The following is a 144179-nucleotide window of genomic DNA, read 5'->3' on the forward strand; positions in this document are numbered from 1 at the left end:
TCACACCCACTATATGCAACATTATGAGCTCCTCCACAATTGCAGCATTTTGGTTGAACTCCTGTTTCGCACTTTCCATATTCATGATCACCCCCACATCTAGCACATCTCCTCTGCCTTTTACAGTTTTTAGCCACGTGTCCAAACCTTTGACAATTATAGCACCTCAGTGGCTTTGGCACATACACCCTTACGGGGTAACTGATGAAACCCAGGAACACCTTCCTTGGCACTCTTCTTCAAATTCAATCAATACAGATTTACTTTCCTTTTTCACTCCCTCCTTTGTTGTTTTCAGTCTTTGAACATTCATTACTTTCCCTCCTTTGATATTACTCTTTATCTCCTCCATATTTTTACTCATTGGTATCCCCATAATCACTCCTTTACAACCACTGTTTTGTGCTCCCACCCTCCCAGTGTATTCCACCTTGCATTTTCCTATCTCTTTTAGCTTGAGTGCTTTCTGAAGTTGTTCCTCATTCACACATCTTACCAATAAGTTGCCATCATTAAGGACTTTTGCAAATACTATTTCCCCTATCTTATTTGTCAGAGTTGTTGTTAGCACAAACAGGTTAATTTTCTTCATATGTCCCTGAGCCTTCTCATTAAACCTAGTTATGACAACACCTCCTCTCTGAGCTTGTTCATCTTCCTCACTTTCAAAGCTTTCTCCACCATCATTTCTTATTCTTTTATTCCCTTTGTCTTGGTTTTTATTCATCCAACCCCTCACTACCTCCTCATTCCCTTTATTTCTCCTTTCACAATAATCCACCTCTCCCCAGCTACCTACCTCTAGTCCCAAGTCTCTATCCCTCTCCTTCTCCACTTTCTTTCCCTCAACCCCACCTCTTATCTTGTCCACCATTACCAGACCCACACAACCCCCTCTCAGCAATTTCCAATCCTTCCCCAATCTCTTTCCCTCAACAGGTTCCAAAACACACTCACACATGAAGCAAAACACAGCCAGCGTCCAGTCCAGTCCAGTCCAGTCCAGTCCAGTCCAGTCCAGTCCAGTCCAGTCCAGTCCAGTCCAGTCCAGTCCAGTCCAGTCCAGTCCAGTCCAGTCCAGTCCAGTCCAGTCCAGTCCAGTCCAGTCCAGTCCAGTCCAGTCCCACCATCCCCCATCTCCACCAATAGCTGCAGCCCACACTCAACCCCAAGGCTACTTATATTCTAAGCACCTAGATGGGAATCAGGTGCCTATGATTAACTCAATCAAAACAAGGGACAGCTGGAAGACCCGGAGTCCTGAGTCCACGGACAGGACCATGAACCAGAATGCGGAATTCACGGACTGGACCATGACAGAGCATGGCTTTTGTGCAGCTTTTACAGTCTCGGTTGACAAGATTACTTGTTAATAGAACTGTGTCTACAGAAAGACTTAATTAAGAAGCGGACTAGGTCCCGATAAAATGATTATCCACGGGTCTAACAGCAAATCTAATTTTCTATTATAACAATAGGTGCACACTATTACATAGTTAGTGAAGATCCTGAAACTTGGGTATGGTCACTGCTGCCTTCCACATCTCTATGTCTAGGCTTTGTCTCCAGGTCCCTGTTAACCACATCAGCACAATCCACATCCTAATTACTAGTTATTAGGCCTCATTATTCTTTCCTCTCAAACAAGATCGCTGAAAATAAACAGGACACAAGGACACTGCATTTTTATTTATACTGCACAGTGGACATTACTGATTTCACCAGAAATTATTGTCCATCTCCATCCAAATGCAACATTTTGCATGAAGAGGTGGATTTGGAGTCACATTTAAGTTGGGTGAGGATTTTAGGTTTCATTCCTTGAAGTACATTAAATAAATTTATAGTGTTTTAATAAGTCTATCCAATATTTTAATTTTAACTACTTTGAGTTCTCTGGTCGTTTCTCAAGGTCCAAGGAAGACTAAACATTGTGCAGTCATCTATGGATACGCATGTGGCTTCGCAGGCCTAAGGCTGAATCACACATGCGGTTGCAGGTTGGACATGGAATGGCGGTTGTTAGAACAGGTGCACACACAGCTTTGTGGTGTCGGTCTCGTGCTGCTGCAAGGTGCTGATTTTGGTCATCCTCAAAGTCAGATGCAGCTTTTCTGGTCAGGGCGCGCCACGCAGCCCTGTCGGCTGCAGACTCCTCAAGTTGTCGAGGCTGGAGGTCTGCCCTTTTGATATACGATTTCAGATTGTCTTTGAATCTTTTTTTGGGGCGGCTCTGATTGCGACTGCCATTCTCAAGCTCACTGTAGAGCAGCTGCCTGGGGATTCTTGTTTCACCCTTGAGGATTACATGGCCAGTCCAGTATAGCTGAGCCTGGAGGATCCTTGTCTCAATGCTTGTGCTGTTGGCTTTGTCAAGGACATCCTGGTTGGTGATTCGGTCCTGTCATCGAATCCTCATGATCGACCGCAGAGAGCGCATGTGAAACTGCTCCAGCTGTTTGATGTGCCTGTGGTACAGGGCCCAGGTTTTGCAGTTGTACAGGAGAGAGGTGAGGACCACAGCCTTGTACACCTTGAGCCTGTTTGAAAACTGAGTGTCCTTGTGCTCCAGAACTTTGACACAAAGTTTCCCGAGTGCCTGGCTGGCTTTCTGGATGCTTGCTATGATCTGTTTGTCAAGGGATCCATCACTGGAGATGGTGCTTCCTAGATACTTGAAGCTCTCCACATTCTTCAGGACAATGCTGTTGATGGTGATGCATGGCTGAGGAGGGTGACTGTTTGGTGCAGGTTGTAGGAGAAATTCTGTCTTACCAAGGCTGATTATCAGGCTGAACAGCTTTGAGGCTGCAGAGAACTTGTCGACAATCGTCTGCATGTGGTTCTCCTGGTGGGTCATGAGGGCACAGTCATCAGCAATCAGGGCTTCAGTGATGAGCTTCCTCAACATTTTGGTTTTTGCAGCAAGGCGTCTCAGGTCAAACATTGATCCGTCTAGGTGATATCTTATGTAAATACCCAGGTCTATGTCCTTAACAGCATGCTTCAGCATTTGGATAAAGAGATTGAAGAGCACTGGTGCTAAAACACACCCTTGCTTTACACCATTTGAGATGTTGAAAGTCTCAGGTGGGGAACCATCCCAGAACACTTCTCCTGTCATGCCATCGTGGAGCAGGTGGATGAGTGTAGTGAATTTCTGCGGGCAGCCAAGCTTTCTAAGGATGATCCACAGTGCGTTTCTGTTGACCATATTAAACGCCTTCATCAGATCAATGAAGACAGAGTATAATGTCATGTTCTGTTCCAGGCACTTCTCCTGTTTCTGTCTCACTGCGAAGATCATGTCGACGGTGCTGTGTTCGGGACAAAAGCCACATTATGACTCAGGAACGTTCTCTTCTTACACTGTTGGAATCAGTCTGTTGAGGATGATGTGGGCGAGGACTTTTCCGACAATGGAAAGTAGTGAGATCCCTCTGTAGTTCCCGCAGTCGGTCCTTGAACCTTTATTTTTGTAGAGGCCAATTACCGTTACATCTCTGAGGTCAGGGGGCATCGCTTCTTCTTCCCAAATGCTAGTCAGGGTGCTGTAAAAAGCGTCAAGTGATTCCTTGCTGAGTGCCTTGTACAGTTCAGCAGGTATTCCATCCTTGCTGGGCACCTCGCCACTGCTCATCTGCGTGATAGTGTTCTTGACTTCATCTATCAAAGAGGATCTAGTTCCTGTTGGGGGATTTGGTCCAGAGCAGACTGGTCGCCCGATGAAGGGTGGTTCAGGACCTGGCTGAAATGCCCTTTCCATCTGTGTTGGATGCTCTCTTTGTCCTTTAGCAGTGTGGTTCCATCAGCGGACAACAGTGGAGATGAGCCAGATCTTGAGGGGCCAAAGATCATCTTAATGGAGTTGAAGAGTTGTTGATGTCGGCGAAGCGTTGCACCTCTTCAGCGTTCCTATCCCACCACAGGTCGTGCATCTTGTGAATTTCTCATTGGGCATGGGCCTGAAGGGACTTGAACTGCTCTTTTTTTTGGGAATGGAGCTTGGGTCTTTTTGCCACTCCATGAATGCTTTGTTCTTCCTGGCCAGGAGAACTTTTATGGCACTGTCATTCTCGTCAAACCAATCTTAATGGTTCCGGTCCTTGGGGCTGAGGACTGATTTTGCTGTCTCTGTCACCATCTCTCTAAACTGATTCCACTTCTGGGTTTGCCCACCCGTTGGTGGTCCGTTGGCAGACAGCTTCTCATCAAGAGTGGTCTGGAACTTGTGAAGATACAGTGGCTCTTGGAGTCTGGCGGTGTTAAAAGCTGTTCTGATGAACTGAGGGTGCTTGGGATGGCTGGGAGCAATACATAGCTTCAATGTGGTGCAGACAAGCTTGTGGTCAGTCCAGCACTCCACTCCTCGCATGGCTCTGGTGATGAGGACATCCCGGATGTCTCGGCGGCATACCTCCATCTGATCCACCGAAGCAGTCTTCGCATGCTGGGATGAGCAAATTCCTATCTCGCTAAGGGTTTCAGACCCGTTGGCTACCCTCACCTGTTTTAGCTGGCTTGTCGAAGCCGTTGCCCGGGATGTGGGCACTGTCGCATGCTAACAGCTACAAGGAGTCACAGGTGAGAGCTGGGCATTGGTAGGGACCCATAGATGACGAGCCACTCCAAGGAGTGCATCAAGCCCCACCCGCCCCCCCATCTAGAGGTGCTACTCCTCCGGAGCAATAAATAAATAAATAAAACTGAGCAATGAACACAAAATGCTGGCTCTTGGCCCGAAACGTCGACTGTACCTCTTCCTATAGATGCTGCCTGGCCTGCTGCATTCACCAGCATTTTGTGTGTGTTGCTTGAATTTCCAGCATCTGCAGATTTTCTCGTGTTTGCGTTTTTAAATAAAACTGAGTACTATTTTATAAGTAAATAAATAAAACTCACCACAATGCAGGAGATCCTCCCAGTTACATTAATTAATGTCAGTCAGGTTCCTTGAGAACAATTCCCAAGATAAGTATATTCTGAAATGTTCCTGAGCTTGATAAGCTGTCATTTCCTCTCTTCAGTGGAAGTACACATTTACCTGTTTTGGTATGTGCTATTCTCATTGTAGTCATTAGGTGGGGCCAGAGAGCCCCAGCATGTTATGTGAACCAATTCCCCTATGGCTGATTTGGTTCATGGTTTTACTCAGAGTCAAACCTCAATCACTTCAAGAAACGCAGTGATACAGGGAAAATCTAACAGCAAAGCATAGACTCCAAAGAATATCTACCACAACTATTCTCAAGGAGAAGGTCCAATTCTATTCTGCATTCCCTCTTATTTCTGGATCCATCCTTGCAAACCTTCTCTTCACCTTCATTAGATCATTTCATTAATGTAGAGGCAAAATCATTGGATATATTTAAAGTTGATAGGTTCTTGACTGGTGAAGGTCTGAAAGGTTACAGGGGGAGGGCAGGAGAATGGGACTGACAGAGATAATAAATCAGCCAAGACGGAGTGGCAGAGCAGATTTAATAGGCCACCTGTAGCTCAACTGAGGTCCCGCTTAAGGTAAAAGAACCTGTAGGGGAAAATGATCATAATATGATCAAATCCACCCATGAGTGAGAAAGAGGAAAGCATGAAAGAGAAGAAACATGAGAAAGAAAAAGAGTGGGATAAAAAGAGAGAAAGAAGCCAGAATCGTAAATCTAGAGGAAAGCAAGGATCGAAGTAAATCCAGGTAGGAAAGCTGAGAAAAGGAGAAGAACGGGGGCCAGAGCTGTAAAACCATTTCCTGCAGTCCCAAAGTCATCTCATACAACCTCCGTGGAGGAGGCCTCTGGAACTGAGATTGTTTTTATAGCCACAAGTCTCACCTGCCAAGCAGAGTGACCACCCTCGTCAGAAAAAAATGTTATCCCACAAGAGTAAAAAGTCCTCCACAGTGATTAAATCTTTAGGCCAGAATGGGACAATTCTGTGCTGTGGATGTCCATATAGTTGGTATATTTTATTGTGTACTGTGTATATAGTTGAGGTGCATTTTATATTGAATTGAGGTTTATAGTTAAGCAGGGAGAAGTATTGTGTATATAATATTTTAGTAATATTTTGGTAATATTGTTAATATATTGTTACGCATTCTTTGTTGTTTACACATTGCATTGCAGGTTATTTGTAAAGGCATGTAAATGGCATACATTACACCACCACATGAAAGGTGCACACCTCGCTTAAAGTAAAAAAAATGTACACCAGGTTTCCTGAGCTCCTGTCTTTTTGCTTTCGATTAGTTTCATGTTTTGGAGTTATAAAACATAACAGTTTCTACTCTGGATCTTTTGGAAATCATCACCCAGTAGATACATCAGCTGAGTCCAACAACCTAGATGGTACCAATTACTTCCTTTATTTTAATTAAGTCAAGTTTTCTATTAATTTATTTATTTTTAACTGTTGTTATATAGCATTTTTTAAAAATGTTTTCCTTTTGTTCCACAGATTCTTTGTTCTTTGAAGATCCACTGGATATTGAGACCCATGTGTTCACAGAAGATAAACACAGTTTTGGGACAAACATGGGTTGTGTATATGAGGCACACAGTGCAACATGGAATCAGGCCAATTTGTTCCTTGATATTTTTCTGTGCTCAAGTTCAGTAAAAATTCCATTGTTGCCATACCACAGCTGTTAAGACAATTGAGGGTGCGATGCTCGTTCTCCTAACAAGGAATGAGACAGGGCTAGTGACAGAAGTTTGTGTCGTGCAGAACCAGGCATCTAATGATCATAATGCCAATAGTTTGAAAGTAATTATGGAAAACGATAGGTCTGTTCCTTGGGATGAAATTTTATATTGGAGTAAGGCCAATTTTGGTGGTATGAGATAGGAGCTGGTAAGGGTGGATTGGGATAAGTTGTTCTCTGGCAAAGGTGTATGTGGTAAGTGGGAGCCTTCTAAAGTGTAATTTTGAGAGTACAGAGTTTGTATGTTCCTGTCAGAATAAAAGGCAATGATAACATGTTTAGGGAATCTTGGTTTTTGAGACATATTTAGACCCTGGTTAAGAAAGAAAAAGCAGGAACATAGCTGATATAGGCAAGCAGGAACAAATGAGGTACTTGAGGAGCATAAGAAATGCAAGAGAACACTTAAGAAGGAAATCAGGAGGGCTAATAGAGGACATTTGGTTGCTCTAGCAGACAAGGTGAAGGAGAATCCTAAAAGCTTCTACAGATAAATTCAGAGCAAAAGGATAGCAGAGGAAAAAAACTGGTTGTCCGGAAGATCAGAGGAAGAGTTGTTTTCTGCTAAATTGAATCAGCAAATTTGCAGATGACACCAAGTTTGGGGATGTAGTAGACAGCAAGGAAGGTTATCAAAGCTTGCAGCAGGACTTAGACCAGCTGGTGAAATGGGCTGAAAAACGGCAGATGGAATTTAATGCAAAAAAATGTGGGGTGTGCACTTAAGGAGGGGTGTGGTAGAACAGAGAGATCTGAGAATACAGATCTATAATTCTGTGAAAGTGGTGTCCAGGTAGATACTGTAGGCTCATGAAGAAAGTTTTTACTATATTGGTCTTCATAAATCAATGTGTTGAGTACAGGAGTTGGGCTGTCATGTTGAAATTATGTAAGACATCGGTGAGGCTTAATTTGGAGTAATGTGTCCAGTTTCGGTTACCTACTTACAGCAAAGATGTAAATGTGATTGAAAGAGTGCAGAGAAAACTTACAAGAACGTTGCCAGGACTTGAGGGCCTGAGTTATAGGGAAAAGTTGAATAGGTTAGGACCTTATTCACTAGAATGTATATGATTGAGGGGTGAGTTGACAGAGCATTACAAAATTATGATGGATATAGATAGGGCAATTGCAAACAAGCTCTATGAACTGAGTTGAATGAGAACAGAACTAATATTATGGGTTAATGGTGAAATATGAAATATTTATTTGGAATATGAGTGGGAACATCTTCTCTTAGAGATGATGAGAGCGTGGAAAGAGCTAATGCAAGTGGTGGATGCAGGGTTATCGATTTCAGTATTTGAGAGAAAATTGGATAGGTACATGGATGAGAGAGGTATGGAGGGATGTGGTCTGGCTGTGGGTCGATGGGACTAGGCAGATAATGGTTCAGCATGGAATAGTTGGGTCCGTAACAGGAAAAGCCCTCCCCACCACTGAGCTCATCTACAAGGAGCGGTAACGCAAAAAAGTGGCGTTCATCATCATTGACACACATCATTCTGGTCATGCTCCCTTCTTGCTATTGCCATTGAGAAGAAAGTAGAGGAGTCTTATGTCCCACACCACCAGGTTTAGGAACAGTTATTACCCTTCAACCACCAGGCTCCTGAACCAACGTGGATAACTTCACAGCTCGATACTGAACTGATTCTTCAACCTATGGGCTCATTTTCAAGGAGTCTATAACTCATGTTCTCAATATTATTTATTTATTGATGATGACTATTATTATTATTTTGTATTTTATTTACAGCTAGTCTTCTTTGCAAAATCGATTGTCAATCTTTGTGTGCACTTTTGCATTGACTCTATTGTATTTCATTTATCTACAGTGAATGCCTGCAAGAAAATTATCACAGGGTAGTATATTGTGACAGAGCTTGTGATAGTAGATCCGCTCTTAGGGAATGAGACAGAACAGGTGACAAAATTTTGTGTAAGAGAATACTTTGCATCCAGTGATCATAATGCCATTAGTTTCAAGATAATTATGAAGAAGCATAGGTTTTATCCTCAGGTTGAGATTCTCAATTGGAGAAGGGGAAATTTTGATGGTGTCAGAAAGGATCTTGCAAGTGTGGTTTGGGACAGGTTGTCTTTCTGCCAAATGTGTCCTTGATTAATTGGGAGGCTTTCAAAAGTGAAATATTGAGTGTACAGAGTTTGTATGTTCTTATCAGAATAAAAAGACAAGGATAACAGATTTAGGAAACCTTGATTTTCAAGAGTATTGAGGCACTGGTTAAGAAAAAAAGGACGTGCATAGTAGGTATAGACAGGTAGGAACAAATGGGATGCAAGAGAACAAGAAATGGGATGCACGAGTAGAAGAAATGCAAGAGAAATCAAGAGGGCTAAAAGGAGGCCTGAGGTTGCTCAAGCAGAACAGGTGAACGGAAATCCCAAGTGCTTCTATAGATATAATAAGAGAAAAAGGATAACAAGGGACAAACTTAGTCCTCTGGAAGATCTGATTGGTCAACTATGCATGGAGCCCAAAGAGATGGGGGAGGTCTTAAGTGAATTTTTGCATCTGTATTTACTCTGGAAACAGATACAAAACCTATTGAAGTGAGGCAAACGAGAAGTGAGGTCATGGCCAGACAACAGGAAGAGGTGTTTGTGTTTTAAATGATAATTAGGGTGGATAAATCCCCATGGCCTGACAAGGCATTGCCTCAGCACCTGTGGAAGGTCAGTGCAGAAATTAAAGGGGTCCTGGCAGAGATGTTTAAAACAGCCTTGGCCACAGATATGGTGCCAGAGAATTGAAGGACAACTAATGCTCTGTTGTCTAAGAATAAGATGGGAAATTATAGGCTGGTGAGCCTGACACCAGTACTGAGTAAGTTATTGGAAGACATTCTAAGAGACTAGAATAGAAGTATCTGGATAGACCATGAATGATTAGGAGAGTCAGCATGGCTTTGTGCACTGTAGGTCATGTCTAACCATCTTTATAGGGTTTTTCATGGAAAGTTGGTGAAGGCAAGGCAGTGGATGTTGTCTACATAGACTTTAGCAAGGTCTTTGATAAGGTCCCACATGGGAGGTTAGTCAAAAAGGTTCAGTCACTTGACATTCAAGATGTGGTTAGAAATAGGATTAGACATGGGCTTCGTGGGAAAAGCCAGAGAATAGTAATAGATGGTTGCCTCTCTCACTGGAGACTTGTGACCAGTAGTGTGCTGCAAGGATAGGTGCTGGGTTCATTGTTCATTGTCATATACATCACCAATCTGGATGGATCAGTAAATTTTGCAGATAGTAACAAGAATGGGGATCAGAATAAGGTGTATTATTACTGGCATGTGTCATGAAATTGGTTAACTTAGGAAGAAGAAGAAGAAGTCAATTACAGTATACATACAATATATTGAATAGATTAAAAATCATGCAAAAACAGAAATAATATAAAGTGAGGTAGTGCCCAAGGATTCAATGTCCATTTAGGAATCGGATGGCAGATGGGAAGAAGCTGTTCCTGAATCACTAAGTGTGTACCTTCAGGCTTCTGTACCTTCTACCAGATGGCAACAGTGAGAAAAGGGCACACCCTAGATGCTGGGGGTCCTTAATAGCGGACACTGCCTTTCTGAGACACTGCCCCTTGAAGATGTCCTGGGTATTTTGTAGGCTGGTACCCAAGATGGAGCTGACTAAATTTACAAATCTCTGCATCTTCTTTCAGTCCTGTGCAGTAACACCACCCCCCATACCAGACTGTCAGAATGCTCTCCATGGTATATCTATAGAAGTTTTTGGGTGTTTTTGTTGACATACCAAATCCCTTCAAATTCCGAATGAGGTATAGTTGGTTTCTGAGCTATGCCTAGCTATATGGTCATGGGTATAGAGAGATTAGAGCAGTGGGCTAAGCACACACCCCTGAGGTGCACCAGTGTTGATTGTCAGTGAGAAGGAGATGTTATCACCAATCCAGACAAATTGTGGTCTTCTGATTAGGAAGTCAATGATCCAATTGCAGAGGGAGGTACAGAGGTCCAGGTTCTCTAACTTCTCAAACAGGACTGTGGGAATGATGGTGTTAAATGCTGAGCCATAGTCAATGAACAGCATCCTGACATAGGTGCTTGTATTGTCTAGGTGGTCTAAGGCCATATGAAGAGCCATTGAGATTGCATCTGCTGTGACCTATTGTGGCAATAGGCAAATTGCAGTGTGTCCATGTCCTTGCTGAGGCAGGAGTTCAATCTAGTCATGACCAACCTATCAAAGCATTTTATCACTGTAGATGTGAGTGCTACTGGGTGATAGTCATTAAGGCAGCTCACATTATTCTTCTTAGACATTGGTATAGTTGTTGCCTTTTTGAAGCAAGTGGGCACATGGCCAAGTGGTTAAGGCATTGGACTAGCTACCTGAAGGTCGTGAGTTCGAGCCCCAGCCAAGGGAACGTGTTGTGTCCTTGAGCAAGGCACTTAATCACGCATTGCTCTGCGATGACACTGGTGCCAAGCTGTATGGGTCCTAATGCCCTGCCCTTGGTGTCATTGGTGTTGTGGAGAGAGGAGACTTGCAGCATGGGCAACTGCTGGTCTTCCATACAACCTTGCCCAGGCCTGCGCCCTGGAGAGTGAAGACTTTCCAGGTGCAGATCCATGGGCTTGCAAGACTAACAGGTGCCTTTACTTTACTTTTGAAGCAGTGAGAGGTTGAAAATGTCTTTGAATACTCCTGCCAGTAGGTTGGCACAAGTTTTCAGAGCCTTTCCTGGTACTCTGTCGGACCTTCTGCCTTGTTTGGGTTCACACTCTTTGACAGTATTCCTCAATGGGCATTGAGGATTTCTATCAAAGCTTGAAGCGGAATTTAGATCAGCTGGAAAAATAGGCTGAAAAATAGCAAGTGGAATTTAATGCAGGCCTGTGTGAGTCGTTGCACTTTGGAAAGGCAAACCAAGGTAGGACTTACACAGTGAGGATCAGCGTTACAGAGAGGGGTTCAGTAGGTTAAGACTTTATCCATTACAGCATCGAAGAATGCGGGGTGTGTCACGATGTGGACTGGCAATGTTGGAACCCAAATACAGAGGAAATACAGACTCTGATGGACAGGCGGCAACCAGAGTTTACTCATAAGAATTCCAATAGAACGCCGGTGGTTTGGCTGAGTAACACTGTGAGACATAACATTCTCAAAATTAAGACCCTCCAAAAGGGCATCTGCTTAAATAATATAACTAACACATAACCCCAAGCCTATCCAAATTTTAGAAGTTTAAACACAAAGTACCAGGAGACTGCATTACAATGACTGAGTCATTTGAGAGAAAACATAAGGAACCCTAAATAATTAATGACTCCCATTAAAGAACAATATACTATTTCAAGTGCTCTGAAAACTTCAGAGCTCAACACTCTCCGGCTCCCCACAGAAGCCCAAAGAGTTCATTACAGCTGAGCTCTCATAGAGTTATACAAATTTATGAGGGGTTTAGATAGGGTAACACAAGCAGGCTTTTTTTTTCCATTGAGGTTGCTTGATATCAGAATTAGAGGTCATGGGTTAAGGGTGAAAGGTAAAATGTTTGAGGGGAACTGGGGGAGGGGGCGGGCTCTTCACTCAGACGGTGGTGAGAGTGTGGAATGAGCTGCCAGTGGAAATAATTCATAGGCACATGGATGGAAGGATTATGGAGGGATATGGCCTGGGTACAGGTCAATGAAACTCAACAGATTAATAGTTCAGCATGGAATAGATGGGCCAAAGGACCTGCTTCTGTGCTGTGGTGTTCTGTGACTCTAAACATAAATTTGTTATTCTGGCTGTCAATTTATCTAATTTATCCTCAATGTTCTCCCATGTGATCCTCATGTTACCATGTCAACTGTTAAAAACTTTCCTTAAAACTTCCACAATATTTTCTACAAGTTCCTGAAGACAGTATCTTCAAGGATATGTCTGTAAGAAGTTTTTAGTTTATCAGTTTATCAGTTTTGTAACGCTAATTTCATCTTCCCTCTGTGTACGTTTGACCTCTTTTGTATTGCTCTGTGGGGAGTTTGATAGTTTGTTGTGGTTTCTCTCACGATGAGCATTTACCCTTTCCTTACCTTAAAATTATGCCCACTTGTATTAGCCATTTTTGCCTTTGGAAAATATCTCTGGTTATCTACTCTTTCTAAGTCTCTTGTCATCTTGCATAGCTCTGTCAAGTCACCTCTCCCTCTCCTTCACTCGGCCAATGAATGCTCTAGTTTGTTCAACCTATCCTCATAAGGCATCCTATCTAATCCAGACAGCATCCTCGAAAATCTTCTCTGTACCTTCTCTAAAACTTCCACATATTTATTGTTTACTTATTTATTATTATTATTCATTTTTTGTATTTGCAGTTTGTCATCTTTTGCACACTGATTGATTGTCTAAATTGGTCTTTCGTTGATTTTATTATGGATATTATTCTATTATGAATTTATTGACTATGCCTGCAAGAAAATGAACTTCAGGATTGTATATGGTGACTTAAATGTACTTTGACATTAAATTTACTTTAAATTTTGAACATCCTTCCTAATATGAAGTGACCAGAACAGAACACAATATTCCAAGTGTGGTCTAACCAGAGTTTTATAGAGCTACATCATTACCTCACAGCTTTTGACCTCAATACCCCGACTAATAAAGGCCAACTGTTTATATGCCCTCTTAATTTCCCCATCAAATATAACTTTTGAAATAATTGTGAGCTTGTTAAGTTCCCATTTTCAATTTCCTTCAGTTTCCTTTCTCAGTCGACGTTTTCTCACTGTGCTAATGATGTCTGAATCCCGAACTGGAAAGGAAGAGGAAGGTGTCTGGTTGTTTGGTTTCACAAGTGGCAGATACTGTGCAGAGAGAGTGAGAGGCCCTCAGCTTGTTATGTTTTGTTGTGCTCTCATTTTTGCTGCTTGGTCTTTGGACTCCTTCAGTGGTCTGTTTCAACAAGGTAGGTGACCTCATCTAAATTGTTGGCTTTTAGACCTTTTCCTCTTATGAGTTTTTCTGTTGAAATCTGCCTTTCTTCAGGTTAAACTGGGGTATCGTTTATTTTTGTTTCATGATCATTTCCTTAAATAGTTGATCAAGGAATATTCTCAAGTGATCTCTTCACACTACTTGACACACTTTTAATTTGGTCAGCAAAGGAAGAATATTAAAGCTCGCTGCATGTTTTGGACCAACTGGGAAAATGAAATGATAAATTGCAGATGGAATTTAATGCAGGCAAGTGTGAGGTCTTACGCTTTGGCAGGACAAAGCAGAATAGATCTTACACCGTGGGCAGAGGGGCACTGAGAAGTGTGCCTGGACAGAGGGTTCTGGGAATACAGGTCATTCATTCCTTGATAGTGGTTTCACAGAGGGATAGTGTCGTTAAGAAATCTTTTGGCACATTGGTCTTCGTAAATCCAAGTATTGATACAGGAGCTGGGATGTTATGTTGAAATTGTATAAGATATTGTGGAATGCCAAATTTGGAGTATTGTGTGCAGTTCTGGTCGCCTACCTACAGAGAAGATATCACTAGGATTAAAGCTTTGCCGAGAAAATTTACAAGGATGTTGCTGGGAATGGAGGATGTGAGTTATAGGGGAAGGTTCAATAGGTTAGGAATTTATTCCTTGGTATGCAGGTGAATGAGAGGAAATCTTATCGTGATATACAAATTTATGAGGGGCATAGATAGGGAAAATATATGCATGCTTTTTCTCCTGAGATTGGGTAAAACTAGAACACATTTCCAAAAGTCATGTATGTGTGTGGTTGAGATCAAATGCTTCATCTAAAATTAATTTAATTTTCAGGATTCCCAGGTAATACTTGATACTGTTTGAGATTTCATTATTCTCAGAGTTCTGCTGTCTGTTCAGTTCCTTGACTTATGGACCGCATACGATCTTGAGATTCATTTTCCGACAGGAACTTACAGGAAAATAAAGTAATAGAATTTATGAAGAACTCTTCATAAATAAAGACTGAGAAACAATCAACGTGCAAAAAGACAAATTGTGCAAATAAAAAAATAAATAACGTTGAGAGCATGAGTTGTAAAATCCTCAAAAGTGAGTCTTTAAGTTGTGGAATTGGTTTATTGTTGAGGTGAGTGGAGTTATCCACGCTAGTTCAGGAGCCTGATTGTTTGAAGGGTGAGATCAATTTCTGTGAAAATATCTCAAAGCGAAATGAGAAGTCAAAGTATCATAATCTAAATTCCAAAGAACTAATGAGTCAGTACGTAATACTGACAGTATCAATACTGATTGTATCATTTCTTAATGCATGTATGCATTTCTAAATGACAATAAAAGAGGACTTTCTTTTGTAGACTTTTTGTAGTTTCTATGGTTTCTATTGTAGTTTCTATGGTTTCTATTCCATGTGCAGGTCAGTGGGACTAGGCAGAAAATGGTTCAGCACAGCCAAGAAGGGCCAAAAGGCCTGTTTCTGTGCTGTAGTTTCTATGGTTTCTATGGACTGAGTGTTCTCATAATCTAAAAAAATATTTTAAGTGGGTGTAAGTTGGTTGACAGAGTGTTTGATGATTTTCCCTACTTTTAGTTTAGCTCCTCTGATGATTGATACGAGGAGAAAAAGAAGCAACTGCAATTGAATGAACAGTCTGTGAGAAGGGTTAGAAACTACGCCAGCTACATCTTCAGCCTTTATTATAACTGTGAGTTGAAAGAAACAGAATGTTGTCTGAGATGGTGCCTTGTTCACATTATAAAGGAGGCTCTGACTAAGAGTCAACCTAGCAAATGCACCCTAGGAGAGGTGTTTACACCAGTGATCAAGGATCAATGATTAGCTTTATTCACCATATACACTCAGTAGCCACTTTATTTGATACTTCCTGTACCTAATAAAGTGGCCTCTGAGTGTATGTCATGGCCTTCTGCTGCTGTAGCCTATTCACTTCAACGTTTGATGTGTTGTGTATTTAGAAATGACCGTCTGCACACCACTGTTGTGGTGTGTGGTTATTTGAGTTACTGTCGCTTTCCTGTCAGCTTGAACCAGTCTGGCCATTCTCCTCTGACCTCTCTCGTTAACAAAGAGTTTTTGCCCACAGATCCGCTACTCAATGGAAGTTTTTTCTGTGTTTTTTGCACCATTCTTTGTAAGTTCCAGAGACTGTTATGTGTGAAAATTCCATGAGATCAGTAGTGTCTGAGACACTCAAACCACCCCATCTGGCATCAGCAAACATTCCACGGTCAAAGTCACTTAGATTATATTTCATCTACATTCTAATGTTTGGTTTGAATAACAACTTAACCTCTTGACTATGTCTGCATACTATTATGCATTTAGTTTCCCCCACATGATTGGCTGATTAGATATTTGCATTAATGAGCAGGAATACGAGTGTACCTAATAAAGGGACCATTGATTTCACATGTACATGTATTAGGGATTTGCTGTACTGGTCAGGGTATGACATGCAACAGAGAACAGCAATATTCATCATTTATAAAGATTATATGAAATAATGTTAGAGGTTAAATGTATGCACGAATACACAAAAACCAACCTGTTTTTAAAGTGTGTGCAATATTATAAAAAGTGGTTTAAAGAGTCTTCAGTGAAGTTCAGTGCCTAGGGTAATAGATGGAGGAGGGTGGAGGGATGCTAACTAGAATGGTTGAACAGACTAACTGCTTTGGAAAAAAGTTTTAGGATTGCATGATTTTTTTTTCATTTTAATAGGCCTATACCACTTTCCAGAAGGAAGCTTTTAGAAAAGGCACTTTTCAGGGTGGTTAGTCTCCGCAATTATTTTTTTCATGATCAAGTTGCAAACAAGAAGATAAAATTACCAAACAACAGGAATTCTGCAGATGCTGGAAATTCAAGCAACATACATCAAAGTTGCTGGTGAACGCAGCAGGCCAGGCAGCATCTATAGGAAGAAGCGCAGTCGACGTTTCAGGCCGAGACCCTTCGTCAGGACAGTCCTTCGTCCTGATGAAGGGTCTCGGCCTGAAACGTCGACTGCGCTTCTTCCTATAGATGCTGCCTGGCCTGCTGCGTTCACCAGCAACTTTGATGTATGTTGCTGAGATAAAATTACCATATAATTTGCCAGTTAGCCGTCATTTATAACTGAATGATGTAGAAATTTCTTCTTTCTGAGGGTAGAGAACCTCTGGAATTCTCTGCTAAAGGCTTGTGGAGGCCAGAATGGTAGATACAGTGCATATAAAAAGTATTCATCCCCTTTGGAAGTTTTCATGTTTTATTGTTTTACAACATTGAATCACAGTGAATTTAATTTGGCTTTTTTGACACTGATTAACAGAAAAGACTTTTGTGGCAAAGTGAAAACAAATGTCTACAAATTGCTCTAAATTTATTACAATTATTAAACACAAAATAATTGATTGCCTAATTACTCACTCCCTTCAAGTCAATATTTAGTTGATGCACCTTTAGCAACAATTACAGCCTTGAGTCTGTGTGGATAGGTGTCTATCAGCTTTGCACATCTGGACACTGCACTTTATTTTTCCCCATTCTTCTTCACAAAACTGCTCAAGTTCTGTCAGATTGCATGGGAGTTGTGAGTAAGCAGCCTTTTTTCAAGTCCAGAAATAAATTCTCAGTTGGATTCAGGTCAGGACTCTTGACTTGGCCACCTCAGGACATTAACTTGGTTATTTTTAATCCATTCCTGTGCAGCTTTGGCTTTATGTTTAGGATCATTGTCTTGCTAGAAAACAAATCTTCCCCCAAGTCGCAATTCTCTTCCAGATTGCATCAGGATTTCCCTGTATCTTGCTGCATTAACTTTACCCTCCACGTGCACGAGCCTGCTGCAGTGAAGCATCTCCACAGCGTGTTGCAGCCACCACCATGCTTCACAGTAGGAATGGTGTGTTTTTGATGATATGCAGTGTTTGGTTTATGCCAAACATAACATTTAGTCTGAAGGCCAAAAAGCTCAATTTTGGTTTCAACAGACTATAGAACAGACCTTTCAACAGACCTTCTTCCAGCTGACTTCAGAATCTCCCACATCTTCTTTCAAACTCTAGCTGAGATTTCATGTGTGTTTTTGAAACAGTGGCTTTTTCTTTGCCACCCTCCCATAAAGCTGCAACTGGTGAAGCACCCGGGCAACAGTTGTTGTATGCACAGTCTCTCCCATCTCAGCCACTGAAGCTTGTAACTCCTCCAGAGTTGTCATAGGTCTCTCGGTGGCTTCCCTCACTAGTCTTTTTCTTGCAAGTCACTTACTTGTTGAGGACGGACTGCTTTAGGTAGATTTACAGCTGTGCTATATTCTTTACATTTTTTTGATAAATCACTTTAGTCCAAGGGATATTCAGTGACTGAAATTTTCTTGTATCTATCTCCTGACTTGTGGTTTCAATAACCTTTTTGTGGAGTTGGTTTGGGTGTTCCTTTTTTCTTCATGGTATTGTCTTTGCCAGGATACTGACTCATCACCAGTTGAACCTTCCAGATACAGGTGTATTTTTACTACAATCATTTGAAACACATTGACTCCACACAGGTGATCTCCATTTAATTAATTTTGTAACTTCTGAAACCAATTGGCTACACCAGTGATGACTTGGTGTGTCATATTAAGGGGGTGGTTGAATACTTAAGCAATCAATTATTTTGTGTTTTATATTTGTAATTAATTTAGATCACTTTGTAGAGAATGAGTTGAATTGAGTTGAGGCTGAATTGGGAAGAGGCGAATTGAACGAATGGAGCCGAATTGTGGAGTACCGAGCCTGCATGTTGCGGGCAGTGAGGAATGGAGGGCGACAATGTCGCTTGTTTTCATCACCCATTCGAGCCAGACCAGAGTGCCGATCGTGGGCAGAACTGCTGAAGAAGTAACGAGTAGGGAGGCCACATCTGCCGAGTTGATAAAGAGAATATCCCGCAGGATGAACTGCTGGTCGACGGATGGTGGAAGTGAGTTAGAGATGGATGTTGGTGAGAAAGAGGAATGGAGTGGAATGAGTAAGAAGACAGAGGTATGAGATGTCAAACTCTGAGGAGGCAGGGGGCAAACGAAATAGAATAGCAAAACAACGGAAAGAAGATGAGATTAAAGCAATTATAAAACTGAGTGAAGACGGAGCGTCTTTTAGTGAATGGAACCCGATTCATTTGACGAGGATAATCAACAAACTTGTAGGTGAAGTCAAAAGTACAAAGATTTTATGAAATGGATCGCTATTACTGATTTTTCAGGTTAGTGCTCAACAAGGCAAAATGATAAGATTAAATAAAACAAACGGCAAAAAACTACAATGCTCAAAACCCAACAATAGCAAGTGGACTAGAGGTGTTATTTCGGGGATACCTACAAAAGTTACTATGGATGAGATTAAACAGAACATAAAAGGAGCAAAAGTTATTGAGGCCAAACGTTTGAAAGTTACAAGAAACGTGAAAAAGTGTGATAGTTTATTGGTAATGATTAACTTTGATGAAGAGAGATTGCCGACTAAAGTTTATTTAGGGGATATGTGTTATAAGATCAGAATATATATACCACCATCTTTAAGATGCTTTAATTGTCAGAAATTTGGGCACATTGCAGCGGTCTGCAGAGGGAAACAAAGATGTGGAAGATCCGCTGGAGAACATGAATATGGGAAGTGTGAGGCGGGAGCTAGCTGCAATTGTGGCGAGGAACTTAGTTCAGCTTATCAAGGGTGCGTTATTAGCAAGAGAGAAGCTGAGATACAATATGTAAAAGTAACTCAAGGGATCAGTTACGTAGAGGCAGCGAAAGCATTTGCTGGAAAAGAAAAGGCTATCAAGCAAACAAATTCAAGGAATAATAAATTGGTGAATTGTGAGGGCTGTAATATGATAAATAAGGATACACTAATAATGAGTAGAAGGATTTTGTACTGTTTATGGTAGGTGCAATTCACTGATCAGTGCAAACAGACAAAAACCAAAAAAATTAAAATTATAGTCAAGTCTGCAGAGAAATATCTTGGTATTACAGGGCTTAGGTGGGAAGCAGTTAAAGACACGCTGAATGGAGGATCAAACAGTTCACAGGCAGGCAAAAATAAAGGCATCTGTTAGTCTTGTGAGACCATGGATCTGCGCCTGGAAAGTCTTCACTCCAGGGCGCAGGCCTGGGCAAGGTTGTATGGAAGACCAGCAGTTGCCCATGCTGCAAGTCTCCCCTCTCCACGACACCAATGTTGTCCAAGGGAAGGGCATTAGGACCCATACATCTTGGCACCAATGTTGTCGCAGAGCAATGTGTGATTAAGTGCCTTGCTCAAGAACACAACACATTGCCTCAGCTGGGGCTCAAACTCATGACCTTCAGGTCACTAGTCCAATGCCTTAACCACTTGGCCACGTACTCACAGGCAGGAGAGATGGTAAATTAATGGCTGTGTGTGTATATCTAGCTATCTATCTATCTCTCTCTCTCTCTCTCTAATATATATATAATCTCATTGCATTCCTTTGAGAGATACACACACACACACACACACACACACACACACACACACACACACACACACACACACACACACACACACACACACACACACACACACGCGGAGTCTTGTCGCAAATGATCAAGAATTTATGAAATATGTACCAGAAGTTAAGGGGAAAACCTCAGAATTATGTTTACAAGAAATGTGGTTGAAACCCAGGGTAAATGTGCGGAACTCCAACAAATAGAAGTACTCAGTAAGAACATCTGTGAGTTGGAAAGAGATTGGACGAAACAGTACTGCATTTAAAGGAGACGGTTTCTGAAAAGATCCTTGTTGTCAAAATTCAGTGACATGGAAAACAGATTAAAAATGGAGGAACTTATTCCAAAGTTACAAAAGGAAAAAGGAATTTGTTGCAAAGTGAATTATCTACATTTGGTTAATAAAATGGAAACATAGAGACAACTGAGGAAGAACTTCAAGTTCTCAATAAACAACTACAAGCTTTGATTCAAGAAAAGGAATACTTGGAAAAGCAGATAGACTTGGAAAACAGAAATTTTAAATGATAAGCATGTGATAATGAATATTCTCAAACAGGAAGCTTTTAGTTTTACAAATGATTCAAATAAAATTAATCTGATTTGAGGCAATGCAATTATTTGGAAACCACATGACAGTTTATACGTGAGACTAGGTTACATTTGAGAATTTGAGTTCCTTGAAATTCTATAATTATACATCACGCGGAGGGCCGTAATACATCTAGATGCGTCTAAACTGCTAGAAATAGAAGAAGATCACATTGCAGAGATCTTTGACACAAATCTTTTTATTTGGAGAGACATAATATGATTAGGAATAGTCAGCATGGCTTTGTCAAAGGCAGTTGGTGCCTTATGAATCTGATTGAATTTTATGAGGATGTGACTAAATACATTGATGTAGTGTATATGGATTTCAGCAGGGCACCTGATAAGGTACCCCATGCAAGGCTTATTGAGAAAGTAAGGAGGTATGGGATCTAAGGGGACCTTGCTTTGTGGATTCAGAAGAAGGGCTTGCTCACAGAAGAAAAAGAGTGGTTGTAGACGGGTCATATTCTGCATGGAGGTCGGTGACCACTGGTGTGCCTAAGGGATCTGTTCTGGGACCCCTTCTCTTCAAGATTTTTATAAATGACCTGGATGAGGAAGTGGAGGGGTGGGTTAGTAAATTTGCTGATGACACAAAGGTTGGAGGTGTTGTGGATCATGTGGAGGGCTGTCAGAGGTTACAGCGGGACATCGATAGGATGCAAAACTGGACTGAGAAGTGGCAGATGGAGTTCATCCCAGGTAAGTGTGAGGTGGTTCATTTTGGTAGGTCAAATATAATGGCAGAATATAGTATTAATAGTAAGACTCTTGGTGGTGTTGAGTATCAGAGGGATCTTGGGGTCCAAGTTCATAGGACACACAAAGCTGCTGTGCAGGTTGACTCTGGTTAAGAAAGCATACTGTGCATTGGCCTTCATCAACCTTAGGATTGAGTTTAAGAGCCAAGAGATAACGTTGCAGCTATATAGGACCCTGGTCAAACCCCACTTGGAGTGCTGTGCTCAGTTCTGGTCACCTCACGACAGGAAGAATGTGGAAAATATAAAAAGGGTACAGAGGAGATTTATAAGGGTGCTGCCTGGTTTGGGGAGCATGCCTTATGACAATAGATTGAGTGAACTTGGCCTTTTCTCCTTGGAGTGATGGAGGATGAGAGGTGACCTGATAGAGGTGTACAAGATGAGAGGGATTGATCGTGTGGAGACTCAGAGGCTTTTCCCCAGGGCTGAAAGGGCAAACATGAGAGGGCACACTTTTAAGGTGCTTGGAAGCAGGTACAGAGGAGATGTCAGGATAATTTTTTTACGCAGAGAGTGATGAGTACGTAGAATTGGCTGCCAGCAATGGCAGATAGGATTGGGTCTGGGTTTTTTAAGAGACTCCTGGATAGGTACATGGAGCTCAAAAAAAATAAAGGTCTATGGGTAACCTTAGGTAATTTCTAAGTAAGTATGTGTTCAGTACAGCATTGTGAGCCACAGGGCCTGTATTGTGCTATAGGTTTTTTATGTTTCAATGAACAGTGTCAAAAAAGCCAAATTAAATCCACTGTGATTCAATGTTGTAAAACAATAAAACATGATCACTTCCGGGAGGTGAATACTTTTTATAGGCACTCTATATTTAATTTGGAAATAGATGAATATTTGAAAGGTTAAGGAATTTAAGCTTCTCGTGAAAAGGACATATAAGCAGAGTTAAAGTCAGCATTAATCAGCGACGATCATAATCGTTGCTGTTGGGGCAAGTTTGAGAGGCCTGTTGACCTGCTCCTGCTCCCCTTTTCTGGTGTTCTTGTGTATATCTAGAAATCAGACAATTAAAGGTTCAAAGGTTAATTTTATTATCAAAGTACACATGCAGAATACAACTCTGAAACTTGTCTTCTCCAGATAGCCATAGAACTCAGAAAACCATATAAATAGTTGAAAGAGATTCATCAATCCCCCCAACACAAAAAGAAAGAGAAACAAAAGCTCACAAATCCCAAACAACCCCAACCCCTCCCTTGCACAAAAACTAACAGCTCACCCAAACCCTAACCCACAGCTCACCAAACTGCAACAAGAATGGGCGAGAACACAAAAAAAATTGAACTGAAAAAGCCCAATATGAACTACAGTTAGTTTGAACTACAGTCCAATCTATAAATCTCAGAATTTCAATAACATCTCTGAGAGCATCAGGACTCAGATACTTGAACCGGCAGCCCCTCCGAGGGCAACAACTCGAACTGGTGGCCCCTCTCACGGCAGGGACTCAAACCAGCTGCCCCTCCAACGACAGTGACTTGAAGCAGCTGCCCCTTTTAAATCTGGTTAAAAGTTCTTCGGATGTTTACATGTAGTCTAACTGGTCCTGAGATCTTGTGAATATTCAGAACAACAGAAATTATGTATACTGTATGTGACAGGTTTCGATCAATCATTGGTCATTGTCTTATATGATCAAAACCTGTGTTAAATGAACCATATACACATCCTGCAACCTGATTGGTCATAGTCTCATATGAGCTCCATATGCATCCTGCAAACAGATTGCAGGATGTGCATATGTGGTTAATATGAAACACTGACTAATGAGGTAACCACTTCCTGTTTCAGGTCATTTATGAGGCTCATTCAGGCTCAGTTAAATAAGTTTGTTGTGATTCTAACTGACATTTTAAAGAGCCTTAAAAATAATTTAGCTTATGATTCTTAACCATTTATATTCAGTATATTGGCCCAGGATTTTTTTGTGTCTCAAAAGCATGTTAGATTAGTGTATAGGGATAATGTGCATTTGATGTGTGTCTTATTGAAGACAATTTTTTGTCATTAATAGAGTGTAGTTTAAGAGTAATAGGATTACAAGGAGTGTCTTGTTTCAACACATGATCTGGGGGGAGGGTGTTTGCTGTGGGGGGATAAGAAGGGTCCTGTGGTGTGTGGTGGGTGGAATGAGGTTATCTCAACTGGTAATATTGAGAAATAAGCAATGACGAAAGACCTTAAAGTTGCAGCTCTATAAAACTATGATCAATTCCGGTTGCTCCATTATAGGAAAAATGTGGAAACTTTAGATAAGGAGCAGAGGAGATTTACCAGGATGCTGCCTGGATTAGAAATCATGTCTTATGGGGAGAGGTTGAGGGCTTTTCTCTTTGTACCTCTGGAGAATGAGATGAAGGAGTGGACAGCCAATGGCTTTATCCCAGGATGAAAATGGCTAATACCAGAGATACCAGAGCCTTTTAAGTTGAATGGAGGAAAGTTTAGGAGAGATGGCAGAGATAGGTTTGTTACAGAGAGTGGTAAATGCATGGTAAAGGTAAGTACATCAAGAAGATTTAATAGACTCTTTGGCTCATGGATGAAAGAAAAATGGAGGGCTATAGGATGGAAGGGTTAGATTGACTGAGGAGTAAAAGATTGGCACAACAATGTTGGCCAAAGAGCCTGTACTGTTCTGTGTTCCATGTGAAAGGAAATGTTCTTGTAAGAGGATAAAAGTTCCAGACTCAATGCCTGTAATTCTGTGTTTCAAGACTTTAGCAAAAAGATACCTTCTAGAACCTGGAACAAATTTAGCACACCTTGCAATTCACATAGGATGTACCCAGTCACATTTAGTCACACCATAGCATGCAATAGCCTGCACCAAGAAATTGATCTGCCTTTTTTTTTTGGAAACCAAATGCTCTGAACATAGATGAGTCATCTGTGGCTTAATGTTAGTCTCTCAGATAAGTGTAGTTCTGAGTGAATGCTGCAATATCAGTTGTGCTGGATGAGAAGATATGTGTCTGCTTCTTGGGTAATGTAGTAAACTAGATCAGCAAATTTACACATGATACCAAGATTGGACAAGTAATGGACAGCAAGTAAGGATGGCAAAGCTTGCAGCAGCATTTGGATCAACTGGCAAAATGAGCTGAAAAATAGTAGATAGACTTTAATGCAGAAAAGTGTGTGGTGTTTCCCTTTGGCAGAAGAAACCAGGGTAGGTCTTTATCAGTAAACAGTAGAACAGAGGAATCTGGAACAGGTTTAACCTAAGATTTAATTCATATATTGTCTCTTATGCAGCACTTCTGTCAATAAACATCTTTGCAGGTTTCTCCAAGGATAGACACTCAACACAACTGAGTTTCAACTTTTCCATTACAGCTAACACAGCATAAACTGCCACAACATGGGTAATTCAAACTATTGGTTGTCACAGCAAATCATGTCTGTTAGTCTGGGTACCAGCTTCTTTTTCCAGTAGTGAAGGATCCCACCACTATCACATCTTTCAATCTTCTCTGCTTTCTGCTATCTGCAGGGATCACTCCATTGTCCATTTGTCCCTCCCCACTGATCTCCCTCCTGCACTGATCCTTGCAGGTGGAACAAGTGCGACACCTGCCCATACACCACCTCTCTCACTACCATCCAGGTCCCTGAACAGTCCTTCCAGGTGAAGCGACACTTTATCTGTGAGTCTTTTGGGGTCATATACTGTGTTTGGTGCTACCGGTGTGGCCTCCTGTATATTGGTGAGAGCTGGCATAGATTGGGAGACTACTTCGCTAAGCATCTACGCTCCATCCACCAGAACAAGTGGGATCTCCCAGTGGCCACTCATTTTAATTCCACTTCCCATTCCCATTCTGATGTGCCCATTCATGGCCTCCTCCACTGGCGGGATAAGGCCACACTTAGGTTGGAGGAACAACACCTTATATTCCGTTTGGGTAGCTTCCAGCCTGATGGCATGAACATTGATTTCTGAAACTTCCGGTAATGCCTCCTCCAACCTCCCCCCCCCCCGCCCCCCACCCCATCTCCCATTCCCTTTTTCCTCTCTCATCTCATTTGACCAACCAACTTCCTAGCTCTTTACTTCATTCCTCCCCCTCCAGGTTTCACCTATCACCTGGTGTTTCTCTCTCCTCCCCCACCTTTTAAATCTACTCCTCAGCTTTTTTTCTCCAGTCCTGCTGAAGGGTTTCGACCCAAAACATCGACTGTATTTTTTTCCCATAGTTGCTGCCTGGCCTGCTGAGTTCTTCCAGCATTTTGTATGTTGCTCGGATTTCCAGCATCAGCAGATTTTCTCTTGTTTGCAGGAAGTAATTGACAAGTCTTTCAGCATGAAGATATAATCACTTATGGTATCTCCTAATGTTAGAGAAACTTATAGCTTACTGCTGTCTCAAATAACCATAGGTTGATGCACTCAGCTAATAAGCACCACTTCTCAACGGATCTGTTCAACTTTCTGAAGAGACAGTAAATTAGGGAGACACATTTCAGTGCCAAATTTTGTGAGTAATACCACTTTCTTTCATTTCCTCAGTGTTGTAATCAATGTCTGTGCACTTTCTGCCAATTCAGTCTTTTCCCTTGTAACCAGGACATTTTCTTGGCACCCACAATAAGCCTGATTTAGCAGACATCCCTTGGAGGTGCATTTACCATTTTATTCTTTAACTGTTCCTTTCAGCACTGATCTACATTAAAAATTAAGTCTCTTCTTATCACCAATGGCTGGCATTTTTTTGTGGACTGTGCACTCTGCTGGAGTTGCCAGTAGGCTTTGTCCACAATAATGGCTAGAGGTCAACAGGACATGGTTAAAAGATGGGTGTGCATTTTGGTCTAGTCAAGGTCTAGTGATGCTTGGTGCTTATATCACATGTATGCATAATGATGTCGTACATACAGTACAATATGGTTATGAGGAGTTTAGGTAGGGTAATTGCAAATAGGCCTTTTCCATTGAGGTTGGTCAAGAATAAAACTAGTCTAAGGATAAAAGGTGAAATATTTAAAGAGAATTTGAGACAGAATTTCATTCAGAGGATGTTGAGAGTGTAGAATAAGCCACCAGAGGAAGTGGTGAATGTGGGTTTGATTTCAACAAGTAAGAGAAGTTTAGATAGGAACATGGTTGGGAGGGGTATGGAGGGGTATGGTCCAAGTGCAGGTTTATGTGACAGGACAATGAACAGTTTGGCATGGACTAGATGGGCCAAAGGAGCTGTTCCTGTGCTGTAGTGGTCTATGTCATCACATTCTATACCATGTAAGTTATTTACATAATATATATAAATACAAATGTACATCCAACAGCTAAACCTGAAGGCACATTTTTATAACAGTACAGTGCAAGAGACAATATAAGAAGAATTGTTGCCAAAACAAACACAACGGCAACTCTTGCAGAGGGAACATTAACCCTGATACAGAGCCATGTGGTACTGAGCACTTAAGTGCAGTGCACCAGAAAATCACACTTTCGGAGTGGATTACAGGTTACCTCAGCAATCCAAAATTACCAGTGGGCACTTCCTATCAGGAATCCCTGATTCCTATGGCAGACACACTTTAGAAAATGTAGACCCCAGTGTCGGAAGAATGACTATCATTGGGTAATCCTGGAGCAAATGGATCGTTACAACAGACTGGGGGACTGATAATCAATCCAAGCAAGATACAGCCCTGCTTTATATTCCTCCCGATGCTCACAATGGTAATAATGTACCTATTAATCAACACTCAAACTCTGCATCAATCCAGTCCAAAATCTCCAAAGGCATGATCACCAGATCATAAACACAAGATTTTTACAGATGCTGGAAATTCATTGCAAAGCATCCACAAAATGCTGGAGGAACTCAGCAGGTCATGTAGCTTCTATATTGTGGAATAAATAGTCGATGTTTTGAGCCAAGACTCTTCATTAGGACTGAAAAGGAAGGGTGAAGAAGCCAGAATAAGAATGGACGGGAGGGACTACAAGGTGGCAGTTGAGAGGTGAAACCAGGTGAGGGGTCAATGGGGGAGCTTGGGGGAGAGGAGGTAGGTGGAAAAAGTAAAGGGATGAAGCAGAAGGAATTTTGATAGAAACAACTGAGAACCATGGGAAAAAGGGAAGGAAGATGGGTACCAGAGGTAGGAAATGGGCTAGTGAGGAGAAGGGAAGAGATAAGAAAGGAGCTAGAATGGGGAATGGAAAAATAGAGAAGGGGGAGAGGAGAGAAATTACTCTGACCCTAATAGTCCTGGTCCCAAATTAAACTGGACCTTAACCCCGCTCATGTATCTCTTTCCAACTTCTCAAAGGATATGTGCAGCACAACAGCAGGTGTGTTTACAGACATTTTAAATCTTTCCCTCTCCCAATGTAGAGTGTCCTCCTGTTTCAAAACATCCACCATTTTTCCTGTACCTACAGAGACCAAGGTAACAAGTCTGAACAACTGGCCTCCTGTCACCCACACCTCAATAATAAACAAATGCTTTGAGAGGCTGGTCAAGGACTACAGCTTCAGCTTGCTACCACCCACACTGGACCCCCTACAGTTCACCTACCAACACAACCAATTGACAGATGACACAATAACTACAGCTCTCCACACTGTCCTTATACACCTGGAGAAGAGGGATGCTTATGTGAGAATGCTGTTCTTGGATTACAGTTCAGCTTCAACACCATAATTCCATCCAGGTTTGGCAAGAAGCTTGGAGACCTCAGCCTTCACCCTGCCTTGTGTAACTGCATCCTAGATTTTCTGTCAGATCGCCGACAGGTGGTAAGAGTGGGCTCCCTCACCTCTGCCCCTCTGACCCTCAACACAGAAGCCCCTCAGGGCTGTGTCCTAAGCCCCCCCCCCTTTACTCTTTGTATATCCATGACTGTGTTGCCACCTACAGCTCCAATCTGCTAATTAAATTTGCTGATGACACTACATTGACTGGCCTTATCTCAATTAATAATAAGGCAGCCTACAGTGATGAAGTCATCACCCTGACACAGTGATGTCAAGAAACAACCGGTCCCTCAATGTCGCAAAAACAAAGGAGCTGGTTGTGGACTACAGGAGGAATAGAAACAGACTAACCCCTATTGATATCAATGGATCTGGGGTTGAGAGGGTGAACAGCTTTAAGTTCCTTGACATCCACATCACTGAGAATCTCACATGGTGTGTACTTATTGGCTGTGTGGTGAAAAAAGCACATAGCACATTTCACCTCAGACGGCTGAAGAAGTTTGGCATGAGTCCACAAATACTAAGAACTTTCTACAGGGGCACAACTGAGAGCATCCTGACTGGCTGTATCACTGCCTGATATGGGAACGGTATTTCCCTCAATCGCAGGACTCTGCAGAGAGTGGTGTGGACAACCCAGCACATCTATAGATGTGAACTTTCCACTATTCAGGACATTTACAAAGACAGGTGTGTAAAAAGGGCCCAAAGGATCATTGGGGATCTGAGTCATCCCAACCACAAACTGCTCCAGTTGCTACCATCCGGGTAATGGTACTGCAGCATAAAAGCCTGAACCAACAGGCTCCAGGACAGCTTCTTTCAACAGCCATCGGGCTGATTAATTCACGCTGATACAATTGTATTACTATGCTATACTGGCTGTACCATTGTACATACTATTTATTACAAATTACTATAAATTGAACATTGCACATTTAGACGGAGATGTAAAGGTTTTTACTCCTCCATGTATATGAAAGATGGAAGAAACAAAGTCAATTCAAATCAATTCAATTGCTATAATTCCCTTGCAATCTTGCTTTATAACTTCCTTCTCTCTGTCTCCCCATGCAACCTGCCAACCATAATCTCCACCTCTCAATCATTGGCCATTTATCTCAACCTCAATCTTACCTCACGATACAAGCCTCATACCACTGGTTTTATGTGGTCTATATCCATGGGCACTCTGCCCACATAAGCTTGGTTACCAGTGGCACTTTCCAAACCCATACCCCAGTGGACCACCACAAACTCTTCTGGCATGTCAGACCCATGGCCAACAGGCAAGGTAGCATGTGGATAGTACAGTGTTTTGCAGCTTTAACTGTAAAATCTATCAGGGTTCAAATCCTACTGCAGTCTGTAAGGGGTTGGTACATCCTCCCTGTGACCTCATGGGTTCCGCCAGGTGCAGTTTTCTCCCATATTCCAAACCATACCAGTTAGGGTTAGTAAATTCTGCCGTGCTATATTGGCACCAGAAACATGCCAACACATCATCGAATGTATTGGTCCTTGACACAAATAACACATTTCACTTCAAGTTTTGATGTACATGTGAGAAATAAAGCTAATCTTTAGTCTTAAAGAAAGCACAGCATTGTTGGCCAAGTGTTGTGATGGTCATCTGGCCCATTACTGGAGCTACCAGATTATGGCTTCTTCAACTTTAATCTGATGTAGTGAAGGTACAAGAGACCGAAGGTGCTGGAATCAGGCTGACACGAGTTTTCAACCAGAAATGCCAACAGTTCCCTCCCACTGCTGCTTCACCAGTTGAGTTTCTCCAGCAGATTGTTTGTTGTTCAACAAAATTTAATCCGAATGAAGCCACATGAAGTAGAAAGAAAGTATTTTCATTTACAATTCAAAGTACAAAGTATTTTTAGGTGTTGTAAATCCAGAGGAACGCATACAAACCACTGGAGGAGCTCAGCAGGTCAGCCAGCATCTATGGAGAGGAATAAACAGTTGATGTTACCTGCCGTGACCCTTCATCAGGACTGGAAAGGAAGGGAAAGAAGCCAGAATAAGAAGGTAGGGAGAGTGGAAGGAGTGCAAGCTACAAGGTGACAGATGAAACTAGGTGAGGGGGAAGATAGATGGGTGAAGTTGTGGGGGAGGTGGATGAAGTGAGAAGCTGTTCGGTGATAGGTGAGAAAGGTCAAGGGCTGAAGAAGAATTCAAGATTCTCAATTGTTAATTGTCATTCTTTAATACGTGAGTCTAAAGGCAAACTCGCTCCCACTCCATGTTGACAAATACAGTACTGTGCAAAAGTCTTAGACACCTTATCGCTAGATATGTGTCCACAGCCTTTGTACAGTATTGTACATAGACTTATCGTATGGACGTATTGTGCTTGGGGGTCTGAAGTGCACTAAGGAAATACACTTTCAAGCATTTGATTATTTAAACTTGCGACAGCTTGAAGATATAATTACTCACATTTCCTGAGTACATAGGCTGAATTTATAGGTCATTGCCACTCAAACGGTTAATACTGGGCAGCCTCTGCAAACCAGATGTTTCTAGCTTTCTGGCCAGACAGTATGTTACGATGGTACTGAGTAATACCACTTTCTTTCATTTCCCCACACCGATGAACGATTTCTCTTTTTTTTTGGCGTGGTGCGAGTCTGCGCGTCTGCCCGTGATGATGGATCTTTCATGGCTTTTTTACAAGGCGCAGAGCGAGAGAGGGAGAGACTGTATGGCGCTTCACTCCTCACACAGACATTTTTGCAGTATTTTTCCCTTTGTTTTACAAGGTCGAGTTGTGAGATCGACACTCAGAAAGCGTACTTGGGGGCGGACCCGACTAGTTTCGAACTCGGGAACCTCCGCTCCCGGGTCCGGCGCCAATGTCATTGTGCCACCAGCCGGCCTCCCCAGTGACCAATTTCTGTACACCTACAGCAAGTTCTGCTTTCCCTTGTAAGCTCAGTGCTTACCCAGCACCCACAATGAGCTGGAACCATCCTTTGCCGAGGGTGAGGTTACAATAAACATTTTCTATTTTGATTTATCCCACCAGTAGTGGTTTCACTTGAAAACTGAAGACGATTCTTGTCACCTGAGTTGAAGTATTTTGGGTGGAACCTCCATTCTGCTGGGGTGCTGGTAAATATTAACCACAGTAACAGCCAAAGGTCATCCTGAGCTTCACAACAAAGGTGTATATTTTATTCGACCTTACACTAACCTGAATATTGGCATCATATTTACACATGATGTCATCATTTTCAATACTACATAATTTATTATAGATAAACACATTTGAGAATCTAGATGGTAGGCCTATTGATTCTGCCTGTTCTTGTTCTCCTTATCTCCTAATGCCTTGCCCTATCTTACTCCTTGCTTGTCCAATTCCTTCCCACCTATATCTGGGACACCTTGCATGTTGTCCATCATTTTTCCAGTTTTCTGACCCTCACCTCCTCATCTTTAACATGGAGGTTTATTCTCTGTACACTTCCATTCCCCATCACAAAGGCTCCTGGGCTCTCCATTTCGTTCTAGAATATAGATTCAACTGGTCCTCTTCCACTAATGCTCTCCTCCACCTGGTGGAACTTGTTCTTCTTCTGAACAACTTTGCTTTTATTTCTTTCATTTTCTATAAATCAAAGGTATACCCGTTGGTATTTGCATGGGCCCCAGCTATGCATTTGTTGGCTACATGGAGCAGCATTTGTTGTAAAACTTCTTTTGCATCACTTGGCAACTCGTTCTCTGCTACATCGACAACTCTTCCTGCAGCTGTGTGAAACTCATCAATTTCATCAGCTACTGACTTTCACCTTACCCTCAAATTCACTTGGACTAATTCCAACAAGTCTCTCCCCTTTCCTTATTCCTGTGTCCATCTCAGGACATTTACTACAAACCCACTGACTCCCATAGTTGCCAATTACACCTCCTCCCCTTCCTTCAGTTTCACCATCTCTGCTGAATCTGCTCTTGAGATCAGCCTTCAACTCCAGGACATTTGAGATCTTCTCCTTTTTGAAAAAAATGTTACTTCCTCCTCACTCAGACAGCTGCATCATCTCCTCCATTTACATCAGTTCTTCTCCCCCAGCAGGACATCGATAGAGTTCTCTTCATCATTAATTTTCACCCAACCGATATCCACATCCAGCACATTTGACAGTTCCACCAGGTACAGCATGATCCCACCACCAGTCATACCTTTCTTTTTCCAATCATTTCGGCTTTTGCTCAGAGCCATTCTCTCTATGACTCCCTGATCAGCTCATAACTTCTCTCCCTTCAGGGACTTTAACAACTCTTCCAGTGAGTCAGAGATTCATATGCATCCCTTCCAACCTCATCTGTTGTATTAGGAACTTTTCTTGTGAACTCCCCTATGTCACGGAGACCAAGCACAGACTAGGGAACCACTTTGCTGAGCACCCGTGTTCTGTCAACAATAGTCACTGTGAGCTTGCGGACGCAAGTTATTTTAATTCTCCCTCTCATTCCCATATTGACCTGTCCGTCCTCAACCTCTCGCGCAGCCAAGGTGAGGCCAAATGCAAACTGGAAGATCAGCACATCATATTTCATCTGGATGGTCTGCAGCCCAATGTCATTGCCATCAAGCCTTGCAGAGGGTGGTTAGGGGAGCAGAGAAGGTTATTGGGGTCTCCCTACCTTCTGTCCAAGACCTCTTTCAGAGTCGATGCCTCCAGAAGACATGGTACATCATTAAAGACCCCTCACACCCTCTCCATGAATTGTTTGTTCTTCTGCCATCAGGCAAATGTTACAGGAGCATCAAAACTAAAACCACAAGGCTACTAAACAGCTTCCTCCCACAGGTAGTCAGACTGCTAAATAGCTGCTCTACCTGACTCTGCTTTGAACACTTTTAACTTGTACCGGACACTTATAACTGATTTTAACTGGCATGTGGCTGTTGTGTTTTACTATTTATTGTTATGTTTATTATTTAGTGTTGCGTTTGTTATGTTATGATTGCACTGCTCCTGAGAAACGCTGTCTCATTCTGCCCTGCAGAGCTGATGTACGGTTAGAATGACAATAAAGTTTTTTGAATCTTTGAATTGTGTCAACATCTCTGAAGATCTATCCTGGGTCCAATATATTGATACACTCCTGAAGAAGGCACACCATATTCCATTTGGAGTTTGTGAAGATTTTAGTGTGTTACCAGAGGCTCTAGGAAATGTCTACAGATCTATCATGGAGAGCATTTGAGGAGCCACTGCACAGAATTCGAAAAGAAGTTGCAGAAGGTTGTAAACTCAGCCAATCCCATCATTGACACAAGCCTCCCCACCATCAAGAACATCTTCAAAAGAGGATGCCTCAAGAAAGGTGGCATCCATTATTAAGACCCTCAGCATGCAGGATATAACCTCTAGTCATTACCACCATGAGAGAGGAGCTACAGGAGCCTGAAGAGTCACGTTCAACACTTTTTGAAACAGCTTTTACCCCTCTACCATCAGATTTCTGGACAGTCCATAAATCCATAAACACTACCTCATGATTTTTGCTCTCATTTTGCACTGCTGATTTAATTTTTTAATATACTCTATATATTTCCTATTGCAATTTTAGGATATTTTATGTATTGCATTGTACTGCTGCCGCAAAACAAGAAATTTTACGACAGATGTCAAAGATTATAAACCTGATTCCAGGACCAAAGAGCACAGCCTCAGCTCCACGGACATCCCTTCGGAACAGAGATGAGGACGAATTTCTTCAGCCAGAGGATGTTGAATCCGTGGAATTCATTACCACGGGTAGATAGGGTAGTTAAGAAAGCTTATCAGGTGTTAGCTTTCATAAGTCGAGGGATAGAGTTTAAGAGTCGCGATGTAATGATGCAGCTCTATAAAACTCTGGGTAGGCCACACTTGGAGTATTGTGTCCAGTTCTGGTCACCTCACTATAGGAAGGATATGGAAGCACTGGAAAGGGTACAGAGGAGATTTACCAGGATGCTGCCTGGTTTAGAGAATATGCATTATGATCAGAGATTAAGGGAGCTAGGACTTTACTCTTTGGAGAGAAGGAGGATGAGAGGAGACATGATAGAGGTGTACAAGATAATAAGAGGAATAGATAGAGTGGATAGCCGGCACCTCTTCCCCAGGGCACAACTACTCAATACAAGAGGACATGGCTTTAAAGTAAGGGGTGGGAAGTTCAAGGGGGATATTAGAGGAAAGTTTTTTACTCAGAGAGTGGTTGGTGTGTGGAATGCACTGCCTGAGGCAGTGGTGGAGGCAGATACACTCGTGAAGTTTAAAAGACTACTAGACAGGTATATGGAGGAATTTAAGGTGGGGGGTTATATGGGAGGCAGGGTTTGAGGGTCAGCACAACATTGTGGGCCGAAGGGCCTGTAATGTGCTGTACTATTCTATGTTCTATGTAACACAGATGTCTATGGAGGCTAAGTCAGTGGGTGTGTTTAAAGCAGAAGTTGATAGATTTTTGGTTCGTCAGGACATTAAATGTTATGAGGAGAAAGCAAAAGATTGGGGTTGAGAGGGATAATAAATCAGACATGATGGAGTGGTAGAGCACTCATTGGGCTGAATGGTCTAATTCTGCTTCTATGTATTATGGTCTTATGATTCTAATTTCTCTGATTTCAGGCAACTAACTCCAGCTCTGTTACTTTCTTTGTTTGATATACTAAGCTCCAGTTAAAATGGCCTCCTGCTTTCCAACTCCTCAAGCCCCCTATCATTCAATTTCTTTATCCTTCCCCACTTAGTCCATCTGTCTGTCACTGACAGCTCCCCACACTATCCTTAATGCCATGCACCATCCCTCCCTTCCTTTTTCATTGGATAGCATTGTCTGATGCCCTTAGTTATCTCCTCTTCTGGCCTCTGTCAGTTTTCTGAGGATCTGATGGTGAACTCTCGGAACACCACAGCAGCTCTTCCTTCACATGGATCCCACTGCAGCCATGGTGCACCTGTGTGATGAAAGGCTTAAAGTAATATATTATTGCTTGTTCCTCCGTGGAGCTGTGATTCTGGAGCTGGTCCCTAGTAGTTCGTCAATTTGCAGGTGGTGTATATTTTGTACGGGGCAGCCTGGAACCAAGTCTGATGCAGGATTGAAGCAGGCACAGAGAATAACCAGCCTCTGAAATTATGTGTGTATTTTTGCAGGGTAAAGGGCTGAATTTGCGAAATGAATCTACAATTCTTCCGCAGCAAAATACACACCGGTTTGATATTCAGTTTCCTTGTTGTTCTACATCCATCTGTTACCCCAGGAAGTAAGTGTCATATTTCCACTAATCAAAATGACATTGTTTGACTGCACCAGAGTCTTTCATGAAATGACCGTCTAGTGTCCCACAAGTCAGTAAGACCCTAAATCCATCTCACTCCTCCTTTGAATGGGAAGTGTATGATCACTCTGCAGACTTCAGTAATGGAAGATGGTTTAAGATCTATCTTTAAGGATGAGCTTTATTTGTCATTCATATATTAAGACATACAGTGAAATGCTTCGTTTTGTGTCAATAGCTAACACAGTCCAACAATTGTGTTGGGGGCTGCCTGCGGTTGTCGCCACACTTCCAGAGCCAATATAGCATTCTCACAACTCACAAACCCTAACTATATGTCTTTGGAATGTGGGACAAAACCAGAGCACCTGGTGAAAATCCACATGGTCTCAGGAAAGACATGCAAACTCCATACAAATAAGCAAACTGATGATCTCTGGAGCAGTAAACTGATTGTGCTAATCGTTATGCTTCTGTGTTGCTCAGTTACTCCATTTTGCTGCCCAAAATATCTTGATCCCGATTAAGCATCAGCTCAACTCCTAAATCTATGGCTCTGTCTCTGGGAGTGTCCATCTGTCCTATGATTCTTGAATAAAATGAAGTTTCTTCCAACAAAGGGATGACACATGTCGAAAAATCAAGTTTGCTCAATAGACCATAAGAAAATGGGATCAGGCGGAAATCATTTATTCCCTCAAGCTGCTGTACCATTTAAAGATCATGACTAATCCAGAATTGTTCAATTCCACCTATCTGTCTTTGCCCTTCCTCCAAGAGGACCACAACCTTGTTCTAGTTCTTGGAGGCTCGTGTGCCTCATCGACCCGGACAGCCCTGAACACTGCCAGAGATAAAGGACCTTCATTCCTGCCCTAAACGCTAGCAGCCTAATGGACATTCGAGTAGAGAGAGCACTTGCCTTATATCACTTGATTGCCTGATTGATTAAAGGTATATTCATCACTTCCAATATGCGTGCAAGGTGTCAGCCCGCACAGCATCCTGGAAAAAGAAATTCCAAAGACTCTGATACTTACATTTTCTAAGTTTGGGACAGCCCTTAACGGTTAGCACAGCACTTTACAGCACCAGGCGTACAACTGATTCGGGTGAATTCCACTCTGCTGGCTGTATGGAGTTTGCCCCTGTGGCTGCATAGGTTTCCTATAGATGCACTGGTTTCCTGCCACATTCCTAAGACGTACAGGTTAGGGTTAGTAAGTTGTAGGCATGTCATGTTTGCCACTTTGGTGGGAAAAACAGGAAAACAAATTATTATCTGAATGGTGGCCAATTAGGAAAAGGAGAGGTGCAACGAGACCTGGGTGTCATTATACACCAGTCATTGAAAGTGGACATGCAGGTACAGCAGGCGGTGAATAAGGCGAATGGTATGCTGGCATTCATAGCAAGAGGATTCGAGTACAGGAGCAGGGAGGTACTACTGCAGTTGTACAAGGCCTTGGTGAGACCACACCTGGAGTATTGTGTGCAGTTTTGGTCCCCTAATCTGAGGAAAGACATCCTTGCCATAGAGAGAGTACAAAGAAGGTTCACCAGATTGATTCCTGGGATGGCAGGACTTTCATATGATGAAAGACTGGATCCACTAGGCTTATATTCGTTGGAATTTATAAGATTGAGGGGGGATCTTATTGAAACGTATAAAATCCTAAAGGGATTGGACAGACTAGATGCAGGAAGATTGTTCCCGATGTTGGGGAAGTCCAGAATGAGGAATCACAGTTTTAGGATAAAGGGGAAGCCTTTTAGGACTGAGATTAGGAAAAACTTCTTCACACAGAGAGTGGTGAATCTGTGGAATTCTCTGCCACAGGAAACAGTTGAGGCCAGTTCATTGGCTATGTTTAAGAGGGAGTTAGATATGGCCCTTGTGGCTAAAGGGATCAGGAGGTATGGAGGGAAGGCTGGTTCAGGGTTCTGAGTTGGATGATCAGCCATGATCATACTGAATGGCGGTGCAGGCTCGAGGAGCCGAATGGCCTACTCCTGCACCTATTTTCTATGTTTCTATGTGACATTTGCAGGCTCGCCTGCGGCACATCCCCGATGCAGGCTATGTGTTTCACTGTATGTTTCAATGTACATGTGACAAGTTAAGTTAATATTTAAATGTTAGCGTGAGTCGCAGATAAGGGAATTTTATCCAAAACATTAAATCTCAAATAAAAGGATTTTAATGACTTCTATCCTTGGATTGAAGTTACCTGATGATTCATATTTAAAAGAGCCATCTAATGAAAGGCAGCAATGGCCAACTGACTGACTGATGTGACAAATCTCACCAGAGGCCACTTTGACTTATCCAACTCCATCAGTGTAAAAGGCATTTGTTACCTTCACGTTCACAGATGAAGCAAAGTGACCTTCATGAGAGACTGTGTAAGGGTCCCTTGATCTTGTTTTTGGCTGTCATGCATCCCTTCAAACGAGGTCAGCAGACTGATCCTCACCCACTTCATAAATTCTTAGCCGGCGACAATATGATCCAAATCCAACCTCACTACATCCTGCACCAGCCCTCTGGCTAGTTTCTGTTCATTGTAGAGCAGGAGTTACCAGAATATGTGGAACCTTTAGCTTCGTGTCCCAGAATAAAATTATCTCTTTTTTTTAAATTATTATTTTGTAGCAATGACAAATATAATAGGGGCTCTAAAATTAGACATATGATCATTCAGTTTATAACAAATCACATCTAAACTGGAAGCAAAATGATTAGCTGACTATAATAAGATAACATAGTAATAAATTCTAATATTATTCATCGTATTATGGATTTGCGATACCATTTTAATGTTGTTACTAATTTTGACAGGAAGCCCCGATCATATCTACTTCTCAAACTCTGTTTCTGAAATTATACTTGAAGGACCAGACAATCCTGAAAATGGTGATCATGTGTTGAAATGGAAGCCACACGCAGGGCAACGTACCCAGAAGCTGGTAACTTACACCAGAAACAGATGGGGCAGGTGGATAGCAGACTGGAATGATTACTTAGAAAACATTGACTTACACAGGTCCATGAGACGGAGCGATATTTATCATCCCATAAGTACAAGAATAATATATCCCAGGTTTAGCTTTGCCGGATTATACACCTTGTTTCAGCCGCAACCGCAGAAGAAAATTGTGAAAGAATATGAAGTATTTGGACTCAAAGGTGAGTGAGAAGGTGACTGGGCAAGACGTGGTAGTGCGATTGAATGCAAATAAGTAAATCAGAGAAGTTACCTGGATCATGTAATTTTTATATCAACTGCTGCAGAATGAAAATCTCATCAAAAAATCTCATATTTTCCATCCTCTTACTCAACTGGTTCTATCTGCTCATCATCCCCTCCCCGTGTGTTTCCACCTGTCACCTACCAGTCTCTATCTCAGCAAAACCACTTTCCACCCTCCTCATCTACACCCACCAGTCTAAGATACAAAAACTTAAGAGAAAATACTGCAGGACTTAATGACATCTTTTAACCCTCTGTTATCAGATCCTTGACCAGATCTTTTTTTATTCACTCAAAGACGAATTCTTGAACTCCAAATCTACCTTTGCTTTTATTTATTTAATGGTACAACATGGAACAGGCCCTCCCAACTCAATGAGCTGCACCACCAAGCAACAACCCTACCTTAATCACAGAACAATTTACGATGACCAATTAACCTACTAATCTGTACGCCTTTGTACCATGGAGGAAACTGGAGCAGCTGGAGAAAACTAACATGCATCAGGGGAAGAATGTATAAGCTCCTTACAGATGGCGTCAGAATCGAACTCTGAACTCTGATGACCTGAGACGTAATAGCATTCCACTAACTGATATACTGCAGTGCCTTTGTGGTCCTTGCACTTTATTTGTCCATCTGCATTACACTTTCTCTGCAACTGTACCAGGGGTACAGTGAGAGGGACAGAGGGACAAAAAGAAGAGAGGGAAAGAGAATATGTGTATATAAATATATACCCCTTGCCCATCCTCTTATGATATTGTACACTTCTGTCAAGTCACCTTTGGTGTAGTTTGGACCCCCACCACAAGAGCCAGTACACACAACATTATATGCGGTTAACTCACAATCAGACTATAGTTTGAATCTAAAAATAGAACTCTGGTAAAATCCAAGAGGTCAAGCAGCGTCTGTGGGGGAGAAAGGCTTTTCCCCTCCCTCCCCCTTTTCTTTCTCCCTAGGCCTCCTGTCCCATGATCCTCTCATATCCCTTTTGCCAATCACCTGTCCAGCTCTTGGCTCCATCCCTCCCCCTCCTGTCTTCTTCTATCATTTCGGATCTCCCCCTCCCCCTCCCACTTCCAAATCTCTTACTAGCTCTTCTTTCAGTTAGTCCTGACGAAGGATCCCGGCCCGAAACGTCGACTGTACCTCTCCAATAGATGCTGCCTGGCCTGCTGCATTCACCAGCAACTTTTATGTGTGCTGCTTGAAATTCCAGCATCTGCAGATTTCCTCGTGTTCGCATTATATCTGCTTTCTGTTTTCCCTTTTTACTACAACGATGTATTCATGTATAGAATCATTTGTCTACATGGATGCAAACAAAAGCTTTTTCACTGTATCTTGGTATATGTAACAATATTAAACCAATTCCAATTTCATAATGCTATATACTGGCAATCTTTCCTCTTCCTTTTCCCACTCAATCATGTGGCTGAATCTCATCCCAAGATATCAACATAAACTTTCTCCCCCACAGACGCTACTTGACCTCTTGGATTTTACCAGAGTTCTATTTTTTAGATTCAAACTATAGTCTGATTGTGAGTTAACCACATATAATGTTGTGTGTACTGGCTCCTGTGGTGGGGATCCAAACTACACCAAAGGTGACTTGACAGAAGTGTACAATATAATAAGAGGCATAGATCAAGTGGATGAGCAGAGACTTTTTCTCAGGGTGGAAGTGGCTGATAGGAGGGTCCTTAAATTTAAGGTGATGGGAAGAAAGTATATGGGGTACTATACAAAAGTTTTAAGCACATATATATAGCTAGAGCGCCTAAGACTTTTACACAGTACTGTATTTGTCAATGTGGAGCAGAGAGGGAATTTGTAAATCTGGTGGGAGCAAAGGGTGTTGAGAATGGTGAGGGTGGAGCACCGTGGGAGGGGTGTGGGACAGTTGTCAGAGAAGAAATGCCAAGGGTGGGGTGGTAGCACGTTTGAAGATGAACTAAGCCCTGAGGTCCCAGACAAGGTAATTTGATTCCAAACAATTGGTATATTGATCATTACAGAATGCCTCTCTGGTGCTTCGCGCTCTCTCCCCTCTCCAATCTCCTTTTCCCAACCATGATTCCCCTCTCTCTGCCCCTTTCCCACATTTTGTCCATAATCAAGATCTACATCAGAACCAGGTTTATCATCATTCATATATGTCAGGAATTTATTTTCCACGGTAGCAGTAGATGTAATATATAAAATTACTAAAGGACTCTACAAATGTCTTAGGCACCCTAGCTACATAAATGTGCCTAAGACTTCTGCACAGTGCTGTAGCAATTTAATGTATTGCACTATACTGCTACCATAAACAAAATCAAATTTCATGATATATGTGAGTGATGATAAACCTGCTTCTGATATGGGTCTCTATTGTGGACAGAGTGTGGGAAGAGGGCAGGGAGAGAGGAATCATGGCTGGGAAAAGGGGAATAGAGAGAGGAAGGAGAAGGAAGCACCAGAGAGACATTCTGTAATGATCAATAAACCAATTATTTGGAAGCAAATGACCTTGCCTGGTGTTTCAGGGCTGGGTGATTCTGCACTCATGCTACCCACGTATCATGAAATTTGTTATTTTTTGCAGCAGCAGTAGTGTGCAATATATAAAATCACTACAGTACCATGCAAAAGTCTTAGGAACACCAGCTATATATATTGCCTAACACCAGCTATATATATTGCCTAAGACTTCCGGCACAATGCTGTAAGTTAGGCCACTGCTAGAATATGGTGTGCAATATCTGGTCACTACACTAAAGGAAGGACCCTGAGAAGATTCATCCAGCTGTCATGTGGCCGGCAACAATGAATATAGAATTGAGTCAGGTTTTATAAAAACAAACAAACATTTATTAAACTTTGCTCAAAAACAGCGAAATGTATTTAAACGACCAGCTTAACAGGAAGTTTACTGCTATAAGGCAACTCTGGAATAGTTCTTAAAAGGGTAAATGCGAAAACAGTTCTTAAAGTGGTAAATTCGAAAATAGTTCTTAGAACGGCAAATTCGAAAGTCCAAGAGATTTATGCAGTCAATTAGGAGAGACTTTCCTGAAGTAAAGAATTCCTTGAAGACGTGTCATTACTGCTGATCCCAGCAGGAGCCTGCCTTGTCCGCAGGATTCAGGACGACGGAAATAAACGGCTTAAAAGGAACTGACCTATTTCCTGGCAAGCGACCCTTGCACGAACTTCCTTGCTCTTTTGGCAGGAGTTGTCTCAGATGCAGGTCTCTATCTCTTGACCGAAGAATCAATAAGGTCGATGCTTTACGAAACTGCCGAACGACACCAACTTTACTCGACTCGGCAAAGTCCTGAATTGTGGTAAGGTCTTCACTCTCCAATACTACTTATAATAGAAAGTAGAACTCCACTTTAAAACAAAACTGCGTCATCAGCTGAAGACGCAGCAAAAACAGAGCATCCAACACAAAACTAAACTGAAAACCTAACTGCGTCACATCAGGGGTCTCTTTTTATAAACCTGTTGAGAACAGGTCATCATGTGACCTCACTGGTGGAAAAATTACATCATGTGACCTCCTCAAGACCATTAATCATCCTCATAAGACAGTCACAAGACATCCATGAAGTTTGTAACACAGATTATGCTTAAGAAAGGATATTTCAGTCATGGGGTTAATTCGTTTCCCTTGGTGCAAAGGATGCTGAGAACCAGATGGGACCTGACAGAGGTACATAAAATTATGAGAGGCATAGACAGGGTATTTAGTAGGAATCATTTCCCATGGCAGAAGAGTCTAAGACCAAAGGACATAGACTTAATTGGTAATTGGTCTATCATTGTCCCATGTGAAAACTATGTTTACATGCCATCCCTACAGATAATTTCATCACATCAGAGCATCGAGGCAGTATGAAGGGTAAAGTAATATCAGGTTGCAGAACATAGTGTTACCTTTACAGAGAAGGCCATTGTCCAGTTCTTCCATTCTGACCATGGTAGAGCACGATGAAGAATTTTCAGGCCTACTGTATTACGCTCTGCATTAGGTGCTCTCATCCAATTTGGCCTGACTCCCTTTGCAGAAGATATGTATGCAGATAATGGTGACCTTATGAGTTCAGTTTGTACCCAATAATTGGTCTGTGCACATCACCACTCGCTCTGAATCTCACTGGTCTGTTTCTCACAGTTGAGGTAAGCCCAGAGCGGCCTGTGGTGGGCAGTGACGTCACCCTCAGCTGTACCATCTCCAGACGCCCAGATACCGTCAGTCTCCACTGGAAACCAGTGGGCACATCCCAACAGAACAGGAGAAACACTGATCAGATCCGCCTGAATAACACCATCTATCTGATGGTCCGACACGTTACAGTGGAGGATGGCGAGTTGTACGAGTGTCAAGTGTGGGAAAAGGAAAACATTGTTCTCACAAGCAAAGTATATTTTACTGTGAAAGATGGTAAGTGTCAATGCTTACTGTTAGATACTGAAGAGGCATGTTAAGGTGTCATCATAGTCAGGCAAAACCTGACTCTCTGCCTGAAGGGTACATAAAGTGGGGAGGTGATATCTTGGCTAGCGAAGTGTGGTCAAAACCATTTGAAAGGGCAGATTCTGAATTTTATCCAATGAATGCTGTGCCCTAATTCCCGGGAGTTATGTCACTGCGTGATTGGAGCACAGGAATCATATTAGCTAACAAAGTACTACAGTAGTGAATGGCAATAATACCTGGGCCAGGACTGGAAATAACATGATTTCAGTCCAGATTTCTCATAATTTTATATATCGCTGCTACAAAAAAAAAACAAATTTCAGAACATGTGTGGGTGATGATAAATCTGATTCTGATATGGGTCTCCGATGTGATCTGAGAGTGGAAATGGGGCAGAGAGAGGGAAATCATGGTTGGGAAAAGGGGACAGAGCAGGAAGCACCAGAGAGACTTTCTGCGATGATCAAACAAACAGTTGTTTAGAATCAAATGATCTTGTTGGTGTCTCAGGGCTTGGTGTGTCTGCACCCGTACCACACCCTGCCCCGGGCACTCTTCTCGGCCACCTGTCGCAGCTCTAATGGTACTTGTCATAGTGCTAGGAGCAGGGCAGTCCTACCTGAGTTATAGGGTGTGTTTGAATATGTTAGGACTTCATTCCCTGGATTTTTGGGAAAAGATTATCTTTTGAGGGGTATTGATAGGGTAAATACATTCTGGCTTTTTCCCTTCAGGCTGGGTGTGAATAGAACTAGAGGTCATAGGTTTTGGCTGAACGATGAAAATTTTAAAGGTAATCTGAGGGGAAACTTCTTCGCTCAGAGAGTGGTGCAAGTCAGGAACATGCTGCCAGTGGAGGTGCTGGATGCGGGTTCAATTGCAACGTTTAAGAGAAGTGTGGGTAGGCACATGGATGAGAGATACGGATGAATTTCTTTGGCAGGAGAGTGGTTAATCTGTGAAATTTATTGCCAGGCCAAGTTATTGGGTGTAGTTAAAGCAAAGGTTGATGCAGTGGGTTCTTGATCAGAAAGTTACAGGAAAAAGGTAGGAGAATGGGGTAAAGAGGGATAATAAATTAGGCATGAAGGAATGGTGGAGCAGATTCATCGGGCTGAATTGCCTAATTTTGCTCCTATGCAATATGGTCTGATGGTAAGGGGTATGGTCCTGGTGTGGGTACATGGGACTAAGCAGGAAAACAGGTCACCCTGGACTAAATGGGCCAAGTGGCCTGCTTTTGGGCTGTAGTGCTCTATGGCTGTATAACTCTACAATGCTGACTGATGAGGGAGGTCCACTCAGGTCAAAGTTGGCTCACCAGACACCCTAGCGACTGACCACAGTTACAGTGCATTCTACTGGACCCAGCAACAGGCTCATTGCTTCTAGCCAGATGGTCCTGACTTAAAGCTAGGGGCTATGATGAGAAATTTGCTGATGATTTCAAAATTATTACCAAGGTTAATTGCGAGAGAGCAAATTGTAATGCTGCAGGAATTTATCATTGGACTGGGCAGGTGTGATAATCATGGCAAGTGAAGCTCATTCCAGAGGTCGGAACCAGAATCACAATCAGGTTTATTATCGCTGGCATGTGTTGTGAAATTTGTTAGCTTAGTAGCAGCAGCAGTTCAATGCGATACATAATCTAGCAGAGAAAAAAATAATTATAAATCAACAAGTAAATCAATTACATATATTGAATAGATTTTTAAAAAATCATGCTAAATCAATTACACATATTGAATAGATTTTTTAAAAATCGTGCAAAAACAGAAATACTGTATATTAAAAAAAAGTGAGGTAGTGTCCAAAGATTCAATTTCCATTTGGGAATCAGATGGCAAAGGGGAAGAAGCTGTACCTGAATCGCTGAGTGTGTGCCTTCAGGCTGCTGTATCTCCTACCTGATGGTAACAGTGAAAAAAGGGCATGCTCTGGGTGCTGGAGGTCCTTAATGATGGACGCTGCCTTTCTGAGACACCGCTCTTTAAAGGTGTCCTGGGTACTTTGTAGGCTAGTACCCAAGATGGAGCTGACTAGATTTACAACCTTCTGCAGCTTCTTTTGGCCCTGTGCAGTAGCTCCTCCATACCAGACAGTGATGCAGCCTGTCAGAATGCTCCCCACAGTACAACTACAGAAGCTTTTGAGTGTATTAGTTGACATGCCAAATCTCTTCGAACTCCGAATAAAGTATAGCCGCTGTCTTGCCTTCAGGCAAGGCTGAGGGTGCATGATTAATGGTGAGTTACTGTGCTGAGGAACAGAGGGATTGTGGGGTTCATATGCTCAGACATCCGGAGGTATCAGGGTAAGCAGACAAGATACTTCTTGAGGCAAATTGAATACATGGCTTTATTAGTTGAGAAAAGGCCTGTAAGAGCACACAAGTCATGTATGAAACACGGCTGAGGCACAACTATACAGTTCTGGTGAGCTGACAACAGGAAGGAAGCAGTTGCACCTGACAGGAGAGGGAATGTACGCATATATTGGCCAACTGGGGAAATGAAAACATGATCTATGGTCGGTTCCTGAAGTAAAGGAAGTTGAGGTGATATTTAGTTGAGGTGTTCAAAACCATTAGAGATCCAGACAGGGAGAATCCCTTACTTTCAGCAGAGACCGAAATAACTTGGCAACAGATCTGAGGGGATTGGTGGGAGGATTAGAAGAGATTTGGGGAAAGCTTTTCTTTATACACAGAGCGATGAGCACGTGGAGCTCACTATATGAAGGTAGTGAAGGCAGAGACTGTCATCTCATTAAAAAGTACCTGAATGAGCACAAAGTTCTGTCATCCATAGACTTCTGCACTTGGAGGATTTGCAGAAGGATCTCCTTTTCGCCAGCAGTATTGTCATGGGCTAGTCACGTCACTGGCACTGGCCTTCCTGCCGTCAAGACATATATACAGAATGGTTCCAGGAAAACACCAGAAATATGAAGGATGTCACCAACCTTCATGGACTGTTTCCCACCTCCATAAGGGAAGAGGCTATGCAACATCCATGCCACTCAAAAACATTCATTATCCCACCTCACCACCCCTGCATACATATCACCAAGCATCACTTTATGTACAATACTGTGCAAAGGTCATCGACACATATATTGTATATGGCCAGAGTGCCTAAGAATTTTGCACAGTACTATATGTGTCAATGTGGAGCCAGGAGGAAAGGATGTTGAGAATGGCGAGGGTAGAATGCTGCAGGAGGGGTGTGGGACAGGTGGCAGAGAAGGAGAAGGGATGCCAGGAGTGGGGAGGTGAGGGGATGCTGGTGCAGGTTCAGACACACATGACTCTGAGACACCAGGCAAGGTCACTTGATCCCAAGCAATTGGTTTATTGACCATCACAGAATGTCCCTCTGGTGCTTCCTGCTTCCTCCCTTTTTCCAACCATGACTCCCCTCTCCCTGTTCCCTTCCCACTTTCAGTAAACAATGGAGACCCATATCAGAATCAGGTTTATCATCACTCACATATATCATGAAATTTGTATTATTTGCAGTAGCAGTACAGTGCAATACATAAAATTACTGCAGTACTGTGCAAAACTCTTCAGCTCCCTAGCCATACATATGTGCCTAAGACTTTTGCACAGTACTGTATATATGATCAGTCCAAGTATATAACAGCTACTTGTATATTATTTTATGCAATTGTTTTTATATTTATATTTATTGTGTTATCTATATGCTTATTATATTTTTATGCTGCATCAGATCCAGAGTAACCATTATCTCTCCCTCTCCCCTCCCCTCCCCCCCCCCTCCACCTTCCCCTCCCGCCCTTTCCTCTCCCCCACTCCCTCCCTCCCTGCCCCCCCCCGATAATAAGGTACTTAGTTGTTGTTGTTGTACTTGAGCCTGGTGAAATGTGCTTTAAATCTTTTATACCCCTGCCTGATGGAAGGGGGGAGAAGAGAGCATAGTCAGGGTAGGGAGGGGTCTTTGACTATGCTGTTTATCAAGGCAGTGGGAAGTATGGGTAGTGGAGATCATTGAACAAAGAAATAGCCATTCACAATGATAAAACCCATGAGGTAACTCCAACTCAAACAGTGATATTGTTTGACGGAAACCTGCGGGACTGCCCATTTACACAGTGAGGTGAGCTCTGGAGGAAAAAATTTTTTTCAAAGAAGGCTCAAATTACCAAGCCTATGACATCACTGCACAAAATAATCAAACTTTATTGAGAAAAGATTCTACAAAAACATTTCTCTGGGAACTTCTCTCTTTTGACCTCAGGACTGTATAGTTTTCAAGTTCCTCAGAACACAAGATAATACAAAGTCATCCCTTCCAAAGAGAGATATGGGGGAATTTCTTCAGCCAGAGGGTGGTGAATCGGTGGAGTTCCTCGCCACAGACAACTGTGGAAGCCAAGTCTTTGGGTATATTTAAAGTAGAGGTTGAGAGGTTCTTGTTTAATAAGGATATCAAACTTTGCGGGGAGAAGGCAGCAGAATGGAGTTGAGAGGGATATTTAATTAGCCATAATGGAATGGCAGAGCAAATCAATGGGTTGAATGGCCTAATTCTGCTCCTATGTCTTATGAACTATAAATTGATCAATATAAATCTGAAGACCAAAACATAAAGTTTTCAGAAATCGGTGATCAATAATTTACTGCTATTTTCTCTTTATCTGAGAAATCATTGAAATATGTTCTAACGTAGTATTCTCCATGTCCATTGCAGAATTATATCAAAGCCAAAAAACCATATATCGTTCAGGCACAGGTCAGAGTGAACTCTACCTGATCTGTTTCCAGAGATCTTATTCCTCCTGTGATAGTGCTAGGTGGATTTGGAATGCACATCTTCACCAAATCCAGAACAGAGAAGTAGTGACTGCCTCAAGATCACAGTCAGTCCAAGCTGACACGACTTACTTCAGGAATCGAATGGTGACCACAGTGCTGAAATTTAATGGCAATGATTTCAGTGCACGTATTGTCCCAGTGCTGTCTGAAGATGCGGGAGTTTACAAGTGCTACATGGATTCCGTTCTCATTGTGACCATTGAACTAATCACAGTGAAAGGTAGGAGAGCGACGCTCAGTCATTAATATACAATAACTTCCTGGCATTAAAAAGTTTTAGCAACACTCTTTTAAAAAAAAAGGTCACAGAATTCAATCACAAACAAGATAAAAATCTGCAGATGCTGGAAATCCTAGCAGCACGCACAAAATGCTGGAGGAACTCAGCAAGCCAGGTAGCATCCATGGAAAAGAGTACAGTCGATGTTTCGGGCTGAAACCCTTCGGCAGGACTAATGCTGCCAGCTCCCTCATGTAATTGTCCCTGTTTCAGGACTAATACTGAACAAATGTGTAGCTCTAGAAGGATGTTTCCTCACAGCTCTGAGCTCAGGAAGTGGACATCAAGCCATACAGTGAAATACGCCATTTGCATTAACAATCACCACACCAAGGATGCTGTGGGTAACCTACAAGTGTTGCCACCCATGCCAGCACCGCAATGCTCAACAGAACAACACAGAACACAGTAAAACAGAACATACCAAGCATCAAAACAACAACAGTGAAACAAGCCTGTTACTCACACCCGTTCTCTCTCTCTCACACACACACATACACACACACACACACACACACACACACACACACACACACGCACACAGAGTCCTTTAACCCTAGGACAGCCTGTCTTCAGTTTCAAGTCTCCAGTGAACTCATGGATTTACAGACACTGAGCCCCGACTTCCCTAATGGACTTGTGACTCTGGCCATTGGGCCTCAACTGGACTTCTGACGGTCCTTCAGGTTTTACTCTGGATCTCTGATTGACCATTAGGTTCCAATCCAGACCTCTAGTCAACCTTTAATCGTGTTTTGCCGCTTACTTTTGACTCGATGAACTGCAGACACATGTCCTTTTGCAAGATGTCATTTGGCCTCTTTATTTCCGGGAGGACCTCCAAAGGTCATCTGGAGGTAGCACGTTTTGGACAGTTTTCTTGCAGTTTATTGAGCTGCCTATGAGTGCAAGGGAAATGTATCTGGCACTTTTCATAAGACTCCTCTGCAGCCTTCAGTGTTACTGAGACCTGTGCTTTAACAGAAGTAAACAGTGTCTGTCTTGTGAACAGCAATTTTGTACAAGATTTTAACCAGGAATTGCACAGCTATCGATGTAACCTGCTCCAAAACAGAAATTGCTGGAAACACTCAATAGTTCAGTCAGTATCTGTGGAAAGAGAAAAAGGGTTAATGTTGTCAAAGGGTCTCAGGGTTGAAAGGTTATTTTTGCTCCACTTTCTACTGATGTTGTTTAATCTGCTTGGTGTTGTTGACATTTTCTCTATTTTATTTCAGATTTCCATCATCTGCAGCTTATAATTTAAAAAACAATATAATTTGTTCACTCTGGGCAACAGAACAGCAGTATTGGAACACATAAGTTTCTTGTACTACAATGATTTCTGTTACTGACAGCCATTAACTTCCAAAATTGCCATTTTTTAAATCACAATGCTACACCTGTTGACTTCTGAGACAGAATGTCAGCGATGTTATTCAAAACCTTAATTATGTTCTTGTGTCCACAGTCACAGCTGAACCATCTGATTCAGTGACTGAGGGAGACACCATTATCTTGACCTGCTCTGTGTCGAAGGTCACCGAATCAGTGAGATTGTTATGGATCAACGGTCATGGCAAACCTGTTCGAGAAAAGACACTGAATGGGGAAGAGAAATCTATGAGTTTGATGATTAAGAAATTTGATCGAGACAGATGGAATTGGAAGTGCGGTTTATTCCATCAAGGCAGGCCCCAGCTTTTACTCCCTTTCTACTTGGACCCCAGCGGTAAGTGATGTGGTGTTTGCTTTTTATACGGTACAGTCCCACGTTATAGAGGGATTATGTTCCTGGTGAGCTACCTGAATCACAATTTTCTGTAATGTGAATTATAGACAAAAATTGACAACGTTTGTTGCTTCTTTCACATTTTGTGTTTCCCCCATAAGTTCCATGACAGTGAATTTCTATTCTATATCTCAAATACCTTGGTTGTGACTTGAGAATTGTCATTACTCAAACTGTGCCTAGAATTCTTATCCAAGGATCACCTCCATTGTGGAGCAGCTTGTGAGTTCCTGAGATCCCATGAATGATGCCATCTGGAGCTTAGCTTGACCCTGGTGATAAGGTCAATGGGGAGGTTCCAAACAAAGAGTGATCGAAAACCTCAGTGGTGGATTTAATGGAAGATGATGACACGTCACAATGACAGTGAAGGTGGAGAAGGGTTGCAGTAGTGAAGGGTCTTGCTTGCCACGACACTGCACCCTGACCTTGAAATGTCAAGGTCTGTGTGGTGGCTGCAAGAGCACCAGCCTCCACACATTAAACAAAGACATGCAGGGGAATTCTCCATTAAGAGAATATCTCCCAGAAGAAAATCATACTTGACTCTAGTGATTGGACTACTAATTAGAAACTTCTAAATATTCCTGTACTCCCTCCTGTAGATTCTATGCTGGAAGCCCCACATCGATGATCAATGCTTAGAATTATATTGTACTTACTTCAGGGCTAATTGTGTCACTTATAAAGCTAGTATTTAGTGCTCATTGCTAATTTTCACTGTGAAGATGCTGACTTCTTGAACCACTCCAATTCAAATGACGATGGAAGACACAGGAGACTGCAGACGTGTTATAGAGCAACGTACAAAGTACTGGGGGAGCTCTGCAGGTCAGGAAGCATCTATGGAGGGGAAAAAACAGTCAACATTTTGGATCGAGGCCCTTCACCTGGATCTCTACACAAGTCTGCAATGCTGCCAGTCCAGATGAAGGGCGTCGACCCGAAACATTTCACTTAACAAATTAGAATGGAACTCCACCAGCACTGGGCACTGGTGGAGTTCTCGCAGATTTTGTCAGCATCAAAAGGCAGGCAAAGTGCTTCTAGGTTAAAATGAGTGTGACTTGGAGAGAATTTACAAGGTGCAGCATTTCCAAGGGCCAATGACTCCGTGCATCTACGTGATAGAGGCTGAGGAGGCTTGGGAAGTAGAAGCTGTGTCAATCGTAAACCTCTGACACAGCACAGCAGAATGAATGGAGCAAAGGGCCAGGGTTGTGAATCAACTTTCCTCATACTGGACGCTGACAGGCCACTTGAATCTTGTAGGAGGCACACTAATCCAGCTAAATTAAAATTTTTCCCTCTAGAATCAAATAAGGAATCAGGAAGTGAGCTTCTTGTCAAACAATATGTTTAAGGTGTGTGGAGGAAAGTTTAGGGGAGATGGCAGGGAAATATATTTCACACAGAGTGGGTGCCTGGAACATACTGCCAGGGTGGTAATAGAGGCAATTACAATTAGGAGTCCTAGATCAGCACATGGATGTAAGCAAATTGGAGAATTATGGACTGAGTAGGAGTGAAGAATTTGATTGATCTTGGAATATGTATGTCTAGGTCAGCACATCATGGCTGTACTGTTCTATTTTCTACCATATGTTCTAAGATGTAGTCTCTAGCCTGCTCTCATAATACAGTATTCATCTGGCCAGTCAAGTTAAAGTTAGTCAGGAGTGACATTTTGTTGTTGATGGTGAAGTACTCTGTGTTACAGGAGACATTGATTATAAAGGGCAAGTAGTTAAATAAATTGTTGGACTTGACCTTTGTCTATAAAATTATTTGGCAAGGATATCACTCGCTACTAAACTGGCCATGCTTCAATATCAGCCATCCCATGCTACATGCACACATGGACTATTCTATTCTCTGCAGCTATCGCTGGATATGACCTGCACAAGCTTCAGCAGAAATCTCTGTGTCTGGCCTTCGGATGGTCATTGCTAAGGCAGTTGGAGATGGTTGGGTCTGGGATACTGCCCTGAGGAATTCCTGAGCTGCTGTCCTGGGGCTGATGTACTGGCTTCCAAACCTCAGAACAACTTCAGCTGTTCCACACACAGGAGCAACATCATTTTGACTCTCATTGACCTCACTTTTTAAACTGTTCTTTTCATTATGCCCCTTAGTTGCTGCACTTGGCTAAATTCTGCTCAGAAAAGGGAGAAAATACTCAACATGTTGGATCAGGTGTTGATTAAGCTACTGGCTTTGTTCTGGAAGCTTCTGGCAGTGTCTTTTGGAGAATTTTGGAAATACACTCATAAAACCATGTCACAACACCTGCAGAATTTACCCTCAAATTAATCAGAGACAATTCAGGGATCTAAATTGTAGTTCTCCTGCCCTGATAAACTCAGCCACCTCTCATTGTCTCTTCAGAGTTTGCTGTAACCCTTGAAATCAGATTCAAATTCACATTTATTTATCACTGTATATCAAATGCACTGTTTGTGTTAACAACCAACACACCCATCTGCATGGAGCAGCCCACAATTTTTGCCGCACATTCTGGTGCCAACATAGCGTACCCACAATGCACGGTAGATCTTCACAGAATGTAATAAACACGAAACAACAACAGTAAAACAAGTCCTGCTCCTCCCTAAACAGGTACACAGTCCTCCAAACCCAGAACAGAATGCCTTCAGCCTCTAACCTCCAGAGTCTGTTCACATGGAATTCTGACCTTTGAACTGGCTTGGTCCTCACTGCTTTATGATTGGTGATCTTCTGATCTATTAATGCAGAAAGCAAGATCAAGCAGCCATTATCTTTGAATCTTTATATGCATTGTTTCACACAGGTAACGTTGTTGTTTGCCCCAGTAAATGAGAGAAATAAATAGAACATTATTGTGCGTATGTTTGGGATCTGAGAAATTCCAGCACATAATCAGAGTCTTGATGAGAAAAGGACTGTTCCTCTTCCAGCTGGATAGTATGTCATACGAACATAAGGCATAGGAGCAGAATTTGGCCATGTAGCCCATCGAGTCTGCTCTGCCATTCCACCATGGCTGATTTATTATTCCTCTCAACCCCCTTCTCCTGCCTTCTCCCCATAACGTTTGATGCCCTGATTAATAAAAAAAAATCAATGTCCACCTTAATTATACCAAATGATGTGGCCTGCACAGCCATCTGTAGCAATGAATTCTATATATTCACCACCATCTGGCTACAGAAATGTTTTCTCTTCTCTGTTATAAATGGACAACCCTCAGTTCTGACGGTGTGCCCCCTGGTCCTAGATTCCCCCACTATAGGAAACATCCTTTCCACATCCACTTTATTGCCTCCAAACTAACCAATAACCTTCAAGACCTTGGCCTCAATACTCTTCATCTCAAGTTCTTGATATTATTTATTTATTTGTTTTAATTCTTGTTGTTCTCGCACAGTGTGCTGTCTTTTGCACACTTGCTGAGCACCCAGGTTGGTGCGTTATTTTACTGATTCTGTTATGGTTTTTGCTGTATTATAGATTTACTGAGTATGCTCACAAGTAAATGAATCACAGAGTTATATATAGTGACATATATGTACGTTGATAATAAACTTACTTTGACCTTTGAACCTTTCAATTGGTTTAACATTCAAGGTTCAATAGGTTGCAATGAGATCTCCCCCATTCTTCTAAACTGCAGTGAGTACAGACCCAGAGCCTACAAAACTCCTTATCTGATATTTCCTTTGATATGTTCAACCCTGCCACCCTGGTTCTGTACATTGTTCAATACTTACTGAAGATAAATCTTCTACAATAATGCTAATTGTACATTTAGATTGAGAAGTTATTATCTGAATTCAAAATATGTTCTCTCCACACCGCCCCCCTCCACTTTTCTTGCAGGAAACGGAACTTCTATTTACTTTTTCCATCAGGAAGGAAACTTTGTACTGAAAGGGCCAGATGATCCTGGGAATGGTTCAATTGATTTGGAATGGAGTCCACACACAGGGCAACAAACCACAAAGCGATTGGCCACTTTTCACAGAGAAGATCGGTGGTGGGCCGCGCATTGGACAGATGAGTACAGTAAAACAAACGTTTCCCGGAGGTTACATGTGGAGTGGGGTACTCATAACCTGAGAATCCGGAAACCCATCTTTGAACTTGCAGGACTGTTCACCTGGAATCAGACACAGTCCGGTGGGAGCATCCTGAGACAGTGGGAAATATTTGGGGTCAAAGGTAAGTCGATCAGAATGGAAGAAATATTCCAAACCTAACACTGACACCTTGTTGTGATCTTCCACTTCCAATACCCCAGAGCTCCCCCAACTCCCTGCTCGCAACAACACCGGAACCATTTGTCATTAAGTAGTTTGAGCTCTCGAGGATGCAGCTTGAGAGTGCTGACCATGTCTCTGGATGACACAGTTGGAGCCCCACTCCCTATACCACCCTGATTCTCACTGATAACTCTTGTTCTTGACTGTCTCTGTCAGGATCCTCAGCCAGCCAGAATAACTTCACGCACCTCAACACTGAACTGATCCCACAACCCATAAGCTCACTTTCAAGGACTCTACAACTCAGGTTCCCAGTTTTACTTATTTATCGATCTGTTTATTTATTTACATCTTGTACTTGTAGAGTTTGTCTTCTTTTGCACATTGGTTGTTGCCAATCTTTGTTTCTGTTTAGTTTTTTTCTTTGAGTCTGTTGTATTTATTTTATCTACTATGAAGACCCAGAAGAAAATGAATCCCCAGGTAGTATACGGCGACATGTATGTACATTGATATTAAAATTACCTTGAGTTTTGAACTTTTAAACAGGTAAAGTTGGTATAAATCATCATAGAATGGTAAAATTATTTCAGAAGATGCAAAATTAAAGTAATTTCTGAGAGTGCAGGAAAATTTACAAGGATGTTCAAAGTTCAAAGTAAATTTATTATCAAAATGCAAATATGTCACCATATACAACCCTGAGATTTACTTACTTCAGGCATAATCAATAAATATATATACAACAAATCAGAAAGGTTCATTCCTTCTCAGATGGGCCAGCTATCTAAGAGTCAAGGCACGTTGACTTGGGTTCTAAAAAGGAATATTTTGTTTTAATGTTGGACTCTTCTGGTGATTATAGTAGAATGTCACAAAATCATGAAATTAATACATTAAGAGGAACATTTTAAAAGATTTGACCTTCTCACAGAGATAACCCCATTAATGTTTTATGAAAAATCATCTCATTCATTTCCCATCAAATAAATAAATTACTAGTTTGTTGTTAAATTTTGATTTTCTCCTTCAAAATGCTGTATTGCTCATAATCTACCAGATGCTTTTGTGAACGGTTTTAAATGAGGCTAACAACTAAATTACATTATGGTAACCAATAGACATCAGACAATGCAATTGATCAATACTACAGTTTTTAGAATGTCTTTTAATTTTAGCAAAAATCTTACAGCAATCAGCACAGTGAAGAGCAAGCTATGTTTTGCACACAACTTATAACTTCAATGGATGACGTTCAATTTAACAATTTAAATTTGGCCACCATCTCAACGAACAATCTGCATATACATCTGTGTAATAAAACTTTCCATCCACTTTTGCTGGAGCTCTGGCTCATGTGAAGCTATAAGATCTTGACATAATTTCTTGACTTTATATTGTTGGTAATATAACTTCCAGTATTTTACTTACAGGAAGCATATTACTGAAATATTAAGTACATAATATTTCACTAACATATTAGAATATAGAAAAATAAGTTCAAACCTTAGCTTATTTTTCAATGAAGATGGGAAACTGTACATTTAAGTGAGCTGGATAGGCTTAACTGAGAGGCCAAGTACAAAGAAAATCTAGTCTCAAAGTTCAAAGTATTTTTTTTATCAATGTACATGTATGTCACCATATATAACCCTGAGATTCATTTTCTTGAGGGCATAATTTTAGCGCAGTATCTCACTGCAGACATCTCGCCTCTCCCGGAAGTTCCGGGAGTCTCCCGCACATTAATAGCGGCTCCCTGATGCCGGCAAATTATGTACAATATCCCAGAAATTAATTTTTTTGAGAGCGAGCGAGAGAGCACACAAGAGAGAGAGAGCGCACACGAGAGAGCGAACAAGAGAGCGTGCATGAGAGAGAGAGAGAGAGAGCGCGAGCACGCGCCATGGCGGAGTGTTCCAAAAAAAGAAAATATAAAACGTACGTCACCCCGGACTACCCTAAAGTGTACCCCTGCCTAACAGGGGTCAAAAAATAATGACAGTGTTGCTCGCTGCACTGTTTGCAACAGTGACTTTTCTATTGCCCATGGTGGGTTAAGACTGTAAAAGACATGTTGAGGTGAGTTTAACAGGTGTCATTCGTTCATTAGCATAGCTAACGTTATTTAAACTAGCTGGCCAGCTGCTCAGGAGCGACTCTATTGCAGACATCCCACCTCTCCCGGAAGTTCCTGGAGTCTCCTGCAAATTGATGGTGCTACCTCCCTGAAATGAGTTTTTGCAGGGTGGGATGTCTGTCACTGCAATCTCCCAGACACAGAGAGAGAGGGAGTGGTTACGTGCATGTGCATCAGACTTGCAACATATTCTCTCCCTTAAGCTACAGGAGCAGAAATCAAAATGTGCTGACATTACTTTGTAGCGAGCTTGTGGTTCCTTGGGGATCCATAGATAAGCCTTTTGTATTATCTGACCTGACCTCTGAGTGGACAATGGAGTGGGTGGGTAAAAATTCTTTCTTTTAAGTATTGAAACGTGTCTGTTTGGTTAAATGGTAGTGTAGCAGTTAGCATAACACTATCACAGTTCAGAGCGTTCTGAGGATCGGGGTTCAATTCCGATACTGACTGTAAGGAGTTTGTATGTTCTCCCGGTGAACAGCATAGGTTTTCTCCAAGTGCCCCAGTTTTCTCCAACAGTCCAAAGACATATCGGTCATTAAGTTAATTGGTTAAAGGGGCATTAGATATCCTTAGGTGTCTATGTGGGTATTCTTGGGGTGCAACACAAAAATCTTTGTTGACTATATATATATATGTCTGTTTAATTAGATCAGTACTTGATTACGGCTGTGTGGCTTACGGATCAGCTTCATCTTCAAATTTAAAATGTTTGGATGTAATAAAATCTCAGGCTTTAAGATTGTGTTGTGGTGCAGTAACGTCATCTCCTGCTTCAGCTTTACTGGTTGAAATGGGACAATTAACCTTGCAGTTGCAGAGGATGAAGCTGTTCTTAACATACTGAGTTAACTTGAGGGGGCAGAGGAATGATCACCCTGTTAAAAGTGTGTTGGAAGACTGTTGGGAACATCACAAGAAGGGTGTTTTTAGTTTTTGGTGGCTGGGTTCTCATCGTGCTAGAAATATGGGTTTGCTGAATTATGTAGTTTGTCGCACTGTAGCTTTTTTGATAACTTCACCATTTTTGTTCCCAGTGGCTTTATTTGATTTTAGGTTGCATGACTTAATGAAATCCAAGGAACCTGATATGCCTGATATGCCTGAGAGTCAGTATGTTAAGGAAAATTATTGTAATATGTTAACCACTTTTATTGATCAAATGATAATCTAACGGGGAATGTTTGAGTGGCTATTTCTGTGTCTGAATTACAGGTAACAATAAAGAAACTTCTTACTAACTAATTATCAGTGTATACTGCTGTGCTGGTTGCCATCATTTTAGGTTTACAGTAGGAGGAGTAAATCTGTCCTTGCAAGGTTATAATTGATTCAGATTCTTTTTCAGTTTTGACTAGTCTTAGATCAGGTCATTCTAGCAGTAGGTCTGATTTACTGCTGGAAGCTCTTGATTTCATGTTCAAAGTATTGGTCTACATGTCATCTTCTTATGGGCTCCTGCACATAGTGGTGTTGAGGGAAACGAGCAGGTTGATACTTCGGCCAAAAAATCTGTTAAAAGTTCATCTGTGGATATAGACCTTCTGCTTAGCAAACCAGAAGCTAAGAGGTTGGTGGGGCTAAGAATTTAGGGGATTATGGCAAGACTTATGGGATAATGGGCATAAGGGAAGACACCTTTACAGAATATGTATAACTGCTGGACTGATAGGGGAAAGGGGTAAGACAAGAAGGGAAGGAATTATATTGACTCAACTTCGAATTGGGCAGACTATGCTTAATTATTCCTTATACCTTGTTGGAAAACATCACTCCGGGATGTGTCGTGTTGTCATCATTATGAAACAGTTGAAAACATTCTTTTACAATATGAAGCATACATTGTAAAAAAAAAGCAAATGCAGGCTGCACTACTAGCTTTGGGGGTTGACAGATTTCATTTTAAAACTTTACTAAGTTATGGAAGTAACTTTAATTTAATTTACAATATTGTCTTTCATTATTTAAAATCTATAAGGCTTTTTGGGTTAATTTAGTTTTCAGTTGATAAAGAACCAATAGGGGTTTCATCTCCTAACTCTCTACGCCAGACTCCAGTCCAGTTGGTGGCAGTAATGCATTTTTGAGTTGGACTGTCAATCGCCATTAAAAGTCAGAAGAAGAAGAAGCAGAAGGTGGTGAATTGGTCATTGTAAATTGTCCTGTGATGAGGCTAGGGTTAAATAAGTGGATTGCTGAAGGGTACAGCTTGTTCAGCTGGAAGGGTATGCTGTACCACTAAATAAATAAAGTAAATTAATGAATTAATTGTTTTTTTTTGCTGTGAGACTTCCATAGATAGAAATTTTATATATACAAATGTCTACAGGTGCTGAGTGGAGTGTATTCTAACTGGCTGCATCACAACCTGGCAAGGAAACACCATTACCCAGCAACAGAATAGGCAACTAACATCAAATTTGCTGGTGAACGCAGCAGGCCAGGCAGCATCTCTAGGAAGAGGTACAGTCAACGTTTCAGGCCGAGACCTTTCGTCTCGGCCCGAAACATCGACTGTACCTCTTCCTAAAGATGCTGCCTGGCCTGTTGCGTTCACCAGCAACTTTGATGTGTGTAGCTCGAATTTCCAGCATTTGCAGAATTCCTCGTGTTTGCGAGGCTACTAACATGGTGGATACAGCCAGTCCACCACAGGCAAATATAGTTGAGGGAGAGAAGGACTCGGATGGGGATAGGAGGCCAGTACTTGGAAGTGTGGATCTCCATCACTGGGTGAGGCTGGTTAGTATTCAGTCAACTATCTGCTCGTAAGAAAAAGATGTTTCCACCTGCGGAAGTTCAGAGAGCCTGTGGGGAACTGAACCACACATTATGTGTCTGTTTCCACAGTTGAGGCCGACTCACAGAGACCTGTAATGGGCAGTGACGTCACCCTCAGCTGTACCATCTCCAGACTCCCAGATACCGTCAGTCTCCACTGGAAACCAAGAGGCTCATCCCAGAGGAACAACAACACTGATCAGATCCACCTGAATAACACCGTCTATCTGATGGTCCGACATGTTGGAACAGGAGATCCCAGTCTGTACACATGGGAAGTGCAGGAAAAAGGCTCCATTGTTCTCACTGGAGACACCAATGTTGGAGTGGATGAGGGTGAGTCCAAAGCTGCCCAGGAGCAGGTATGAAATAGTTGCTGATTATAAATTGTTCCACATATTGTACAGTGAGCACACTCCACTGTGGGATTTCACTGCAGGGTGTGGTCATTGCTTTTACCCCAGGATGCAGTGTAACCATAAAATGGTGACACTGAGACTGATAAGACGATTGAGGTGAGCATAGTACTGGACCAGACATAATTACAGTACTGGACTGGCCAGTACGGTACTGGTGTGATCCCAATCTAGATGCCAATTTATACCAACTGTCATCTTCCTGTGTATCATCTGTAAACCGCCATTTCTTTCATATGCGTGTGTTATCTAAAAGCCTGTTAACCTCCATCAACGTGACTGCTTCCATTACTATGCCTGATAACCCTTTCCAGCCACCTACCCCCTCTCTGCATAAAATAAGACCATAAGATGATGAACATAGGAGTAGACTTTGACCGTTCCCCCACTAAATCTGCTCTGGCATTTCATCATGGCTTATTATGCCTCTCAACCCCATTCTCCTGCCTTCTCCCTGTAACCTTTGACCCTTACAAATCAAGAACCTATCAACCTCTGCTTTAGATATGCCCAATGACTTTTCCTTCGTAGCCATTTATGGCAATGAGTTCCACAGGTTCACCGCTCTCTGCATAAAGAAATTCCTCCTCATCTCTGTTCTAAGGTGCGTTTTCCTATTCTGAGGCTGTTCCCTCTGGTCTTAGACATCCCACTATAGGAAGCGTCCTCTCCATGTCCACACTACGTAGCCCTTTCAATATTTCAGGTTTATACTTGCTCCTCATGTCATCTTTAAACTTTCACCCTCCAGCATTAAAAGGCATTTCTTCTCTGGCGAAGCGATTCTGACCGTCAACCCTACCTGTTTCCTCTCAGCCTCATGAATAGAACCGCCCAGGAGAATCAGTAGATTATTTCAATTCGCTTGCAGGAACGCTGAACTGAAATAAACCGAATACTACTGGACTCCTGGTTTGATGTTTGATATTCTATGTGTTGTTCACTGACTTTTACCTATTTGCACAATTTGCTATTTTTTCCATGCATTGGGTGTTTGATGTTTTCTCAAACGGGTTCCATGGTCTTTCTTTGTTTTGAGGCAGCTGAGGAAGGACGAATCTCAGAGGTGTATTCTGCATACATACTTTGATAGTAAATGTACTTCGAATCTTTTGAACCTTGAATCTTTGGAATCAAAGAGACAAAATCCAAGAATGAAGAAAAGTGAATGTCTTCCAGTCTATAATGGAACAGAGAAATATGATGATTATGAAGACACGTAATCCTCTTTTATTGTCATGCATGCATTAAGAAATGATACAATATTTCCTCCGGTGTGATATCACAAAACACAGGATAAACCAAGACTGAAAAAACTGACAAAACCACATAATTATAACATATAGTTACAAACAGTGCAACAATACCATAACCTGATGAAGAAGTCCGTGAGCACGGTAAAGTTCAAAGTTTCTCAAATGTCCCACATCTCACGCAGACGGGAGAAGGAAGAAAAACTCTCCCTGCCATGCTGACCACAATCCGACTCTGGGACATCCGAAAACTTCGAGCTCTGATCAGCTCTCCAACACTGAGTACTGAGCACCATCTCTGTCCGAACGATTCGACCTCCTTCTCGGTCGCCAAAAGCAGGCAAGGCCGGGGATTTTGAGGCCTACCCTCCGAAAGATTCACGACCACTCAGTAATGACAGCAGCGAACAGGCGTTTCAGAAATTTCTCCAGATATTCCTCTGTGCTTTCACATCCATTCTCCATCAAATCAGAATTGTCCACGGCCCCTATTTAACAGATACGATATCATTTTCACCGGAGAGCTGCGCACGCGCGGTGCGCTGCCATCTTCTCCTCCCATCTTTAAATACAAACAAATTAAAGGTGCAGATACAAGAGTAGGTTCTTGGCTGAGACATTTTCTTGGATTCAGTACTGCTGTCCCTCACTCAATTGTTCTGAGTGACTTACACTTAGGGATGTCTTTACTGTCCACTACTATCAGATAGTATTTCTGTCTCCCTGTGTAAGAACCTGCAGTACTGACAAATGAGTGAAGAGTGTTACAAAACAGAGAGTCAAAACAGTACTACAGGTTTTACCTCCAGTCGCACTGGGGTCCATGTTTGGGGAAGGGAGGCTTTGTTACACAACTTAGCATTTGAGCAATCGGTCGCTAGTTTGGTAGCCAGCTTCGCCATGGATGGTTGTGGAGGCCAAGTCTTTGGGTATATTTACAGTGGAGGTTGATAGGTTCTTGATTAGTAAGGACATCAAAAGTTACGGAAGGAAGTCAGAAGAATAAGATTGAGAGGGATAATAAATTAGCCATGATAGAATGGCAGAGCACACTCGATGGGCTGAATGGCCTAATTCTGCTCCTCTGTCTTATGGACTTATGGCATATCACTGCTCCTAGTTGACTTCCCTGTCCCATTGTGGTCTTCCCAGCTGAAATCCCAGAAGATAGCATTTGCCATTGTAGAAAATTTGAAACATCTATTTCTCGACATCAGTTAAAATCTAATTCTTTGTTCCCTGCCCCCCTTTTTGCAGATTTGCGTATGAAGACATACACCATTTATCGGTCAGACAAAGATCACAGTGAACTTGACCTGATTTGTAAAGTTAGTACTAATCTCATTGAAACCAAATGGACTTGGAGGTCACAACATTTCCAGAATGAAGAAAATGAAATAGCTTCAACTAACAGATCAGAACCTATCAAGGTCAACAGGACCTACTTTGGAAATCGATTGGCAGCAATAGAGGGAAAACTGAATGACACAAACTTCAATCTGAAGATTATTCCTGTGCGATTTGAAGATGCTGGAGTTTTCACATGTTCACTGCAAACTTTTAAATATGTGACCATTGAACTAATCACACTTAAAGGTAGGAGTCAATACATTGCCGCTAATTTCAATGATAATGTTACTGAGGTGCAGAAAGCAGAGTTCATATTTCTGTGAAATTTCCCTGAATGTTTTCTTATTTTCATAAGTGTTCCCCCCCAGAACACTTCAGGAGATTATTGGGAGTGGGTGGTGTCTATTAATGGTGGTTGTGTTCTATGAGAACAATGGGAAAGGAGATGGATGGGTGGAGGTTGATGAGGGATTCTCTACTGGGTGATAGTCTTGATCTGGATTGGGGTGGGGAGGAAGATGCAGTCTAGACCTGTAATGGGATGGAAAAGTGACAAAAAGGATTTAAGAACCCACCTGCACTTGATTGCCATCCCTGGCCTGGGGCCTGCTTGGCGAGGGTCACCTTAGGTCTTGTAGAAGCAGAACTCACGGGCGGGTAGGAAACTTGCTCCAAGGGATCTGAGCTAAAGCCTCTTGGACCATCAACCCCAGTGAAAATCCAAGAAGTACATAGCCAGGGTCCTCGGTTTCTTAGACACTGGTGAGAAGAGGAACCTGGGACTAGATATGTAGAGTTGCTGATCCACGTTGTCAGTTCTAGATTTATATTTACAATTTAGCCTTTGTAAATATGGCTACTGTTGTGCACAAAACTATGGTATGCTTCGTTGAGAACTTTTGCTTCATCTGCCACAAAAGGCAGACTTTCCTGGTGGCTATCCATTTAATTGCACTTCCCATTCCCATTTCGACGTGTTGGTCCATGGCCTGCTCCATGGCCATGATGAGGCTGCCCTTGGGCTGGAGGAGCAACACCTCTGTCTGTGTAATCTCCAACCTGACAGCATGAACATCGATTTCTCCAGCTTGCGGATATTTCTGTCCCCCCCGCCCCCCTTCTCCCTTTTTCCATTCCATATTCTGGCTCCTTACTTATCCTTTCTCTTCTCCTCAACTGCCCATCACTTTCCTCTGATGGCCCTCCTCTATCCCTTTCTCCCATGGCCCACTATCCTCCCCTATTAGATTCCTTCTTCCTCAGCCCTTTATCTCTTCCATCTTTCACCTCCCAGCTTCTTACATCATTCCCCACTGGCCCACCACTACCCACCTACCTCAAACCTCACCTGGTTTCACCTATCGCCTTCTGGCTTGTACTTCTTTCCTTGCCCCCACCTTCTTATTCTGGCCTCTTCCCCCTTCTTTTTCAGTCCTGATGAAGGGTCTTGGTCCAAAATGTTGTCTGTTCATTGCTCTCTATAGGTGCTGGCCGACTTGCAGAGTTGCTCCAGCGTTTTGTGTTTGTTACTCTGCTCTGTTGAAGCTTTAGTTTTTAAGTAAAAAAAAAGATTATTCTAAACCTCTTAAAATAGGCCTGGAGTTCTTTTGCCCCCAAAAGTCCCTGCTTAATATTTGAAGCCCCCCTGAAGGCTCAAGAATGAGGTAGGTGAAAGGAATTTCCTAAAAATAGTAATTTATCTGTGGTCACTGAGGAGGGTTATCACCAGCACTGTGGGTAAGGACAGAACTGGGAACAATGGCAGCTTAATGGGCAATCTTGCGAAAGCTTAAAGTGTGCAATATAATTTTACACAGTGATCACAATGCAAATATCAGCTACTGAAAGAGAACGAAATACAACCCAATTGAATGAAAATGCTGGCCATTGTTTACAATCTCAGTGAATTTCTTGTTTTCACAGTCACAGCTGAACCACCTGATGGTGTGACTGAGGGAGACACCATTACCCTGACTTGCTCTGTGTCTCGAGTCACTGAATCAATAAGACTTGTCTGGGTCAACAGCAATGGAGAAGTTATGAAAGAGAAAATATTTATGGAGCAGACTCAGGAGGAGAGATCATTACAGCTGAATATTACAGAAGCTACTGGAGACAGAAGGAAGTGGTTGTGTGGTTTGTTTCATCAAAACACACCCAAGATTTTTTTTCCATATTATCTGAAGGTGAAGAGTAAGTGTCTTGGCAACGGTTGTTTGCGACCTCCACAGAAAGATTTTTGACCATAAAGCCATAAGACATAAGAGCAGAATCTCCAGATGGCCATGAAACCAAGAAAAAAATAGAATGGCAGCACGATTATCAGCCCATAAATCCCTTCTCCCCGCTCAAGAAAAACAAACAAAAATAGAACAGGCACATCGACCCCCAAATCTCCCTCCCCCTGCACACAAAAAACAAGAAAGATCAGGTGAAAAACACAGACTATAAAAAACAAAAAGACTGAAAAAAGTCTATAGTTCAAATCCATATTCAAAATGCAGAGAACCTGGGAAACATTCTCCAGGAACATCGGCAGGCCTTTCCCTCTCCGGCAACGAGCGATTCCCCCAGCGACCAAAGACAGTCTCCTCACTCTGGCAGCAGACCGATTCCTCAACAATAAAAGCAAGTAGCTGGTGCTCACCATCAGCATAAGCCTCGATGTTTCAATCTCCCTTGTAACTGTAATTGGCGAATAATGGAAGCTTTAATCAGCAAAATGGAGTCGAGCATTGGCTGGCTCCACATTTGTTCCACATCTTGCTCGCCACTAGGTTCCTGCACGCAGCCTCTGCCTCTCAGAGACTGCAGATTGCTGAAACACCCAAACGATCTCCAAGCTGCAAATCACTTGCTCCAACAATTCAAAAATCTCATTCAAGATGAAAAACAAACATAAAAAACATATCAGGCATGAAATACATGGTTTCATGATTTATCCAGAAAATGTTGACCAAAGGAGCGTTATATTCAGGTGCCATCTTGACTGGACTTATTATCCCTCTCAACCCTTTTCTTCTGCCTTCTCCCCATAATCTTTGATGCCTTTACTAATCAGGAACCTATTGTTCTCTGCTTTAGGTATACATATTGATGGCCTTCACAACCATCTGTGTCAACAAATTCCACATTAGCCGCTGGCTAAAGTATTTCCTCCTACTATAGATTCTCCCACTATAAGGAACATCCTCCACGTCCACTCTGTCTCGGCCTTTCAATATTTGATATGTTTCAGTGAACTTCCCTGTAATTCTTCTAACCTCCAGCAAGTACAGGCCCAGAGTCATCAAACACTCCTCATACGTTAATCCCTTTATTTGTGAGATCATTCATGTGAAACTCCTCTGTTATCTCTCTAATGTCAGCATATGCTTTCTTTGATAAAGGGCCCAAAACTGCTCACAATTCTCCAAGCGCAGTCTAACTTAAGGCCTTATAAAACTTCAGCATTACAGCCTTGCTTCTATATTCTAGTCTTCTCGAAATGGATGTTAACATTGCATTTCCCTTCCATTTGTGTTGAATTGCATTTTTTTCATTACTGATCTTTTATTCTGATAAACTGTATCACTTCATGCCCGACTGTGACTGGACTTCAATCCTAAAGAGTTCTTTTATTTCTCTGGATCCCTTAGAACCTGAGGAAATTACTTCGACCTGAAACTTTAACTCTATTTCTCTTTCCACAGATGTTGGCTGCTCTGTTAAACACCTCCACCATTTAAAATTTACATGCTCCTGTTTAGAGAGGATTATAGTTCTAGGTTAATATCCACCCTGTTGAATGCAGTTCTCACCCAGCCACCATTCTTATTTAAACCAATCTGGCCATTGTACAATGGGAAGCCCCACAGCTGAACCAGATGCCTTGCTGACCAGTCATCTGCAGCCAGTGGGAGTCACTGATTGAAACTGGGAACTAGAACTCAGTGTGATTGTTTGAGGACAATTGTAACCCTCCACCCTTCCTGAGTGGGGCCAGTTAATAGTTAGTTACCAGCTAATTAGTCAATGTAGTTAATACTGGATAATTTAAAGTGCTTTTGAATGATGTTCAATGCTTGACCTGTGATCTGGGGCTTTTCTCTTTGGAGTGAAGAAGACTGAGAGATGACTTGATGGAAGCATATAGATGATAACAGGCACAGGCAGCCTGAGACTTTTTTTTTCCAGAGCAGAAAAGATTAATCAAAGGGGACATAATTTTAAGGTGACTGGAGGAAAGTGTGATGGGGATGTCAGAGGTATGTTCTTTACCCAGAATGGTGGGTGTGTGGAATGACTTGCCAAGGGTGGTGGTTGATGCAGATACATTAGGGGCATTAAAAAACTCTTTGTTAGGCACATGGCTGATGGCTGATAGAAAAATAGAGGGTTATGTAGGAGCAGGGGGTTAGATTGATCTTTTTTCATTCATTCATTCATTCATTCATTCATTATGTGCCATGTTGTATGATCATGGTCTTGACCATGATTGTTCTTGGCAAATTTTCCTACAGCAGTGGTTTGCTATAACTTCTTCTGGGCAGTGTCTTTACAAGATGGGTGAACCCAGCCATTATCAATGTCCTCAGCGATTGTCAGTGGTCTTGTGATATGCACCAGTTCCTTGTACGACCATCTACCGCCTGTTCCGATGGCTTCAAGTGACTCTGATCGTGGGGCTAAACAGGTGCTACACCTTGGCCAAGAGTGACCTGTAGGATAGCAGAGAGAAGGTGCGCCTCACACCTCCTTTGGTTTACTTCCACCCCACCACCTGAGATTGGTCTTAGAGTAGATTAGGTCAGCACAACATAGTGGGCTGAAGGGACTATACTGTGCTGTAATGTTCTATGTTCTACTATATATTCCATGCTCTAAGCTAAAAACTAATGTGAAATCTGTGCTTATTGTTTTGACAGTGAATAGCTATTCTAAACACGTCACTGTTGTAATCACTTGGATTGTGGCCCTTCGTCTCATCATTATCCTGGTAATGGTGTTGTGTCTAAGGAAGTGTAAGCTCACAGGTAAGCTGTTTGAATGTAGCACATGATACCAAAAAAAAACTACTAATAACTATTTTATCTTTTTTGGTTTGCTGAATAATGGTCACATGCAGCAGTTACTGTGTGGCTGGTAATGTTGCATTAGAAAATTTGTGTAAAATTTCAGGCAGTTTTCTGCAGTGGTCTGACCACCTAGTGACTGTTATCCCTCCAAGTGTTGTCATCTTGTCACAGCAGAGGGTCTTCTGAGTTCCTGAGATTTTGAGAGCGATGCTGTCTCGAGTTTAGCCATCTGGCTGTTAGCTCCTTGTAGGGTCACCCCTGGCGGTAAGGACAAAGGGCAGATTCCAGACAAAGTGTAATCCAACCAAGGCCTCAGCAGTGAAGCTGGCAGATTATGATAACGCGTCACAACAGCAGTGAAGATAGGAAGGATGGAGCAGTGAAGAGTCTCCAGTCATCTTGCATTCCATGACCCCAGTCTGTCAAGGACCGTATGATGGCTGCCACTGCATCAGCTTCTCCACGTTAAACAAAGTCACGCACAGGCATTCTCCATTAAGGGACTCCACCCTAACATCCAAGTTTTAAGTCCTGCGGTGATCAGCAGATGATGAAGGGGGCAGAACTGTCAGTTTTGCATGAGCACAGGATATGTGGTGTTGCATTTACAAAAGGCAATTGAAGGAGGAGAAATGTGGTTACTCATGCCCACACTACTCCATAATATGTGGGTCCTGGATCAGCCTCTACAGCCACTTAAAGAACCACCAATGGACAATTCCTGAGAGAACATCATACTTGACTCAGGTGATTGCACTACTGTGACTACTATTGACTGTTAACACCGCTAGGGTAAGCCAATGCTAACTGAATATGGTCAGAGTGCTTGTTGGCACACAGTCAGTGTGGTGTTCTGCTGTCAACCCTGGAACATCTGGACAGCAAAGATGCATACCTCAGGATGCACTTTATCAACTACAGCTCAAAATCTATATACTACTAAAACTCTCATGCTCTGTCTGTCTGTTTGTGACCTCCAACTAGCGCAAATGGTGCATTACAGTGGCACTTTTTTTTTGGCTAAATCGAATTAAAATGCACTAACTTACAGAATGCAGGCAAAGTTCAGGGTTATGTATTCGTATAAAATTGCTCATTTGCAAAAATCAACAGGCTCCCTTTTAGTCATACTTATTGATGCTGGGGGAGACTGATTTTCATTACAGTTGCACCATAAATAATAAATAGTAATAGAAATAGTAATAGTAATATTACTATTAGTAAATAGTAATAGTCATAGAAATAATAAATAGTAATAGAAAATAATAATAAATAGTTAAAAAGAAATATGTAAATTATGCCAGTAAATTATGAAATAAGTCCAGGACCAGCCTATCGGCTCAGGGTGTCTGACCCTCCAAGGGAGGAGCTGTAACCTGAGAGCCGATCTGCCATCATGGAACTCAGGATGCGACAGCCCTACGCATGCGCACAGCCAGCCTCATCAGCGACACCTACCAGAGCAAAAGGGCAGGGCAGCTCTATTTCGAGGGGTCACATTCTGCTAATCACCATCAGCATGTGCAGGGTTGGGACAGATCTAACTGCCAACCATCTATAAGAGGTAATTAAATCTTATTGTAATGATGTACTTCGAGACACCCATAAAACCCTTTGCTGCAGTCAAAGGACAGCGGTGGCTATATCACATCTATTTAGGAGTGCACCAACCACATCATCAAGAATAATCAGCATCTTTGGTGTTGGTGCTTCGTATCTTCTATCCAGCATTAGGGTAAAAAAAAAATGGTCAGCCTAATTATGCTGCGTGGAAAGGGAAGGGGGACATTATGGTCAAGAGATGACACCAGATGTCATCGAGAAGTGGCAAGGGGAGGGAGAGAACAAGAATCGGATGAGGCCAGGGCCGCATGACTCCAGGAGAGAAGAAGAGACAGAGAAGGAGAGGCATGCACGTTTCCAGGATCAGAGACAAAGAACAAACAGCAGAAGAGATAAAGAGACAGGGAATGAAAGGACTGCACGTCTCCAGAATGACAAGATGCACAAGGGTAGCAGATAAATCAGAAATGATGCCATCAAAAGTGTCCTTCGTTAAACGAGGAGGCACCATATTTGCTTTGCTACGCATCGTTCTTCTTTAATAAACTGAGGTTTTCTACTTCAGTTTCCAAAGCAAAGCGATACCAATAGCATTCAGAAAAATTTAATGTTCATTCTGGTCACATCAGACTGCACTACCCTTCTCTCAAAGGGTGTCCCAACGGGTCACCCCATTGTCTAGTTTAATACTACCATCCCCTCAAAACTATATAGGTATATAATACATATACATCAGTGCAATCACTCGAGTCGAGTGTGATGTTCTCTTAAGGAGTTGTCTATTCGTGACTGTGGATGCTGATCCAGGTTAACACTTCACCTACAGATCTGTTAGGGTTGTCTTCTGTATCTGGTGTTCCTCCTCTTTCTTTTTCTTTATCAATCTTTTTATTAATTTTAAAAAAGTACATATATACAAACAAGAGGATTATCTCAGATATCTATATTGATAACAATACATATAAAAAGTAAAATAAACATTATCAAGATCATACATAGTATTAATCTAATAGTATATAATAAAAATAAGATAATCAATTCTCCTCTTATTATTTCATAAAAAGAAAAAAAAGATAAAGAAACTTTTGTAATTTATATATATATATAAAACCCCACAATTCTCAATAAACAAAACCAAAAATTAATTTAATAAAAAGAAAAAGAGTAAAAAAGGGGACTGGGCAGCCCATATTAAGAGTGAAAGCAAGAAAAAAGAAAAACTTTCTGATCAAGTCCAAAGTTTCAAGAAAGTAACTGGAAGAGCAATAAATCAAACCATATGAAAATATTGAATAAAAGGTCGCCAGGTTTCTTCAAACTTAAACGATGTATCAAATGTCTGACTTCTTATTTTCTCTAAACTTAGGACATAATGGAGGAAAGCCAATAAAAAACAGTAGGTGGATTAGAGACCTTCCATTTAAGCAAAATGGCTATCCTAGCCAATATAGTTGTAAATGCTATCCGTTGAGCGGAAACAGGAACACATTCTGCTTCCGGTGGAATGATCCCAAAAATTGCTGTAGATAAATTCGGTTGTAGGTCAAAATTCAAAACTTTTGATAAAGTTTTAAAGACATCTTTCCAAAAATTACCTATCTTGATACAAGACCAAAACATATGAGTTAAAGTAGCCACCTCAATATTACATCTGTCGCAAAAAGGATTAATATTGGGAAAATGCGGGCTAATTTATCCTTTGACATACGTGCCCGATGTACTAGCTTGAACTGTATCAAGGAATGATGGGCACAAATAGATGAGATATTTACCAAATGAAAAATTTTATCCCATTGATTATCTGAAAGTGACTCTCGAAATTCCAATTCCCATGCACCTTTAATTTTATCGTTAGATACCTTTTGCAAATTCAATAACCATTTATAAGTTATAGCTAACAGTCCTTTTTGAAATGGTTTAACCCGAAAAAGAGTATCTATCATATTAGGTGGATAAGCAGAGGGAAAATTTGGAAGTAAACTAGGTAAAAAATTCCTAATTTGTAAATATCTAAAAAGTGTGCATTAAATAAGTCATATTTGTCCATTAACTGAGTGGAAGACATTAAACAATCCCCCATAAACAAATCTAAAGAAGTTAATATTCCTTTGGTTTTCCAAATTTAAAAGGTCTGATGGGAAATTGATGGTTTAAAAAATAATTAAGATGGATTTTTACTAGAAAGAACAAAGTTATTAAACTCAAAAAATCTACGAAACTGAAACCAAATTCTTAATGTATGTTTAATAATGGGATTAAGGTCTCGACTACCAATTTTAGAGAGCAAAAACGGAAGAGAAGCTCCCAGTAAAAAGGCCAAAGAATACCCCTTCCCTAGTTTTTCTCCAAATCCACCCACAAAGGACAGTCATGTATGTCTGAATAATGAATCCAGAATGAAATATATCGAATATTAATTGCCCTGTAATACATTCTAAAACTTGGCAAAACCATACCACCATGTTTTTTTTTAATTTCTACAATAGAGGTTTACTCAATCTAGGATTTCTATTATTCCAAATATTTGATAACATTTTAGAGTATATTCTATCAAAAAACCGTTTAGGAACAAAGGAAGGGATTGCTTGAAATACATACAAGAACATTGGTAGCACTATCATTTTAATAGCATTAATTTGACCAATTAATGATAATGTCATAGAAGAACATTTAGAAAGTATTTGTTACGTGTATTCAATTAATGAGAGAAAGTTATATTTATACAGGTCCTTAAAATTTTTGGTAATTTTAATACCAAGATAAGTAAAGTTATTTTTAGCAATGCTATAAGGAATTTGATAGTATTGATCCAAGTAGTTATTAATAGGAAATAACTCACTTTTGTGCAAATTTGATTTACATCCAAAAAAACTACTAAATTCAGAAAATATAGATAACATAGAAGGAATAGATTTCTTAGAATCTGAAATATAAGCTAACAAGTCATCTGCATACAATGAAACCCTATGCACTTTATCTCCTCTCTTAATACCTTGAACATTGTTGGAGTCCCAAAGGGCAATAGCAAGAGGTTCTAAGGCCGGGTTGAATAACAGCGGACTAAGAGGACAACCCTGCCAGGTACCTCTGTATAGCTTAAAATAAGGAGATTTTTGATTGTTAGTTATAACTGCCGCCGTAGGAGCTTAATAGATCAACTTATTCCAGGAAATAAAACCTGGACCAAAATTAAATCTTTCCAAGACCTCGAATAAATAAGACCACCCTACCCTATCAAAGGCTTTCTCTGCATCAAGGGAAACAACACATTTGGATTCTTTAGATGGAGAGGGATGAATAATGTTCAATAATCTCTGAATATTAAAATATAAGTATCTATTCTTAATAAATCCAGTTTGATCCTTAGAAATAACCTTAGGTAAAATATTCTCGAGCCTGATAGCCAAAATCTTAGAAAGAATTTTAGAATCCACGTTTAATAAGGAAATTAGTCTGTAAGAGGCACATTCAGATAAATCTTTTTCTTTTTTGGGAATTAATGAAATTGATGCCTCATAGAAAGTTTTTGAAAGGGTCCCAGAGGATATAGAATCAGTGAAAATTTGGCATAAATGAGGTGTAGGTATTTCAGTAAAAGTCTTAAAAAATTCTACTGTAAATCCATCCAGTCCTGGAGCTTTACCTGATCGAAAAGAGGGTATAGCCCTTACCATTTCCTCTCGTTTAATAGGCACATCTAATGTATTCATATCTTGAGCAGAAATTTTGGGTATATTCAATCTTTGCAAGAATCTATTCATAAAAGTAGAATTGTCTGGAAAAACAGATTTATAAAGGTTAGAGTAAAAATCCAGAAATACCTTATTAATTTCCTGATAATCTGATGTTTCAGTTCTATCAGTTCTTTGTATTTTCAAAATCTGCCTTCTAGCCGTAGATGCATTAAGTTGACCGGCCAACAATTTAACTGACTTATCCCCATGTATATAAAATTGACTTTTATATTTCAAAAGTTGCTGCTCAATGGGAAAAGTCAGAAGCAGATCATACTGTGTTTGACCTAGGTGTTACTGAACAAATTTATCTATTTCTTTTATCCTGTTAGTAATCACAAAAAGTTCCGCTTTAGTTTTCCTTCTTAAAGCTACTGAACGTGAGATTATCTGTCCCCTAAGAAAAGGTTAATAGGTTGGTTAATAGGTTGGTTCAAGCCATTCAGGTTCCAAGAGATTATATTAATTTTATTAACATCTATAATAGGGCTTTAATGTAAGATTTTATAAAAAAAGTTAGTGCGCTGGCACAGACCACACCCGCAGGGAAGGACAAATTATCGATTCGATCAAAGAGGGAAAAAACAACATGATTGACAGGAAAACCTCTCAGGACTGCCCAGTCGAAAAAACCTAAACTAATAGCACCACTCCCCTCCCCCCAAATCCCGTAAACCGTCCAATAGGCGGACAGCATGCTAAACTATAATCCCTTAATCCCCGTCTCCAATAGGCAGACTCTTTTTAAAAAGCTGTACGCTAACACCACTGACTAAAGACACAACAACACATACATGAAGAAATAAACAAATTCCAAATATGTTGCTATTATGTCTAACAGAGGTTAAAGCGCAGTTAACAGTGGCCATCTTAAGTTCATTTAATAAAAATTGATCACATATTCAAAAAAGATAGATCCAACCAAATAATATGTTACGACTAATGTTGAACTCTTACAAATCCTAAAGGAAAAAGTAAAACAGCTGTCGCCCCCTGGTAAGCCTCAGGCTCACTCAGCTCACTTTCGTCTGTGGGAGCAGCCTTTGGCCCCGCCAAACTGAGTAATCAAGTTTGTGTAGATGCTGTGTGATTTACCCCACCACGTCAATTAACAGACAGTACAGCATATGCAATTAAATGATTACACTTTATAGATCTTACTGGAACTATGTAATTAATGGAGATACAATATAAAAGGAAAGTAAAAGTCGGCAAACTTATCAGAGTTCAACCACTTCATGCACAACAGTTGGAGCTCAATTAACGGACTCTTCTTTCCACCATTCGATTCCCTCCGACCCCCTCGACCCGCTGCCTGGGACCAACCACGGTGGTCGACCAGAGCGCATCCAGCACGTCCTTCCTCTTCGGTTCTCCTCCAGAAGAGGAGAACCAGCTTACAGCATTGCACCTCCTCTCTCTGTCACCATTGCGCCTTCTCCCCCAAAGCCCGCAAAAACAATAGCTTACAATCACACAAGAAAGAATAACATCTATCCCAATTGGTTAACAAATGAACACAATTCTCATTATCAGTAATATAACCCAAACAAGCTGCGAGAGAGAAAACGACTGTCTCAGCAGTTAACATCACAGAGAAGCCATTTTATTTTTAACATGACAAAGAAACCATTTTATTAGCTTAGCAATAACATAAAAGAAGAAACCCCTTACACAGCCAAAGTGATGTCTGGACAATCATAAAATGCAGATTGAACTTTCAATGATCCAGCTACAAACTACTCCCAGCCGATGATTAAGTGTTTAAGTTGCTTTCAAGATGGGCTTAAACTCCTTTATAAATTTCCAAGCTTCTCCTGGGGAGTCAAATCGTTTTGGGCAGGCGTTAGGCGGGGAAATTCTCAAATGAGCTGGATAACACAAAGAGGGACGACAGTTCTTCTTATAAAGTTCAGCCATGCCTCCCCCTCCCCCTTTCAAATCTCTTACTAGCTCTTCTTTCAGTTAGTCCTGATGAAGGGTCTTGGCCCGAAACGTCGACTGTACCTCTTCCTATAGACGCTGCCTGGCCTGTTGTGTTCACCAGCATTTTTTGTGTGTATTGCTTGAATTTCCAGCATCTGCAGATTTCTTCGTGTTTGCGTTTTTAACTTCCCGATATTTAATTCTTTCTGCATAAACCTCTGGGGCAAAATCTTCAACTACGCGAATCTCTACTCCATTAGTATAAATTAGCTTCCCCCGCTTCCTAGCGTCTCGAAGACTTGCTACTTTAGTAGTAAGGTAATGCAAACATAGAATGACAGGGTGAGGTTTCAACTCAACGGAAGGCTTTGGGCTAAGGTGAGCTCTACCTATCATCGGAGGAGCTTCAAGTATCTCACTAAAAAGTGAGTATAGCATATTCATGAAAAACTTCAGTGGCTCACCGGTTTCCATGTTTTCAGGCAAACCCAGTACGCGTAAATTCATCCTACGACTTCTGCTTTCCAGATCTGTCGTTTTCTTCTTAATTCTTAATAATTCTGAATAAAGCTCAACAATTTTCTTTTCCATAGTAGATATCTTTAATTCTTGTTCACTAGTCACTTGATTCACTGTCTCCTGTTCTCTTCTGATTCTATTAGTGTCCTTTTTAAGCATCTGATAGCTCCTCCTCTGTACTGGTGAGACTTGACACAGATTGGAGGACCATCTTGTCAAGCATTTTCACTCCATCCAGAACAAGCTGGATCTCTCAGTGACCCACCATTTTAAATTTTAATTCCAATCCACATTCTGATATGTCGGTCCATGACCACTTCTACTGCTCGATGAGGCTCCTCTCAGTTTGGTGAGGCAACACCTCATATTCCATCTGGGTAGCCTCCAAGCTGATGGCATGAACATAATTACCCCCCACTTCCATTCCCCACTCTGGCTCCGCTCTTGCCTCATCTCTTCTCACCAGCCTACTACTTCCCCTTGGTGCCCCTCCTCCTTCCCTTTCTCCTGTGATCCACACGCCTCGCTTATCAGATTCCATCTTCTCCAGCCCTTTATCATTTCCACTTATCACTTCCCAGTTTCTTACTCCATCCCCTTCCCCACACACCTGGCTTCACCTATCACCTTCTAGCTTATACTCCCTCCCCTTCCTCACACACCTGGTTTCACCTATCACCTTCTAGTTTATACTCCCTCCCCTTCCCCACACACCTGGCTTCACCTATCACCTTCTAGTTTATACTCCCTCCCCTTCCTCACACACCTGGTTTCACCTATCACCTTCTAGTTTATACTCCCTCCCCTTCCCCACACACCTGGTTTCACCTATCACCTTCTAGTTTATACTCCCTCCCCTTCCCCACACACCTGGTTTCACCTATCACCTGGTTTATACTCCTTCCCCCTCCCCACACACCTACGAGGGGTGATTGATAAGTTCGTAGCCTAAGGAAGGAGTCAATTTTAGAAAACCTAGCACACTTATTTTTCAACATAGTCCCCTCCTACATTTACATACTTAGTCCAGTGGTCGTGGAGTATACGAATTCCTTCTTTGTAGAAGTCGGCGTCTTGGATCTCCAAAAGTGGGCCACAGCAGGGGTGATTGATAAGTTTGTGACCTAAGGTGATGAGTTATACAGCTCTCGTTATATGCACGTGTAGTTCAACTCTTTAAGTGATTATGCAGAAAGTTTGAAGTGAATAACTCATCTCCCTCTACCTTAGGCCACAAAGTTATCAATCACCCCTGCTGTGGACCACTTGCTGGAGGTCCAAGATGCCGACTTCTACAAAGAAGGGATCCGTATGCTCCACGACCGCTGGACTAAGTGTGTAAATGTTGGAGGGGACTGTGTTGAAAAATAAATGTGCTAGGTTTTCTAAAATTGATTCCTACCTTAGGTCACAAAATTATCAATCACCCCTCGTAGCTTCACTTATCACCTGGTCTATATTCCATCCCCCTCATCACACACCTGGCTTCACCTGTCACCTGGTTTATATTCCATCCCCCTCCCCACACACCTGGCTTCACCTGTCACCTGGTTTATACTCAATCCCTCTTCCCACACACACCTGGCTTCACCTGTCACCTGGTTTATACTCCATCCCCCTCCCCACACACCTGGCTTCACCTGTCACCTGGTTTATACTCCATCCCCCTCCCCACACACCTGGCTTCACCTGTCACCTGGTTTATACCCAATCCCTCTTCCCACACACACCTGGCTTCACCTATCACCTGGTCTATACTCCATCCCCTTCCCCACACCTCCTTCCTCTTTCTTTTCCAGCCCTGATGAAAGGTCTCAGCCAGAATTTTCATCTGTTTTTCCCTTTTCTGCATGCTGCCTGACCTGTTGAGTTCCTCCAGAATTTTGTGTGTTATTGTTGCTCATTGCCAAATTATTATACAGATTTTTATTGAAATTTTCAATTTTAATTTATTTTTAAAAATCTGAATAAGATCATATGCAAATTGAACCTGTGCTTTCTGGACTATAAGATAAAGCCTCAGAGAGTGTCAGTTAGCCATGACAGTGGCCTTGTCCCTTATTTAAATCAAATATGTGCCTATTACCTGAAGTGGGGGTTGACCACAAGCAAATATCATTTAGCTAAAAACAATTGGATGGCAAGCAAATCAGCATCTGTACGACGTGACTGCAAAAATATTAATTGCACAGAGTCATAATTTTTGTTACACTTGGAACAGATTTCAGAAAATTTTCAGTTTTGAGTTTGTGCTGCTGAATCGATGAAACTGAAAGAAAAGTGAGATTAATTTTAAGAAACGTTCTTTGTCTGGACAGATTTGGAAAAGCAGAAACAATCAGAGGGAAACGTACAAGAAGAATCCCACCTTTATTCAAATGTCAATGAACTCCATCAAATCCAAGGTATTACTGAAAAATTAGTCTGCAAGTGTGTTCCATTTGCTTATGGCAGTTCAGGTTTCCCTTCTTATTGCACTATTGTACTTCTATCCTGTTACACCTCAACTGTGAAATGCATTTGTTATTTACTCAGGATGTGATGTGCTTCCATTAATTATAAGATAAAGCCTCAGAGAGTGTCAGTTAGCCATTTCAGCAGCATTGTCCCTTATTTAAATCAAATATGTGCCTATTACCTGAAGTGGGGGTTGACCACAAGCAAATATCATTTAGCTAAAAACAATTGGACGGCAAGCAAATCAATGTCTGTACGGCGTGACTGCAAAAATATTAATTGCACAGAGTCATAATTTTTGTTACACTTGGAACAGATTTCAGAAAATTTTCAGTTTTGAGTTTGTGCTGCTGAATTGATGAAATTGAAAGAAAAGTGAAATTAATTTTAAGAAGAGTTCTTTGTCTGGACAGATTTGGAAGAGCAGAAACACAAAGAGGGAAACGTACAAGAAGAATCGCACCTTTATTCAAATGTCAATGAACTCCATCAAATCCAAGGTATTATTGAAAAATTATTTTGCATGTGTGTTCCATTTGCTTATGGCAGTTCAGGTTTCCCTTCTTATTACACTATTGTACTTCTATCCTGTTACACCTCAACTGTGAAATGTATTTGTTATTTACTCAGGATGTGATGTGCTTCCATTAATTATCAGATTTTGCATGTAACATCAATGTCATAATTTTACCTTTATCATCAATCTCTATAAACATTGAGAAACCACAATACTGAACAATCTGAACATGTTTAGCACACCTTGTTTGTCATGGTTTTCCACTAATGATATAAATAATAACCTCACTTTATATCCCATTGCACTTTCTCGCTACCTTCTTGGGATATCATAATCCCGTCACAAAGTTTCACTAGCAACTGACATAACTAATCACAATCTGAGCTAAAGATTTAACCTACCAAGAGCAATATTTGAAGACCATAAAACCATAAGATATAAGAGCAGAATTGGGCCATTTGGCCTATTGTGTCTGTTTTGTCATTTCATCATGGCTAATCCATTTCTCCGTCAATCCCAGTCTCCCACCTTCACCCATAATTCTTCATGCCCTGACTCAGCAAGAACCAATCAACTTAAATATACCCAGTGACTAGGCCTCCATAGTCAAAGCAAAGCTTTCAAGCAATAATGTTTTCTTTCAAACAATGAGTCCATGTTTCCGATCATCCTAGATCTCAATGGTAACAGGTCGAAGTGATTATCCATATTATGATATATTGTCTACCACTCAACACAATTCAACACCACTAATCAGCTTTTAAAATCACTGAAAAGTTTTTAAACAAAAGATTAACTATTGTCTGAACAACAATAGTTGAATCATATTGCTTTGTCCATAATTGAGCCCACATTTCTCACATTATAATTAGAAATATTTCTTTCCACGATCCAACAAGACACCTTCCCCCGAGTCAAATCATTTTGCTGAATATTCAACTGTCAACAAGAAGCCAAGTCAATATTCCTGGATTTCAGTGCTTTAAAAGGGATAAAGAGGGGGAGAAAAAGGGGAGGAGGGGTGGCATTACTGGTCAAGGATTCTATTACAGCTCCAGAAAGGGTGGGTAATGTAGCAGGATCCTCTTTTGAGTCAGTATGGGTGGAAGTCAGGAACAGGAAGGAAGCAGTTACTCTGTTGGGGGTAATCTATAGGCCCCTTGGTAGCAGCAGAGATACCGAGGAGCAGATTGGGAGGCAGATTTTGGAAAGTGCAAAAATAACAGGGTTGTTATCATGGGTGGCTTTAACTTCCCTAATATTGATTGGCACCTGATTAGTTCCAAGGGTGTGGACGGGGCAGAGTTTGTTAAGTGTGTCCAGGACGGATTCCTGTCGCAGTACAGTGACAGGCCAACTAGGGGGAATGCCATACTATATCTAGTAGCAAACTGGGTCAGGTCACAGATCTCTCAGTGGGTGAGCATCTGGGGGACAGTTACCACCACTCCCTGGTCTTCAGGATTATCATGGAAAAGGATAGAATCAGAGAGGACAGAAAAAATTTCAATTGGGCAAGGGCAAATTATAAGGCTGTAAGGCTAGAACTTGCGAGTGTGAATTGGGATGATGTTTTTGCAAGGAAATGTACTATGGACATGTGGTTGATGTTTAGAGATATCTTGCAGGATGTTAGGGATAAATTTGTCCCGCTGAGGAAGATAAAGAATGGTAGGGTGAAGGAACAATGGGTGACAAGTGAGGTGGGAAATTTAGTCAGGTGGAAGAAGGCAGCATGCATGAGGTTTAGGAAGCAAGAATCAGATTGGTCTATTGAGGAATATAGGGTAGCAAGAAAGGAGCTTAAGAAGGGGTTGAGGAGAGCAAGAAGGGGGCATGAGAAGGCCTTGGCGAGTAGGGTAAAGGAAAACCCCAGGGCATTCTTCAATTATGTGAAGAACAAAAGGATGACAGGAGTGAAGGTAGGACCGATTAGAGATAAAGGTGGGAAGATATGCCTGGAGGCTGTGGAAGTCAACAAGGTCTTCAATGAATACTTCTCTTCGGTATTCACCAATGAGAGGGAACTTGATGACGGTGAGGACAATATGAGTGAGGTTGATGTTCTGGAGCATGTTGATATTAAGGTAGAGGAGGTATGGGAGTTATTAAAATACATTAAGACGGTTAAGTCCCCAGGCCCTGACAGAATATTCCCCAGGCTGCTCCACAAGACGAGGGAAGAGATCGCTGAGCCTCTGGCTGGGATCTTTATGTCCTCGTTGTCAATGGGAATGGTAATGGAGGATTGGAAGGAGGTGAATGTTGTCCCCTTGTTCAAAAAAGGTAGTAGGGATAGTCCGGGTATTTATAGACCAGTGAGCCTTACGTCTGTGGTGGGAAAGCTGTTGGAAAAGATTCTTAGAGATAGGATCTATGGGCATTTAGAGAATCATGGTCTGATCAGGGACAGTCAGCATGGCTTTGTGAAGGGCAGATCATGTCAAACAAGCCTGATAGAGTTCTTTGAGGAGGTGACCAGGCATATAGATGAGGGTAGTGCAGTGGATGTGATCTATATGGATTTTAGTAAGGCATTTGACAAGGTTCCACACGGTAGGCTTATTCAGAAAGTCAGAAGGCGTGGGATCCAGGGAAGTTTGGCCAGGTGGATTCAGAATTGGCTTGCCTGCAGAAGGCAGGGGGTCATGGTGGAGGGAGTACATTCGGATTGGAGGGTTGTGACTAGTGGTATCCCACAAGGATCGGTTCTGGGACCTCTACTTTTCGTGATTTTTATTAGCAACCTGGATGTGTGGGTAGAAGGGTGGGTTGGCAAGTTTGCAGACGACATAAAGGTTGGTGGTGTTGTAGATAGTGTAGAGGATTGTCGAAGATTGCAGAGAGACATTGATAGGATGCAGAAGTGTGCTGAGAAGTGGCAGATGGAGTTCAACCTGGAGAAGTGTGAGGTGTTACACTTTGGAAGGACAAACTCCAAGGCAGAGTACAAAGTAAATGGCAGGATACTTGGTAGTGTGGAGGAGCAGAGGGATCTCGGGGTACATGTACTCAGATCATTACCTCGTGACTCTTAAACTCTATCCGTCGACTTATGAAAGCTTATGGGGTGTTAGCTTTCATAGGTCGAGGGATAGAATTTAAGAGTCGCGATGTAATGATGCAGCTCTATAAAACTCTGGTTAGGCCACACCTGGACTACTGTGTCCAGTTCTGGTCACCTCACTGTAGGAAGGATGTGGAAGCATTGGAAAGGGTACAGAAGAGATTTACCAGGATGCTGCCTGGTTTAGAGAGTATGGATTATGATCAGAGATTAAGGGAGCTAGGGCTTTACTCTTTGGAGAGAAGGAGGATGAGAGGAGACATGATAGAGGTATACAAGATATTAAGAGGAATAGATAGAGTGGATATCCAGCACCTCTTCCCCAGGACACCATTGCTCAATACAAGGGGATGTAGCTTTAAGGTAAGGGGTGGTAAGTTCAAGGGGGATATTAGAGGAAGGTTTTTTATTCAGAGAGTGGTTGGTGCGTGGAATACACTGCCTGAGTCAGTGGTGGAGGAAGATACACTGGTGAAATTTAAGAGACTACTAGACAGGTATATGGATGAATTTAAGGTGGGGGGTTATATGTGAGGCAGGGTTTGAGGGTTGGCAAAACAATGTGGGCCGAATCGCCTGTACTGTGCTGTACTATTTTATGTTCTATGTTCAAGAAGGTGAGGAGATCTCTTTGGAAGGATCAGTGTAAACTCTGGTTCAAGTTTGTATGGTTTGATAGCTCCACAAGCACATAATATAAAACTCATTCTCCTGCATTTAAAAGTATTGATAGAATGGACATGGAGAGGATGTTCCCAGTAGTGGGGGAGTCTTGCACCAGAGGACACGCACTCAGAATAGAAGGGTCTCCCTTTAGAACAGAGGTGAACAGGAATTTTTTCAGCCAGAAGGAGGTGAATCTGTGGAATTTATTACCAAAGACAAAGTTATTAATCAGGTTGTTAAAAGGCATATAGTGTGTTGGCTTTCATTAGTCAGGTGATTGAGTTCAAGAGGCTGTGGTAATATTACAGCTCTTATAAAAGCCCACTTAGAATATTGTGTTCAGTTCTGGTCATCTCATTATAAGATGGATTTGGAAGCTTTAGAGAGGGTGCAAAGGAGATTTACCAGGAAGCCACCTGGAACAGAGGGCATGTCTTATGAAGATAGATTGATCAAGCTCAGATTATCGGCCTGTGAATTTGATGTCAGTGGTGGGTAAATTGATGGAAAGTATTCTTAGAGATAGTATATATAATTATCTGGATAGACAGGGTCTGATTAGGAACAGTCAACATGGATTTGTGCGTGGAAGGTCATGTTTGACAAATCTTATTGAATTTTTTGATGAGGTTACTAGTGAAGTTGACGAGGGTAAAGCGGTGGATGTTGTCTATATGGACTTCAGTAAGGCCCTTGACAAGGTTCCACATGGAAGGTTAGTTAGGAAGGTTCAATCATTAGGCATTAACATCAAAGTAGTAAAATGGATTCAGCAGTGGCTGGATGGGAGACACCAGAGAGTAGTGGTGGATAACTGTGTGTCAGATTGGAGGACGGTGTGTAGCGGTGTGCCTCAGGGATCTGTACTGGGTCCAATGTTGTTTGTCATATATATTAATGATCTGGATGATGGGGTGGTAAATTGGATTAGTAAGTATGCAGATGATACCAAGATAGGTGGTGTTGTGGATGATGAGGTGGGTTTTCAAAGCTTGCAGAGAGATTTAGGCCAGTTAGAAGAGTGGGCTGAAAGATAGCAGATGGAGTTTAATGCTGATAAGTGTGAGGTGCTACATTTTGGTAGGACTAATCAAAATAGGACATACATGGTAAATGGTAGGGCATTGAAGAATGCTGTAGAACAGAGGAATCTAGGCATAATGGTGCATAGTTCCCTGAAGGTAGAATCTCATGTGGATAGGGTGGTGAAGAAAGCTTTTGGTATGCTGGCCTTTATTAATCAGAGCATTGAGTATAGGATTTGGGATGTAACGTTGAAATTGTATAAGGCATTGGTAAGGCCAAATTTGGAGTATTGTGTACAGTTCTGGTCACTGAATTATAGGAAAGATCTCAATAAAATTGAGAGAGTACAGAGGAGACTTACTAAAATGTTGCCTGGGTTTCATCTCCTAAGTAACAGAGAAAAGTTGAACAAGTTAGGTCTTTATTCTTTGGAGCATTGAAGGTTGAGAGGGGACTTGATAGAGATGTTTAAAATTATGAGGGGGATTGATAGAGTTGATGTGGATAGGCTTTTTCCATTGAGAGACGGGGAGATTCAAACAAGAGGACATGAGTTGAGAGTTAAGGGGCAAAAGTTTAGGAGTAACATGAGTGGGAACTTCTTTACTCAGAGAGTGGTGGCTGTGTGGAACGAGCTTCCAGCAGAAGTGGTTGAGGCAGGTTCGATGTTGTTGTTTAAAGTTAAATTGGATAGGTATATGGACAGGAAGGGAATAGAGGGTTATGGACTGAGTGCAGGTCGGTGGGACTAGGTGAGAGTAGGAGTTCGGCACGGACTAGAAGGGCCGAGATGGCCTGTTTCCGTGCTGTAATTGTTATATGGTTATATGGTTATCTTTCATTTTGGATTGAAGGAGGATGGGAGGTGAGTTGATCAAGACTTCCAAGATGATAGGAGGCATGGATATAGTGGATATTTAGAGCCTTTTTCCCTGGGTGGAAATGGCTATTACAAGGGGGCATCATTTTATGTGTTTGGAGGGAAATATAGAGAGGATGGCAGAGATGTGTTCTTTACACAGAGATTGGTGGGTGCGTGGAATGCCCTGTCAGGGCCGGCGGTAGAGACAGATAAAAAGTAAGGCAGTTCAATGCAATACATAATCTAGCAGAGAGAGAAAAAAAATAATAAATAAAGTAAAACGTAATAATAAATAAACAAGTAAATCAATTATGTATATTGAATAGATTTTTTAAATCTGCAAAAACAGAACTGTATATTAAAAAATTGAGGTAGTGTCCAAAGCTTCAATGTCCATTTAGGAATCGGATGGCAGAGGGGAAGAAGCTGTTCCTGAATCGCTGACTGTGTGCCTTCAGGCTTCTGTACCTCCTACCTGATGGTAACAGTCAGAAAAGGGCATTCCCTGGGTGCTGGAGGTCCTTAATAAAGGACGCTGCCTTTCTGAGACACCTCTCCCTAAAGATGTCCTGGGTACTTTGTAGGCTAGTATCCAAGATGGAGCTGACTAGATTTACAACCTTCTGCAGCTTCTTTCGGTCCTGTGCAGTAGCCGCTCCATACCAGACAGTGATGCAGCCTGTCAGAATGCTCTCCATGGTACAACTTTAGAAGTTTTTGAGTGTATTTGTTGACATACCAAATCTCTTCAAACTCCTGATAAAGTATATCCGCTGTCTTGCCTTCTTTATAACTATATCGATATGTTGGGACCAGGTTAGATCCTCAGAGATCTTGACACCCAGGAACTTGAAGCTGCTCACTCTCTCCACCTCTGATCCCTCAATGAGGATTGGTATGTTTTTCTTCGACTTACCCTTCGTGAAGTCCATAATCAGCCCTTTTGTCTTACTGATATTGAGTGCCAGGCTGTTGCTGTGACGCCACTCCACTAGATGGCATATCTCACTCCTGTACGCCCTCTCGTCACCACCTGAGATTCTACCAACAATGGTTGTATCGTCAGCAGATTTATAGATGGTACTTGAGCAATTCCTAGCCACACAGTCATGAGTATATAGAGAGTAGAGCAGTGGGCTAAGCACACACCACTGAGGTGCGCCAGTGTTGATCGTCAGCCAGGAGGATATGTTATCACCAATCCACAGAGATTGTGGTCTTCCGGTTAGGAAGTCGAGGATCCAATTGCAGAAGGAGGTACAGAGGCTCAGGTTCTGCAACTTCTCAATCAGGTTTGTGGGAATGATGGTGTTAAATTCTGAGCTATAGTCTATGAACAGCGTCCTGATGTTGGTGTTGTCCAGGTGGTCTGAAGTCGTGTGGAGAGCCATTGACCTATGTTGGCAATAGGCAAATTGCAATGGGCCCAGGTCCATGCTGAGGCAGGAGTTCAGTCTAGTCATGACCAACCTCTCAAAGTATATCTTCACTGTCAATGTGAATGCTATCGGGCGATAGTCATTAAAGCAGCCCAAACTATTCTTCTTGGGCACTGGTATAATTGTTTCCTTTTTGAAGCAAGTGGGAACTTCCACCCGTAGCAGTGAGAGGGCTCTTATGACGTGGGCAGTCAGGGTCTTTCCATGATCATGATTGTTCTTGGCAAATTTTTCTACAGAAGCAGTTTACCATTACTTCCTTCTGGGCAGTGTCTCCACAAGATGGGTGACCCAGCCATTATGGTTACTCTTCAGAGATTGTCTGGCTGGCATAAGAACATAAGAAATAGGAGTAGGCCATCTGGCCCATTGAGCCTGCCCCGCCATTCTATAAGATCATTGCTGATCTGTGTCCGTAAACTCAGTTCCTGGCATCAGTGGTCACATAACCAGGACTTGTGATATGTATCAGTAGCTCATATGACCATCCATCACTAGCTCCCATGACTTCACGTGACCCTGATCGGTGGAGTGAGGGGGGGCTGCTAAACAGGTACTTCACCTTGTTCAAAGGTGACCTACAGGCTAGTGGAGGGAAGGAGTGCCTTACATCTCCTTTGGAAGAGATGTAGCTCCAGGCCGCCATCCTAGGTCCTGGAAACATCCTGAGCATTATCCAAGTACCCAAATGTACAATCTGTGGATGAGCTGGATGCTATTAAGGTTTTCCTCATGGCAAGGATCATTATGATCAAGCCCTATTTCACTGTCAAAAGTGTCTATTCTACAGTCTACCCACCCAATTCACTTCTAATGGTCCTGACTCTTACCTTTCATGGGCTGTTGAACTCTCCCAACTGTTTGGCGTGGTAGTCTAGCAGGTACTGTAATGTTCCACAGTGCCAGCTGTAAGATCTCAGTTCAATTCCTGCTGCTGTCCGTAAGGAGTTTGTCCCTTCTACCATCATTGTGTGGGTTTCCGCTGGTTCTCACATTCCAAAGAAGTACGGTTTAGTAAGGGTTAGTAAGTTGTAGGCATGTAATGTTGAAGCCAGAAGTGTTCTGGATTGTGTTGGTTGTTGATGCAAACAACACTTTTCACTATATGTTTTCAATATTTTGATTTAATGTGACAAATAAAGCTAATCTATCTCATAAAGTAACTCTTCATGTGAATCTCCAAAGTCAAGTAAGCCTGAAGCAACAAGTGTAGATGTTAGGTCCGTGCTTGGCTTTGAGATCATATGACCACACATTTTTCCAACACTTGGTCAATTTCACACAGGAACAGGGAATTTTATGTTGTATATTGGTGGCTGTCACTCCTTGATCATCATGGACTCTCACCATCCAGGCCATGCTCACTTCTCCCTCTTCTCACAGGAAGGAGGCAGAGGAGCCTTAGGTCCCACACCACCAGGTTCAGAAATAGATATAACCCTTCAACCATCAAGCTCCAGAATCAGAGTGATTAATTTTACTCGACCCAACCTAAAGACTCACTTTCAAGGACTCTAAAACTGATGTCCTCAGTATTATTTATCTATCTGTCTATTTATTTATCTATCTATCTATCTTTTTTTTTCTTTTTATATTTGCACAATTTGTTGACTTTTGTATATTGTTTGCCTGTCCATCTTTGTGTGCAGTTTTTTTCAGTTATTCTATTCAGTTTATTTGTATTTACTGTAAATGCCCACAAGAAGATCCATCTCAGGGTACTCTATGTTGACATATTTCTACTTTGGTACTAAATTTGCTTTGAAACTTTGTGGAGTCACAGCCCAGTGAGAAATAAAGGAGGTAGGGAAAAAAAGGAGTAAGATTGAGACAAATACATAACTCAGCTATATTCTTAACTTGCTCTGTTTAATAAATCTGAGACCATGCAGTCTGCAATATCACACAACAGAGTTAATCTTGCAAGACCCTTTACTTTGGAAATAGAAAGCCTTGGTTTCAATTACCAGCTATGACTTTGAATGTGTAATTTAGACTAATGCTTCATGGAGACTACAAAAGTTGAGACCAGTTTTGCTGGTAAATTGAAAATGTTTTGAAGGACAGCAGGGAGCTGGCCTGATGAAAATTCAAATTGAAGGTCAAGTTTATTGACATTCAACTGTACACATGTATACAGCAAAATGAAACAACATTCCTCTGGGACCATTCTGCATAACACAGTACATTTATCACAAACAGAATGAAAAATAATATTAACACAAGTATATTAAGAGACAATAAGAAAGATCTTAACTAAGCTGTTAGCAACATAACTAATTAATAAGCTATTTTACTTAAATTTAAAACCTTGGTAATGTTACTCACCTAACAATGATGTTTTCACTTCAGATCTAATCCATTATCTTTGCTTTGTTAAGGCCTCTGCATATAAAATCAAATTCTTAATTTCTATCTCATCTCTGCAGATACAGAGGAAGATATTCATTATGAGTCCATCTCCTTCCGGAAGAATGCACCAGGTGGTATAGAGGCATAATTTTCCAACTCTTCTTTCAGTTCTGATTTTTTTTTTCTCAAGTTGAGTTTTATTAGCACTGGGTCTGAAACCCTGTTGTCTTTGGAAAACATATAACAGCATCAGACAGTCCCGGGATAAAACCCTTCACTCTGTCCATTAATACACAGTGAGTCAGACAACTGAGCCTTGGGTGGTAGCGCAGCCTCGTCTGAGTGGATTCAACAGCCCCTCCAGAGATCTGGGCAGATGTTTCAACTCAGTAGTATATTATTGGTAGTGTTGCCTTTCGGGTCAGAGGTTAAACCAAGACACATGCTGTGTAAGGGACATAAAATTCCCCAGCTAAATTGTGAAGTAATGAAAGGAATTTTAAGTCTGATGTCCTATACCAATTAACATAATTAAGAAAAAGGCCTAAAATTTATTTCAGGAGAATCCATTTATATATTTTATGTGTTAAAGAGCACATAGTGAATATTTGTTCTCATATTTTTATCAGTACTTGTATTCTTCCCAGAACAGTTCTTATCATAAATCACACTAACGCCATTGTCTTTTTCCCTGAGAAAATTTATACATGTAATATTAACATCAAAACATTTACCTTCTGGTTTCCTACTCTTTCCTTTCCAGTCCTGATGAAGAGCCTCATCCCAAAATGTAGGCTCTTTATTCCACTCCATTGATTTTTGCTTGACCTGCTGAGTTCCTCCAACATTTTGTGTGTGTTAATTAAAATATGTATATTGTTTACATATCAGCTAATTTGGATCAAAAGCCTTAATAATTTACAGCCTATATTATTACGACACATTTCACCGAGGAGAGCCATCATCTTGAAACCAGTGGAACCTGGCTAATCTAGGGTGTCCCAAGATTCTATTTTATGTGTAAAAAAATATTTTCTTTTCCTTTTATTTCCATAAATTTTTAGTCCCAACAGCTCACTGTACACATTTTGGGCTTCTGTAAACCACTCATAGCGCAAGAGGCAAACTGTCCACTCCATACTCCAGAGAGTTTCCCTCAGGAGTCCTGCACCATTCAATCAATTTCTTCATATCCCTCCTACCCAACCCTCCCCATCTCAAGATCAGTGACCTCCCTGCCCATTTTTTTGCATCTTTCTGACCCCTCCCCCCACTTGGTTTGCTCCATCTCCACAGGTCAGTATACAAGTAACATTGCACGTGTTCCTGACTATGACAGTATGCTTGTGAGACTGCATTTGAGAATGGTACTTCTTTTCAAAAAATACCTTATTCAACATATTGTAAAAGCAAAGGTCAATCATTTTCTTAAAGCAAGGATGCCCTGGTTTCACAGTTCATGTGGTGACATATAATCTGATGTTTCGGCATTAAATTAAATTGGATATAGCCCAATTTTTGGACTAGAGTACACAATCAGTCTCATATAACTTTGTGAAAGGTTGCTTTGCCAACTAGATTACTGGGCTTCTTTCACTGCAAAAAATAACTACAATCCAGAAGTACTTAATCACTGTGGAGCATTTTGGGATGTTCTGAGATTCTAAAAGCTCTGCCTAAACACACATCAATTAGTTATTCAAGAACTTCAAAAGAAAGCAACCTAAGATTACTATTGTACTTTGAAGGAAGATTCTTAGGTCCATGAAACATCCAGATGTCTAAGGTTAGGAAATATGCAATCGGAGACCTTTCTCTTCTTAATTGGATCAGAGAAAGCAGGCAATGAATAACAAATAAAGATCAGAAGTTTGAGCCACATTCTGCAAAATGAAATGTTTAGCAACTTGATTTAGACCGTGAAAGAGATTTATACTTTTTACTTTGTTCATTTCATTTTTCCGCCAACCTCAGAATATCCACATGGAATTCCCAATTTAAAAGAACTCAAGAAAATATCATGAACAATATCTGCCCCTGCAGCAGCTGTATGGTGTTAAGAGCAAATAGTAGTAAAACACTGCAATGCAGCAAGCAGAAAATGCAGTGACTAAGGTCCCATTTTGAGAATCACGGAGATGTTGCACAGGGAAATTGGACGTTGGTGAGAACACCAAGGAGGTAGCAGTTCAGTGATGTTTATGATTTGCACTGCCAAATACAGTGGATTCTGGTTAACTGGGACATGTCAGGACCAGTGCATTTTGGTCCGATAATTGGCTGCCCCTATTAACCGACGAGATAATTTAAAAAGGTATCAAAAAAGACGAAGTATCATTTAACTGAGTATCAAATTATGTATTTAAATCCAGGGTTCCCAGTCTGGGGTCCACAGACCCCTTGCTTAATGGTAGGAGTTCATGGCATAAAAATAAAATATGGGAAAAATTAGAACACTATTGATACTCTGGTGGTTGTCCATCATAATCTGCTGATGACAGGAAATCTGTATGGGAGAGTTTTTAAAGTCAAAAAGCTGTTGCACGGGGGAATTTCCATTCTCTTAACTGCAGAGGACTAGATCCAGAGAGACAAGTAGTTGTCACAAGGGTCTTCCCTGGTTGCGGTGGATAATGGTAACTTCATCTGTGCCTCGTCACTCGCTTTGCCCTCCAAGAAGTGTTGGAGAACCACCTTCCTGGCCATTGGATCTCACTGTAGATCTCATCTATCCAGTCTATCAGAGCCAGCTTTGCATGCTAGGACAAGCATATGAGACCCACTGGCTACTCTCACCTGGTTTATCCCATCAGTCAAAGCAGTATACCAAGGTGTGGTCACCATCACATACAAACAGCTACTTGAAGCCACAGGTGAGAGCTGAATGTCTGGTGGGGACCAACAGTAACATTCAACCTTCAAATTCTTTGTAGTTTCTGACTTGTTGAAGTAGTGAAACCGTTCCATTTTCACTCCCGGCCATTTCTGGCAATTCCAAGCCTGAATGCATGACACTACAGTGAGCAAAACAGTTCTGAATTGTCTTACTGCTTATTTCTCACCAACTATCAGTAACAAAACTCACTGCTGTTTAAACAGAAAGACAGACAACCGATGCTTTTCAAAAACTGTTGCTCTAAGCGTGGTGTAGTGTTTAACAACCACGTAATGTGCACACGACTGACACCAGTTAGAAAATGTTTGGCAACAGACTCCTGCACAAATTAAGCAGCATATTGCCCACAAAAAATGAAGAAAATCCCTGCTATTTTCTTGATTTATTTTTGTTCTTTAAGATTTGTCTAAAATAAGCAGCTGCCCTGATTAACCATTGGCCCAATTAAACGGAATCCACTGTATTCAGTGTCATTGTTTTCTATGACTTCAGTGTGTTCAGGATACTTGTACCTTGTTGATTCCTCTATCAGAGCATATGCCAGTGTAAATTGTTAATTGTGATTTTTTAAAATTTATCACAGGACACAGACAAAGTCTGCAATCTGCTAACCAAACTTCAAAAACTGTAAGTACATTGAGTCTTGTTGGAGAGCTCCCATATCTATCAATATTAATTCCTGCAACAAATTTATAGAGGTGTTTACTGACGTACAGGGATACAACAACAAATAATTTCCAATTCATTGTTATTTTTTGATTCATCAGAACCTGGTCTCTTCAAAGGAAGATCATTCATCTGTCATCTATGCGCAGATAGCACGAACAAATATTTGAATAACCTCCCAAGAAAAGAAGATGGAGTTGGATGCAGGGAATGAAACAAATTCGTGAACTGTTGTTTGGCCTACATATTTTGTACTCGCTCTGAATTAACATATGTAACTTTTGAATAATAGCTTGGAAGTAGAAACTCTTAATATAGTTCTATTATTTCTTCTTTGCTTCTGCAGATGCTACGTAAAATGGAAGCAGATATGTATATTGTGCAAATAAAATTGACCAGTTTAGGTAACTTTGCTAAAGAATTCAACTAGCATCTGAGAATTGCAATATGTATCTGGTTGATATAAAGCATGGAATCCACCTTAAATGAGGGAGCTCTTGAACTGTTTCATTTGCTTCCTTTTATGCATCTTGCATAGATAATTGGAAATATCTTAAGTTGCTGAAAGAGTAAAAAAAAATCACCATATAATCGACATAATATTTAAAGATATGCCTTCAGGAATCAGGCTGCTGACCGTGTTTGATATTGATAACCTCTGAAAACCCTTGCACATTAGATCATGAGACACCATGCAAATTCTTCTTGCTATATTATGTTCAAACAATAAAATTTCATCATAAGACCTTAAGATATTGGAGCAAATGGCCATTTGGTCCATAATATCCTCTCTGCTGTTTAATCATAGCTAATTTATTATCCCTCTCAACCCCATTCACCTGTCTTTTCTCTGTAACCTTTGACACCGTTACTAATCAAAAACCTATCAACCTTTGCTTTAAGTAGCCTCTTCTTCAGATCTATCCTTAGAATTTGCTCAAATGGTGAGTTTCCAGCGTTTCCTTCTAATTTAATGAGAGAAAACAGCATTTGATTGAAGAATGATTCATCCTTCATTATTATACCACTTCCAAAATTTTTTTGTGAAAATTGGATTTAAAAGGATGGAGAAATCATAATCCCATTATTCTAATACAGCTGCCTTTTAATTTGCAGGCCTTGACAAATTTACAAGGTCCAGGATAGCCAATTGTTTAAAATGATCCTGACTTCAAGTATATTGAAGCTAGTTGGGCTCAACTCTCACTGCAAGAGTTAAATTTTGAATAACTACTTTCTAATTTCTTATATAAAATAGTACCAGAATAACTATCCAAACTATATACAATGTAGGAATGGGACAGGACATTTTAGCTAGTCTATTTAACTAGGACTCTCTTATTTTCCAAAAGTACTGTTTATTACTCCTCCTAGGCATTCATTATGCATTAGAATCAAAGGGCAAGCATTAGTTATTTCCAGGGACTAAACCTAATAGCCAAGTATACTGAATTGCAGGATGGGGCTCAAATTGCTGATTTTAGTTGATATCCAGATCCAAAGATTCAAAAAAAGACTAAGAACTCAAATTTTGTACTTAATAAATCAAGTATCAGAAATTTTCATGAAATCCAGATTTTCCTTTTAATGTAGAATAATAATTCTGGGTTGAGTTGTGAACTGCAAATATCTATAACTTGCACAAGTGGACACAGTCTGCTTTCTTTTTGCTAATGACAATAAAATGTTATTTTTTTGAAGTTCTTGAATGACTTTCTGTAAGACGCAGCAATTGATTTACCCTCAGTTGTCATTACGTTTCGTACCTCTTGTACCCAATAAAGTGGCCACTGAGAGTATCCTTGTGGTCTTCTGCCACTGTAGCCCATCAACTCCAAGGTTTGATGTGTTGTGCCAATTCAGAGATGTTCATCTGCACACCACGTTTGTAATGTGGTTATTTGACTTACTGTTGCCTTCCTGTCAGGCTGAACCAGTCTGGCCGTTCTCCTCTGACCTCTCTCATTAACAAGGCATTTTCGCCCATAGAACTGCTGGTCACTGGATGTTTATTGTTTTTCACACCATTCTCTGCGAACTCTAGAGACGAGACTGCTGTGCATGAAAATCCCAGGAGATCAACTCAAACCACTCCATCTGGTACCAACAATCATTCCATGATCAAAGTCACTTAAGTCACATTTCTCCTCGTTCTGAAGTTGGTCTGAGCAACATCTGAACATCTTGACCATGTTTTTTATGCATTGAGTTGGTATCACCTGATTGGCCAACAAGATACTTGCATTAACCAACAGTTGTACCTAATGGTATGGCTACTGAGTATATAGAACTCACTATCAGTGTATATTTGAGGGACTTTGTGCACTGATGACGGCTTTTTGATTGGAGCTGAAATGTCTGCAAACATTTTCCAAGCTCAGCGATCAACCAAACTTCCAAACAGCCAACCCGACCTACCAGTATTCTGCAATAGTTCAAACTGAGTGTATATCTTTGTTTCAACATATTGAGAATGTGTATTAGTGAATGAATCAGAAGCCAAATATGTCGCAAGGGAACAAGTTAAAGAAAAGCAATGATCATGATTTCAACAATGTGATTGATATGGTGGGGAAGAAATGGATATTTGAGGTTTGGGTTACAGTAGATTCATTTTCCTGTAAATAGGTTATTTTCCTGGAAATGCCTGCAAGAAAAAGAATCTCAGGGTAGTATATGGTGACATATACATACTTTGAGAATAGGTTTACTTTGACTTTGAATAAGTGCGGCAAAAGGTATCAGAAAGTGCTCATGCTTGGTGGGCTGAATGGCCTCCTTCAATGTTGAGGGGAGAAAAGACATGCAATTTTAAACCAGAAAGATCCTTTGTTCAGGTCTGTTTAAGGCTTTGGTTGATGTTAGCTTCAGCTTTCCAGCTAACGATGCAAGACTGCCATCCAGTTCAGAAAGCAGATTGCTCCTGAGATCCATCACTTTACCATCACATTCGTTCAGATGCCAGGCCTGCAGCCTGGTGAAAACTTGCTCCGTTCCAAACCAGACAATAATCCCAATAAAGACCTGAAGATTGAAGTTGAGATGTTGGTATATAAGTGCTGAGGGAAGTTAGTTTCTGGTAGGTTAAACCATATCATATTATAGCACCTTGGTTTCAACAATCAGCCAGACAAGATATGTACATATTGAAGACAAGAGGCTTTGAGCAGTTTAATTTGGAGCAAGTCACTGTTTATCAGGGGAAATTGAAATGGAATGAGTATCAAACCCTCTTTGACCCTACTCCTTTGCTCATCCACAACACTCATACTGTTGTAACTCTGCAACTTGAGGGGAATCTGGCAAAATAGAAAGAGGAAATTGGTCCTCCAGCAGAACAGTCTTCTGAAAAAACTTTATATTTTTCTCCCCATATATGTTTATATTTATGACTTATAGCAAGTGTTCTCATATTTTTTAAAATTTACACAATTTGCCTTCATTTGCACATTGGTTATTTGTCAGTCTTTGTTTATGTAGTTTTTTGGTCAACTCTTGTATTTCTTTATATTTCTGTAAATACTTGCAAGAAAATGAATTTCAAGCTAGTATATGGTAATGTATATGCATTTTGATATTAATTTTATTTTGGCTTTTGACTTTGACCAGCTCCAACCTTCTTGAGTTCAAAAAGAGGAATGGAAGAATCTGCTCCTAATTGTGAGACTGTAACAGAATCTATTCCACATCCAGCATCCGGTATTCCAGAACGAGATACTCTGTAAAGCAATGGAAGGCATCAAAACAAATTTTATATTTAAATTGGACAGGTCTGACTGTGTTTTGTTAGTTAGAAGCAAGGCCTATAAGTGGGCAGAAGAACCAGTCAATATGACTTGATAGAGACGTATAAGAGGCATTAATAGAGTGGACAGCCAGCACCATTTTCTCAAGGCAGAAGTGGCTAATACAAGAGGGCATAATTTTAAGATGATTGGAGGAAAGTACAGGGGAGATGTCAGAGACCGTTTTTATTACACAGAGAGTGGTGGGTGCATGGAACCAGCTGCCATGGGTAGTGGTGTGGGCTGACACATTAGGGACATTTAAGAGACTCTTAGGCTCATTATGAAAGAAAGACAGATGTTTCTACATGGCAGAACTATTAGATTGGAGTGGGTTGAAGGCACAGCACAACATTATGAGCCGAAGTGCCTGTACCATGCTCTATGTGCTATGTTCTGTGTTCTAGGACTGAATAGCCTACATCAGACTAGGGGTTGTAACGTATTCTATACTGATGAGTAGTTATGAACTGTATAATTCTACCAAGGGAAGTTGAACCTGAGGGGTAGGGTTGTGCAACTCATTGTACTGTATTCAGTGGGGCTGACCTACCAGCAGGGGGAATGCAGGGGAGGAAAACAGACGAGACTGCAGATGCTGGAATCTGGAGCAACATACAAAAGGCACTGTAGATTAGTCTATGAGGGAAAATAGACAGTCACGCTTCAACCCATCACCTGGACTTAAAAATAGAATTAGTTGCACACAGCTGTATAAGAGCATGATATTTTTCATGTTAGTTATAAAAAAAGTTAAAACATGGGCCTCCGATAATCTGATTCTATTCAGAATAAAGTTTCTGCCGAGTTCAGCAGGCTTACTACTCCAGGATCGGATTCAGAGCTAACACTCTACGTTCCCCACAAATGAAACATTTTGGCTATTTGGACAGGTGATTGGTTGGCAGAGATTTAGAGGGAATAGGGCTAAATGCAGGAAAATGGGACTAACAACTGGATTAAGCAACTTGATTAGCATGGATGAGTTGAGCAGAAGGAGATGTTTGCATGCTCTGCTACACTTAGAGCTAATGACTGGTTTCCAACTCATAAGGCTTCCATCTTTCCCTGAAGAATATTAATAAACTGCATTGATATAGAATCTTTAATGTAGATTAGATGTTCTCAAGTTTCTAGGGGGTTTAACCAGTCAAAAATTCACATTGAGCCACTATACGCCATTTTGTTTAGCTATATGGGTGAGTAACAATTAAAGTTGAGCTTAAAATTTTTTTTTCTTCTTCGGCAGTTGAACGGGGCACGACTGCACAAGTGCGTGTAAGTCGGACCGTGAGGCAGTGGGAGTGTTTAAAAGTGAGAAGATTAATGGAGGGGGCAATATTGTAGCAGACGACGGAGCAGTGGGAGACAGAGTAAGAAGGCTTTGGCTCCTGAGGCTTCGGCGAGCAGAGGCTGAGGAAGAGCTTCACTCCAAGTGAGGTAAGGCTGAGTAAGTTCCTTTAATAAATCTAATTACCTTAACAGTAGGTAATGGAGGCAGCAGTTAGGGCAGTTGAATGCTCCGTTTGCAGAATGTGGGAAGTCGGCGAGCACATTCGTCCCTGATGGCTACACCTGCAAAAGGGGCATCCAGCTGCAGCTCCTGACAAACCGAGTTAGGGAGCTGGAGCTGGATGAACTTTGGATCATTCGGGAGGCAGAGACAGAAATAAACAGGAGTTACAGGGAGATAGTCACCCCTAAGAGTCAGGAGACAGGTGGCTGGGTGACTGTCAGGAGAGGGAAAGGGAATAGACAGAATGAGCAGAGCACCCCTGTGGCCATTCCCATCAATAATAAGTACATCATTTTGGATACTGTTGATGGGGACGACCTACCAGACATAAGTTTGCAGTGGTTGCATCTCTGGCACCGAGACGGGACCCTCAGCTCAAAAGGGAAGGAGGGAAAAGAGGAGAGCAGTAGTGATAGGGGATTTGATAGTTAGGGGGACAGATAAGAGGTTCTGTGGAAGAGATCAAAAGTCCCGGATGGTCTGTTGCCTCCCTGGTGCCAAGGTCTGCGATATCTCAGATCGAGTTCTCAGTATTGTCAAGAGGGACGGTGAGCAGCCGGATGTCGTGGTCCATGTAGGGACCAATGGCGTGGGTAGGAAGAGTGAGGAGGTCCTGAAAGGTGAGTTTAGCGAGTTAGGTGCCAAGTTAAATGACAGGACTTCCAGGATAGCAATCTCAGGATTTCTACCGGTGCCACATGCAGACGGGTTTAGAAATAATAAGATAACGCAGATCAACACATGGCTGAAGACATGGTGCAGGAGGGAAGGCTTCAGATTTATAGATAATTGGGCAGTTTTCCAGGGAAGGTGGGACCTGTTCTGGTGGGACAGTTTACATCTGAACTGGAGGGGAACAAATATTCTTGCAGGTAGGTTTGCTAGAGAGGCTCAGGTGGATTTAAACTAGATACAAGGGGGGAGGGGAACCAGAGCGTAGGAACAGATAGGGGAGAAGGAAGAAAAAGAAAATATTAAATTTGTTTGCACCGTTAGTGATAAACAGAGAGTAAGAGGTGGAAAAATTCTTAAATGCATCTATTTTAATGCTAGGAGCACTATAAGCAAGGTGGTTGAGCTTACAGCATGAATTGATACCTGGAAGTATGATGTGGTAGCTATTAGTGAAACATGGTTACAGGAGGGGTGTGATTGGCAAATAAATTTTCCTGGATTTAATTGCTTCAGGTGTGATAGAATGGGAGGGACAAAAGAGGGATGTTTTGCATTGCTTGTCAGAGAAAATATTACAGCAGTGCTCTGGCAGGATAGACTAGATGGCTCGTCAAGGGAGGCTATTTGGGTGGAATTGAGGAATAGGAAAGGTGTGGTAACACTTATGGGGTGTATTATAGACCACCAAATGGGGAGCGAAAATTGGATGAGCAAATTTGTAAGGATATAGCAGATATTTGTAGTAAGCACAAGGTTGTGATTGTGGGAGATTTTAATTTTCCACACATAGACTGGGAAGCCCATACTGTAAAAGGGCTGGATGGTTTGCAGTTTGTAAAATGTGTGCAGCATAGTTTTTTTTTGCAGCAATGCATAGGGGTACCAACTAGAGAAGGGGCAGTGCTAGATCTCCTGTTAGGGAATGAGATAGGTCAGGGGACGGAGGTATGTGTTGGGGAGAACACACAAAATGGTGGAAGAACTCAGCAGGCCAGGCAGCATCTAGGAAAATAATACAGTTAACGTTTTGGGCCGAAACCCTTCGGCGGGACAGTACGAGGTAGGTTAGTAAATTATGGGCATGCTATGCTCGCGCCGGAAGTGTGGTGACATTTGCAGGCAGCCCGCAGCGCATCCTCGGGCTGTGTTGGTCATGGATGCAAATGGAGCATTTCACAGTATGTTTTAATGTACATGTGGCAAATAAAGCTAATCTTTATCTTCGGTGTAGAGGTGATGGGTGAGGGTGATTTCCACACCTGCCCCAGCAACACACTTTAGATATGAATTACTCCCTATGTAAAAATAACTACCCCTCAGATCCCCTTTAAAATTCCTTCAGCTTACCTTAAACCTCAACCCTCTTGTTTTTGATATCCCAATACAAAGATTTTCACTACATATCCATGTATGTCTCTAGCTTGTAGACTTACTTTCAGGGACCCTGCAGCTCATGTTCTAAGTATTATTTACTTACTTTGTTATTATTGGCCTGATTTGTCCTCTTTTGCACATTAGACTTTTCTCTGTCTTTCACAAACAGGATAAAATCTGCAGACAACATACATCAAAGTTGCTGGTGAACGCAGCAGGCCAAGCAGCATCTATAGGAAGAGGCGCAGTCGACGTTTCAGGCCGAGACCCTTCGTATGCTGGAAATCCAAGCAACGTGCACAAAATGCTGGAAGAACTCAGCAGTTCAGGCAGCATCTGCGGAAAAGAGTAAACAGTTGATGCTTTGGGCTGAGACCCTTCATCAGGACTGGAGAAAAAAAGGATGCTGCCTGGCCTGCTGAGTTCCTCCAGCATTTTGTGTGTGTTGCCTGTCAGTCATTGTTATGTACAGTTTTTCATGTTTTCTATTGTATTTTTTTATTTTCTTGCTGACACTTGCAAGAAAATGAATCTTAAGGTTGTATATGGTAAATATACTTTGAACTAATTACTCAGGGCAACAAAGCAGCCAATCCTACCAACTGGCATGTATTTGGGATATGTGAGGAAATCAGATCACTTGAAAGAAACCCACATGGATACAAGGGAAACTCGTAATCTCCACACAAGCAGCAGCTGAGGTAATATTTAATAAAGTAACAGAATCAGAAAAAGTTTTATTATCAGTGACACATCATGAAATTTGTTGGTTTGCAGCATCATACAGTACAATATGTAAAAAGTACTGTGAGCTACAATAAGAAATATAAATAGTTCAAAAAGAATGCAGGAGAGACATTAATGAGGGTTATGCATGTGATGGTCTTTCAAAACATGCCTACTAAAGTGTCACATAATAACCCATGAGACTAAAGGAGAAGCGATACCAGACATAGAAATTAAAAGCAAAGAAATTGCCTTCTAAAAGACTTCATTAATTGAATGATGACTGCAAAGATCCTTCTATTCCCCACTCACAAAATGGAGGCAAGAGTCATCACAATGAAACAAAGTATCTCCACGGATTCCAGATGCTCTGGCGGTGGCATCCAAGACCAGGGACATAATTTTACTAATGGATCTAATAAAAGACGCATTAGTCACACAATATTAGTGAAATTGAAATGCCCTCTGCCTTTTTCTCTGAGGATTGTCACCTTGTCGTGGCGAACAGTTCCTGAGATCTCAAGAAGGCTGCTCCCTGAAGTTTAGCCTTCTGGCACTTAGCTCCTGGTAGGGTCACCCATGGCACTAAAGTGAAGGGGGAGGTTCCATACAAAGAGAGATCCAACCAAAACTGCAATGGTGGAGCTAATGGAAAATGAAGATATGTCTTCTTATGGAGTATAAGAAATGGAAGACAATGCTTAGGAAAGAAATCAGGAGGGCTAACAGAAGGCATGAATTTGCCTTAACAGATAAGGTGAATGAGAATCCTAAGGGATTCTAAAGATATGTGAAGAACAAAAGGATTGCAAAGGACAAAGTTGGTCCACTGTAAGATCAGAATGGTGATCTATGCCTGGAGCCAAAAGAGATTTGGGGAGATCTTAAATAGAATTTTTGCAGCTGTATTTACTCAAGAGACAGACACGGAGTCTACAGATGTGAGGCAAAGCAGCAATGAGGCCATGGACCCTACACAGATTACAGGGGAGGAGGTGTTTACTGTCTTGAGGCAAATTAAGGTGGAGAAATCCCCAGAATCTGACAAGGAGTTCCCTTGGGTCCTGTGGGAGGCAAGTGCAGGGACCTAAATCATCATTAGCAACAGGTGAGGTACTGGAAAATTGGCAGAGAGCTAATGTTGTTCCACTGTGTAAGAAAGGCAGTAAACATAAGCCAGGAAATCATAGACTGGTGAGCCTGACATCAGCAGTAGGAAAATTATTGGATGGTATTCTAAGGGACCAGAAGGATGAGTATTTGGATAGACATGGACTAATTAGGGATAGTCAGCATGGCTTCATGCATGACAAGTTGTGGATAAGCAATGTTATAGAATTTTTTATGTAAGTTACCAGGAGAGTTGATAAAGGCAAGGTAGTGGATGTTGTCTACATTAACTTTAGTAAGGGATTTGATAAGCTGCAGCATGGAAGGTTGGCGAAGAAGGTTCAGTTGCTTGACATTTAAGATGATGTAGTAAACTGGATAAGACATTGGCTTTGTGGGAGAAGCCAGTGAGTGGTAGTAGATGGCTGCCTCTCTGAATGGAGGCCTGTGAATAGTGAAGTGCCACAGGGACTGGTGCTGGGTCTGTTGTTTGTCAACGATGATTTGAATAATGTGGTTAATTAGAACAGTAAATTTGCGGATGACACCATGATTTGGGTTGCAGTGAAGGAAGACTGTCAGAGCTTTCAGCAGGATCTGGACAGCCAGAAAAAAAGGACTGAAAATGGCAGATAAAATTTAATGTAGGCAGTTGTGAGGTGTTGCACTTTGGTGGGACCACAGGAAAGTAGGGTCTAAAAGAAAGCTTTTGACTCTTTGGCCTTCATAAATAAAATCATTGAGTACAGGAGATGGGATGATTTGCTGAAGTTGTATAAGATGTTGGTGAGGCCTAATTTGGAGTAACGTGTGCAGTTTTGGTTTCCTACCTACAGAAAAGATGTAAACAAGGTTGAAAGAGTACAGAGAATATTTACAAGGATGCTACTGGGACTGGAAGATGAGATATAAGGAAAAAATTAATAGGTTAGTACTTTATTCCTTGGAACATAGGAGAATGACAGAGATTAGATAGAGCTCTACAAAATTTTGAGAGGTATAGATAAGGTAAATGCAAACAGGCTTTTTTCACAGAGGTTGGGTGGGAGAACTAGAATTCATGGGCTAAAGGGTGAAATGTGAAAATTTTAAGGAGAACATGAGGGAAAACTTCTGAGTGCGATGAGAGTGTGGAACGAGCTCCCAGCACAATTGGTGTATGTAAGCTTGATTGCAATGTTTAAAAGTAGTTGGGATAGTTACAAGGATGGTAGAGGTATGGAAGGCTATGGTCCAGATACAGGTATATGGGAGTAGGCAGTTTAAATGGTTCAGCAGAAACTGGATTGGCCGAAGGGACTTTTTCTGTTCTGTACTTGTCTATGACTCTCACAACAGCAGTGAAAGTGGAGGAAGGCTGCAGCGATGAAGTCACCTTGCATTCCATGCCACTGTACCCTGACCCTGATCTGCCATGGACTGAGTCTTGTCTGCTCGTGCACTAGTCTCCCCACCTTAAACAAAGTCAAGCACTGGCTTCTCCAACAAGGGAATCCAGCCTAAAATCACAGATTATGTGTATCCTTGAGTGGCTTTTACAGTCACTTGATGATCCTTCAATAGACACCCTCTTTCCTGTTGGGAGAACACCGTACTCAACTTGAGTGATTGCACACTACTGCTCTCTGCCTCATGGAGTTATTGCTGAGAAGGGTGAAGTAATGGTCATATCTGGGACTAATGTAATGTCATGTTAATGATCACTATACCAACAAGAGCACGTGAAGGCAACATTCAAATGGGGCCATTTATTTGAATAGATATTCGGGCTTGAATGACAGAACAGACCTCCTCGATTCTTATATTCCTTTGCCATTTGTGATATAGATGAAATTTGCCATAACACTTTGATCCTTACTACCTGAAGAATTCATCTTGATTTGGGAGTTATGTTCCCTTGATTGGCTTAGATATTCCATTACTTTCTGAAATGTAACACAAACTCAATTGATAGTAACCGGATTATGTAATAATCCATTCTATAGCAAAAAAAAGTCCTTGTTTCTCCCAACTATATTTTTCCTCAGATTATTCAAACCATAGTACAATTTTTTTTTCCCCACAGATGTGGTCTAGCTTGCCGTGTCTCTCCCACATTTTTTGCTTTTATTTCACATTTTCATCAGCTGCAGGTTTTGCTTTTCCAAACTCAGATGTTCTTTTGAGTTATGGTGCCAAAGATTACAGATGACCCATCTCCATCTGAACATGTTGACTCTGAGGAAGTATGAAGACAAAGTGTTAGATTTTACAGTGATCTCTATTTCCATACCATATAAAGCTAGTTAGGATGTTTAGCCAAGTTTATAAGTAGATCATTTTTACTTACTGTGTCTGGAGATTCCAGTTTGGATTGCTCATTGAGGATAAGATCTTTGAGGGTATTGAAAATTGGAGTTAATGTATTTGAATAAAAGAAGATTATATTTTTCTTATACTATATAACTTGTAAATTACCTGATCTCTTTTGAAACTTGATAGCAGCATAATGAATTTCATTTTGGTATGGTTCTGAGTCTGAGATTGTCTGATGATCTTCAGGTTGCCTTTGATTTTCATTGACTGTGAAGAGGAATAGAAGCATAGAATCATAGAGCACTATAGGGCCTTGATCCATTTAGTCAGTGCCAAACTATTATTCTGCCTAGTCCCATTGACCTGCACCTGGAGCAAAGCCCTCCATGTCATTTCTTCCTTCTGAGGTTAGAGATGGAATCGGATTCACATCAGCTCTGGCAAGATTTGCAACTTAACATCATGAATGACTGTGATGCTGCACCTCCAGATGAGCTCAATGCCTTTAACGGACTCTTTGAAATGGAGAATTAAATCATATCTATGTGAATTCCTGCAGCATCTGCTGATCCTGGGTTCTCTGGCTCAGAAAGCAATGCCAGAATATCTTTCAAGAGGATGAAGGCCTTTGGCCCTGACAGTGTACCTAATAGGGCTCTTAAAACCTGTGACAACCAACTGGCAGAAGTGTTCAAGGACTTCTTCAATCTCTCACTGCTGCAGTCGGAGTTTCCCACCTGCTTTAAAAGGGTGACAAACATACCATAGAACCATAGAACACTACGGCACAGAAAATAGTCCATTCGGCCCTTCTAGTCTGTACCGAAGCATTATTCCACTAGTCCCATTGACCTGCATCCAGTCCATAACCCTCCAGACCTCTCCCAACCATGTACCTATCCAATTTATTCTTAAAACTTAAGAATGAGCCCGCATTTACCACGTCAGATGGCAGCTCGTTCCACACTCACACCACTCTCTGAGTGAAGAAGTTCCCCCAATGTTCCCCCTAAACCTTTCCTCTTTCACCCTAAAACTATGTCCTCTCGTATTTATCTCTTCTAATCTAAGCGGAAAGAGCCTATTCATATTTACTCTGTCTATACCCCTCATAATTTTGTAAACCTCTATCAAATCTCCCCTCATTCTTCTACACGCCAAGGAATAAAGTCCTAACCTGTTCAATCTTTCCCTGTAACTCAACTCCTGAAGACCCGGCAACATCCTAGTAAATCTTCTCTGCACTCTTTCAATATCACTAATATCCTTCCTATAGTTAGGTGACCAGAACTGTACACAATACTCCAAATTTGGCCTCATCAATGTCTTATACAACCTCCCCATAACATCCCAACTCCTATGCTCAATACTTTGATTTATGAATGCCAGGATGCCAAAAGCCTTCTTTATAACCCTGTCTACCTGTGATGCCACTTTAAGGAATTATGTATCTGAACTCCCAGATCTCTTTGTTCCTCCGCACTCCTCAGTACTCTACCATTTACTGTGTATGTCCTACCTTGATTTGTCCTTCCAAAATGCAACACCTCACACTTGTCTGCATTAAATTCCATCTGCCATTTTCTGGCCCATTTTTCCAGTTGGTCCAGATCCCTCTGCAAGCTTTGAAAGCCTTCCTCATTCTCCACAACACCTCCAATCTTAGTGTCATCAGTAAACTTGATGATCCAATTTACCACATTATTATCTAGATCATTGATATAGACAACAAACAACAATGATCCCAGCACAGATCCTCGAGACACACCACTAGTCACAGGCCTCCAGTCTGATAAGCAATCATCCACTACCACTCTCTGTCTTCTCCCACACAGCCAATTTTGAATCTAGTTTACAACGTCTCCATGGATACTTAGTGTTTGAACCTTCTGAACTAACCTCCCACGTGGGACCTTGTCAAAGGCCTTACTAAAGTCCATGTAGACAACATCCACAGCCTTTCCAGTGCCCAAGTAGTGCAGGATGAGCTGCCTCAGTGCCTATCACCCAGTGGTACTCACATCTACTACAATCAAGCGCTCCATGAAGTTGGTCATGGTTAGATTAAATTCCTGCCTCAGCAGATACACTACCTGGACCTGCAGCAATCTGCCTGTCACAATAGGTCTACGGCAGAAGCAATCTCACTGGCTCTCCACTTGTCCTTGAATCACCTGGACAGTAATAATATTTACCTCTCTCTGCATTTGGATCCTTGACTTCCTCACCAGGAGACCACAGTCTGCGTGGATCAGAAATAACCAGCAGACAATCAACATCAGTGTTCCTCAAGGATGTGTGCTTAGCCTATTGCTCTACTCTCTCTGCACCCACGATTGTGTGGATAGGCACAGCCAAACACCAACTAGTAATTTGCTGATGCCACAACGATTGTTGGCAGGATTTCAGATGGTGATGAGGAAGCGTACATGAGCAAGTTAGATCAGCTGGTTGAGTGGTGCTGCAGCAACAACATTGCACTCAGCATAAGTAAGACTAAAGAATTGATTGTGGACTTCAGGAAAGTTAAGGTGAAGGAACACACACCAGTCCTCATCGAGGGATCAGAAGTGGAAAGGGTGAGCTGCTTCAAGTTCCTGGATGTCAACGCCTCTGAGGATCTATCCTGGATCCAGCATAACGATGCAATTATAAAGAAGGTAAGACAGTGCTATATTTCATTCGGAGTTTGAGGAGAATTTGTATGTCACCAAAGACACTTGCACATTTCTGCAACTCCACTGTGGAGAGCATTCTAACTGGTTGCATCATTGTCTGTATGGGGTCCACTGCACAGGATCAGAAAAAGCTGCAGAAAGTTGTAAACTCAGTCAGCTCCATCATGGGCACTGGCCTCCCCAGCATCTGGGACACTTTCAAAATGTGATGCCTCAAAAAGGCAGCATCCATCAATAAGGACATCCTTCACCCATGACATGCCCTCTTCTCATTGCTACCATCAAGAAGAAGGTACAAGAACCTGGAGATACACACTCAATGTTCAGGAACAGCTTTTTCTCCTCTGCCATTAGACTTCTGAATGGACGTTGAACCCATGAACACTTCCTTAGTATTTTTCCCCTCTGTTTTTGCATGACTGATTTAAGTTATTTTTTATAATATACTTACTGTAATTTCTAATATTTATTACTATGTATTGCAATATACTGTTGCTGCAAAGCAACAAATTTCACGACATATGTACGATACATATGCTGGTGATATTAAACCTGATTCCAATTCCAAATTTCCAAATTTGTACTTATCCAAATTTCTCTTCAATGTTGAAATCAAACCTGCATCCACCACTTCGGCTAGCAGCTTGTTCCACACTCCCACTATCCTCTGAATGAAGACATTCCCCCTCATAGTTCCTTTAAATATTTCAGCTTTCACACTTCACCTATGAGCTCTAGTTCTAATCTCACTCAACCTCCCTTCGAATAAAGCCTACTTGCATTTACCCTATCTATACCCCTCAGAGTTTTGTATACCTCTGGCAAATCTCCCCTCATTTTCCTTTGCTCTAGGGAATAAAATCCTAACCTATTCAAATCTTCCCTATAATAGTTCCTCAAGTCCCAGAAATATCGATGTAAATACTCTCTGAACTCTTTCAATCTTAGTGATATCTTCCTTATAGATTTTTTTCTCTCACCCACTATTGCACATCATCAGTGTTAGGAAGCATGACTTCTGCTTCTGTATTTCCCCTTTGACAAATTTACCTCACCTACACACAGAAGCAATGGCTGAGTGGGGAGTTTAGCCAAGAGTGTGCAGTAGCTTCAGTAGATGAGCAAGAAAACTAGATGAATTGATAAGCACAGGTGCATTCCTGGCAAATTACAGTTATTGAAAAGTTAGATCGATAGAACAAACAAACCAAAGTACTGCAGACACTGGAAATGTGAAATAGTACTGAAAAATCTCAACTTCCTCATCAGGCAGGTAATAATTGTTAGCACCATATTTCGGATCAATCCCTCTCATCAGAAATGCTGGTGCAGGTTAAACTGGGACGGCAATGTTTTGTCTGATCCATTGTGATAGATGAGAGGAAGAGACAAAGAAACACCCACAAAATGCTGGAGGAACTCAGCAGGTCAGGGAACATCTATGGAAATGAATAAACACTGGATGTCTCAGACCAAAATCCTTCTTCAGGAATGGAAAGAAGGGGTGAAGATGCCAGAATAAAAAGTTGGGAGGAGGAAAAGGAGGATATCTAGAAGATGATAGGTGAAGCCAGGTGGGTGGGAAAGGTAAAGAGCTGGAAGGAATCTGATAGGAGCGAGGAATGGACCATAGGAGAAAGAGAAGGAGAAGGGACCCAGGGGAAGGTGATAGGCAGGTGAGAAGAGTTAAGGGGCCAGAGTGGGGAATAGAAGAAGGTTGGGGGGGGGGGAGCAAAACGTTTTTACAGGAAAGAAAAATTCATATTCATGCTATCAGGTTGGAGGCTACCCAGATGGAATATAAGGTGTTACTCCTCCACCCTGAAGGTGGCCTTATCTTGGTATAAGAGGAGGCAATAGATTGGAACGGAAATGGGAATCAGAATTGAAATGTTCGGCCACCAGCAAGTTCTGCTGTTCAAGTCAAGTCAAGTCAAGTCACTTTTTATTGTCATTTTGACCATAACTGCTGGTACAGTACACAGTAAAAATGAGACGTTTTTCAGGACCATGGTGCTACATGAACAATACAAAAACTACACTGAACTACATAAAACAACACAAAACTACACTAGACTACAGACCTACCCAGGACTGCATAAAGTGCACAAAACAGTGCAGGCATCACAATAAATACTAAACAAGACAATAGGCACAGTAGAGGGCAGTAGGTTGGTATCAGTCCAGGCTCTGGGTATTGAGGAGTCTGATGGCTTGGGGGAAGAAACTGTTACATAGTCTGGTCGTGAGAGCCCAAATACTTTGGTGCCTTTTGCCAGATGGCAGGAGGGAGAAGAGTTTGTATGAGGGGTGCGTGGGGTCCTTCGTAATGCTGTTTGCTTTATGGATGCAGCGTGTGGTGTAAATGTCTGTAATTGCGGGAAGAGAGACCCCGATGATCTTCTCAGCTGACCTCACCATCCACTGCAGGGTCCTGCAATCCGAAATGGTGCAATTTCCGAACTAGGCAGTGATGCAGCTGCTCAGGATGCTCTCAATACAACCTGTGTAGAATGTGGATGGAGTAGAGGTTCTTGATGAAGCGGTCCCCAAACTTATAACCGGTCTCACCAGTGTAGAGGAGGCCCCATCAGGAGCACTGGACACAGGAGTCAACCCCAGCAGATTTGCAGGTGATGTGTTGGTTCACCTGGAAGGACTGTTCGACTGGGAGGAGGTGAAAGAGCAGGTGTAGAACTTTGGGTGTTTGCAGGAATAAGTGCTGGGAGGGAGATTAATGAGATTGAATGGACAAGGGAATCAAAGAGGAATGATCCATAAAGAAAGAGGAATGGTGGCAGAGGGAGGTAAAGATATGTTTGGTCATAGGACCCCTTTGGAAATGTTGGAAAGCAAAGGAAGAGACATTGCATAGGTTGAGACTGGAGGTTACTAAAGAATGAACACATATTTGACAGCAACCAGGTTGAGAACGCAATACAGACACAATTTTACAAGGGTAGAAATACAATATGTAAACAAGGAGAGGTTGTTCAGCTTTGGAGGCAACATATACCAATAAATGTGTTGTCCACTTTCCCTGAGAAAAAAAGAGGCTTGTTATCTCCATTGTGAGAGATTGCAGAAGTTCTCAGCTGTAGGGGGATCTGGATGCAGAACTATAAAAGCCAAAATTCATGTATTTCATGGAATTATCTAAGCTAAAAGATTATTATTTATTGTGAGAGCAATTGTATACCAGTGTAGAGAGGTTGTGCTTCAGTAATGTAGGCTATCAGTTAGACAATATCTGGAGTACTGTGAACAGTACTGGCTCAATAAACTCAAGAGATTCTACAGATGCTAACAATCTGGAGTAACACACACAAAATACTGGAGGAAATCAGCAGGTCTGGCAGCCTCTGTGGAGAGAAACAAAGAGCTGACATTGTGAGCAGAGACCCTTTGACAGATCTCAATAACTATAGACAAGAGAAAATCTGCAGTTGCTGGAGGTCCAAAGCAGCACTCACAAAGTGCTGGAAGAACTCAGCAGGCCAGGCAGCATCTATGGAAAAGAATAAACAGTTGGCTTTTTAGGCCGAGACCCGTCATCAGGACTGGAAAGAAAGAGTTAGGGTGAGGAGAGGAAGAACTACAAGGTGGGAGAGAGGGAGGGGTGAAATAGAGCTGGGAAGTTGAGAGGTGGAAGAGATCAAGGATTGGAGAAGGAGGAATCAGATTGGAGAGGGTAGAAGACCATGGATGAAGGGCCTTGGCCCAAAACTTCGACTGTTTACTCTTTTCCATAGATGCTGCCTGGTCTGCTGAGTTCCTCTGGCATTTTGTGTGTGTTGCCTCAATACCAACAAAAGGACTTTACAGAGTGAGTAGCGATTCAGTGAAGTGTGCCAGAGTAATAGCTGGAATGGGCAAGTTGGCAAATGGATGAAAAATACATAAGCTACATTTATATCTGCAAGGCAATAAAAGATTAAAAGGGGGCAAAATTAAAACATGCAATATCCAGTGAGTTCTTGACTGACTGTATAATTCACCTAGTGCGGTAATCTAGAACTAGGGATTTTTAAATAAGTAGTTACCCATTTAAGACAGAAATTAAGTGGATCTCTTTTTCAGAAGTTCTCAAGTCTTTTACTGTCTCTTTCCTGAAAGGTTAGAGGAAGCAGAGCCTGAGGTGATTTCCAAAGCTGATGTGGATAGATGAATGATAAGCGGAGGTATAATGTTACCTTGTGTAGTCAGGGGTGTGGGATTGCAATTACATTCAGAACAGACACAATTTTATTAAACTACAGAGCAGGTTTAAAATCTGAGTGACAAATTTTTGCACCTTATTCATATGTTTCTGGATGCATAAAAGTCCACATACTCATACAAAGAAGGAGATGTTATCCTGTATGGCTTCACTTAATGTATAAATTACTCAGCAGTGATAGTAGAGATAGAGGGGCATGGTAGTGTCATGGTCAGCACTACGCTTTACAATTTCAGCTGTAAAATCTGGGTTCAATTCCAGCCGCCGTCTGTAAGAAGTTTGTACATTCTCCGCGTGACCACATGAGCTTCCTCCGGGTTCTCCAGTTTCCCCCCAGGGTCCAAGGTTGTACGGTCTGTGTTAGTGAGTTGTGGGTATGCTATGTTGGCACTGGAAAAGTGACAGCACTGGAGGACTGCTCAGCACATTCATTGCTAATTTGATTTGACACAAACACATTTCACTGCATGCTTTGGTCAACGTGTGACAAATAATGCTAATCTTTACATTTAGTTAATGCTAAATGCATTATTAAGTAAACTGACTAATGGTGCATATACAAAAACTTTACCTGCATTTTAGAAGACATATGAGAGCAGACAGGGGTGATAAATCTGTTTGCACTCTTTGAGGAAGTGATGAGTGCAATACATCTGCATTGGCCTTTCAAAATGTTCTTAATAAAGTGCCATTTATTAACCCACGAGACAAAAGAGGGAAGTGATACCAGATATGTGAAATTAAGATATTCATAGCAGAAAAACTGCGTTTTGCATCATTTCCTGAACTGAATGATAATTACAGTGACTATCCTCTTTCTCTGCTCTCAAAATGGTGGGAAGCAATGATTGGAGAAAAATCACAACATTAAATAAAGTATCTCTACAAATTCCAGCTGCTCTAGTGATAATAAACTTGATTCTAATTTTGATTATTTTCTTAAACGTAACCCAAAATTAGGCTCAGGAATATCTATTTATCCGTCTGATTCTACAATAATACATTCCCTAGCCAAAGATTTCTTTGCTTTTTCTCTACCTTCTTTTCAATAGATCAGGAGGGTTAGTTTTCAGTCTGATTTCCATTTCTTTAAACAGGTGATGTACTGAAGACTATTCACTGAGTTCTTCAATTATTCAGATTCCTTTATTTATTGTAACATATGGTGAGATATGCTATTTTCATAAACAACCAACACAACCTAAGGACGCGCTGAGGCAGTCTGAAAATGTTGCCACACATTCTGACATCAACATAGCATGTCCAAAATGTTCAACAGAGAAAACACAAGCAACAGCAGAACAACACCTAAACAAGTCTCTTTCTTTCCTCCCACCCACTCACTCAGACACAGAGATAGTCCTCCTGCCCCAGGGTAGGGCACCTCCGGGCTTCCAGCCTCCAGTGAACTTACGGATTTACATTATTTTATACATATATTGCTACTCACTGAGTCTGAAGGTTGTTGGTTGGATCTCTCATCAAGGATAATTTGCTGCAATTTAAACCTATTGAGACCGATCCTTCACTATAGGGGACATGCATCTGATTTCTATCAGCATTGTGTTCTGTGTTGTGTGTTCATTTTGTGTATTATGGTAACTGGTCCCGTCAGTGGGCGGGCGTGGTAGAAGTGAAGGGAATAAGTTATGTATTCGTGCTTTGTTCTGGTCATTTTGGGGCAGGGGAAAGATGGATGTCATATCTTTTGCTGATCACTTTGTTACAGCTTAATTTATGCCTAGTACAGTTAATTGCATCACTTCAGGATTGTATGTTTTGCTTGCTGCTGATAAAGGATTCAATACAATTCTTTGAGTTCTAGAACATCGTTATTGGAGTGATTTGAGGCCATGGCATACAAATTTAACAACCCGTGGGGCCACCAGCAGTGGCACTGGGTTGTTAGAATAGCCACTACATTCACATGTCTAGTCCCACCTTCTCTCTTGTCCCCTTTAACTTTGAGCAAATTGATGTAATTGAATGTTGGGGTTACTGAAGGAAACTGATCAAAACACTATTCAATAGAACTAGCAAATTACCTGGTCGGTTTTGAAAAGTGACAGTAGCATATTCAATTTCTGCAGCGCATGGTTTCCTTTGAACTGGTTCCCTTTGAACATCCTCAACTGTGAAGGTGAATTAAAGTAGTTTAGTACTTGAGTAAGTATTGGAGAAATCCATCATGCTTTTCCCTCAGCTATTTCACATTAAGAGCATTAAGAAGCATGAATTTTTGGCACATTCTTTTGCTAAGGTGTGTATCCTGTGAGTTTTCTCAAGTAGCTGAGCAGGGAGTGTAGGTAAGAGTGTGCTGCAGCTTCAGCAGACGAGCTGGAAGTTGAGGTGAGTGCAAAAGGGAGGGTGCTAACTCTGCACACTCGATGAACAATACTGCACATGCTACAGGTTAGCCAAAGTGAAACATTGCAAATGCGAAATACTGAAAATATTAGACTTCCTCATTAAGGTGGGTAATAGCTGTGTTGGTTCCAAATTTCACATTGAAGGCTTTGACTGAAAAATGCAGAGGTGTTTGGTAAGGGGAATGATTCATAGTAGATTAACGCTGCAGAACTTTGGCTGACTCAGTTTACAGCATGAGACAAGTGGAGTCCACAGCGCTCAAAACCATGACCACATTTTTAACAGCAGTGAGACTGTGATAGAGGTAGTGGCAAGCTACCTTACAGAGGTGGAATATGTAAATGAGAAGTAGTTGTTCAGCCTTGGAGGTAACATATACCAATACAGGTGAAGTCCTCCATTTTGGCAGAAAATAAATAATAAAAAAGGAGTATGTTATTTCCATGGTGAGAGAACACAGAGGTTTTCAGCTAAAGAAGGATCTGAGTGTTATTGTGCATAATTTGTAAATGCTAATATGCAGATATGCAGAGTCTTAGAGTCATCCATGCCCTTTTGGCCCAACTTGTCCATGTTGACCAAGTTGCCCACCTGAGCTAGTCCCATTGGCCCATATCCCCCTAAATCTTTTATGTATCTACCTCAGTGTCTTTTGAACATTGTATCTGTATCGGCCTCTACCACTTCCTCTGGCAGCTCATTCGACATATCCACCACCCTTTGCGTGAAAAACTTCTCCCCCAGATCACCTTTAAATTTTTCCCATCTCACCTTGAGTTTATGCCCTCTAGTTTAAAACTCTCCTACCCTAGGACCTTATCTGTGTCCCTCCTGATTTTATATTCCTCTGTAAGGTCAGATATAGCATTAATAAAGAAAACTAAAATTTGTTATCAATTATTTTGAAGGGAATCGATATAAACATAGGAGCACTATGATTAAGTACATTTTTATAGAACATTTCTAGTATTATGTAAAGTATTGCCCCCATTATTTATCAAAAGATATAGTATTACTATGTGGAAAGCAGTTCCAAATGGCTGGAATATCTTACACATAAAGACTGGAAAGGTGAGGCTTATATCTGCAAGGGAGTGAAAAAATAAAAGGGGCATCATTAAAACATACAACACCCAGTCAGATCTCAACACCTTGGGATAGTGGTTCACCTAGTGGGGTAACCAAGAAATATAGGTCACTGTTAAAGCATACGGGTCAGTCATTTAAGATGAGATAAGATTAAATTCATTTGATTCACATTGTTTTGAGTGTTTGGTTGCAGGTTTGAAGCTGCAATCAGAGCACACACAATTTTATTAAACTGCAGAGCAGGCTTCAGGGGCTGAATTGTCAACTCTTGCTCCTAGTTGTTATGTTTCCAAATTCATAAGTCAATAAACATGTATTGATGAAGACGTAGAGATGCGGAAGCAGTGCGTTCAGGTTTGATTCCAACATTTAGGAGAAATTTGGGTAAGTACATGGATGGGATGGATATAGACTATTTGGACCGATTCCAAAATTTAGGAGAAATTTGGATAAGTACGTGGATGGGATGGATATAGAGTATTTGGCCGATTTGGTCTGTTCAGCGCAGACTAGATAAGGTGGAAGGCTTGTTTCCGTGCTGTAGTGCTCTTTGACTCTATGTGGCTTTGTAAGGTTTAACTTAAAGAGCTGGATGCTGTAACTATGCTTAGTGATAATTGATCATTGATAGATAATATGTACACAAAATGACTAATGGAAACCCCACAAGAAATTCCTTTCTCACATAATAGCAGAAACAGGTATATACAGCTGATTAATGTACAAAAAAAAAGAGATCAACACACGGTTTGAGTACCCCTTCTCTGAAATGCTTGGGGCTGGAGGTATATCGGATTTCAGATCTTTCATATTTTGGAATATATAACAAGATAGCTTGGGATCGCCATCATTTCCGACTCTGAATTTATGTGCTAGCAGTATGCAGTCCTTTGTCATGTACTGATGAAGCAGATCAACATTTTAGATCTTAGCAAACTCACTGTATTTCCCTACTACTTTTGATCAGCAGATGCTTTTCACCACAAATCTTTAAAAATTGAATGCCGTGCCTTGTCTTAAATTCTGCAACCAGCCTGCTGAATATTCACAATTACCTTCACTTTTCAGAGGGTTGTGATAGACCTTTGTTTGTTTCATAATCAGCATACTGCTGAGCAGCATACTGTATGTCCATTCCAACGCTAGCAAATCCACTCTTTCAACACACAACTGAGATATTCATTTTTCAGTTTATGTAGTGCTTTTCTGTTTTTTGTTAACTCTGTTTATTACAAATGTGAAGTCACTTCTCAGAATTGTTTGTGGTGTGCAGGGACCTGTGTGACACCAGGGAACCTTCCTAGAATTTTGTGGAATTTTCCATCTGTGACAATTTGTCAGTGCTCTAAAAAATTTCAGATTTAGAATATTTTCAGATTTTGGAATTTTGAATAAGGGGCCCTCAATCTGTATTGCTTGTACAATAGAACTTGCAAATTGCCTGGTTGCTTTTGAAACCTGACAGCAGTATAATGAATTTATTCAGAGAACTGTGCAGGCGAATTGATAATGATAAAGTATTTGAGATATTCATCAAGTTTTTTTCTCTCAGTAACTGTTTCTCATTGTCAGCATTAGCATCCTTCATTGATATTGAGAAAAGAGATAAGAAACAAATTTAAATGGTTTCCCATTTGTCTGAAGCAAATTCCACTCTGAAGGGTAATAGAACCTCAGAGAGATAGATGCTAGTCCCTTCAATTCCTGCAAATAACACTTCTTGCAGGGTAGACCAAAAACAAAATATTTTAGCTACTGTAAATGCAAAATAGACAATGGTAGAATTGCCTGCTTGTTCTGGAAAGAACTGTGGAAAGAGAAACAGAGCTAGTACTTCAAATTGACAATTTTTTATCAGAAACTATTCCAAAAAAATGGTCCCTGGCCTGAAAAGTTAACTGTTTGTTTTCCGTTGACGCTATCTTGATGTCAGAAATGACGAGCAATTCTAGCCTTTTCTGTCTTATTCATCAGGATAAGCTTCAGACTCATGCCAAGTAAAGCCTTCAAAGGATCTTAGAAACATAGGACATCTACCGTGCATGAGCAGAGCTGGCCAGTCATGTCTATGCTGTTGAAGAACAAGCTATCCAACCTTTAATACCACCTCCTAGCAACAGACTCATAGCTCTGAAAGTCAGACCTCTTCCATCCACATAGAAATAGGGTTTCTACCTCTGTCATCACCTCAGGCAATGATGTTCCAATCCATCACAAGAAAATAAATAAATTTCCTTGTGTCCCTTCTAACCTGCCTATCAACTATTTTATGCCTCAGCCCCCTTGGTTTTGCTAAGAGAAATAGATCAGTTCTATTTACTCTCTACAACCTTTCAAAATTATACCTTAATTTAAATCCCTCTTTTGTCTTCACTGTTACAAGCAACTGATGTTTTCCAATTTCTTTTCATTGTTAAAGTTTTCCAGCCTTTCATAAATCCTTTCAATTTTTTTCTGTAATGTAGAGACCAGAACTCACTGTGGTATTCACTGGCAATCTATAGAGTCATTGAATCGTAGAGCACTACAGAATAGAAAAAGGCCTTTTGGCCCATCTAGTCCATGCCAGCCTGGTTTCCTACCTAGTCCCATCCCCCTGCACCCAAACCATAGCCCTCCATAGACTCCTATCCATATACCAACCCAAACTTCCCTTAAGTGTTACAATTGAACTTGCGTCCAACATTCTGCTGGTTACTTGTACGACACTCACAGCATCACCTCAGTGAAGTAATTCCCCCTGACATTCCCCTTAAATATTTCAGCTTTCATCCTAAACATATGTCCGCTAGTTCTCATCTTACCCAACCTCAGGGGTAAAAAAAATCCCTGCATCTATTCACCCCATCCGTACCCCTTAACTCGGTATCCATCTTTAAGGTTCCCCAGCTCATTGTACTGTACTCCAGGAAATAAAGTCCCAACCTATTCAACCTATCCCTGTAAATCAGAGCCTCAAGAAATAGCAACATCCTTGTAAACTTTCTCTTCACTCTTTCAATCTTATTGATGTTTTTTCCTGGAGATGTGTATTTTTTTATCGATGTATTATTTTCAGGATCTGGTTATTGGTACCATGGCCAGCATTTATTGCCTCTCCCAAGTTGCTTGGAGAAGGCTGTGGTGAGCTCTACACCTTTTTCCTCTTCAGACTGGCCTTTAGCTCACCATTCCCTGTGCATCATTTGTACTTCACTTTTAATTCCTGCTCATTGTGTTTCCCAGCATAAAACTCTCCAGTGAGCTCTGAGCTTTGTGCATAAGGGGACAATAAATGTTGTCTTATCCTCAGTTTTGTCTGGGACTTAACGAATTGTCTGGCAGACAGTGTTTTCTCTTACCTGGTTTATGCACCCTCGTGTAGTAGGTTATCATTACCGCAATGAAGCACAGTAGCACCAGGACTACAGGTATGAGAATCAGCTTCAAATAAGCAACTTCAGTTTTCTCTAGAGAAAAAAAATGATGAAAATAAGAGTTGTATAAAATGGAACAGACTTAGGAATAGTGTCAATAGGTGATTGATAAACTTGGTAGTTAGTCTTTCTGTGTTGTATGTCTTTTGGCATCATTGAATATCTGAGTGACAAGGTGGACATAGGTCTCTACCAAAGGAGGTGTAAGGTGCTCCTTTCCTCTGCTAGACTTCAGGTGGCACTTAGCACCTGCTTAACTGCCCCCCATGCCATGGGAGCAGGTGGTGGATGGTCACTGAGCAGCTCATGCATATCACAAGTCCTGGTTATGCAACCACTGACACCAGGAGGTTAATCTCTGAAGAGTTTTTGATAATGGCTAGAGTCACCCATCACGTAAGGACACTGCCCAGAAGGCGGCTATTGCAAACCAATTTTGCAGAAAAAATTGCCGAGAGCAATCATGGTCATAGAAAGGTCATGATTGTTCACGTCATAGACACAGCACATAATGGACATACAAATATTTAGATTGGAAATATTAACAACTTGGCAAGAATAAGTGTTATGATTAACAATGCATGTGGACATTAGCAGTCTCTTTACACTCTGTCCCGAACAGCTTAGAGGAAAAGGCCCAAAACTTGCTCCATAGCATTGATACAACTGATGTCAGAACATTTTGGCCATCCTAACCCTGCCAATTTAGCCTTCAAACAATAATTTTCAATCATGAGCATCACTGCCTTTAGCTGTCAGATATTACTAAAAGATACTGCACTGAAACTCACATGCTTCATAGTCTCAGACACAAAATGCTGGAGAAACTCAGCAAGTCAGGCAGCATTATGGAGGGGAATAAACAGTCAACATTGTGGGCCAAGAACTTTCATCAGAACTATATCCCCCTCCATAGATATTTACAGAGTTGCTGAGTTCCTCTGGCATTTTCGAAGGCTCAAAATGTTCAAAGGTTCATTTATTATCAAAGTATGTATGCAGTAGACAACTCTGAAATTATTCTTCTCCAGAAACAAAGATCTGGAGATGCGTCAATTATACAGTAAACATTTAGCTTACGTGAAATGTGCATTTCTGAGAATGATTACAATTGTTCAGGTTCAATAAAGGACCATAGTTCCCAACACAACAGATGCATGCATCTGGGCTTCAAGAAAGGCATAGCTGGACTCAGTTTTAGTGTCTGGTGTTAGTCTCTGCATATGAGCAGAGGCCACGTGACCTGACATTAGAAGCTCTCAACAAACAGTCAAACATTTTCAAAAGAAAATCAGTCGAGGGAAAACTGTTGTTATAGTACTGATATAGAATCATAGAAAGTACAGCACAGAAACAGGCCATTTGGCCCATCTAGTCCATGCCAAACCATTTAAACTACCTAGCCCCATCCATATCCCTACTATCAGTGTAGCTATTCAAACTTCTATTAAACATTGAAATCGAGCTTGCATGCACCACTTGCACTGGCAGCTCATCCACATTCTACCACCCTCTGAGTGAAGAAGCTCCCCCTCATGTTCCCCTTAATCATTTCATCTTTCACCCTTAACCCATGACCCCAAGATGTAGTCTCACTCAACCTCAGTGGAAAAAACCTGCTTGCATTTACCCTATCTATACCCCTCGTAATTTTGTGTTCCTCTATCAAATCTCCCCTCAATCTTCTAAATTCGAAGGAATAACAGTTAAGAGCAATTGGCTAAGTACATGGATAGGATGGATTTAGTGGAAATGGACCAAATGGGACTTGTTTGGTGGGCGTAATGGTTACCATGGAGAAGTCGGGCCTGTTTCCTTGCTGCAGTACTCTCTGACTTGACAACAGGTTCACTCTTATCCATTCTCATAATAATGTTGATATAAAAGTAAATGTTTTACACGGGGGGAGGTAATTATAATTTTAATGGCAGAAATGTGGAAGATACCTTATGTTCTGATACTGTACAACCAGAATTCAGAGTACAAAAGTAATGGGTCAGATTTAGACTTCATATTATTCATAGCTTTAGATGCTCTGTCGAGCTTTTCTTTCCAGATGAATCCTTGGCAAGTGTCCAACTTGAGCTGTTGCCAAATTTCTAACCACATTGACAGTTGGCTGTGGTGCAGGAACAGAGCCAAGGGTTTCTGAAACCTCTTGCCCTAAATGCCACAGCTGCAAAGTCGATGCCCTCCTTGTGTCACTAAACTTCTCCTTTCAACTCTTGCCTTTAATCCTTACACTTACTGAAAAAGGATGGCACGGTAGCAAAACAGTTAGCTCAACCCTGTTACTGTGCTAGTGACGAAGGTTCAATTCTGCCACCGTTTGTAAGGAGTTTATACATTCTCTCTGTGACCCTAACTGATAAACACGACTGTGCAAAAGTCTTAGGCTAATGTAAAAAAAAATTTGCGAATCGAAGATACTTTCAAAAATAATGAAATAAAAATTTCTAAATATCAAAAAATTACTATAAAGAGCAGTAAACAGTAAAAAAATCAAATTAATATTTACTGTGACCATCCTTTGCCTTTAAAGCTGTATCAATTCTCTTACGTACATTGTCAGTGCAATTTTTTAAGAAAATTGGTTGGTAGGTTGTTCCAAACATCTTGGATAATTTGCCACAGTCTTTTGCAGAATTTTATTGTCTCGTTTGCTTCTGTCTCTGTCCAGGTAATCGCAGAGAGTCTCAATGATGTTGAAATCAGGGATCTGTGGAGGCTGTACCATCCGAAACCCTATAAAAAAATCTAGAGTGCCTAAGGCTTTTACACAGCTCTGTACAAAGTCTCTGCACAGAGGACAGGAGAACAATGGGTACCTAAGCGAGGCATGTGGTGCAGATAACTGGCATTTGCACAGAAACTGGCAACTTTCAACAGTCTCCAGAGTTTATAGAGAATGGTGTGAAAAACAAGTAAAAAAACATCTCATGAGTGGACGTTCTGTGGGCAAAAATGGCTTATTATTGAGAGAGGTGAGAGGAGAGGTGAGGCTACTTAACAAGATAAGAGCCCATGGAATTATGGGAAAGTTACATACATGGATAGAGCGTTGGCTGATTGGCAGGAAACAGAGAGTGGGAATAAAGGGATCCTATTCTGGTTGGCTGCCGGTTACCAGTGGTGTTCCACAGGGATCAGTGTTGGGGCCGCTTCTTTTTACATTGTACATCAACGATTTAGATTATGGAATAGATGGCTTTGTGGCTAAGTTTGCTGACAATACGAAGATAAGTGGAGGGGCCGGTAATGCTGAGGAAACGGAGAGTCTACAGAGAGACTTGGATAGATTGGAAGAATGGGCAGAGAAGTGGCAAATGAAGTACAATGTTGGAAAGTGTATGGTTATGCACTTTGGCAGAAAAAATAAATGGGCAGACTTTTATTTAAATGGGGAAAGACTTCAAAGTTCTGAGATGCAACGGGACTTGGAAGTCCTCGTACAGGATACCCTTAAAGTTAACCTCCAGGTTGAGTCAGTAGTGAAGAAGGCGAATGCAATGTTGGCATTCATTTCTAGAGGAAGAGAGTATAGGAGCAGGGATGTGATGTTGAGGCTCTATAAGGCGCTGGTGAGACCTCACTTGGAGTACTGTAGGCAGTTTTGGTCTCCTTATTTAAGAAAGGATGTGCTGATGTTGGACAGGGTACAGAGACGATTCACTAGAATGATTCCGGGAATGAGAGGGTTAACATATGAGGAACGTTTGTCCGCTCTTGGACTGTATTCCTTGGAGTTTAGAAGAATGAGGGGAGACCTCATAGAAACATTTCGAATGTTAAAAGGCATGGACAGAGTGGATGTGGCAAAGTTGTTTCCCATGATGGGGGAGTCTAGTACGAGAGGGCATGACTTATGGATTGAAGGGCGTCCTTTCAGAACAGAAATGCAAAGAAATTTTTTTAGTCAGAGGGTTGTGAATCTATGGAATTTGTTGCCACGGGCAGCAGTAGAGGCCAAGTCATTGGGTGTATTTAAGGCAGAGATTGATAGGTATCTGAGTAGCCAGGGCATCAGAGGTTATGGTGAGAAGGCAGGGGAGTGGGACTAGATAGGAGAAAATGGATCAGCTCATGATAAAATGGCGGAGCAGACTCGATGGGCCGAATGGCCTACTTCTGCTCCTTTGTCTTATGGTCTTATGGAGAATGGCCAGATTGGTTTAAGCTGACAGGAAGGTGACAGGAACTTAAACAAACATGTGCTACTGCAGTGGTGTGCAGAAAGACATCTCTGAACTCACAACACATCAAACCTTGAAGCACAGTAGTAGACAGGCCACAGCAGCAGATGGCCACAAACATACACTCAGTGGTCACTTTATATGTACAGGAAGTTACTAATAAAATAGCCACTGACTGGAAAATGTATAATTGTAAAGAATCCCAATGCTGGTTACATTAATATGAAACATTTCCAAAACTGTGACTCTTACCATTAACCTCAAGCTGGATTGTGATAAAAATTCTCGGCACTTTTCGATTAAACACAAGACAGGTCCATTTTCTGTTATGTTGTCCAACCTTCTGAATGAACACCGACAGACTGATGTTTCCTTCTTCTCGGGGGTTAAATGTCTTTTCTTTAACAAAACTTTTCCTGCCAGTTTCCATCCAAATGAGCCGTGTTGCTTCTCTGATGTGTGAAATGGAGCAGGTAAGGGTAACATCGTCTCCTTCAGCCAGACGGTGAGGTGGAATCACTGTCACTACAATTAGAGAAAGTCTGTGTTTTGGTAATGTGTGACATGAGGGTATTTCATCCTCAAGGTGTGCCATACTTAGGGTATTTACTGTAAATAATATTGTCAGGGGAATTTATAATTTTTCCACCCTGGAGACCTCAGTATTTCTGAAGTAGAATCAGAATCAGGTTTAATTCTCACTGACATATGTGGTGAAATTTGTTGTTTTGTGGCAGCAGAATAGAGTAAGACATAAAAATATAAGTTCCAACAAATAATGTAATAGTGCAAAAGAGGAAAAGACAGGTAATATTAATGGGACATTCAGAAATCTAATGGCAGTTACTGTTCATGCAATTAGTTCAAACCCAATAATATAAGGATGGACTGTCCCCATTGAACAGCTAAGGTCATCGACAACCCTTCTCAATGCAGAACTTCAACCCATAGTCATTTGACTTTGCAGCACAGCTCAGCCCTAAGGGATTGTCCATTTTCCAGTCCAAATGGATCACAAAGATCATTAGGGAAGGGAAAGAAAATCTGTTCATCTTAGTTCATGTAACTGAAAAGCTCATCAACCTAAAACAGCAAGTTGGTTCCTCTACGACAGCTACTGCCCATTGCTGACTAGTCCCAGGATTTTCTCTTCCTTTTTCTGATATACAGCATCTGCATATATTTGGTTTTAAGGACTTGAAGTTTTCTTATTCTGTAGTCAAATATACGTTTAAACTTATTCTAACACCTTTATTATGGATATCTGGGTGTACACACAAACACAGATTCTTCAGATGCTGGGAATCCAGAGCAACACACACAAGGTACTGGAGGAACTCAGCAGGTCAGGCAGCATCTATGGAGAGGAAATAGCACTGATGTTTTCGGCTCAGAGACTTCCTTGGGACTGCAAAGGAAGGGAGAAGAAGCCAGCCTAGGAAGGTGGGACAGGGGAAGGAGTAGGATGACAGGTGAAGTCAGATGAAGGGGAATGCAAGTAGGTGGAGTAGGGGGGGATGAAGTGAAAAGCTAGGAGGTGATAGGTGGAAACAAGTGAAGGGTTAAAAAAGAAGGAATCTGATAGGAGCGGAAAGCAGAGCATGGGAGATAAAGGCACCAGAGCAAGTTGATAGGCAGGTAAGGAGAAAAGAAGGACTAAGAGGAGAGCCATGATGGGGAATGGAAAAAAAGAGGAGGAAAGGGGAGAAAATACTGGAAGTTAGAGAAATCAATGTTCTTGCCCTCAATTTGGATGCTACCCACATGGAATATGAGGTGTTATTCTTCCAACCTGAGAGTGGCCTCATCATGAGGAGGCCATGAACTGAGGTCAAGTGTGTTACTCCAAGAGTACATTTATCTGTAGTCTTCCTAACGCCTTCTGGTAGCATACACTGTGTGCTGGGTGCAAGTTGTTTGACACTCACTCAAAACTGAATCTAAATTAATTAGTTTGAAGTGCTCCTGATTCTCCCCATTACAACTGGATGTTGAATCTGTGACCCTTCATATTTTCACCAGTAAAGGGATATAGTGAAAGGAATAAGGGAGATGTGAAACCAGAAGGGAATATGGAAGCATGTCTGTCCAAATGGATGAGTAGACATTTTATGCATTCTTGAACTCAGCAGGTTTGCAGACAGTCTGTGGCTGAAATTCCACAGAATCCCATTAAGTTCCTACCATAGCTCAACCAGGAATCTTGGAAAATGACAGAAATTACTATTTGTTTCCCATTGTTTTTCCAATGTCTCCCGAAGCCCACAATAAGCTGGAACCCATAGGGAATTTCAGTACCACTGCCTATATGTTCTAAGCCTTACTTTTTGTAGTTATCAGTTCCACTTTTACAAATTCCACCGTTTCCATGGTACATGTGTAAGTGCCTGCATCTTCAAATTCTGCAGGAGAAATTTGCAGGGGAAAGCTCGTCCCATCAAACTCTTGCAGCTTGATTCGATTCCAAAGTTCTGGGGTAAGTGTGGTCTCCCTTCGTCCCTTGACATCAGAAGACATCACCGTCCTCCTCTTTTCATGATTGTATTTTTTCCAGTACCATGTTGATTGATTACGGTTCTCACCTTTACAGTTCAGGTAGAGTGGATTGTTACGAAAAATTGGACAGAAACTTGTGTACTCTTTCCCATAGTTTGCTGAAATAGAAAAACAGACAATGCATTAAGAAAGATGGAGGGAGAGAGAGAGAAGGAAAGAGAGAGAGGAGAGGGAGAGAAGGAATAAGAGAGAAGTATAATGTTCAATCAAGTTCATGGTTCTGGCAAGTGAGATAGGAAAGACACTGACTTTGAATAGGTATATTAATAGGTATATCCCTCAGTTACAGACAATACAAAGCTAAATATTCAACAAACATACTTAGATAAAATTTCACATAGAGTATACCTTCTCAATCGTCTTGTGCATCCTTGCCTTAAACAAAGGAAGAAGGGAGCAAACCCCTTTCATGTGCTATTTTATATACCCAGGATTTTTGAATCTGGACATCAGGCAGCAATCTAGTGGGAAAAGCAGCTGCAGTTTCTAAACTAGCCAATCGCAACAGAAGTAGCTTTTGACAATTGGAATAAGTCATGCCACCACAGGACAAGGAGAAAGAGAGAGAGTGGAAGAGGAGAGTAAGAGAAGAAGGAGAAGGAGAGAAAGGAAAGAGAGGAAGAAGAGGAAAGAGAGGAAAGATATAGAGGTGCAGCAGAGGGAGTACTCATTTGTCATTCAAATTACTCATTTGACATCAGTTGTCATTCTCAGCTGATCAGTTATTCATGAACCAGTATCAACACCAACTGAAACAGCCAACACAAAATTTGAGTATTGGTGTCATGAGAGGAGAGGCAGATTTTCTCATCCTGAAAGAGAGGGGTTTGAAGATACTCAGGGAAATTTTCACATGACAGAAACACAAGGAAGGAAATGTACCCATGGTTTAATCAGTTTGGGACTGGTTTAAACTGGAGATCACAAGTTGGGCACAGGTCAACAAAGGTTTCTTTTAGAAGCTTTATTTACAGTCATTTTGTTTTTCAATACCTGATATTTACTCCAAAGGAGATTTTGCACTTACATAAGACGATGTGCAATTCGATATCGACTGTGAGAACTGTTCTTCCATATTCTTGTACTTCACAAGCATATTGCTCCTTATCCTGTTTTGTGACATTGCGGACAATTAGGTAGACTGTGTTATTCAGGTGGATCTGGTCCATTTTGTTCAGTCTGTTCTGGGATGAATTTTTCTCAGTCCACTGAAGACTGACAGTATCAGGGAGCCTGGATATGATACAGCTGAGGGTGACGTCACTGCCCAGATATTGATACCGGGGATCCCGCTTGACTGTATGTTAAAAGGAGCAGAATAAAGAAATGAGAGAATCTGAAATGATTTGGAATTGTTACACTGGAAAATCTCTATTTACTCATTCATAATTTAATGCAACGAGTCTTTGGCAAATGATGAATACTGTACAGTGACACAGGAATAAAAGACAAGGAAGGAAAAGTGCATTTCATTTGATCTGACTGAGTGAGAAGGGATGTAGCTTATTGAGATTTTAGGAGAGACTCAGGAAGGTGAACAAGAATAATTGCCACAATATACACTGGCAATGTTGGACTCCAAGCACAAAGGAAAGACAGACTCCAATGAAGAGACAGCAACCAGAGTGTAGTTACAAGAAGTCTAACGAGAGCATCAGTGGCTCAACCGAGCTACACCATGAGACATAACATTCTCCAAACTAGGACCCCGTTATTAGTGCTAATCAGGAGTCCTCTTTAATAATACAAGTTTACCTCTTTAATAATACCTCTTTAATAATAATAATAACACAGAATCACTGAGCCTATCTAAATAAATCTGAAGAGTGACCAATCAATAAGAGGCAGTGCATAAAAGAAGAGCTACTTTTTAAATCAGGTCCCTGATCAAGATTTAAAAAGGAGAGTTTTGCCGCAGTTTCTCAGAGTTGTGGAGCAACCAATCAACCAGGGGGATTCATTAGAAAGAGCCAATAAAAATAACACAAGTGCAAGTAGAGATGCCATTCTTTTGAGTGTGACAAGAGAGTATTTGGTTTATCAGGCTTGAGCAAGGTAAAGTATCTGGTAAGTTCCTCTCTTTCTGTTCTTATTTGTTCATTTGTCCGACAGGGCAGAGTAGTGTAGTGAGAATGGCTTCGTACTGTGTGTGGGATGTAGTAAGTCTAGAAGATATCCTGTCTCCAAGATAAGCACATCCGCATCAGATACACCAAGGTTCAGCTCCTGAGAGAACATATTAAGGAAATGGATCTGCAGCTCGATGACCTTCTACTCAGACTGAAGAATGAGGAGCTGATAGTGTTCCGTACCCCGTAACTGGGTTGCAAAACCAGCAGTAATGGACCACTTAGTTGGAGTCTGGATTACTGGAACTAAGAAAGTTTTATTAAAGAAATAAGTAACGCAGTACTCCAATCATCAGGATTTAAATGCAACAGGTTAGCAATGATAAAACACACATGTACACAGAACTAGGATAATAGGAATCAATCAAGCTCTATCGCAGTCCAGGGGTAAAATGATCAGTCTCAAGTGACACAGAGTTCAGTTCAGCTGAGTACAGTTCGCAGCAATCGCTGTAGTGCCGTTGGAAAGAGAGAGAGAGATCGAATGATGATATGCAAATCGAATTCAGACAGACCTTGATGTTCCTCCGCAGTTAGCTTTCGAGCGAGCCCGTTTTAATGTCTTCTGAGGTCACCGACTGCTATCCCTCCGTTCCGGATACGATCGTTCTTCCGCGGTGAACCCGGCACCCAGGCAAGGGCGGACACACACACCAGGTTCCCGCCGATCGTACCTTTTCACCCTGTGCGTCTATGGTCGGTCCCCACGACCAGACCTCCAAACTCCACCAACTTGTGGGGGCACACCGCACTTCCAGGGTCTCGTTATCTCGTGATCTCGTGGTGTCTGTCGTGCCTTAGCGAACCTGTTCCTTTTATGCCCCTGCTGGGGTATCGCCTGTCCATCAAACTTCAAACAGTTCAGGTTCAAAGCAACCGGTCTGTCAATACTCGGAACTGTGTCTCTTTTCGTTAATCTCTCTCGTCTCTCATTAACATTTTGAACGCTTCTCCCTTTTGTCTCTCTTATCTCTCTCATCAGCATCAATCTTCTGATAACTTGGTCTTTCGTCACACCCCTATCCTTCAAAGGATTTTTACCGGGGTAAAAATTATAGGCATGAATACATTATTAGATACACACAAATATACATGGTCATCAGCTATTTGGCTAAGACAAGAGAACTTTAAGTTGTCAACACCTTGTCAGCCATCACTTTTCCGTTCCTTTTATGTGTATTATTTTAATAATCCTCTAAAACCAGGCTCCAATTTAGCAAACTTCATAGTGGTCAAAAACACTAATGAGTTGTGATCAGTGTAACTTCTCAGTGGTTTTCGTCCCGGACAAAGAGAACAAGGGTCGTCCCATACTAACTTAGCATTCTTTGGCAAGAGCTTAGTAAGAGGGAGGGTAATATCCGCAAAGTTTTTTTTTGCAAAACTTTCGATAGTACCCCACCATCTCCAAGAGCCTTCTCAGGGCTCTCTTGTCTGTCGGGGTGGGGAATTCAGAGATAGCCCGCACCTTAGCCTGCATCGGTGCCAGCTACCCCTGTCCTACCACAAATCCCAGATAAGTGATTTTTCCGTGGCGGAATTCACTTTTTGCGAGGTTCACTGTCAGGCTGGCTTCAAACAGCTTTTTAAACTGTGCCACAATGTGCTCCTCCCACGTGTCACTCCAGACCACTAAATCGCCAATATACGCTTCTGTGTTCTTTAGCCCTTTTGTCACTGAATTAATCATCCTGTAGTGTGTTGCTCACTAGGCTGAACTGATGTGACAACAACACCATGTCCCGGCTCTTTGCATCGCCTCGGGACATCCAGACATACGTGTGCGTGCCGTTTAATTGGCTTTATCGGTAGCTCGCTTTGTTTGGGGATTAAGTGAGAGAACTCATCAGCAAAGTTGGCCAACACAATAGAGTTCCCCCATCTGGTCGGCACCATACTTATCTTTTCAAAATGGGTCTTCCCCTTATCAGGTGGCACCCTAGCCTCATTAATTTTCGTGATAACACCGACTAGGTTAGTTCGCCTATCGTGGCAAGCTGTTAGCATATCAATAGCCTGTAATTGTGTTAGCTCACGTCTACAATAGTCAATAGCATCCTTCCTCCTGTGCGGCCAGTAAAACTCTTTCATGATTCTACCGACTGTTTTCCTCACCCCAAAATGTCCACCAAGGGGTATCTTGTGGGCCAGGTTAAGAATCTCATCCCCATAAATTTTTGGCACCATCCCCCATTCCTCATCTGCGGGCACGGTACTTGGTCTCCATTTCCTCATTAGTACTCCCTCCTTCACTGGCTCCCTTTTTAATTCTGCTTCAGAGAGAGCTGTCTCCGCCAAAACCATCAGCTCCTCGTCTCGCTCCTGTGCCTGTACAAATTCCTTCCTTGCTAATGATAAATCTAACTTAACTTCCGTTTCACTACGCTGCTTCTCACTTTCTAACCCCTTCTGATGCAGGGCTGGTAAAAACGTCTCAGCCAAATCTATATTCACTTCGGCAGCCTTTCTGGGCATGCGCCGAGTCACTGCGCAAACGGGATAAACCTGTGAGTCTATGAGCGGGGCCCCAATGCTGGCAGGCTGGCTTGTCCATCTTACTGCCGGGTACACCTCTCCGCCGGCGAGGTCATTACCGAGTAAGACCTCCACGTCTTCAATCACTAGTTCGGGCCTCACCCAGATCGTGACCGGTCCGGAGATCAAGTCACTTTTTAGGTGTATCTGGTGCAAAGGTACTGCTTCAGTCCCTTTCCCAATGCCTTTTATCACACTGACCTCCCCAGTCTCGGTCTCTGAACTAAAGTCTAAAACACTCTTTAATATCAATGCCTGACAAGCTCCAGTGTCTCTCCAGATCCGCACTGGAACTGGGTTTAACCCCTCCTTCACCAACACCAATCCGGCCGAGATAAACCTCTCGCGCCCTTCCTGAACTTTTTCAGACCTGTCCTTCCCTAGCGGTTTGTTTACCAGCTCAATACAGCCAGTCGGAACCGTCGTTTTCCCTTTCCCCGTCTCCTTCTTTGGGGCAAAGCACCTGGACGCAAAGTGTCCGACTTTCCCACAATTATAGCATATGACCCCAGGAGACTTCCTACCAAACTGCTTCCTGTCTACCTTATCCCTCTCACTAGTCCCCGGCTTACTTTCTGGCTTTTCTGGCGGACTCTCCCCGCCGTCTTGACTACCCTTCTGGTAGCTTTTACTCGGGGTAAACTTCGTTTTATGTGTCAACGCGTACTCATCCGCTAACTTAGCAGTTGCGGCTAAGGTTTCTGCCTCTTTCTCATCTAGGTAGGGTCTCAAACCTTCAGGGACACAACCTTTAAACTGCACAATCAGGACTAGCTGTAGCAGTCTGTCATAATCCCCATTAACCCCTTTCGAGGCGCACCAATGCTCACAATATGTCTGCATCTCACGGGCAAACTCTAAATACGTGCGGCCCCACTGCTTCCTCGCATTCCGGAACCTCTGCCGGTATGCCTCCGAGACCAACTCATAAATCTTGAGTATGGCCTCTTTCACGACATCATACCTCTGGGCATCTTCTGCGGACAAGGCCGAGTAAGCTTGTCGGGCTTTTCCTTTAAGTACACTCTGAAGCAAAACAGCCCACTTATCCCTCGGCCAGTCCTGACTTGCAGCAACTTTTTCAAAATGGAGAAAGTACCGATCGACATCGGCCTCCTCAAATGGGGGAACCAGCCTAACCTCCTGGGTCACCCTGAACCCTCCACCTTGGTTCGGCATGGGCTCCTGCGCTATCGTCATCTTTAACTTCTCCAGCTCAAATTCCCTTTCTCTCTGTTTCTCTCTCGCTTCTCGTTCTAACTGCCTGTCCCTCTCTTCTCGCTCCAAATATTTCATTCTCTCTTCGCGTTCTAACTGCTTCTCTTCTCGCTCCAGCTGTTTTACCCGGAACTCGTGCTCGAGTCTCAATTTTTCGATCTGCAGCTGTACTGCTTCTGCACCAGGTTTTCCCATAGGTACCACCTCCAGCTCCCCTTGGGGAAACACACCTTTAGATACATAGTGCTCTATCATAGCTCTGTGCATCTCCGCTCTCCTCATTGTCGGCTTCCCCTTAAAAAGATTCAACCGTTTGGCCACAGCTGCCAATTCTGATTTCCTGGCATCCTCTAATGCCTCCAAGGTCGGCGCCTTTAGAAATTCCTCAATCTCCATTTCTGCTGTTTGCCCTTTCTTTCGTTCGGGAATTTTAACCCAATCAATTTACCCCGTCCCAAATTTAGCGTTCAAAATCGCGGACGAGAACCCCACTTATGTTACGTACCCCGTAACTGGGTTGCCAAACCAGCAGAAATGGACCACTTAGTTGGAGTCTGGATTACTGGAACTAAGAAAGTTTTATTAAAGAAATAAGTAACGCAGTACTCTAATCGTAAGGATATAAATGCAACAGGTTAGCAATGATAAAACACACATGTACACAAAACTAGGATAATAGGAATCAATCAAGCTCTATCGCAGTCTAGGGGTAAAATGATCAGTCTCAAGTGACGCAGAGTTCAGTTCAGCTGAGTACAGTTCGCAGCAATCGCTGTAGTGCCGTTGGAAAGAGAGAGAGAGAGAGATCGAATGATGATATGCAAATTGAATTCAGACAGACCTTGATGTTCCTCCACAGTTAGCTTTCGGGCGAGCCCTTTTTAATGTCTTCTAAGGTCACCGACTGTTACCCCTCCGTTCCGGATACGATCGTTCTCCCGCGGTGAACTCGGCACCCAGGCAAGGGCGGACACACACACCAGGTTTCCACTAATCGTACCTTTTCACCCTATGCGTCTATGGTCGGTTCCCACGACCAGACCTCCAAACTCCACCAACTTGTGGGGGCACACCGCACTTCCAGGGTCTCGTTATCTTGTGATCTCGTGGTGTCTGTCGTGCTTTAGCGAACCTGTTCCTTTTATCCCCCTGCTGGGGTATTGCCTGTCCATCAAACTTCAAACAGTTCAGGTTCAAAGCAACCGGTCCGTCAATACTCGGAACTGTGTCCCTTTTCGTTAATCTCTCTCGTCTCTCATTAACATTTTAGACGCTTCTCCCTTTTGTCTCTCTTATCTCTCTCATTAGCATAAATCTTCTGATAACTTGGTCTTTCGTCACAATAGATAGGAGCTACAGGGAGGCAGTCACCTTAAGACTGCAGGAGACAGGTAACCGGGTGACTGTCAGGAAAAGGAGGGGAAGTGCACAGCCAATGCAGAGTACATCTACGGCCATTCCTCTCAATAATAAGTATATAACTTTATATACTGTTGAGGGAGGTGACCTACCGGGGTTGGGAGGGGTGGGGGTAGACAGTGACCAGGTCCAAGAACAGAGTCTGGTGCTGTGGCTCAGAAGCAGACCGCAGTGTTGATAGGAGATTTCACAGTCAGAGGAGCGGAGATGAGATTCTGTGGGTGCAGTAGAGACCCAGATGGTATGTTGCCTCCTGATGCCAGTATCAGGGATATGTCTGATTGGAATTCTTAATGTTGAAAGTCAACAGCCAGAAGTCTTGGTGCACATTGGCATCAATGACATAGTTAGACAAGACAAGGAGGTCCTGAGGGGAGATTTTAGGGAGCCAGATAGAAAGCTGAAAACCAGGACCTCCAGGGTAGTAATCTCTGATTGTCTGCCTGTGCCGCAGGCTAGTGAGAGTAAGCAACACACACAACATGCTGGAGGAACTCAGCAGGCTCGGCAGTATCTAGGAAAAGAGTACAGTCGACCCTTTGGCAGCTTTCGGCCTGAAACATCAACTGTATTATTTTCCTAGATGCTGTCTGGCCTGCAGAGTTCCTCTAGCATTTTGTGTGTGTTGCTAACTCTCACTGGCATGTGGCACAAGCAGGCACCCAGAGATTACTACCCTGGAGGTCCTGTTCTTCAGCTTTGTGTGTTGCTTGGATTTCCAGCATCTGCAGATTTTTCTCTTGCTGGTGAGTATAAGAATAGGATGATTTGGAAGGTGAAAGTGTGGCTGAGAAGCTGGTGCAGAGGGCAGGGGTTCAGATTTATGGATCGTTGGGATCTCTTCTGGGGAAGATATGACCTGCACAAAATGGATGGGTTACACCTGAAGCAGAGGGCGTCCAATATCCTTGCAGGCAGGTTGGCTAAAATTGTTCGGGAGGGTTTAATCTCATTTTGCAGGGGGATTTGAATTGGAGTGCTGAAGGTGAGGTAGTCAGTTTACAAAGAAAGGCAATATGTAGTGAGACTCCTAGCAAGGAGAGGCTGATGACAGGGCAAAATTGCTGTCAACAGAATGAGTGCAATATAAAAGGCAGACAAAATCAAAAAGGGTGAATACCAGACTAAAAGCGTTACATTTGAATGCACGCAATATATGACAGAGTTGCAGATTGACATGTATGATATTGTAGGCATCACTGAATTACATCTGAAGAAAGATGAAGGCACAGGGTACATCCCAAAGTGGAAGGAGCATTCAAAGGCAAGATGCCACAACCACGACTAACAAGAAAAGTCAAAGCCAACATAAAAGCCAAAGAGATGGCATATAATAAAGCAAAATATACTGGGAAGTTAGAGGATTGGGAAGTTTTTAAAACCAACAGAAGGCAACTAAAGAATTATTAAGAAGGAACAGATGAAATACAAAAGTTAGCTAGCCAATGGCATTAAAGAGAATACCAGAAGTTTCTTCAGATAAATGAAGTTTAAGAGAGAGGTGAGAGTGGATACTGGACCACTGGAAAACAATGCTGGAGTGGTAGTAATGGGGGACAAGGAAATGGCAGATGAACTGAATAAGTACAGTGCACTAGTCTTCACTGTGGTAGACATTAGCATTATAGTGGAAGTTCCAGGTCTTAGGCGTTATGAAGTGTGTGAAATTACCATTATTAGGGAGAATATTCTTGGGAAATTGAAAGGTCTGAAGGTAGATAAGTGACCTGGACCAGATGGTGTACACCCCAGGTTTCTGAAAGGGGTGGCTGAAGAGGGACTGGTAGCTTTAAGGAAGTAGAGACACAATGGAAGAACTTGGGCAGATTAGAAGAGTGGCTAAAGAAGTGCCAGATGAATACAGTGTCAAGAAGTGTATGGCTGCACACTTTGGTTGAAGAAATAAAAGGCTAGACTATTTTCTAAATGGAGAGAAAATTCAAAAATCTGAGGGGCAAAGGGACTTAGGAGTCCTTGTGCAGGATTCCCTAAAGGTTAATTTGCAGGTTGAGTCTGCAGTGAGGAAGGTAAATTCAATGTAGTATTCATTTCAAGGGGACTAGAATATGTAATGTTGAGTCTTTATAAAGCACTGTTGAGGCCTCATTTGGAGTATTGTGAGCAGTTTTAGGTACCTCCTTTTAGAATGGATGTGCAGACATTGGAGCGGGTTCAAAGGATTTTCATGAAAATGATTCCAGGATTGAATGGCTTGTCATATGAAGAACATTTGATGGCTCTGGGCCTGTATTCACTAGAATTCAGAAGAATAACGGGGTTACCTAATTGCACCCTATCAAATGGTAGAAGGGCTTGATAAAGTGGATATGGAGAGGATATTTCCTTTGGTGAGAGAGTCTAGGATCAAAGGACATAGGCTCACAATACAGGGACGTCCTTTTAGAATGGAGATGGGAAAGAATTTATTTTGCCAGAGACTGGTAAATCTGTGGAATTCATTGCCACAGGCACCTGTGAAGGCCAAGTATTTATGTATATTTAAGGCAGAGGTTGATAAATTCTTGAATGGTCAGGGCATTAAGGGATGTGGGGAGAAAGCAGGAGATTGGGGCTGAGAGGAAAATTGGATCAGCCGTGATGAAATGGTGGAGCAGACTTGATATGCAAAATAGCCAAATTCTGCTCCTATATCTTATGATCTTATGGTCTAAACCTAACAAATTAAACAGAAAGCATCAGGAGACCGCATTAGAATGTGCAAGTCACTCAAGAAAAGACACAAGTAACTCTAGACTTAATAATTCTTACTAAACAACAATTGGCCAATTCAGGGGCTCAAAAATGCTTGGAGCCCCATGCTCTCCAGCTGCGCACACAAGGCTAGAGAACCTAATAATATTATAAACAAGAGAAAATCTGCAGATGCTGGAAATCCAAGTAACACACACAAAATGCTGGATGAACTCAACAGGCCAGGTGGAATCTGTGGTAAAGAATAAACGGTTGACGTTTCAGGCCTAGACTACTCCTGATAAAAGGTCTCAGCCTGAAATTTTGACTGAGTACTTTTGGGCTTTAAGAAGGTTATTTCGGAAGGCACATGAAGAGAGAATGAACCTGGAGGTGATGATGGTAGAGAACAGGAGGTGATTGTGATGAAGCAGTCAGTGTGTGTAGAATATTAGTTGAGGTACCATCAAGGAGGAGGTACAGTAGCATGAGACACACGTCAACATTCTGGGAACTGCTCATCCTCTCCTTTATCAGATTTCTGAATGGACAATGAACCCAAGTACACTACACCACTGTTTAATTATTTATTTTTGTTCTCTTTTTTTTTGCATGACCTATTGAATGTAATTATATACATATATATGTCTCATTGCAATTTATCGTTTTTATTATTATGTATTGCAATGTACTGCTGCCGCTAAACAACAAAAAGCCACGATTTTGCCAGTGATATTAAACCTGACTCTGACTCTGAGCCCTAAGACAGAGCAAGGTGAGGTGAGGAAAGGAGATGGAAATGGCGAGGCCGGTTATTTGCCGACACGGCCACGGAGCAGGCTAAAGAGTGACAGAAGCTAAAGCAGAAAAGTATGCTGATTAAAGTTGTGGGCGAATTTGTCAGATGTTCCAGAGTCACAGACAGCAGATCTGGCCACATTCATGAAAGAGGAACAGTCATCTGCTATGTGTGGACTGAGAGAGGAAGGGAACAAAACCCAGACGGCAGAGTGAAGAAGTGGCTGGAACGCAGAATTCACAACGTTCACATCATTAAGCTCCCTGGAGGTCACGGACAGTCTGGTCCACAGTCAACGGACAAACGTAAGGAAAATGCAAGAAAAAATAATTTTACTCCCACTATCATCATACTTCGAGGGAATATTTGCAATCATTGTAGGATTCCCCTAAAGAAACTGTGGATTATTTATTATTAAATCCCAATGTCTGTTCGAATTCACTATTCTTAGCTTACCTACCTTCGGTGATAAATATTTCATATTGTTTCAGTATTTTCCCCTCGGGTTCCATCTGTTTGAATGTGAACATCCCGGCAGCTTCAAAAGCAGCGTTTTTAATGGTTAGATGATGGGAGTCGTTGATCCGATGAAACGGGAATGCATCGGTCTTCGGATCTTCCGCGAGCCACTCTGCTGTCCAGCCGTCCACTCCAGCCTTCACTTTGACCAGTGTTTTCGAGCTGAGATGGTCCCGGTGTGGTCTCCATTCCCAGACACCAACGCCCCCAACGGGAATATCCGATCCATTCAGCACAATCTGTTTTTCCCGCGTCCCGATATAGATAGAAGTGGGTTCTTCTACGAGAAAGTTGAAGACATCATCAACTTTAGAATGTATTACAACTCGGTCAGGAAATTTACAGTTCACTTACAAATACCATGCCGGAAAAGTCTCGATTCATTAGAGAGAGGTGTCTATCCGTGTGATTTTACAACTTCGGCTTCATTAGACTGGGTGTCTCTATTTTATCCCCTTATTTCAGTTTTAATTCAGCAGCAGTCATTCCTGGTGTGAATAATTCTGGACACTGGCTCCAGTGTCTAAAAGATGTTCCTATGCCCGAGGAAGAGCGCGAGTGCTTGTCGACATTCGCTAAGTGGTTTGTTCGAAAACCATTGGCCACTTACCCTGTGTGAAAACGGACCCAGTCAGCAGGAGGAAGAAAGGTATCATCACCCCTCTCGGTATTGTACCCCAACAAGCCCGTCTCTTCGTATGTCGCTGCCTTTCTGCGCAACAGCTGGGTCTCAGCCGCTGATAAATTCTGTAACAGCCGATCTCCCTTGCGAAGAGACGAGTTCAGCACAAGGCTCTCTTCTTGGTCTCTCTCTGACCTCAACCGTCAGTGGCTTCCTGAGCAATGAAGAGAGGCTGGGGCTGTTCTTTTTCTCCCTCTGAAATATAGGAAGACGACCAAAAGAGGTGCGGTATATAAAATCGTTAAGTATAGAAAGGGTGAATTGTCACAGTCTTTTTCTCAGGGCAATGAAATCTAAAAATAGAAGTCTTGGGTTTAAGACGAGCAATGTAAAGACAGAGTTTGGTATAAGGAAGGACCCATCAGGGAAAGTGATAGAGTTTTGTTTAACTACAATGTTTAAAATACATTTTGACAGGTACTTGAATTGAAATAGTTTAGAAATATATAGGTTAAATAAAGACAAATGGGACCAGCTCAGGGAGGCACTTTTGTTAGCACAGAATAGATGGGCTGAAGGGCCTGATTCCACATAATGGCTCCCTGTTTGTGCTATTGTTTTTCTTACAACTGAAGACATGATAGGCTCTTCAAAAATGAGCTCAACCAGAGTCCTTTATTGTATGAACATGCTACTTACAGCTTGGAAGAATCAGATCAGTAGTCAGCATGGAAGGCTGAGATTCCACAATAGATGCAATAAATGGCTTGTGATATTCTTATTTACAGGATAAAAAGAAATAGGGACAGCAGTGAGCAATCCAGTGTGTCTGTTCCAGCATTCATAACAACATAAGAAATACAGTGGGAGCAGGATTAGGCCATCTGGTCATCATGGCTGATCTGGCTGTGGACTCAGCTCCATTTACCAGACTTTCCCCATAATGCTTAATTCTTCTGCAGTGCAAACATTTTTATATGTCTAATTTTATATGTTCTTTAAGTTTTCTCCTCCCATTCTTCTGAATCTCATCAAGTACATAGACCCAGGTGACTTAATCTCTCCTCATATGCTATCACCCTCAGCTCCAGATTCAACCAGGTGAACCTCCTCTACTCTGCCTCCAAAGCCACGATATCCCTTTCTTTAAGTAATGAAACTGAACTGCACAATTTACTTAGATCATGTCTGATCCTCTAACTCATCCCCATTTTCCATTATGATTAATATCTCTGGATTCCTTTGATGTCCAGAATTTACCTATTTCTGTTTTGAATAAAAGATGAAGAATTCCAAGGGTTGAGAAATCAAGAAGTAGGGGGCTTAGGTTTAAGGTGAGAGGAAAGATTTAGTAGGAACTTGAGAAGTAACTTTCTTACTCAAAGGGTGATATGTATGTGGAAGGAAGTGCCAGAGGAAATAGCAGGTACAATAAAATTCTTTAAAGACCATTGGACTGGTACATGGATAAGACAGGTTGAGAAGAATATGAGCCCACCATATTCTTCTAAACTTAGAAAGGCACTTGAACAGGTAAGGATTGAAGGGATATGGATCCAGGCAGTTAGATGGGATTAATTTAATGACATCTTGGTTGGCACAAACATTGTAGATCACAGAGGCTGCTCCTGTGTTATATTCTTAAAAGAAAGGCCTGTTATAATTTGTAGAGATACGCTAGAAATAGGGAAAATAGTAAATCAGCTGTAAATTGTGAGCAATTATAATATCCCAGATTCTCTCATAAGACCATAAATCATGGGTGCAGAATTAGATCATTGAGTCTATTCTGCCATCGATCATGGCTTTTTTCCCTCTTGTCATATGCTTTACAACTCTGAGCAAACTGCATTACCAGCAGATTAAATTCAGAAACTACACACTTGTAAATCAAAATGTACATATGGTATAGGGAATTGTTTATCACCACAATGATTATGCTTCTTTCATATCTTTATTAATTAAAACTATAGGAAAAACTGCAAGTCGGCTGGTAGTCAGCCGTAATCGACAAACATGTCTGCAAATCCTATTTCAAGTTTCTCCAAACTTATCACTGCCATGTTGTCTCAATACTCCTCTACAACAGTGAACACAATCCTGAAATTGAGCAGCAGATTCACGAATCTGTTTGAAAGTTTGCACCTTTACAATTCTGCTCCCTTAATACCTTAACGCATTTTGAAAATTTCTGATCAATTTTTTTTCTTTTTAATAATACTTGAGAAGTTATGCACTGAACTACAGAATGACTTGGATAATGTTTGCAGGTTCCAAACCCAATGATGTTACTGATGATTAGAATTCATATCTCCTTTTTGAACTTTGAACCATTGCAGTGAAGGATCATAGCAAACTCAGTGAAATAATTTTTGTATGCAAATAGTGACAGTAGGCCTCCTTCACTTGATAGCCCACAGGATCCTTCATAGAAATGGTATCTGTAAAAATTATCACTTACCTGAAGAAAAAAAACAGGGTGTTTCACAATTACTGTCGGTCATATGCCTCATGTTACCTTAAACTGACATTCAATGGAAAAAATAATGATTATTCATCCTACACAATACATGCATTAGGACGGAATTGAGATGGAGGTGAACTAAATTGCCCTTCCATGAGGTACTCTTATGTCCCATATCCAGTGAAGAAGGCAAAACCAGTGACAAAGGTTCAATGTTTGTAAGCTATGGGCTACAAGTCTACTCTAGAAGATGGTGCCAGCGAACAGCGTGACCAAAGGCGACATCCTTCAGACGGTTCACAGAATTACTTCTTTTACGTCCTTTGTTTTTCCTTCTGCTTTAAAGTATGGTTCAGCCACCACTGGAGCCTGTGGTCTACAGTTTGATTCTGTGTTTTCAGGCTGACTGAGTGGTTTGGTGGTTTGCTCTCTCCAAGGGAGATCGGTGAGCTTCCTAGCAAAGTGTGTGGCCCGGAGGCCAAGATGCTTGGAGACAGGACATGAGCCCACAACCAACTCAATTTCTCACCTCTCTTGCCAATTAGAGTCGAGAAAGATTGAAATCATCGTGGATGAGAGTTGAAAGCTAGTTCAGTACCATCAGCCTGCGACTGACAGGTCTCTCTCTCCCTCTTGCTCAATGCTGCCAACGCTTTGGGTCTTGGGAGACGTTTTAATCAACATGGTTTGTCGATTGAACTCTCTGTAGTTCATGTTATGATGTGCTTCTGGATCTGATTGCTCCTTATTTTGTGCGATTTTGATCGGGGCGGACTGTCTCTGTGGCCTGCCGTCAGTGAACAGCACAGATCTGAACTGCGCTGAAACTGAACTTTCCTGGACTGTTTCATTGACTTCGGGTTTGATGTTACATATTTAGTGTTTTATTCTCATCTTCTTTTGCTGTTTGCATGATTTTTTTTTGCGTGTTGGTTGGATGTTTTTCTTTGAATGGGTTCCATTTGTGGTTCCATTCTTTGTTTTGTGGCTGTCTGTGGGAAGAGGAATCTCAGGGTTGTACACCGTATATATACTTCAATAATAAATGTACTTTGAATCTTGATTTAAAGAGTGATGGTGCAATATTAAGTGAATGAATTAAATACTGGTGGCTATTAGAATGCAATTCAATGGTATGACTTTTGTTAAATACTGCACTTCAGAGATTTTACTTCAGTGTCCGCAAAATTAAACGAGACACCAATTTGCTTTTGACGATAAATAAGCTTTTTTTTAAAATGCATATTGCAGCCGTAGAAGCTCTGAAGGAGATTTTGAAGTAATGTTAGGCAGACCGATGTTTGTTTCCATTGCAAATTGTCATTTATGATTGCTGTTCATATTCACAATGACTGTGTTATATGAGAGATACTGTAGATAGATACAGGATTAAAATGTAAATTTCTGGAGAGCTCATCAAGTTAGGCTGCATCTGTGAAGGCAAAGAGATCATCGATGCATCAGGTCATGCAGGGTCTCAACCTGAAATATCAATGACCTCTAGATGCTGACTTCCTCTGGAAATCTATTTTAGTTGAAGGTTGTAGCATCTACAGAATCTTGTTCCTCCAAAGAAACTGAGATAAAGATATCAGTCCTTAAATGTGTAATGTTCCATGCATCCAATTCCAAACTCAATCTCTTATTTTCCACAGCTTATTCTTATTTCACTTGTGCTACTTGTATGTAGAGAGCAGGTGAATCATCTCCCTTTGAAACAGACAGGATCTGCAAAGAAAAATTACCCACTGTGAGATGTTACTTTAATTCTGCATGAGATATCAAGTGTGCAAATTTAGTGTTCACAAAGAAGGACAGTTGATTTCAATGATAAGAATCAATTTAGAGACCATAGAAACCATAGAAACTACAGCACAGAAACGGCCTTTTGGCCCTTCTTGGCTGTGCCGAACCATTTTCTGCCTAGTCCCACTGATCTGCACACGAACCACATCCCTCCATACACCTCCCATCCATGTATCTGTCCAATTTATTCTTAAATGTTAAAAAAGAACCCGCATTTACCACCTCGTCTGGCAGCTCATTCCATACACCCACCACTCTCTGTGTGAAGAAGCCCCCCCTAATGTTCTCTTTAAACTTTTCCCCCCTTATCCTTAACCCATGTCCTCTGGTTTTTTTCTCCCCTTGCCTCAGTGGAAAAAGCCTGCTTGCATTCACTCTATCTATACCCATCATAATTTTATATACCTCCATCAAATCTCCCCTCATTCTTCTACGCTCCAGGGAATAAAGTCCTAACCTATTCAACCTTTCTCTGTAACTGAGTTTCTCAAATCCCGGCAACATCCTTGTAAACCTTCTCTGCACTCTTTCAACCTTATTTATATCCTTCCTGTAATTTGGTGACCAAAGCTGAACACAATACTCCAGATTCAGCCTCACCAATGCCTTATACAACCTCATCATAACATTCCAGCTCTTATACTCAATACTTTGATTAATAAAGGCCAATGTACCAAAAGCTCTCTTTACGACCCTATCTACCTGTGACGCCACTTTTAGGGAATTTTGTATCTGTATTCCCAGATCCCTCTGTTCCACTATACTCCTCAGTGCCTTACAATTAACCCTGTATGTTACTTACTTACTTACAGTATTTCCTGTGGTAATTTTAAGCAACACAATTAAAGTATAACATTGATAAAAAAATAAGCTTACCAGTGGAATATATATGCTTCAACTAATTGCATTCAATCCATCCAGGGAATTAATCAGTAAGATTCTGTTATTATCAAGAGCTGATGGTTATCTGTGTGAATCCAAACCAGGCAATGATGCACATTTATACTAAGAGCCACATCATCAGTCACGCATACTACCTCAGCTCAGACTGTAGCAAGCAAAGCCTGATTCGAGGACTTCTCCGCAACTCCTCTCAAAGAGTGCTATCGTTCATAGGTATTATCATATGAGTCAAGATGGCACTCAGTTACTTTTTGAAGACATATACAATATCTGAGATGATATCATTCAAGAATTGTCAGATAATTTCTTAATACTGTCTTCATTTAGCTGATAGCTTTCACCCTTATTTCAAACACAACTACTCATAGGTCTTGTCCGTAACACTTAATTTTTGTAAGGTCAGACAGAAACAAGATTCTATCAGTGAAAAGTGCTAACAGTGAACCATTGCTTGCATTGATTATTCTGCTATTGCCGTTTGTCCTCAAGATACAGAAGATAATGGTCAGTCCCACATAATATTACTTATTTTTAGTTGCCTCAGGAAGTAGTGTACACGTCAGTGAGAGCAAGAGTTAACCACATAAGGTTATCAGCAAATCATATGCCCTACAGCTTCCTGGTGTTAGTGTATTGTTGCAAGAATAATTTCTCAATTATAATCATTTGACAGACATAGAGAGGATCTGTATTTACTGACAAGTATCTTTATTGTCTCTACGAACAAGCACATGAATTTACAAACTAACTAGATGTGTGGACACCCACTAGGTTTCGCTTCCTGTCCATGAACAGTCAAAAAATAGAAAAGGTAATCCCTGGAAAGGAAGTCTTTGCTGGCCAGGTGTTCCTCATGGTTTCTATCCTTCATAATCAGATCATTCTATGATGTTGCAATTTTGTTGGCTCAAGGTCATCTGACTGACCTGGGCTGGCTGCTGATTGGAAATGGCCCAAGCCAACAATCAGTATTGTTTTATTGCTCTCCCTTCAGCCATTGATTACTTATGTTCTGTCCAACTCAGACTGGTTCAAACCAGTTCAAGTCAAGTCATTTTTTTATTGTCCTTTCGACCATAAACTGCTGGTACAGTACACAGTAAAAATGAAACAATGTTGCTCCAGGACCATGGTGCTACACGAAACAACACAAAACTACACTAGACTTAGTGAGACAACCCAAGGCTACGCTATACTCCGTAAGACAACACAAAAACTACACTAGACTACAGACCTACACAGGACCACATAAAGTGCAGAAAACAGTGCAGGGCAGTACAATAAATAATAAACAAGACGATAGGCACAGTTCAACCAAGTCAGCCAAATCCTGGGCCCAGATGACCAGATAATAGGCTGTTCCTTCTGCAGACTTGCTTTTCAGATACTAAAGAGCTTTTTATCTAAAAATAGTCTCAGCAGAAAACTCATTACCCATTTTCAGTTGGTCTGATTAAGATAAGCCTAAGCGAGAATCAGTTCAACAAACAGATCCCAAAATAGCAGCTGCAAGGACCATAAAATCATAAGACATAGAAGCAGAATTAGGCCATTCAGCCCATCGAGTCTACTTTTTCATTTCATCGTGGCTGATCCTGGATCCCACTCAACTCCATACACCTATGTTCTTGCCATATCCTTTGATGCCCTAGCCAATCAGGAAACTATCAATTTTCACTGTAAATATGCCCACAGTCTTGTACTCCATAGCTGTTTGTGGTAGAGCATTCCACAGATTCACAACTCTCGAAAAACATTCCTCCTTAACTCTGTTCTAAAGGGCCACCTCTTAATTTTGAAGCTGTGCCCCCTAGTTCTGGATGCCCCCACCACAGGAAACATCCTCTCCACATCCATCTTATCGAGTCCTTTCAACAAGTCCTCTCAATGAGATACCCAACATGCTTCTAAATCCTAGTGACAACAGAACCAAAGTTGCCAAATGCTCCTCTTATGTTAACCCCTTCATTCCGCGAAACATCCTCGTGATCCGCTTCTGAACTCTCCCCAATGACAACACATCCTTTCTGAGAAATAGGTCCCAAAGTTGTTGACCATACTCTGAGTGTGGTCTTATAAAGCCTCTGCATTATCTCCTTGCTTTCATATTCTATTCCTCTTTCAATAAATGCCAACATTGCATTTGCCTTCTTTACGATAGACTCAACCTGTAAATCAACCTTCTGGGAGTCTTGCTTGAGGACTCCTAAGTCCCCTTGCACCTCTGATGTTTGAATGTTCTCCCTGTTTAGATAATAGATAATGCACTTTTGTTCTTTATACTAAAATGAATTGTAATACGTTATGCTGTATTCGATCTGCCTTATTTTTGCCCATTCCTCCAATTTGTCTAACTCCTTCTGCAGTCAAGTTGCTTCCTCAGCACTACCTACTGCTCCAGGTATCTTTGTATCATCTGCAAACTTTACCACAAAGCCATCAATTCTATTATCTAACAATTATCTGACAAATAATGTGAAAAGTAGTGGTCCCAAAACTGACCCCTGAGAAACACCACTAGTCACTGGCAGTCAACCAGAAAAGGCCACTTTATTCCCGCTCACTGCTTCCTGCCTGTCAGCCATTCCTCTATCCATGTCAGTATCTTTCCTGTAACGTAGTGTGATTTTATCTTGTTAAGCAGCTTTGTGTGCAGCACCTTATCAAATGCCTTCTGAAAACACAAATAAATGAAATCCACTGTCTCTCCTTTATCCACCCTGCTTGTTACTTCCTTGAAGATCTCTAATAGACTTGCCAGGCAAGATTTCCCTTCACAGAAACCATGCTGAATTTGACTTATTTTATCATTAGTCTCCAAGTACTCCAAAGCCTCATCCTTAATAATAGATTCCAACACCTTCCCAACATCCAAGGTTAGGTTAAATGGTCTATAATTTTCCTCCCTTCTTAGAGAATGGAGTGACATTTGCTACTTTCCAGTCCTCTGGAACCATGCCAGAATTCTTGAAAGATCATAACCAACGCATTTGCTGTCTCTTCAGCATCCTCTTTCAGGGCTCTGGGCTGTAGTCCATCTGGTCCGGGTAACTTATCCACCTTAAGACCTTTCAGTTTGCCTTGCACTTTTTCCTTTGAATTAGCATTTGCACTCACTCCTGTTCCCTGATACTCATAGACCTCTGGTGCACTGCTAGTGTCTTCCACAGTGAAGACTGATGCAAAGTGCTTATTAAGTTCATCCACCTTTTCTTTGTCCCCCATTACTACCTCACCAGCATCATTTTCCAATGGTCAAATATCAACTCTCACCTCCCTTTTACTCTTTGAAAACATTTTAGTATTCTTCATAATGTTATTGGCTAGTTTGCCCTCATATTTCACTTTTTTCCCTTATGGCTTTTTTAGTTGCCTTTTGTTGGATTTTAAAAACATTCCAATCATCCAATTTCCCACTCACTTTTGCTACATTATATGCTCTTTCCTTGGCTTTTATGCAGTCCTTAACTTCCCTTGTCAGCTATGGTTGCTGACCCCTGACATTTGAGAACAACTTCTTCTCTGGAGCATATCTATCCTGTGCCGTGTGAACAATTCACAGAAAAATCTGCCACCTCTGGTCTACCATCATCCCTGCCAATATCTCCCTCCAATCCACCTGGACAAGCTCCTTTCTCATGCTTCTGTAATTCCCTTTATTCCATTGCAAAACTAATACATCTGACTTATGCTTCTCCCTCTCAAATTGTAGTATGAATTCAATCATACTATGATCACTGTCTCTTCAGGTTCCTTTACCTTAAGCTCCCCAATAAAACCTGGATTTTTACACAACAGCCAATCTAAGTTAACCTTTCGCCCAGCAGGCTCAAGCACAAGCTGCTCTAAAAAACCATCTCATAGGCATTCAACAAATTCACTCTCTTGCGATCCGACACAA

At 41.5% G+C, this 144179-nt stretch overlaps 1 protein-coding gene and 1 long non-coding RNA gene across 2 annotated transcripts; both read left to right on the plus strand.

Annotated features, from left to right (window-relative positions):
• The first annotated feature begins 18498 nt into the window (after window positions 1-18498).
• On the plus strand, window positions 18499-77790 carry LOC134349885 (uncharacterized). The gene is made up of 13 exons (XM_063054851.1): window positions 18499-18697; window positions 38430-38777; window positions 43017-43286; window positions 48041-48385; window positions 49917-50177; window positions 52994-53049; window positions 54131-54440; window positions 59475-59741; window positions 62332-62670; window positions 64348-64617; window positions 67332-67439; window positions 77542-77628; window positions 77759-77790. The coding sequence occupies exons 1-13, from the start codon at window positions 18499-18501 to the stop codon at window positions 77788-77790; spliced, it is 2892 nt and encodes a 963-aa protein (XP_062910921.1).
• Window positions 77791-78097: 307 nt separating this feature from the next.
• LOC134348855 (uncharacterized) lies at window positions 78098-92888 on the plus strand. The gene is made up of 4 exons (XR_010018499.1): window positions 78098-78180; window positions 87687-87740; window positions 91089-91132; window positions 91273-92888. It is a non-coding gene; the product is annotated as an uncharacterized LOC134348855 (long non-coding RNA).
• The last annotated feature ends 51291 nt before the right edge of the window (window positions 92889-144179 follow it).

The sequence above is a fragment of the Mobula hypostoma genome, chromosome 7, assembly GCF_963921235.1.
Source record: "Mobula hypostoma chromosome 7, sMobHyp1.1, whole genome shotgun sequence".
Lineage (NCBI taxonomy): Eukaryota > Metazoa > Chordata > Chondrichthyes > Myliobatiformes > Myliobatidae > Mobula > Mobula hypostoma.

Bases quoted from the DNA above. Each gene is read 5' to 3' on its own strand.
- LOC134349885 (XM_063054851.1), top strand. From the start codon at position 18,499: ATGTCGCTTGTTTTCATCACCCATTCGAGCCAGACCAGAGTGCCGATC. The intron at 54,441-59,474 runs GTAAGTCGATCA...CTGTTTCCACAG, and splicing joins GGAAATATTTGGGGTCAAAG to TTGAGGCCGACTCACAGAGA. The intron at 67,440-77,541 runs GTAAGCTGTTTG...TTGTCTGGACAG, and splicing joins AAGGAAGTGTAAGCTCACAG to ATTTGGAAAAGCAGAAACAA.